The sequence below is a fragment of the Xenopus laevis genome, chromosome 3S (genome assembly GCF_017654675.1).
Source record: "Xenopus laevis strain J_2021 chromosome 3S, Xenopus_laevis_v10.1, whole genome shotgun sequence".
Taxonomy (NCBI): Eukaryota; Metazoa; Chordata; class Amphibia; order Anura; family Pipidae; genus Xenopus; species Xenopus laevis.
The window spans coordinates 35,752,390-35,882,810 of NC_054376.1; the positions used below are offsets into that span (position 1 = coordinate 35,752,390).

Here is a 130,421-nt window from a genome sequence, read left to right on the forward strand (position 1 = left end):
CTTATAACAGTCTTCTAAACATGGTCCCTTTTAAAGACAACAGGTCAGTGTACCAAAAAGTTCAGAATTCATTTACAATCATGAGGTTCAGCACAAGCCTCTACATTTGGAATAGAATTGTACACATAACAATGACATACACATAGTGCTCCAGCACATCTATAGTATGTAAAAGTATAGTAAATAAAAAAGTTTAAGTCTTGAAGGGTACGGTTGATGAGCACTCGGTATTGTGTTGCATTTCACAGTAATATGCTTACACCTTGTTCAGCATATGAGGGGCAAGGGGGCCTTTAACTGAACACTTTCCTTAACCAGACATTTCTGCCAGACTAACAAAGGACTTTCCCATGGGCCTGAACTTAATGAGCCCTAGCTCCCATTAACACACAATCTACTAACTAGTGCTAATCATTGTGCCTTCAGTATCTGACACAAAATGTTTCACCTATAGGTTAAAAAAATGGGAGCCCTAATGTGTTTATTCTGTATAGTTGTAGGGTTGCAGTCACTATGAATGGTCTTGCCCTATAGAACCTTATGTGAATCACAACATAGACCTCCTTGTGTTTGTTGGGGGCCTTTTGGACATGTTCATTGTGTTCATGTGTACTGACACCAACCATGACAAAAAAATTTTTTTAGGCCCCCATAATGTCTAGAGGTTGACCTTTTTTACCAGTATTTATTGAAATTGTATTTGAATTAGGGCCTCACGGTGCCCCTTTACATCCTGGGCCCCCCTGCAGCCACAGGGTCTGCTTCCTTTGTAGTTACGCCTTGATTAAAACCCTCATTTGTTGTGGGTGTGTGTGTTTGTAGGACAATGCTTTACTAAACATTCCTCTTGGATTTTGCAGCAGTCGGTAAAGCTTCTCTCTATCCCTGTCCTATCAATAAGCTGCTGGAACTCCGTGTAGGAACTCATCAGCACATATTCCATGTCATGACATATTTGGGTGTTCTGCTGTGCGTAGTCAGCGGCAGGTTCGCTTGTTGCTATGGAGACTGGCTGTGTCACATCTTTCTATTTTTTGTCCTTGCAGTGTTTCCATGGCAACTTATATTGACTATTCTAGAATTCTATTTTCATAATTTCCTGGTTGTTGGAGTGATATATATGTGTGTGTGTGTGTGTGTTTGTGTATAATTATGTGTGTGTTGACACCTGAAATTCTACTTCATGCTGGTGTTTATCTGTATGCATTAGGGTATGTATATCTCTGTTTATATAGAAATAAACCTATAAACATTTATGTATATAATTCTACATATTTTGCCCATAGTTAGGCATACATGTAATAATGTGTTTAAAACAAAACAAACTTTTGAATCGGTTTGTTTGCCAAGAGATAGATAGATGTATAGATAGATAGACAGACAGATATGTGAAAATGGACAGCTACATATAGACAGGGATAGACAGATGGGCCAATAAAAATAGATGGCTTCAGCACCTACCTTGCCCTCTTCTCAGCTACCACCTGCTCCTGCTAAAACTGCATCTCAGCCTGGTGGCTAGGTAAGGCCTATCTAATAAAATATTTTACATTTTTGTAGCAAAGCACTCACGTCATAAAAATGTGCCTACAGCAAAGCACTCATGCCTCAATACTTTTGTTGGTAATAAGCTTCAAGAACCCACTGTAGTTGCAGCAAATTTGCAAATCTTTTAGTCCATGGTCAGTGTAAATTGTTGAAAGCCAGTGACCTATGGTTCTCCCCTTTTCTACCCAAATGCATTTACACCCGAAATTATATCTTTGCATAAGTCTTACATCTCCTACAGGTAAAGCTGGTGGTAGGGTTCATCTGGAATGCTTTTCGGTGTGGGTAGAGTAAACCTCATACAACCTGGCTCTTCTGTGACTATAAAATCAATATCAAATGCCTCATAATTACTGTCTCCCATCATTTCAAGGCAGTTGGGCCTTATTTATCTGGGGAAATACAGACCTTAAAGGTTGTTAAGGGGGGGTGAACTGCAAGCCCCTCATACATGAGCTTTGGGGTAATGGAAGCCAAAATGTTAATGGGGCACTCAAACTTCCCCTCCACTCTGAAAATTTGGTAGGGTGTTTCCAAAGGTTACCCAAAAAATTCCACTTCCACTTGCAGTCATTATATCAATAATGAGACAATATCAGTGCGCTAAAATTGCATAGTGCCAAGTATGTTTCTACCCCTGCCCCAACAGCATTTTACTCACAGAGACTATGTCAATAGCCCCTCCTCACTGTATCATATTTAAAGCAGCAACACAGACAGCAGTGATGTCGATTCAGAAGACGTGGTGTAAACTTTATATAGTCTGCTTCACATTCATCTCTTAATTACCATCTACATCTCCAGTCTGTACCACCAGGAAATGTGTATGAACGCATCCAGGGGCGTAACTACAGAGGAAGCAGACCCTGCGGCTGCAGGGGGGCCCAGAGGTATAGGGGGCCCCATGAGGTCCTCATTATTGAGCAATCTCAACATATACTGGTAAAACAGGGCAACCTTTGGATATGTTGGGGGCCCTAAAATTAATTTGCTGTGGGGCCCAGTAATAACTAGTTATGCCACTGAACCCATCACTATATTGTTTATTTTAGATGGGCTCCCCATAGACTTGCTGATAACATCTGACCTCTCTCTGCTTTTTAGGACTTGAAATAACTTGGCGGGGGGATGTAAATTTGTTTCTAGAGCAAAGTCACAGACGCTGAGGTTAAAGCCTTATTGAAAACAAGCTTGCTTTCTGAACCATGCACAGAGAACAATGCAAGCGGAAAATCTCTTCTCATGTCAGGGCCTGGCTGCCATATTGATGTGACAGCTGCACCTGGATATGTGGAGCTTATCCTTTGCTTTATCTGTTACCATCTCCCCAGCACACCTGTGTTACCTGCATTCACCCGTCTGGGTGGAGCAGGCAGATAGTCAGGCCATGAGAAACAGGAGCCCATAAAAACTTGGCAGTTTAATATGACTGCACCATTTCATTTGACATTAGCGGAAGCAAAGAATAATGCTGTGTTGGCTTGTCTTCCAGTGGAAGAGGTGACCTACATACACAGTTTGGCCTTTTACATGAAGGACCCGTCTGATCAATCAGATTTCTCTGTTTAATGGAATACTGACAAAATTTCTCATCTGTAGTATACAGTAGTTCATTTGTGATTTTAAACAGTGTATTGCCTTGGTTATGATAATGCATCCCTCTGGATGTTGGTAAACTATAGCCTAAATATGATGGGGTTTCTGGCAACCAATCAATAATTAGCAATTACCGGTTTGAAAGCCAATATCTGGTTGCTGTGGGTTACTAGACCTGATGACATGGTGAACTTTTTGCGCCGACAGGACAACTGAAAGACAAAACTGCCACCTGAGCTTAACCTTACATGCAGCCTTGGTTAAAGTTAAACCTTGCCTAGAAAACATGTGTGGCCTTATCATTCCACCTACTTTAATTTGGATTAATTTTTAAAGGGCAAATAACACCAATGTGACATACTAATTCATTTGCAGAGTTTTATTTATTTTAATTATTTCCAAATCTGAGAATACTCTTGCCTTTGAAGGGGTGAACCATCTGAACATAGCCCACTTTCACCTAAAAACATGAATCTGAGGACACATTTTCATCTATGTTAATGTGACACCTTTTTTTAGCACTAGTAGTACTGAGCGTGCAAATTCTCGTGCAAGGGGAATGGTATGTTTGTTTGAGCACATAGCTACGTGACCATTAGGTCAGTGATGTGCATTCATCTGACATTGCTGGGCACTCATGCAAAAGTTCTATTCATCCGTCACCTCTCAGCTTAGAAAAATTTAGACGCAGCTTAAAGGGGAAATTCACCTTTGAACTTTTGGTGTGATGTTGATATCAACATTGTGAACCAAGTATTATAAAATTATCTGGCTCTAATCTGAAATTTGGAATGCTAGCTTGGTGCTGGGGAACCATTATTATTTATCATCAGGCCCACTCCTATTCATCTCCCAGTGTATCATTCAAACCACGTGTAGACCTTTTTGCTCAAAAATGATCTTTTTCTTGCAGAGCAGTGTGTGGGTTAAAATATGTCCATGCCACAATTAATTCTGACTGCTGATGTCATCATTTCTATGCACAGAAGAAGAGAACATTTCTGTGCAGTTACTAGAGCCAGAGGAACCCTAGCAACCAGCGAGCCATTCACATTCTGACTGCAGAACAAAAGTTAATTAATTTAAGTGTGTTAAATAAAGGAACATACATTTTATGCACTCACGTCTTACCATGACGGAAAAAGTACCTAGCTTAGACATCATCAGTATAACTAGATTGGCATTTTCAGCATCTGGCAATGAACTGGTTATATTTGGATGGGTGGGATTCCTGCCTCTCACCATTATCATCTGATTGATGCAGCAGTAATTTTGGAATAGCACTAAGCCCTCCCATATGCCTGGAGCTTAAGGGCCTGTAATACATGCCAATAACAGATTGTACACGCAACCCATGCAGTCCTGGGAATACATAAGGTGTTCTCCGCACCTGCATTTGTGTAGAAAGTAAAGGTTATGTAAAAGCAGAGTGTCATTAATACACATTGCACCATGGGATCTGAACTGGTGAACAAGCTGTGGCTGGGCTTGAAATACCACATTGTGACTTAATCCTTCATTTGATGAGGATGACACTGTGGCTGGGAAAGCTTATGCAGCAGAATGCCTGGCTTCATTTATACACTTGCTCGTTGAAGTGTACAACATTGTACAGCATTGTATCCTCTCTGGGAATTACATGGCTGGAAACGACACAGAGCACACCCCTGATGGGTTGTATTAATGGGTCATCTGCATTCAGAGATCCAACAGTATCTACAAAGGCATTGCAGTGCTGTAACCAAAGAGACCACACTTGCTATTCTGCCTCTACTTTACTAAATGTCCTGAACTCCCATGAGCTATTTGGCACAGTGCAGAATGCAGGAGGGGAGAGAAAAGGAGCAAGATATTACACTATCTTAGAAATTGGCAATAGCAATATACATCTGTATTATAATGGTGGATTACAGTAGTTGTTTTCTATTCTTTTTATTATATATAGTACCAAGCCCACTGAATGAAGATGCATCAATGTGTAAATAAAGACAAACTGTCAGGGACATTAATATACGGGTATATATTTTCAATGCACAGATACACATACATAAATGTGAATTTAAATAGAGGTATGATTTATACCCAGCTTCTGCATGCAAGCATTTATATACACACTCATAATCTATCCACAGACATATTTTCTTTGTGTCTCCAACAGCCTCTGTCCTCCTTCCTCCCACTTTCCCTCTCTCCTTTCTGTGCTGAGGATGCTGGGAGACATTTGCAAGAAGTGTGTAGGCAGCAAATCTCTATAAATAGCCCTGTCTCTCAGTCTGATTATTGCCAGCATGCCTGCAGCCTCATACAGTACTCCTGTATTCAGAAACATGGAATGTGCAGCACATCCAGGGCCTCAGAACACCTAAGGATAGCAGTACATTATTTAATGCTAGAACAGAACCAGCTGCTGATCTCAATCCCAGTGTGTGGCATTTCAACAAAATAATCAAGCCACGCTATAATTATGTCATATCACTGATGTTTTATGCTTAAATGGATGACTTTTTTCCACCCGTAAATCCGAGCTCATTTTAGGTGAGTGTTAAAGGCCCGTCAGATGAAGCATAAGGCAGGGAAACATGGCAATGAGTGGATAAATGTTATCTTTCAGTGTGCATGCAAAGAAGCAAAAGTCCACACAAAACCATTATATTTAATACTATTAGCCGGCAATTGCAAAATCTGTAATACACAGTGTCAGGGACTGACTGGGCCAGTGGGACACCGGGAATAAACCCAGTGGGCCTGAGTGACCAGACCCGCTCCCTGCCCAATTGCCAATCTGGCTGTCTCACTTACCTCTCTTCAGTCGAGTCTGCAAGGGAACAGGTATGAGCAGGGGAAGGGGAGGTTATGGGAAGCCCCTGAGGTGACAGCCTGAAGGGCCCTGGGTCCCCCAGTGCAACTCTGTACAGTATCAAGTGGTGCTAAGGTGAATGACATATTGTCTTAGTGAGCTGGCGACCCAGGGCCTTGTTACAACTCTTCAAGGGAGTTTTAGGCCCACAGCAAGATCAGGGCCTCAATATACTACTGTTACTTTTACCAAGTTAAAGGGATTCTGTAATAATGTCATTTTTATTTCTAAATTACACTTTTTACACTGCAAATAATTCACTCTACCATATAAAATGTCATTCCTGAATCAGCAAGTGTATTATTTTTTTGTTGTAATATTGGTGTGTAGGCAGCCATCTCAGATCATTTTGCCTGGTCACATGCTTTCAGAAAGAGCCAACACTTGAGGATGGAACTGCTTTCTGGCAGGCTGTTGTTTCTCCTACTCAATGTAAGTGAATGTGTCGCAGTGGGACCTGGATTATCACTATTGAGTGTTGTTCTTAGATCTACCAGGCAGCTGTTATCTTGTGTTACAAGCTTCTATCTCGTTACCTTCCCATTGTTCTGTTGTTAGCCTGCTGGGGGGGTTCACTCCTTGCAGTGCAGCAGTGACTGAAGTTTAATAGAGCACAAGTCACATGACTGGGATCAGCTGGAAACTGACAATATGTCTAGCCCCATGTCATATTTCAAAATGAAATATAAAAAAATCTGTTTGCTCTTTTGAGAAATGGATTTCAGTGCAGAATTCTGCTGAAGCAGCACTATTAACTGATGCATTTTGAAAAAAACTATTTTTCCCATTACAATATCCCTTTAATAACCTTTCATGTCAGTGATCCCCAACCACTAGCTAGCGAGCAACATGCTGCTCTCCAACCCGTTGGATGTTGCTCCCAGTGGCCTCAAAGCAGGAGCTTATTTTTGAATTCCAGGCTTAAAGGCAAGTTTTGGTTTTATAAAAACCAAGTGTACTGCCAAACAGAGCCTCAATGTAGGTTGACAATCCACATAAGGGCTACCAAATGGCCAATCACTGCACTTATTTGGCACCCCAAGAAAAAATTTCATGCTAGTGTTGCTCCCCAACTCCTTTTACTTCTGAATATTGCTCACGGGTTCAAAAGGTTGGGGAACCCTGCTCTAAGTCCTAATGTATATTATATTAAGCCCACAAATATTAACTCAGGGATGGTGTACACATAACAACTTTGCAAGCTGTGTGCTAATGTCCCTAAGCTACGAGCTAGGCTTAGATACCTATCATGTATATTATGCAGTAAGCACAAAGCGCATAATGTATAGCAACCCATCAGATGTTGCAAAAGTGCAGGACAGGACAGAATTGCTGCATTACTGCAAATGTCTTTTTTTCCACTAGTGTAAAAAAAACTGTTACTGCCACTTAACGAACTTTCATTTTCATATAAATTCATCTCTAAATGTAACTTCTCATTTCTGAGCAATTTATAAGTTCTAAAAGTTGGTGGGACAGTTAGCATGGCAGAGAGTCATGGGTAAATACAATACCAAAGAAATCTGTCCTCTGTAGATCTTAGAATGTAAGCAATTGTATAACTACATATGGGGAAAGGGATATCCAGTAAGGATTCACATAATTATCCCACTTTCCCTGCCTGCACCTGTGCCATCTGATGGGACATGAGTGGAGAGGGCGTGCATAGGCCGTTGAGGGGGGGTCCTTTTATTTTTTTCTTGGGGGCCCAAAAAAAAGTAAATGATGCCACTAACTGAATCTGAACCCTTAAGATTACATTACTTTAAAACACTGGACAACTGAATGCAACAATTATTTTGTTTAAAGTTTATGGAATGTATTGATTTTCCTCAATTCCAAAAATGCCAATTAGGGTTCCCATTTAGTTTTGTATTTGGCCAAATGTTTTGTGTTAGATTCGTTATTTTTCCAAATACAAAAATGGTTTTGGTGCATTTTTGCTCAGGGTTACACCAAATCCACTATTTTGAATTCGGCCGAACCCCCGAATCCTTTGCGAAAGATTCGGCCGATGCGGCTGGTGGGAAGGGGAAAACATTTTTACTTTGATTTGTGACAAGAAGTCACACGATTTCCCTCCCCGCCCCCTAATTTGCATATGCAAATTAGGATTTGGATTTGGTTCGGCCGGGCAGATGGATTTGGCTGAATCCGAATCCTGCTGAAAAAGGCCGAATCCCGATCTGAATCCTGGATTCGGTGCATCCCTAATTTTGCTCTCAGTAAATGTTTCGGCATAGCCATAGTCTTAAACATATATTACATGGAATACAGCTGGATGTGTAGGGAGTGCTATAATTGTATATCTTTATATTAGGGTTCTGTAGGGTGGTGTCCAATGAAAACTTACAGGGTTAACCTGTCTGGTTCATTAAAAATAAAAGCAGGCAGCTCTTGTCTCTTTGTTCTTGAGCTTACAAGAAAGAACAAACAACCCTACCCTTGATATTCATTTTTCTTTTTTTGCATTCTTAAGATATCTACACAAAGGATCAGAGAACTGTTAATACAGTCATTAAGGGAAAAATGTCTGTCAAAGCTATCATTTGCCATTAGTAGGACTCAGTGTTAAAATAGGTTGCCACTAGCAATGGCCTTTAGGGAAGAAAGGCATCTGCAGTGTCTTCCAACTTGCAAAGCTGTGACCTTTTCTTCATCAAGACCTGAAAGAGGGGGAATCATAATCCAGGTGTACCCATAGCAACCAATCAGAATTTTGCTTTCATTAGTCTTAACTCAGCACACTGATTCCGACTAATTGATTAGTGCTGTGGGTTTCTCCTCTAGAGGAAGAAACTTTACCAAGTGTTTTGTTTGGTTGGGGAATTTGATAGCAGAAAGGTTGACATTTATTCCCTCAGTCATCTCATACCCTCACTCCTCACCTATACAGACCAGCAAGCTCTTGGGTTTATTTACCTGAATACCTACTGCCCACACCATTAGGGGCATATTTATAAAGGTATGTGAAATATTTTTACACTGAAAGAAATGGTGAAAATGAAGGGTATGTTTATTTATATAGTTGTTGTACATTACCACCAGAGGTCGAGGTCACAGATATAATACAATACAAAGAATGAACTGGTCTATCAATCAAGGAGGGGAATTTGGGGGGGGGGGTTCTATATGCCTCATTTATCCTGTATCCCATACTTGGATTGGCCAATTCTGCCTTCCAGTGCTGAGAGTTGGCCACTGTCCGTGGTGCTGAATGAAAGCAAAAATGTATTTTCATTATTCTGAGTTTACGTTTAGAGCTCAGTCTTTCAGTGAGGTCCTCGGTTTTATACTTGGATCACCCGGTTTTATTGGCCATGGTGACAAGGGCAATAAATGGGCAGTGGTCACAAATCTTAACCTAAAGAGAGAATTCCCCTCAACCACAAATGTTAACCACAAATATTGCCGTCATTTATTTGCTTTATCATTCTAAACAACTGCCTTTTACAAGAAAAAAATAAAGGGATCTTGCACTTCTCTATGCAGCACACTCGCTTACACTTTCTGAAGGTTTTGGCTTGTCCATGGATTACATCAGGGGTTTCCAAAAGGAAGATTGGGATCTACCAGTAGACCTTTAGCTGATGATCAGTAGATGTCAAGACACAGCTTGTTTATATCAGCCTCCTGTTTCATGCTTATCATTCAGATATTTATCATGTTAAGGTTACATAAGAAAAAGTTTTTTGTTAAATATAGTAATATACATTTTCTCATATATTAATATTTAAAGGAGAACTAAACCCCTCATTGGAATAAGTCCCCATTGCCCCCCTCCCTGCCTTCCTCCTGCACAGTCTTACCCCTGAATTATCTCCTCTCTAGAAATAGCGACCGCAAATGCAGAGTGAGCGCAGCGGAGCTCACGAGCGCCATCTTCTTCTCTTCTGTAATCATCTTTCTCCCCTTCTGTAATTTCCATCTCTTTTGGCGCATGCGCATTTGTCGCAACCTGGAAGATTGCTCCAACTGCGCATGCTCAAATACGCAGCTCACTTCACGAAGATTACCGAAGAGAAGAAGATGGCGCCCTTAAGCTCTGCTGCGCTCACTCTGCATTTGGCTTAAAAGATGAGTGTCAGTAAGAATATTCAATATTTGTTGCTTCAAAAAGATTCTGTTGTGGCAAAAACCCCACCCCCCAACCTTTATTTCTATAAAGTAGTGCATCCAACAATCCCTGCCAAGCTTCAGCTATGGGTGAAAGGGTGCAGGTTGGATTCCTCGGCATGCCATGATTACAGTAGAACCCCGTTTTACATCCCCTGATTTTAAGTTTTCCCTCATTTTAAAGGAGAACTGAAGCCTAACTAAAGAAGTAGTTAGAAATGTTGTACATTATATTTTGGGCTTCTGTACCAACCCAAGGCAACCACAGCCCTTTAGCAGTAAAGATCTGTGTCTCCAAAGATGCCCCAGTAGCTCCCCGTCTTCTTTTCTGCTGATTCACTGCACATGCTCTGTGCTGCTGTCACTTACTGAGCTTAGGGACCCACTCACAATATACAGTACACATAGAATAGAAATGTCACAATATAAGGCGGATTAGTAATTAATACAGATGATAACTACATGGCAGCACAGAAACCAGTGCAACTAGCAACAGAATTTAATAATCAGCCCTGTAGCATCAGCTTATATTACAGATCAACCTCATTTTCTGCTGGATAATTTGTGATGACCCCTAAGCTTAGCTTCTCAACAGCTGCTCAGAGCCCACTGAGCATGTGAGTGTCACAGACACTTTCCAAGATGGTGACCTCCTGTGACAAGTTTGAAGTCCTGGATCATTGCTGCTATTGACAAGCTGAAACTTTAGGCTGGTGCAATGAGTTCAGTATTTAAAATATGGCGTTTTAGCCTATTAATTTGTAGGGTTCAGTTCTCCTTTAACTCCCTGAGACTGCCCCAAACTCTGAGGCTCCTGCTGCAGCGGCTTCAGTGTATCCCGAGCGCATCAGCCTCAAGAGCAGCTCTCACCTCTCTGCCATTTCCATCCCCCGCCCACCCGGCTCTCTCCCCGCATCTGTCAGTGCTCAGGACTCCCCTTTTACTTCCCCGCGCCTTCCTTTGGGCGCTGTTCGTGGTGCTGATTTGGCGTCACGTGACGTGTCCCGGAGTCCCGGGCACTGTGAGAAGGGCTGGTGGGAGGAGCGACAATACCTGGGATTCCGATCACTGGGGGGCGTGCCGGAGGGAGGAGCGGAATTATTCGCAAACTGGGGGGAGGGTCCACTGCACCTAGGGGGGAAAAACCGGCCACCGTGGGGGGGAGGAGGAGCGGGTGTCAGTGAAATAGAGAAATAGAGGGATAGAGCGCCGGTACAGGGGGCTGGGGGGCGGGGCTCCCAGGCAACAAGATGCAGCGGCTCCGGTTGAATGAGGCTCACGCCGTGTACCTGGGGCAGCTCGCCCGGAAAGACGGGACACGTAAGGGGATCCTGAGCAAGCGGAGCTCGGACAACAGCCGATGGCAGAGCCGGTGCTTCTCCCTCCTCTACAACCTCCTCTTCTGCTTCGAGAGCGAGTCCAGCGGGCGCCCGTGTGCGCTTTACCTGCTGGAGGGCTGCAACTGCGAGCGGGGGGCCAAAGGGGGTCCGGACAGACAGGTACCTGCAGCCTGGGGGGAGGGGGGGACTGAGGGGGCAGTTGCGCTCATGCAGAGGTTTCCTTGGGAGGGTCTCCAAGTCATATTGCGCTTTAATACTTGCGCTGCAACTCTCTGGCAATGTATTCTATTAGCGGATCATGCACACATGTCATTGAGGGGCTCTAAGCAGGGTTCATTTATCTGGGCTACTTGCACCCTGCAGGCACAGGGCACAATTTGCACATGGGATTACACATGGGATTACACATGGGATTGCACATAGGATTGCACATAGGATTGCACATGGGTTTGCACATAGGATTGCACATGGGTTTGCACATGGGTTTGCACATGGGATTGCACATGGGATTGCACATGGGATTGCACATGGATTTGCACATGGGTTTGCACATGGGGTTGCACATGGGATTGCACATGGGATTGCACATAGGAGCAAGAGCTTGGGTGCTGCACCTGTCTGTCCCTCTATCCATCCAGCCATGCAGTGGCCTCTATAGCACAATCCTTTTAGGTCCCCATATCCTTCAAAATATGTTTTGCATACAAGAAATCACACAAGAAATCAGATAGGAGTCTGTGGGGTCCTCCTGCCCTCCAGGGCCCCTCAGGTAGGTAGCCATAGGATTGGGCACTTCTGCATAGGCAAGTAACACTAAATTCATACAAATATGTGTGTAAGGCAGAGCTGCAGCATACATAGGGGCTGTGCTAATAAAAAGACAGCAGGGCCTATAGTGGTAGTAGGGATACAAGACTGGGAAATGACTGCAGCTGTGGGATAGAGGCTAAGATTACACAAACACTATATACAGGGGTGTAACTACAGAGGAAGCAGACCCTGCGGGGGCCCAGGAGTTATAGTGGGCCCTAATTAAAAGCAATTTCAGCATATATTAGTAAAACAGTGCAACCTCTGGATATGTTGGGGGCCCTAAATGAATTTGCTGTGGGGCCCAGTAACATCTAGTTACACCACTGACTATATAGCAATGTTGCTCAAGCTGCTGTATTGCAGATACTGTTGGAGTGCAACCCCCAGCAACAGCTGAAGTGCTGAGAGTTGTGCAACAAGAAATTCTGACTGTCCATAAGGCTGATTATCCCTACTTGATATAAATAAGGATAACAAGTAAAGACAGCCCGGGGGGGGGGGGGATGACAGGGTTGAGCTAGTTGTGGCACATAGATCAAGGAATGCAGGGCTGTTCAGCTGTAGGTCTGTGGGCTGCTTATGGACCCTAGTCTAAGACATCTTTGCATGACATCATAATTTTAAAATAATCCAGTCCTTATGTTGGAAAATTGTTACATCATCACCATGAACATCATCATGGAGGTGTCACAGCAGCATCCTTGGCCACGGGGTAAAAGGAATAGTGTTAAGTTACAGATAACCAGCCTGTGGCCCAATGAAAATTGGAGGAACAGGGGAACTGTAGCTACACAATAGCTGGAATGCTTCTCTTTGGATGCCCCTAAATTTAGAAGATGTTTCATTTTAGTAAAGGCAAAAGACTCTATTCACACTTATGACTTTTGATGGAATACAGTAGGACCGGGCCTGATCATCTGACTTGTCAGATTGCATAAGTACCCCTGTATTTTTAATTGGGCATCTTCACTTTTCCAGATAGAATATAAATGTGGGTGTATTGGCAGCATTAAAGGAACATTTGTGCTCAGACAGATGCATCCTAATTATCTTCTGTTCAATACCTTCGGATGTTGCATGTTCAGGTGAATAAGGATGCACAAACGCTTGCATTTTTGAATTCTGCAAAATACATATTACAATTTGTAAGGGAACCTAAGCCGCACCTCCAGGCACTGTTAGTTCCCTTGCACCCCATACCCAATCACATCACCTGCAAATCTGATCACCCATATATGACCCAAAAGTGCACAGTGAAAATTGGTGGCCATAATATGGTCGAATCACTTCCATTGCCAAGTTTCATGGCATTGATCGTCACTCAGGAGCAAGCACAATTGATATTGACCCATGTTTCTGGCCACCCTTTACTGCAGATGAACCTCTAAGCACCATGGAACCTGTGATGCTGCCAAAGATGGAGACTAACTATACCGACTAAGTAGCTCTGCACTTCATGGTATGGGGGAATAGATAAGTTTGGTTCTGTGAAGATGATGCAGTTGGGGATAAATTCATGGGAAAGTACTATGACCTTTAACTAACATTTGAAAATGCATGGTGGAGCTTTAGTTCTCCCATTAATGAATACCCCCAATAATATGTTATGTAAACAAAATTAAGCTCATAAGACATGTTTTGGTTCAGGATTCTAATTTGGTTCTGGAAAAGCAGAATCTTAATTCAGTTGCCTCTAAATCATGAGCAGATCTACGACATGACTCTCCTATTCAATCAGGTCTGATTTCTTAGGTGTCAATCAACATTGCTTAAACGCAGCGTGTGAAGGTCTGTCGTAAAAATGCCTTCGAAAACTTGCACAAATGCGTTGGCAGCCAGGGTCAAGGAAATCGCACTACTGATATAATGTGAGAGATATATATCCTTAAAGGTTATACAATAATCATGAATGAAAATATAAGTATACAAGGTTTACTACTGGCTTTCAGGGCAGCCTAGTCAGAATAAGTTATATTGTAATGTTTAGGCCTTCTGCACAAGTGAGTTTTACAAGCCTCTTGGATCCGAGGAACTGCAGTAAAAGTTGTACAATGCACATTAGTGTGGCAGCTACTGACCCATGTACATCATGCAATCCAACTGTGTTTGTCAGAAGATGTTGCTTCAGCTTCAGCCTGATCTGATCAGTTGGAACAACAATTACATCCACGCTGATTTTATGTGAAAGTTACATGAAAACTGGATATAACTGAATCTCCATTTGACAAATGAACTAATTTTACAGTGGGATGTGTTTCCCAGGAGTGTAACTACAGTGGAAGCAGACCCTGGTTGCAGGGGGCCAAGGAATGTAGCAGGCCCTCTATGGCCCTAAATAAGGTGCAACTTTAATATACTTACCGATGTTTTGGGGCTCTGAATTTAATTTTTGTGGAACCCAGTAACATCTAGTTACCCCACTGGTGTCTCCCATTACAGATTGGAGAAAACCAGACCTGATACAACTGTCATTCATATTACCATCAAGTTGCCTGGGTATTTCAGATGGACAGTGGTATCAGAGACAAAGGCAAATGGGCAAAAGACTTTTATGTAAGGAGGTTGAGAAACACTATGGGGCTGATTTATCAAAATTTAAGATCGCTTTTTTCAACAATTGGACAAAATAAAAAAAAATTGAATAGTCCTGATTTACTAAAGAAAAAAACAATATTTCAGATGAAAGCTACCTAGTTTCTATAGAAACCAATGGGATGTACATCTGAATATTTCAAGCAACTTGGAAAAATGTGATTTTCTTCTGTGAGTGACTTTTTTGCTATGACATAACATATTTTTATTAGATGAAAAAATGGGGTCATGGAAAAATATCAAAATAGGAAATGTATATTTTAGCCTCTAAGGGCTTTATAGCAAGGAGCTCTGATTGGGTTGAAGAGTGATGTTAAATGGGGGTTTCAGAAAAATTTAATTTTTAGAAACAAACAGACTAGTGCTGAAAGGTCAATATCTGAAATTTGGACTAAGTGATTGGTGGACAGCCAACTGAGGCATCCTGTACTTCATAATTTACTAAGCTTCCAAACATTCAACTGAAAAGTAAAAACAGAAACTTAGGCAGAAACATTATGGTGGAGAAATCCCGGGAAGATCTTTAGGGACCCCCAGAAGTCATGTCATTGAGAGGGGTTGGTGGTGATTTCAGGAAGAGGGTGGTTTGAAGATAGTTGGGTTTGTGCATATATGTGGGTTGGAGATAGAGGTTGTACATATGTTAAGCAGATGAAGGAGGTTTAACTGGGGAGTGCAAATTGGGGATTATTTGCATATGGTTACACTAATAAATTGCACCTCTCTAAGAGAGAACTTGTTGAACTTTTACTTTGTGAAGTGCCTGGCCTTCAAGGTATCAAACATAACCTAACCTTGGGGTGTCCATTCCAGCAAATGCATGTTATTTTGCCCAGGCACTCTGATTTCTGTTTACACTTGCATTATTCATGCTCATATATTGTAGCACGCACATAAAGATGCCATATGCCGTGGAACGCACATCATGACACTAGTTCCTGCATGCGTCATTGCCATAATTGACCTATTTAGGGGGGCTCAGCCATGCTAATTGTGCTTGTGTGGCTTGTTTGTATTGTTAGACCTCCAATGATGATCAGTGTAGGGCAGTGATCTCCAACCAGTGGCTTGTGAGCATTATGTTGCTCACCACCCTTGGATATTGCTCCCAGTGGCCTCAAAGTAGGTGCTTACTTTTAAATTCCTGGCTTGGAGGCAAGTTTTAGTTGCATAAAAACCAGGTGTACTGCTAAACAGAGCCTCCTGTAGGCTGCCAGTCACATATGGGCTACTAAATGGCCAATCACAGCCAATGTTTGGCACCCAGGAACTTTTTGAATGCTTATGTTGCTCTCCTACTTCTTTTACATTTGAATGTCGCTCACAAGTGGGTGATTCACCAACCAAGCAAAGTTAGCATGGCTGAGCACACCAAATGTGCTACTGATGCATTGCAGAAATGTTCACACAACAATCACACATAAATATAATGTACATTTTGGCATATGTGTAGCTCAAGATAGAATTCTGATGTGAAAAAAGCCCTGTCAAATTTTGTGTCCCACACCATCACTGTATTCCTAGCTTCTTACATCACTTTCCATGTTTGGATTTCCTTGCCACCTAAATGGAACCGAGTCCATGGTGATACAGTAATAAAAGAATTCTCTATAGAAGGCCGGGATAAAAATTACAGCTGTATAAATAGAGCAGTCAGCTCATCGTAATGCATTATTTCCACAATCCTGGTACATGGTGTTAAGTCACACTTTAAGACTATTGAGCTCTGTAAACACACCATTTATTTGACACAGCCTTTTACACCTTTTTTTGGGTGTTAAATATTTTACAACCCTTTATAAATATGCAGAATAGACAGTTACAGTGTGCTTGGTGATAGAGGCCTGCTATGTTTCAAAAGAATTGTAGATCCATAAATATTGCAGACACGAGCAGTCCTATAAATAGGGCGAGGGCTTCATATGGGTGATTGAAAGGGTCCTATATAAAGAGCCAATGGGAGAAAGGTAGTGAATAAACCTGTGATGTGCAGGGAAGGGAGAGGCCGATTTCTGTGCAAGGGAGAAAAGCACTATGTATGTTGGAAAATGAAAGGTACAGGTATGGGACCTGTTGTCCAGAATGCTTGGGACCTGGGGTTTTCCGGGTAAGGGGTCTTTCCGTAATTTGAAGGCAGATTTACTAAAATAAATTTTTTTTTCATCGTAATTTTTTTTTTTAAATTTCTCTAAAAGTCTAAAAATACTAATTTATTAAGTATAAAAACCACTAATTCTAAACTGAACCGAGTACAAAGCTGTCAAGGTCCCATAGAAGACAATAGGAGCTGCGCTGATCCCATTGGAACACTTTTAATCAATTCGAACTTTTAGAGGTTTTCTGTATTTTTTTTTTTTCCGCTAGCAATTGTTTGAAAAACTCAAAATTCATAAAGGTTTTAGAGTAGGAGTGCCTATACTTTACTAATGCGAGGTCTACTTTTAATGATGTTGTTCCATTATGATCTACATCCATAAAAGCATTGTTGGCATTCTGTTCCATGGAAAACATTACTTGAATATTGATGTATGAGGAAATACTGTAGGTATTGCTATATATAACAAACTACTATTTCTTATGTAACCGTAACGTGATAATTATCTCAATGATTTGGATCTCGGCGGCGAGTTTTTGGCGAAACGGTTCAAGTTCGCCCATCCCAATTATAGATTTATAAAATCATACTTAGGATCAAATGCAAGGTCATGTCTTCTCTCATAATCCTGAACACAGTTTCAGGAGTTTAAAACAAAAACAATGCCATGAATTCAAAATTTGTGTTTTGGACTCACACAAAGGGAAAGGAGAAAATAAATATCTTGTGATGTGGCTCTGCTTAGAAAATAAAGTTAGTGAGCAGAAAAGAGTCCTGTGACTTTTCTCTGGTCAGGTCTCAGTATAGCAATGTCACAAGACTTTCCTCTTCTTAGAAAATTCATTTTCAGCAGCCTATAGCCAGTCTAAAATGACCATCAGGTGGTGCTGTTTCAAATTCATTATATTAGCCATTTAAAAACCTCTTAAAGATGAGTTAGACTATGATATATGTAGACTGTGAAAGCTGAGCAATTTGACATTAATTTGTTTTCAGGGTTTACATTTCATTTAATAAACATTTTGATTTCCCTGCTCATAGTCTGAGGGCTGTTACCTACTTTTGTTCCTAATGTTCTGTTGTCTGCCCTCCTTTAACACATTACACTCTGACATTATAGTGTAGTTGTCCGTTATCGCATGTTTATCAAGTTTATAATCCTTGCTTAAGCATTATTATATGTTAAATATTAAATGCATTAATAAAGTGTAAATAAAAAATAATTTGTAGCCCACATGCTCAATCTTTGTAAACCTTTTTATTAAGTTCCCTGATGCACAGACTATATATTCACCACAGCTTCCGTACTATTATCAGCAAAATTACTCACAGAACAAAATACATCATTATCCTTAATGCTGTAACAATGCACGGAAAACAAACATTACTCATAAATTACGTTTTGCTTTTTTTTTTTTTTTTCATAGTAAGGCTTCCCTGTTTGAGTAACTAGAGTAACTGTTTTGTCAGCCATCACCAGGTGGCAGCTAAAGAACACCATTTATAATCTAACACATCTAAATTATCTTCAGACAGACACTGAGGGGCACATTTACAAAGCTCGAGTGAAGGATTCGAATTAAAAAACTTCGAATTTCAAGTGTTTTTTGGGCTACTTCGACTATCGAATGGGCTACTTCGACCTTCGACTACTACTTCGACTTCGAATCGAACGATTCGAACTAAAAATCGTTCGAACTATTCGACCATTCGATAGTCGAAGTACTGTCTCTTTAAGAAAAACTTCGACCCCCTACTTCGGCAGCTAAAAGCTACCGAAGTCAATGTTAGCCTATGGGGAAGGTCCCCATAGGCTTGCCTGAGATTTTTTGATCGAAGGATATTCCTTCGATCGTTGTATTAAAATCCTTCGAATCGTTCGATTCGAAGGATTTAATTGTTCGATCGAACGAATAATCCTTCGATCGTTCGATCGCAGGATTTGCGCTAAATCGTTCGACTTCGATATTCGAAGTCGAACGATTTTAGTTCCTAGTCGAATATCGAGGGTTAATTAACCCTCGATATTCGACCCTTCATACATCTGCCCCATAATGTTCTAGAGGACACACTAAAAATGACATGTCCTGTACAGGTATGGAACCTGTTATCTAGAATGCTCGGGATAATTGATCTTTCTGTAATTTGGATCTTCATACCTTGTCTACTATAAAGACATGTAAATCATGTACCCTTCTTCCATTAAGGATTAATTATATCTTAGTTTGGAACAAGTACAAGGTACTAATTTGTTACTACAGAGAAAAAGGAAATATTTTTAAAATTTGGATTATTTGGATAAAATGGAGTCTATGGGAGACAACCTTCCCCCAATCTGAAGCTTTCTTGATAACTGGTTTCCTGATAACGAATCACATACCTGTAGTCAGTGGCGTAACTATAGAGGAAGCAGACTCTGCAGTTGCAGGGGGCCCGGAGCAACAGGGGGGTCTGGACCGTGGGGCCTGTTTCCTCTACAGCTAATAAAAAAACCTCTCCTCCCCAACCGCTCTCTCTTACTGGTGAGAAAGAGGGAAGCTAGTCGGGAGTGGGCTGCATCAGGCGGAGCAGAGGCTGGACGTGGACGGGTGGAGGCAGGATGGGAAGTGGGCAGGAGGATGGGGATCGGAGTGCGCCGGGCCCTCCTGTAAAAAAATCTTCAGAGGGGCCCGGCGCACTCCGATCACCATCCTCCCACCCACTTCCCATCCTCCACTCTAGTTACACCACTGCCTGTAGTAAGTTTGTAACTTCCAGACATGGTCCTCCCATGTGGCCCTAGGCTAGGGTCTAGAAGGCGACTGGTGAATATTAATGGAAAACTATACCCATTGAATGAATACTTAACCTACAGAGAGTTTATATCATATTATGTGTTCTATTAAAGAATCTTACCAAACGGCAATATATATATATATATATATATATATATATATCAGTAAATATTGATCATTTACCTTGAGCCCCTGTTTTGTGATGGTCTGTGTGCTCCCGTTAAGACATCACTGAATGTAATAGGAAGAAGTGTGGAAGCAAAAAACAGAACTTTGTTCGTTAATTGGCTCATGTGACCTAACATACAGTATATGTGTGCCCTTGGTTTGTTTATGTGAACCGTGATATGTCATATGCTCCCAGGCCGTGGTCCTTAGTACTTAGAATGACAATTTTCTCTTTAGGATTATTCAGGACTTCAAACTTGTCACAGGGGGTCACCATCTTGGAAAGTGTCTGCGACACTCACATGCTCAGTTGGCTCTGAGCAGCTGTTGAGAAGCTAAACTAAGGGGTTGTCAATAAGTGAAAGCAGCACAGAGCATGTGCAGTGAATCAGCAGAAAAGAAGATGGGGAGCTACTGGGGCATTTTTGGGGCACAGATCTTCCCTGCTAAAGGCTGTGGTTGCCTTTGGTTGGTACAGAAGCCCAAAACATAATGTACAATATTTCTAGATACTTCTTTAGTTAGGATTTAGTTCTCCTTTAAAATGTAGAACTATAGATATTATCTATGGTTTATTTGCAACCCCAAAGATTATTCACTGTGACTGGGGTACAGGTTATCTAGAATGCCCGGGACCTGGGGCTTTCCAGATAATGGATCTTTCCGTAATTTTCTTCATACCTTAAGTCTGGGGTCCCCAACCTTTTTTACCCGTGAGCCACATTCAAAAATAAAAAGAGTTGGGGAGCAACACAAACATGCAAAAAGTTCTTGGGGTGCCAAATAAGGGCTGTAATTGTCGATTTGGTAGCCTCCTATGTGAACTGGCAGCCTACAGGAGGTTCTGTTTGGCAGTGCATCTGGTTTATATGCAACCAAAATTGCCTCCAAGCCTGGAATTCAAATATAAAGATATTTTGAGGCCACTGAGAGCAACACCCAAGGGGTTGGTGAGCAACATGTTGCTCGCGAGCTACTGGTTGGGGATCTCTGCCTTAAGTCTACTAGAAAACATTAAGTAAACCCAATATGTTGGTTTTCTTCCAATAAGGATTCATTATAACTTAGTTGAGATCAAGTCCAAGGTACTGTTTTATAATTTCAGAGAAAAGGGAAATCAATTTTAACAATCTGGATTATTTAATTATAATGGAGTCTATGGGAGATGGCCTTTCTGTAATCCGGAGCTTTCTGCATAACGGTTTTCTCAATAATGGATCCCGTACCTGTACTGTGTTTTCCATAATAATATTTTATTATCAATTATGGCATTAACTAGACAATATGGTCACCACACTTTTCTGAAAAGAAAAACAGGATTTAGAAATGAGAAGGATGAGTAACATGGCATCATATATTTTACAAACTGTAATGCTGCACAGCACAGAGCAGCAAAATGAATAGAACAGTGCAATGGTATTCAGTTCGATTTATTCAGTTACTCGATGGCAGGAGGAAGTGTCCTTGGCAGTCTCTCAGAAGGATTCATGCATTCATTTTCTCTCAGTGTTGCCGTGGCATATTGATCTAATAAGCACATCGGTTTTTTTTTACCTTTCTTTGTTGATCTCCAGTGATAGAGATGCCAGACAGGTGCTGCGTCAGTATTCATTACACTTTTTACACGTAGAGTTGCAAGGTGGCCGATATTTTACAGGCCTGGCCGGTAAAAATGATGGTTGATCCCAATGTTATTAATAGGGAAAAAAGATAAATATATAGGAAGGCCGGTATTTTTTTCCAGAAAAGGTGTCAACCCTATTTACACGTGGGTTATGCAAAGGTTATGCTAGCCTTTATGTTGTGTCAAAAATACGCAATGAACTACAGTTACAGGAAGAAAATAGAGCAGATAACTTAATTTTGGTATCTGCATTCACTGACAAAGCTCAGTGAAATGAAGCAGATTTGTACAAATCAGTTACGAGTTCCTGAAGGAGGTTGTGGCTTAGCTCCTTGTCTTCTTTATTTTGATTTACTTGGTTAGGCCATCGAACATATAAACAAGTACATCTATTTGGCAATATGTGCGGATTGTTAAAACAGACTGCAACTAACATTATGGCCTTGCTCTAGTGCAGCGCACAGCAAGCAAAGAACAAGAAAGCCTAATGGTCAGATTCACTAATTTCACAAATTGTCGCCAGCGACCGATTTGCACACATCACACCACTTCACCAGGCGTAAATTCGCTACCACTATGCTAATTCACTAATATGCGTAGTTGCGACCTGGACTTTTCACTAGCGTTACTTCGGCAGTGCGAGCATTTCATAGGGAAAATCCGCTAGTGTTCGCTAAAATTCACAAGTGATCTTGCACTTGAGTCAATTTGCATACGGCGGGTAATTTAAAGTTGTATGGAGGTCTTTATTATAAAAGTTGTTGCAAATGCTTGAAGTTGCCACTTTTTATTACAAATGTCCAGGGAACCTTAATAAAGACAAGAGAATTTATATAATGCCCTACACATTATAGAGCGATAGAGTGCGAACGAACGCTAGCGGCGGTCTCTTTCGCTAGAGAATTGGCGCCTGCACCTGTTAGTGAATTGGCAATGTCCCTGCGGGTGGCAACGCTGTTGTATTGTCGCTAGCATTAGCAGTGGCGTAACTAGTTGTTACTGGGCCCCATAGCAAATTCAATTTAGGGCCCCAAAATATTTATAAGTTGGCCTATTTTACCAAGATATATTAAAATTGCTAATTAATTAGGGTCTCACTGGGCCCCCTACACTCCTGCTTCCTCTAGCATTAGCCACTTCGCCCTTTAGTGAATCTGCACCTTAGACTTTATGAGGTTTAGTTACCAGTGACACAAGTGCAAGTGTTGGGGTCCATATGCTGTAACATTAGTGGGTACAAACTGTGACTTGCACTGGACTAAGGGGCAAATTCAAAGGATGAAGCGCCTAACGCTAGCGTTAATTCACTAGCGTAGAGCATTTTCATTAATTCGCCGATTCACTAGCGGACGCTGGCGTAAATTCGCTAGTGTTACTTCGCACCCTTATACCTGGCGAATTTGCGCAACGGACGTAACTACGCAAATTCACTGACGCGCGAATTTTTCTGAACGCTACCTTTTACGCCAGACTTCCTTCACCACCTCAGACCAGGCGAAGTGCAATAGAGTAGATAGGGATTGCTTCAAAAAAAGTTAAAAAATTTTCTAAATCCCAAAAAACGCTGGCGTTTTTTCTTTTTTATGGGTGATAGGCTGAAAAAGATCGAAACATTTTTTGGGGCTACCCTCCTTCTCCCCTACATTTCCTAACTCATGGCACTATGAGTGGGCACACGTGTAGGGCAAAATAAAAAATTTATTTGCTGTTTTGAAGGTTTCCCAGGCTTGTGTAGTGATGCTACATATACCTCCATTGTAACTTCAATTTGGCGCCGTATGCAAATTAAGCAACGCTAGCGTAACTTCGTTTTGCTTGGCGAATTAATGCTAGCGCAACTTCGCAACCTTACGCTTCCCCTGAGCGCAACTTCAGATTTTAGTGAATTTGCATAGCGCTGGCGAAAATACGCCTGGCGAAGTGCGGCAAATCGGACGCTGGCGCAACTACAAATCTTAGTGAATTTGCTCCTAAGTATCTCCCATTTCTCTGAAGGTAGCGCCAGGCTTCTTGTGGGAATTCTGGGGAAAAATATGCTGCATCGTTGGTAAAAAAATGTTGTATTGCTCAAATGTTTTGCAATTTGCCTGTGTTACTAAAAGGGGCCCATTTTATTTTAAATCGTTTTAGCTATCCGTGGCCAATCATTTTAATTCATTTATTCAGTTTAAATTTTCATGGCCCCCTGCCTGCCTTAGGGTTCAGTGAATTGCTGTTGTGGGACATCTTTATTTTAATCCAGCATGCTGACACTAGGATCTAGCTGGGAAATTGCTCTCTACATGGAAAAAGTTGGACAGCATTGGCAATAGAGCATTAAATTAAATTTTAGTATACTATAGAATGGCCAGATCGAAGCAACATTTCACTTGGACTTCATTATTTATTCTCTATAGTTATTTTAACTATTAATTAATTGGACGTCTATATTCTTTATGGTTTTTTAAATTTCTTGCCTTTTTCTTCTAACTCTTACCAGCTTTCAAATGGGGGTTGTGTGTGTGGGGGGGGGGGGTTCACTGCTATAATTTAAAAACAAATGCTCTGTAAAGCTACAAATTTATTGTTATTAACCTGTCCTATTCATATCCCAGTCTCTTATTCAAATCAATGCATGGTTTCTAGGGTAATTTGGACCCTAGAAACCAGACCAGCACCTGCAGAAAAAGCTAAATAACTCAAAAGCCACAAAAACATTAAAAAAAAATTTAAAGGGCACCTGTTGCTAACTGGGAGCTTCGGGTTCGAGAGGCCATGTTAGGGCACAAGCATGTGCAAAATGATTGCATGTCACAACTTGCTCATTATGAGCATGATGTCAGAAGCATGGCCACTTGCACCAGGAGCTCCCTTCAGGTGCGAGTGTCCTAGCGCTGGCAGGGGGCAATTTAAATTAAAATAAAACTACTTTTATTCCTAACCGGAGGTCAGCCTGCACCTTTGGTTGGGGATAATATATTTTTGCAACAGGTACCCTTTAACTTAAAGGTAATCAACTCCTTCAATTTCCTATACAAGGATGCTTCTCTGATCTGAAACTGGCCTAGTTTGGCTCTTTCTTACTGGTGTCTGCTGACCTTGTGTGTGAGTCTCAGAGGAGCAGCTTTTCTATACTAGAACATACCTGGATGGTTGCCAGCAGCCCCTTGCAATGTAAAATTGGGTCAAACCAGTGATCCAACATTGGGAAGCTCGTTGTGCACAATTACTTTACAGAGATAATGGTGTGCATTTTTTTTTCAATTGGATTTGTTCACAATACGTTTGTAATGTTTTTGGACTATATAGGCCCACGGGGTTATCAACCAGCTAGTATACTAGAGGATGGGTTACACTGGACTCTATCACTTAATTCTGTGTGATATATAACCGGTTCCAAATGCTGCCTTATGTGTGCCCTGCCTTTGTCCATGTAAGGCCGATAATTAGTATAAGCAAAAATAGAGCCAGCACTCGAAGATTAACTGCAAAAAGTTTTATTCCACGACATGTTTCGGGCAAAGCCCTTTTTCAAGTGATCAAGAGGATCACTTGAAAAAGGGCTTTGCCCGAAACATGTTGTGGAATAAAACTTTTTCAAGTTAATCTGCGAGTGCTGGCTCTATTTTTGCTTATATTCTATCACTTAAGGCAAGGCCTTTGCAAAACGGAAGTATTGAAGGTGCGGTGTAGTTCAACTACAACTCCCACAGGCTACTGTGCTTTAACCAATAAAGAAATGGGCGCCAGGAGGTTCTTGCAGTCAAACAGAACAAGAGGCATTTGCAGAATATATAGGCACACAGCTCAGACAGTATACCAGTGGTAGATGCAGGTGCATTACCTGAGGATGTAGGCAAGACAGTACAGCAAAATATACCTCACACGTGGTCTGGATCTCACCCAGTGGATTCGTACAATTTTCGGACCGTGTGTGGAGAGTCCCGACATTTTTCGTCCAGCAGAGATCTGTCGTTTGGTCGATCGGACAGGTTAGAAAATTTCTGTCGGCTGCCGATAATATCTCTGTGTGTATTGACGATCGTACGATTTCACTAGCTTTGTCGGACATAGCTATCCTACGATTGCTGTCAGGGGCAGAACATCGGCTGATCTGTTCTTTTACTACTTTATTTGATCTGAATGGTAAGACTTTGATCTGAATGGTTAGTGGAGGGTCGGGAGATGGAAAAGTCCGATCGTAAATTGATTCGTATGATCGGATCTTTGCGTCTATGGCCAGCTTTACTCTCCTAGAGAGTCTATAACAATTATACTAGAGGTTCAGGTCCCTCTAGGGCAAACTGGCTTTATTGGGCCTTGGTGTACCCAGGCTCCCTGGAAACATCCGGAACCAGAAGCCAAATAGGAAGATCCACCCCTTCTCACTCACTATACCAAAGTATGACAGGACGTGGTCACAGCGACTCCTGGCCAATAATACAACTATGTAAATTACATCTAGCTACATGGGCATCTGCCCAGCAACTAGGGAGATCAGGAAGTGTAAGGATTTAAAGCCATAGGGGCACATTAACCCATGGGTCCTTACATACATAATACACCATTCAGTTGTATAGAACATGCTAATAATAGGCCTACTGACCTGCATGGCTCACAATCTTGATTAGTACTCATATAATTGCCATACTCGTGAATTAACCGCACAACATGGTGCTTTACATGGAGTGGAAATACTACACTCTGGCAGCATCAAGGTGCCTGTTCAGCATGTGGCAGCAAAGCATCTGGGACAGAGCAGAAGTCAGAGCAGCAATGATCCAAGTTGTGTGTTGTTTGCTTGGTACAAGTGTGTCCAGTGCACCAAAATGAACACAATTGAGGTAGCACTTTGACAAGATTCAGCCACAATTGGTGTAATTGCTGTCACTCTATGGCAAAATGACACCTGCAACTGCCTCCAGGGTTAATTGGCACATTTAATTGCAATTCATCAAAAAATAAATGGCTTCAAAACATGGAGCATTGATGGAAGATGGGCTTTATTTCACGCAATAACTGTGACAATTTTAGTGTGAACACAACTGCAGTTGGTTGCAGTCTATAAACAATTATATGTCCGTAACATTGGTCCTACATTGTATTACTGGTCTGTCTTGGGGTAATATGAACTAAGCTTTTTAATTTGATCTGTTTGGTCTGTACATGCACAAAGTTACTAGTGACAGTGCTCTACAGAAGACCTTAGAAGACTCTCATGTGCACGATTAGGGAATGGGAGGCCAGGCAGTTTTGCAGAAGGTCCTGAGAGGAGGTGTTGTGATATACAACAGAGAGTAATGGGAAACTGGATTATTCTGCCAAAGAGCCCCAGCATATCTGTAATAACAACTAGTTTTGATATAAATTGGTGATGTTTTGTTCTGCTTTCCCAGTATTACTTTATTATCAACTTCAACCACGAGAACCAGAAGCCTCTGGAGCTGCGGACAGAAGATGCCACGGACTGTGAAGAATGGGTGACGGCAATCTCCAGAGCCAGGTACAATGCATGTATAAGTCAAGGCTACATCTCAGCCCACCCTTCACTTTCCAAATGACTGCATATGTACAAACTCAATGCCATAGTTTTATAATATAGCTGCACTAGAACAATGTTCTTCTACTAATGAATTGTTGGCAGTGGCACCTAAAGATTTGTTGAACATGGAGATTTCTTTCTGTAGTTGGTGCTGAGCCCTAAAAAATGAGTGGAACCCCTGCTTGTTGCTTGTCTGTCTGTCAGAGCTGTGCACCAACAACAGGAATCCACTTCCCATGACTGGGAGAACAGAAAGCTGTAATAATACATAATAAAAATAAGAATTTCTTTAAAAAAAATGTTTGCCTGAATAACCCCTCTCACAACTGAGAATCTTCATCGGTTTGCAGGGCGTTTCTTATTTTCCTAAAGGATTTAAAACATGTAATGTTGATTGGATCCTGGCCTAATATGACAGCTTCAGGCACACATACTCCATGTAATTTGTGTAATAATGTCTGCTATTCTAAATGCATGCATTACAATATGTGTCTCAAATCTTAGTAAATAGATGTGAGCTGAAATATGCATTTGGATAATGCTTCTCATTATATATGTATCAAGTTCTAAGCTTAATAAGCATTGTGGGAAGAGAAAAGTAATAAGGAAAAAAGTTGCCAGTGACCATCCCCACCCCCTGAGGATTCCAGCAAAATTACACCCACTGCAATTTGGTCACAGCCACATTTAGTATATTGGTTTAACGTAGACCAATTATTGCTTATTTACACACATAGAAATTGCACCGAAAATACGCTTTATCTCTAGGGAGCCTATGGAAAAACGATCTCTACGGAGTCTATGGGAAAATGGGGGTCAAAGTGGTGTAAAATATATGGCATATTTATATGGTTAGGAATTTCCCCTTTTCCATGATTTATATAATGTACGGTGGCCCTGCACTGGTAGAACTGGTGTTTGCTTCAGAAACATTATATAGTTTATATAAACAAGATGCTTTAAGCTGGCCATAGATGCAACGATCCGAACGTTCGAATCCTCGAACGATCGGACTTCCCCATCTCCCGACCTGCCACTAATCATTCAGATCAAATAAAGTAGTAAAAGAACAGATCAGCCGATGTTCTGCCCCTACAGCAATCGTACGAAAGTTATGTCTGACCAAAGCAAGCGACAGTCTCCCACTGAAAATCGTACGATCACAATACACGCAGAGATATTATCGGCAGCCGACATATATCTTTTAACCTGTCCGATCAACCAAATCACCGATCTCCATGGGACGAAAAAGTCGGGACTCTCCACACACACAGTCTGAAAATCGTACGAATCGAGCTTTAGCTGCTGAGTTTATCTGTAATCCTCTTTTTAATTCAAGGCTCCAGTGCTGCACAGCATCTTATTTATACAAACTATAGAAGTGTTTCTGAAGCAAACAGGTCAGTTTTATTGTGCAGGGCATGATATTTCTATTACTTTAAAACACTTTAGTTTATTGGTGTTACTGTTCCTTTACCTTCCATGTAAATTTTTAAAATTATCCTATTGGAGCTTTGAGGTTTACATTTTTGAACTGCCTTTCGGGCATTGTGGTTCACATTACAGAAACACCCTATAATCAAAAAAACAACCAGGTCCCAAACATGCTGGATAATAGATCCGATAACTATACTTGGACAGGAATCATTGGCACATCAAGGGATCCCATATAAATCTACTGTAACACAATGTAGCTTCTGTGCCTACTCTACTGCCATACCAGCCCAGTACTACAGTCTTACCAAGTCTTCTTTGTGTTTCAGCTACAAGACATTAGTGACTGAACATGAAGCTTTGATGCAGAAGTATTTGCATTTACTGCAGATTGTTGAGACTGAGAAGAAAGTGGCAAAACAGCTGCGGCAGCAAATAGAAGACGGGGAGGTAGAGGTGGAACGTCTTAAATCTGAGGTGAGATCTCATAGAAGTTGTTGTCAAATCCATTCATTGGGCAGCACTGATAGGAGCAGGGCAGCACACAGACACCATTTTTTCCCACAATACAGTGTGTTATCCCATGCTTCTAATGTAATTGTGTCTGCGAGGTGGTGGTGCACCTGATCAAAGTTGGACTAGGGTGTGCAAGGCTCACTGGGGCTTTGACCCGGGATCGAGCTCAGCAGGGTCCCCAAGGGTTGGGGCACACTAGGTTTATTTCCAGTGTCTTCCCAACCCTGATGTACTTGTGTGACATCTGCACTCAGTTCTTTAGGTGCAAGTTTGCAGCATCAATTGACACAGGCCACTGTGGGTTCCCCTGCGTCAATAGGTGCATCTCATGCGAGGTGCAACTACTATATGTGGAAGTGCAAGAGGCGGCTTTAGATGCACATTTAGATGGATTTTGTTGCTCAACAACTGCCTACAGATGCACAACTCTTCTTGCAGGTCACAAAGTACCCCTTAAATATTTTGTCCAGGTAAACACAAAAGTAAAAATGAACATATAAACTATAGCCCTTTATAAATGATAATGTTAGTGGAATATATATGTACATGTTTCGTATGTTTTCCATAAATGCTCTTTATGGCTGGTGTCATATTTGTGTATAAAAATGTGTTTGCTATATACATGCAATATACATTATGTCTAGTATGGGCCGAGTGACAGCAATTTGTATGATAATGTAACTGTGATGAAAGTGTAATAGTATTGTATAATGTATGCAGTGGGTGCTTTGTGTGTGTTCTGTTCTGTGCAGTGGGTGAAGAGGACCTAATGTCAGGGTGATGTTCTGTCTGTGTCACAGCTGCTGACACTTTGATGTGTTAATGACAATTATTGGATATAAAAGGATGAAAATCTGAATATTTATGAGCGCTACAATTGCTGCTAATAATTCTTTCTTATCAGCAGAAAATTAACCTCTGCCCTCAGGTAGTTATTTCAGAACATTCCCTTCAGCCTCACACACCTCCAGCATCACAGATTTAATTTTAAAAAAAAGTATATGAAAAGGCCCAATCGGTGTCACAAAAAAGCTGGACTGAAAAATTATCAGTTACTAGAAATAGGCCTCCATATTTTACCTCTTCAAGATTTCTAAGTAAATATTGTGGTAATTAGGTAGAAAATTATTTTCCGTTGTTAGTTAATCGCTCTATACTATATATGGTCTATTATACATGAGTATCTTTACTAAATAGTGGCAAAAAGCAGGTGATAAACACAGCCTTCTTCCCATTAGCAATAAAAAGTGCATCTTGTCCCCACACTGGAGCATTGTTCAGGCAACTATGACAAACCAATAGCTACTTGCAGTGGTCTCCATTGCAATGTGAACTTCAGTTGGTATAGCCTTAAGGTGACCATAGCGTTAAGATCTTTCTCGCCCGAATGACCAATTCTTGTGAATTCTGACAAATCCGTGAAATTATCATGCGGTTAGTGGGCACTGAACAATTGTGCATCTAATGATTTTTCATCTGACATTGGTCAGAAAATCGATCGTGCAGGTTACAAAATTTTCATCGGTCACAATGAAATGTATCCATTGTCCAATAGTATGCTGGGCCAAGCAAGCAGCTACCCACAGTCTTCAACTAGACCGTTTCGCTTGAAATGGTCTTTTTAGTTGATGGACAAATCATAAATTTAAGTGATTGTTTCAAGATAAGCTTGGTCCTGCGATAACGACATCTTTAGACACTGGGTACAACATACTGCCAAATGGTAAGTGAGCCAACATGGTACCCTCCCAGATGGCTAGTTGGCTGTTTGGTTTTGTTCAAATCAATTAAGCCGGCAGTCAAGAATGGATAGGGTCATGGATGTGGTTCTCTCGCTGACCAGTCTTTACAGGGCCGCAGACTAACAATCGCCGCAACTTGATTTGGTCTACCACTTGGGTGACCAGATTGGTCTACCACTTGGGTGACCAGATTGGGCAAATATTCATTCCTTTGAATTCTTATGAGTGCCCAGCTTTATTCAAAACAAAGGAATGCATAAATTATATTGTTGTAATCCTTTAACAATAATGTTTCTTAATATTCCATGTCTTCCTTTAGATTGCATCGCTACTGAAAGACAATGAACACATCCAGTCAACACAAACTGCAGCCCCAAATGATGATGTTGACATCAAAAAGATTAAAAAGGTGAAGAAGGTTTAGCCTTTAAACCTAAAACTTATTGCCATCTCAGCCAGACAATACCCTGCAAATTCCATATTGTGCACATGCTCATAATGGGATTGACTACACCGACACTTCAGCTAATGTTTACTCCTTTGCTTGTGCTCCTGTAGGTGCAGAGCTTCCTACGTGGCTGGCTATGCCGCAGGAAGTGGAAGAACATTATCCAAGATTACACAAGGTCTCCGCACGCAGACAGCATGCGGAAGAGAAATCAAGTTGTGTTCAGCATGCTGGAAGCAGAGGCAGAGTATGTGCAACAGTTACACATACTGGTCAATAATTTCTTGCGACCACTCCGTATGGCTGCCAGCTCAAAAAAGCCACCAATAACACATGATGATGTCAGCAGCATTTTCCTCAACAGGTAACCATGAATGTGCAGAGGAGGATTTCAATAATATACAAAAGAATTCTTTGCTAGATATACTATGGTTTAATATTTCTACCATGCTGGCATCTTGTAAAGGTATTGTTTGATATGGGGTGATCTCACTTTAGTGGGGCCTTTAATATCGCCTATGCCCACAACACCCATCCCAGCCAGCCACTAAGCCACACCTCAAGTCCATCCTATTGTGGGTTTATTAACCAACATTTTCAAAAATGATAGGAAGTCTACCAATGGTTATACCTCCTCCCTGTTGGTCCGCCTGTTCGCATGCCCTATAGAAAGAGTAAGACCCTTTAAAGATTAAAAAGGAGTAGAAATGCCCTGTTGGTAATTCAAGACACTGGCCTTTGCAGTCACAGACACTCTGTTTTGTGGTCTTTTACAGTGAAACCATCATGTTTTTGCACCAGATATTTTACCAAGGTCTGAAGGCTAGAATATCCAGCTGGCCCACACTGGTGCTGGGTGAGAATATGTTGCCTATTTCTTTTTCACCGATCCCTTTGTGTGAATATCACAATGTCCGTGTCTGTGAGACTGTCACCGGGTACCATGCCTACCTGGCCGTACTTGTCACTCTGTCCCATGTGTTCCAGTTCTCAGCTTCTTTCTCTCTGCAGCTGACCTGTTTGACATCCTTCTGCCAATGCTGAATATTTATCAGGAATTTGTGCGGAACCATCAGTATAGTCTGCAGATTCTGGCTCACTGCAAACAGAACCGGGACTTTGACAAACTGCTCAAACAATATGAAGCCAAACCAGACTGTGAGGAGCGCACACTGGAAACCTTCCTGACTTATCCCATGTTTCAGGTCTGTAGAAAGCAGGGAACCAAGTAACAAAGCAGGCAAAATATCAAAAACATTTAACATTGGTATGGGGGGTTGATATTCAGGAAATAGGGAATTCTGATAGATGGGGTCAGTAGATAAATAACTGTGTGTACTTTGTATCTAGATTCCTCGATACATACTCACTCTACATGAACTGCTGGCTCATACACCTCATGAACATGTGGAGCGAAATAGTCTGGATTATGCTAAATCCAAACTAGAGGAGCTCTCACGGTAAGGACTAAAGTAGAAACCATATGAAATCTGTGGCATGAGTAGGCCATGCTGTTTTTAAACAGTATGAAAACATTTTGTAAAACTGCCAAGGGAAAGGCAGCTTAGCATGTTAAAGTTCTATAAATACATACAGATAGATAGATAGATAGATAAATAGATAGATAGATAGATTTGCAAGTTTTTTTTAGGCAATGGTATTCTTTGATGAGTTGAATTTGGAAATATATTTTCGCTCATAAATTAGTAGGATCAAGACGAGTCCCCTTGTTTTGGTAAGAAGACAATTGCAGGTCAATAAAAAATAGAGTTGTGTTCAGAATAATAGCATCACTAACCTGATTTTTGGTAGAAATTATATTTCTACACGGCGAATAATTTATTAATAGGTGTAGTAGAGTCATAGAAAACCAACAAACCCAACAGTCATGACATGAATGCTGCTGATTCTATGTAATTGAATCATTAATAGAGCTTGTTCCAAATAATAATAGCTTGTTCCAAATAATAGCAGCGTGGAGTTCAATTAGTGAGGTCATTCATTCTGTGAAAAAACAGGTGTCAATTACGGCCCTTATTTAAGGAAGGAAGGCAGCAAATGTTGTGCATGCTGGTTATAGTGCATTTCTCTCTGAATATCTGAGTAAAATGGGTTGTTCCAGACACTGTTCAGAAGAACAGCGTATTTTGATTAAAAAGTCGATTGGAGAAGGAAAATATATAAAGAAGTGCAGAAAATGATAGGCTGCTCAGCTAAAATGATATGAAATGGTTTAAATCAAAGCTTAAAAGACGAGGAAGAAAACAAAAAACTTCCATTCGAATGGATAGAAGAATAGCCATTATGGCAAAAATTCAGCCACTGATCGGCTCCAGTAAGATCGAGTCTAAAGTAACGTAGGAGTACTGTTACAATTAGAAGATGCCTATGTGAAGCCAAGCTATTGGCATGAAGCCCCCGCAAAGTCCCTTTATTTAAAAAAAGATGTGCTGAAGAGATTACATTTTGCCACAGAACACATTTGCCTATAGAGAAATGGCACAACATTTTGTGGACTGATGAAAGCAAGAGTGTTCATTTTGAGTTTAGGGGCCACAGTCAGACAAACCCCAAACACTGAATTCAAGCCACAGTACATTGTGAAGACCGTGAGACATGGTGGCGCATACATCATGATATGGGGATGTTTCTCATACTGTGGTGTTGGGCCTATTTATCACATACCAGGGACCATGGATCAGTTTCAATACATCAGAATAATTGAAGAGGTCATGTTGCCTTATGCCAAAGAGGAAATGCTCTTGAAGTGGGGGTTTCAACAAGATCATGACCCCAAACACACCAGTAAATGAGCAGCATCTTGATTCCAGACCAACAAGATTGACGTTATGGAGTGACCAGCCCAATCCCCAGACATTAATCCAATAGAAAATTGTGGGGTGACATAAAAAATGCTGTTTCTGAGGCAAAAGCAAGAAATGCAGAAGAATTGTGGAATGTAACAGGTGCCAGAAGTTGGTGGACTCCATACAACACAGATGTGCAGCAGTTCTCTGAAACACTGATTATACAACTAAATATTAGTTCAGTGATTCAAAGGAAAGCAAAATCTTTAAACATTTTTCAGTTTAAACATTGAGTGTTTGAGTCTGTAAAGAAGAATGCAGACACTGCTGTTTTTTTTTTGGAACAGCCTAATATTCCCCTTTCTTCACTTTCTGTAAAGGAGTAACACAAATTTGATGCATTTTTCTTTGTATTTTGATTTGGAATAGAATGTGCAGTGTTCCCAGTGCATTTGCATGTATGGAAATAAAAGCTTTTATAAGGATTTTGAGCTGTATTCACTTTTTTTTAAACACTGCTATTATTCTGAACACAACTGTACCTGTCACCTAGGTAACCGACCTATAAAATTTATATTAAAAAATGTACAGTTATATGATACAGTCCAATATAGCACAGCTTGGATACAAAACTATGATCAATAAACATGTTATGTTTGCTCTGCATACTGTTCTCAAAATTCTACATGTAAAAAAAAGAAAAGAAAATACACATCTAACTAAATAATTAAATATACATTATTTGAATGTTCCCCCTAGAATTATGCACGATGAAGTCAGCGAAACAGAGAATATTCGCAAGAATCTGGCCATTGAGAGGATGATAGTTGAGGGCTGTGAAGTTTTACTGGACACCAGTCAGACATTTGTGCGGCAAGGTAGGAAGAGTATCACTTAAGGAATATTTCTTAGAATATGGGTGGTGTGCCTGTCCACGGACTGCTTATATATATATATATATATATATATATACTTTCAAACGAGTATCCGCACTCCAAAGCCAATTTTAGTAGAAGGAGGGGTGCACGGTAATTATGTATACACAAATAGTTTCCAGACCAGTAGTTTCCAGACCAGCACTCCCTTTTGTGCAAAAACATTATCTTTTTATTGTTGCATAGTATCACTGCCCACCGTTTGGGTCCCCATTGGGACCTTTTTCAAGGAATGGGGGCCGATATATATAATATATAATATATATAATATTATATATATATATATATATGCATGTGAGCATTTCACATTGTACTTGGATTTGTAAATGAGTCATGTAGACTGTATTAGTATTGTGTAACTACATGTATTTTGGGCTGCATTGCAATAAAATTATGATTTAATGCAGAGAGGAGATGATTGGAGTAAACATCAAGGCTACAGGCCTTTAGCTGAACCAGAATTTTGGTTGTAGCCTTACAGATGACTTCTTCTGGAGTCAAAACTATTTGTTTCAGGACACATGTACAGGGTATATGTAAAATAGTTACCACCTAAGCCTGTGATATAATTCTATTTTGCCCTAATGGCATGAAGAGCTTTACCTACCTATCTACCTTTACTACCTTGGAAGTATATTATGATAATGATGTACTGTACATATGTTTCGTTGCTACATTTTGGAAGAAATTCAGCATGTTGTTTCAGAATGTTACTTAATAACACTTAACCATTGCAATTAGTTTAGGGTTCAAGTGCAATGGTTGTTGGCCTATCAGTCTCTGAAGTGTAGGTAGTCATTAACTGCACGTTAGGTCACTGCTTGTGTGAATGGAAATTAAATGTTTATAGCCAAAGGTGCTGGACTTTTAAAGAACTTGGATGTGACAGCTGTGTTTGCACTGTCCTCAGGCTGTCTCATCCAGGTCCCTATGTCCGAAAAGAGCAGGCTAACAAGAGGACGTCTTGGTTCCCTGTCTCTGAAAAAGGAAGGAGAACGTCAATGCTTTTTATTCTCCAAACACCTCCTGATCTGCACTCGGAGCTCAGGGGGCAAGTTACATCTTACCAAGGTGCGTACCTAGTAAGCATATCTACAATAGGGAGCATGTAGGAGAAGTGTGGTTTCACCATGCTAGACTATGATTAGCAGTCTTTGATACATATAGTATACCACGAGAGAAAAAACTGTATATTATGACTAATTGTGTTGATACATTTCCTTTGTAGAATGGAGTGATATCGTTGATGGACTGCACTTTACTAGAAGATCAAGATGATGATGACAGTCAGTATCACCCACACACCAAACCCGTTTTCTGACCCTTACTAATATTTCTACATATAACTGATTATCTTCCATAATTACCTAAAAGGAAGAAACTTTATTTGAAAATGAATGGTGTTCCATTTCATGGGGTATTCTATGTTTTGTAGAAATTGGTCTTTGAGAGAGCAAAAATGTTATCACAGCTGTGTTCATTTTATCATTGTTCAGCTGCTTGACTGAATTCCTTCACTTTAACTCCCGTTTGATTTTCAACACTCTGGATTTAAGCATAGGGATATGCAATATGTTTAATCGTAGCCTAAGGGAAACTGGCCTTTGCCTAATGCTAAGCAATATCTTTTTATATGAATTAATTTTAATCATACTCATGTAGTAATTCACAAGGTCCTGCTAGTATACCCCAAAGTTAATTTCTCTTTAATTTCAACAAAACGTTCATTTGCTGGCCAGCACACCTATATGGTTTAGTCAACTGTCTTTAAACCAGTATATCCTAAATAATACTATAATAACCACTTCTAGTGCTTGCTGATCTGTGCTTATCCAGTCTTAACTTGACATTTTAATTATTATTCTTCAAAATGAGGAAATAAAATGAACCTTTCAGAATTCTTCTTCATACATTTTTATCTGTACAGTATATATGTTGACCTTTGCCTTCTTTTTTCTTATTTCTTTGTATGCTTTTTAAACCCTATACCCCATGTATAATAAAAAGGCGCTAAGTTTGCCCAGGTGCAGTAACCCATAGCATCCAATAAGATCATTCAATAACATGTTTGCTTTTTAAACTGGTGCAAGGCCGGGAACTAGGGGTAGGCAGCAGAGGAATGTGCCTAGGGCACAATCATGGGTGCAAGCAGGGAGATTGGGGCTTTTGGCCTGGCTTTGAACAGGTCATCAGTAAATGCTACCTGCAGCCTGGTCAAATGTGGAGACCAATGTATTTATTTTCAAAGTTTTTAAAATCTGTTAAAAAAAACAACAAAAAAAATAATAAAAATAGCTTGCAAGATTAAAAATATACCTACCACTAACTTTCATTTGAATTTCTGAGAATTTTTTTTATTGATAATCTAGAAATTTCAAGTTTGTAAAACTAAAAGCTGAAATTATCTTTTTGCAGAGATTCTCTCTTTTATTACATTACCAAAATCATTTTAAGAAGGCTATCATGCCACCATCATCTCATCACTGTCTGTTTTAAGCACCATCATATCATCTCTACTCTTCTGACAACAACATTGTATCTGTCATAATACCACCACTTATTCAGAACCATTTTCTGAATCTATTTGTTCCAACCACATACTACTCGGTATTTGTACAGATTCAGATTCTTTGTGTTGAAGTTGTATTTCTTGCTAATTAATTAATCATCGGCTCCTATTCCTTTCTCTGCCTGTTTAAGCTATTTCTGACTTGTCTCATCTCTTTCTCTCCAGACAGACAAGATGGGGATCACTTAGACTTTAAAATTTCTGTGGAACCCAAAGATTCTGCAGCATTTGTTGTCATTCTGCTTGCATCGTCCAGACAGGAGAAAGCAGCCTGGACAAGTGACATAAGCCAGGTCACAAAAGTGGCATCACTTTGTCTCCCTCCAGTCACCATTACAACCATAAGACCATTGTATTTCCATGGTACCTCTTCCATATTACATTTTGTATTCATGCTGTTATCTTTCTTTCAGATTGTTGCATACATTGGATTTCATGCTGGTGGGCCTTTGTGGATACCAAATTCCTTCGTATTGTGGCTGTACTACATCTCATACTCTGTTCTCAATTTACACTGCATTCTGTGACCAGCACATTGTATTCTAGAGTGTACACTGCATTCCATTTGCAGCATTTTGTCTTCTACTCCTTACACTGCATTGTGTGCCAGATCTTTGTGATCAGAGCCTTACATTGTATTTCATTCACCTGCAGCATTATCTATTCTCCTCTTTCGAAAACTTTCCATAGCCAGTACTTTGAATTCTACCCTGTAGATTGCATTTGCTTGCCTAAAGGTGGCCATAGACGCAAAGATCCACTTGTTTGGCGACATTGCCAAACAATCCGATCTTTCCCCAATATGCCACTAACGGGCATGGCTATATCGGGGGTAATCTGAATGTTCGGCCCTATGGCCAAACAATCGGATTACGATGAGAGCGCAATTGTCCGATCGACCAATCTCCGCCGGACGAAAAATGTCTGGACTCTCCACACACGGTCCGAAAATCGGACGAATCCTCGATCTTTGAGTCTATGGCCACCTTAACTCTTTGTCTTCTGTTTTCACAAACCACAGTTGTGTACTCCACTGTACACTGCATTTCATTCCTGATACGTTATTCTGTACTGTGAATTGAATTCCATGCCCAGCATATTTCTCCCATATGTAATAGAAACCCCAAAGTGTGCTCAGGTGCTGTAAATAGGTTCTTGTAAATCGGTGACTAGTAAATGCTATTTGCTGGCTGGTTCCTATAGGGACTAAGAAATGTAGCCAACATTGCATCTTATTTTACCCTCTACCTCCATATATAATATAAGGCACTATGTTTCTCCAGGAGCAGTAACCCATAACAACCTGTAACAATAAGATGTTTGACCAGTAAGTTCTACATGTTGATTGTTTGCAATGGGTTATTGTTCTTGGTCAAATCTAGTGGCTTTTTTTTACAGAACCCCATTTGTGTTCTACGATGTACACCAGCAAGTTTTCTCATTGCATGTAGTTTTTGTACGTGTCCGTGCTTCCCAAATCTCTTGCCATACTTAAAGGGGATATTACCCTCAAAATAAGGATGATATAAACAATATTATTCTGATTAACAAATTTGCCAATGGTGCTGATGATGTTTTTATTTGTAAAGTTTTTTTCCCATTATATAGCTTCTTGTTTTGCAGCGCTAATATAACCTAATATGAACGAATCTGCTTTTTGCCTGATAGGGTTGAAGAAAAGCAGACATGAAAGAGGAAATCACCATAAAATTCATTCTAAAGTTTAGCTCCAATTGAACATTTACTGCATTCATCATCCTGCACTCTATTGTTTTATTACAGTGGCATGGCATTCACTTCTCTGCATTTTTTGTTATCTCCAATAAATTTTAAGATCTGGCAGCTGTGTGTAAAGCTGTCCAATACCTGTCATCCTAAGGTTTTCAACATTACACACACTTACTTTTGTCTATATGTTGCTGTCCGCATCATTGTCTTTATGCATTGTCTTTCTCTCTTTCCTGCCTCTTTTTGTCAACCTTATCACATTGTTATATTTGTGTCTACCCTTGGTTTGTTATACAACCCATATCACCTAGCTCTCTTTTGTTGTCACTTTGCATTCAGAACCCCCATGTTAGATTACTCTTTCTGTTTGCTCCTTAGTGTGTGGACAACATTCGCTGCAATGGCCTTATGATGAATGCATTTGAAGAGAACTCCAAGGTTACTGTTCCTCAGATGATCAAGTGAGTGAAGCGCCACACCAATTTGGGTTTTCAGCTTGTATTGTACTGTTTATGGGTGCTATTGTGTTTAGTAGAGTCAGTGTTGTGCTGAATGTAGTGAATATTGCGCCCCCCCCAATTGTAAAATATTAGGATACTATAAGTCATGAGAAGTTAATCTAGAGCATATAAATGTCAGTGTTCAAAGGCTGAGTTCTTTTATACAGGTCATTTGAATGCCAATGCATACAGGGAGTATTTATTTTATTATACACATGTTTCAGTAAGCATTATATGATTATAATACACAAAAGCCATGAATATCCTGTAAATTATATCCTTATAAACGGTGAGTTCTGATGTCATCAGTTATAAACGGTGAGTTCTGATGTCATTTCTGTCACATGACTCATTGAAATTTGTGTATTATAATAAATAAAGTACCCCCAGTTGCAAAATATGAGGATATTAGAAGTTACCTCGGAGTTCCATGACCTGTATAAAAACACTCGGCCTTCGGCCTCGTGTTTTTATATGGTCATGAAACTCCTCGGTAACTTATAATATCCTTATATTTTACAAGAGGGGGTACTTTATTCACTATATAACTGATTACATCAGTGATCATTGTTTGTAATGAAAGAATTGACAGGGTATTTATGGTCCATGTGTATTTTAAAGTCATAAACTGCAATATATGGTTTGAACTGATGTGTTGCATTGATGTGGTTAGCTCTGTACCCCACTGGCAGTTTGGCAAATTTAGTATCTTTTCTTACAAAACCCCTTCGACCAGGGGCACACGGAGCTGATCATCCATTTTCCTCTGTTTGTGTTGTGTATGCAGGCAGAGGAAAGTGGATCCCCTGTTATGCATTCCTTCCTGTAGCTCAGGAGTGCCCATACTTTACTAATGCGAGGTCTACTTTTAGCAATGTTGTCCCATTATGATCTACATCCATAAAAGCATTGTTAGCATTCTGATTCTTGGAAAATATTACTTAAATAGTATATTGATTTATGAGAGAATTTATATTGCTATATTTAACAACTATTTCTAATGTAACCTTAACGTAATAAATATCAGAATGAAAAGCATGAAATAGGAAGGTGATTTAGACAAGCTTTTTGTAGGCATTGTCTTGAGATCTACTGATCACCAGCTAAAGGTCTACTGGTAGATCCTTTTGGGCAGCCCTGCTGTAGCTCCAAGCATGGCCTTGGCCTGTGTCGAACTACAGTGAGTAGCTATCGGTGAGATAATCATACTGGTTTTAAAGGGTCAACAAACAAGCCTTTACATTGGAGATATCAGGATGATCCAATACAGTATGTCCTCATCCCAATGGGATTTTTAAACATGTTAGATTTTTAGCCAGATATCGATCTCACAGGCTGTCTGGCAGGACCCACACATGGGCAGATAAGCTGCTGACTCAGTCTGAGGGGCCTGATTCTTTTGCTTAAATCTGCCATGTATCTAAGGGGGAAATGTAATAAAATTTGCAAAGAGAACAAATTTCATTAGACTTTTTATTGCACTACGAATCTTTATTGCGTATTGCGAACCTTTAACACCTGCTTGAAGGTGGCATGAACTTTTGGAGCAAACAACTTTTTAATTAAGAAGCTTTATTTCATACACTGCACAAACTAAAAAATTCGTAATCGCTATCCTACTGTCTTGTGAAGGGCAAAGTGTTGACAAAGGCAAAGCTGTTCACTTTATGAACATTTATTCACATTGCGAGCAGATTGCGAATGATTTTTGTGTTAGCGACCAATATTACATTCCTCCCATAAAAATGTATGTTATGTATAAATAAGTTATTCAGTTATAGCTACCAGACATTGGCAAAATGTAGCACAGATACAGCCTAATAATTCAGAGCCATATTTCCAAACTTGCAGACAGCCTTTTTCGATCTGGATCATGGCTTCTGAGTGGATAGGACTTGTAGAGAAGTAAAGCAGAGAACCTAGCCTGGTTGGGGTAAGACATGCAGCATAAGACCTTCTGAAAACAGAAGGTATTTACTTTATTTGAGAGTATTTACTCTCAAATGAGAGTTTTAACTCTCACCTAAGGCATTATGGGTGGAGACATGCAAAGCCCGTCTCACCCTAACCAGTCTAGGTTCTCTGCTTCTGTTTATTAGAAATAACTTTTTATAGGTGAAGGAAAGTCGTGTAACACTTGGGGTGCCAAATGTTAGGCACCCCAAGTGAATGTATTTAGTTACCTGAAACCCCCGGCCGGTGCTCCTATCAGCAGAAAACTGCACCGGCCCAGGGTTATTCCAGCGAGCACCACGGAGCACTTCTCTTCCTGCTTCTTCTGTCTTCAAATTTCCTGGGGCAGCAGACGCATGTGCAGTAGAATTAAAAAGCCGAATTTTTAGTTAAAGTTCGGCTTTTCGCTCTAATGCGCATGCACAGAAGACAGAAGAAGCCGGAAAGGAAGTGCTCCATGGTGCTCGCTGGAATAATGCCGGGCCAGTGCAGTTTTCTGCTGATAGGAGCACCAGCCCGGGGTTTCAGGTAAGTAAATACATTCACTTGGGGGTGCCTAACAATTGGCACCCCCAAGTGGTTAACGACTTTCCTTCTCCTTTAAGTGCCATTACATCATACAATTACATTCTTGACCTTTCCATGCATCTTAATGCTTAAAACAGTTTAGGGAAGGGCCTTTACTGATTCAGAAGTATAATCCCCCTTTGCAAAATATAAGTCTATACAGAATTGGTTTGCAGATGTGGGAGTGGAAGAACTTGACTTACCTCCATCCTACCGAATACCTAAGGGATGAAATGGAAAGCCTAAGTGCCAACATCATTGCTCAACCCTACTGCATATAAAAAGAAGCAAATCCCACAAACAATGTTCCAAAATTTAGTGGAAAGCCTTCTCAGAGGGCAGTTAGCAGCAAAGAGAGGACCAAAATCATATTAATTTGGCTTTTGTAATGAGATGCCAGGCAGGTGTCCACATACTTTTGGCCATTTTATGTATTTAAATAAATAAAGTACTATAATGGTACACTTGACAAAGCTCATTAGCTTCAGACATGTCACAGGAATATTTTATAATTAAAATGCCAACTGAAGTTATCATCACTGTGGATAACATTCTTGGATTTTTTTTTGATTTTTTTTTAAACAAAATCGACAGACCCTTTTATTAATGTAATTTGTGTTTGTATCTGAAACCAGTTTGTAATGTTTAGTGAAGCAGAATAATTTTACCAAAACCAAAATTATTTGCTTGAATTTTTTAAAACATATGGGAGTTCATATTTGATGACGTGATTCCACAGGTCCGACAGCAGTTTGTACTGTGATGATGTGGACATACGCTTTAGCAAGACAATGAACTCATGCAAGGTTCTCCAGATTCGCTATGCAAGTGTCGAACGCTTACTGGAACGTCTCACGGACTTGCGCTTCCTGAGCATCGATTTCCTCAACACATTCCTGCACTCATACCGGGTTTTCACCACCGCTGACATTGTACTAGAAAAGCTTATTGCTATTTACAGGAAACCAGTTAGTGCTATCCCAGCCAGGTATGTAGAACTGAATGGCTGTCATTTCTATTTAATAACACACCCTTGTTAGAATGGTAAAGTGCACAATATAGTTTCTATACTAGGAATAGCAAAAAAAAAAGTGTTACAGAGACCGGGTTTTAGTTGTTACCACCCCTGTAACTTAGTTCACTTAGGGGCTCAGATTATCCGTGTCTACATTTAGTGGCACCAGTAGTAGTGCAGTACCTAGAGTATAACAGTAAAGATAGCAATTCCTACTGCAATTTGGGGCCCATGAACATTAAAGGCCTGGCATATAGTAACATAGTAAGGTTGAAAAAAGACACGTCCATCAAGTTCAACCTTTTTAGTCTATATATACACCTGCCTAACTGCTAGTTGATCCAGAGGAAGGCAAAACCCCCATTTGAAGCCTCTCCAATATGTCCTCAGAGGGGGAAAAGATTCCTTCTGACTCCAAGATGGCAATCGGACTAGTCCCTTGATCAACTTGTACTATGAGCTATCTTCCAAAACCCTGTGTCCAATATGACCATATGTCCAAACCTATAATTTTTTTTTTTATAAATTCTTTATTTTTCATTTTAGTAGAGAAAACGACAGGGGGGGGATACAGAAAAAAGAAAGGGGAAGTGGGGAGTAGACAATAGTAATATCCAATACAAGCAGATGCAACCTGAAAATTAGAAAGCTGAGAATATAGTAGACCCATGTTATAAAAGACTCTTCTGCAATTTTTACAGCAAAACACAGCAGTACTGTTGAATACAACTATAGAGTGCGTTATTAGAATAGAAGTTCCTATTGTCCTACTTATCCAAACTCGCAACATTTGAGTTCGGCCAAATACCGCATAGCATACATCACAATCTGCATAGATACCTTTGCGATTTCTCATATTGTATAGTAGAACAATAACATATGAATCAGCTATTATTGTAAAGCTGGCAAACCTATAATTTTTATATGTGTAATAGATAATTTCCCAGAAGGTTTTGGGCACGAGACACCCTAAAAAGATTTTGCTTTTGCTGTGGGGTCCAGTAAAATTGGTAAAGGCATTGTCCAGGCATTGCTGTGATAAATTCCTACAGATTTGTGCAGTACAGAGGAAAAACAATCTTATGGTATTGGTAAATGCAATGACAATAACTAGGTTGTCCCTTCTGTGTAGAGTTCTAATAGGCAGATCAAGCTCACCCAGTGGCCTGAGATCAGCTCCCCACTGCACTTTGCTTGCCTTTTATTGTTAAAGGGATACTGTCATGGGAAAACATGATGTTTTTTTCAAAACCCTTCAGTTAATAGTGCTGCTCCAGCAGACGTCTGCACTGAAATTGATTTTTCAAAAGAACAAACAGATTTTTTTTATATTCAATTTTGAAATCTGACATGGGGCTAGACATATTGTCAGATTCCAAACAGCCCCCAGTCATGTGACTTGTGCTCTGATAAACTTCAGTCACTCTTTACTGCTGTACTGCAAGTTGGAGTGATATCACCCCCTCCCTTTCCTCCCCAGCAGCCAAACAAAAGAACAATGGGAAGGTAACCAGATAGCAGCTCTCTAAAGGTGGCCATACACGGGCCGATAAAAGCTGCCGACAGACTGTGTCGGCAGCTTATTGGCCCGTGTATGGGGGCCCCCGACGGGCTTCCCCGATCCTCTCGATCGGATGGGACAGAAAATCCCGTCGGATCGCGGCCGCATCTGTTCGTTGATGCGGTCCCGCGATCCGACCGCCGTTTGCCGAATGCTAGGATCCGAACGTTGGGCCCTAGGGCCCACGATCGGATCTGCCCGATATTGCCCACCTCAAGGTGGGCATATCGGAGGGAGATCCGCTCGTTTGGCGACATCGCCAAACGAGCGGATCTATCCATGTATGGCCACCTTAACGCAAGATAACAGCTCCCTGGTAGATTTAAAAACAACACTCAATAGTAAAAGCCAAGTCCCACTGAGACTGATTCGGTTACATTAAGTAGGACAAATAGCCTGCCAGAAAGTAGTTCCATCCTAAAGTGCAGGCACAAGTCACGTGACTGGGGCAGCTGGGAAATTGACAACATGTCTAGCCCCATGTCAGATTTCAAAATTCAATATAAAAAAATCTGTTTGCTCTTTTGAGAATTGGATTTCAGTTTTCAGTGGATTTTCAAGTCTGCTGGAGTATCACTATTAACTGGTGCATTTTGAAAAAACATGTTTTCCCATGACAGTATCCCTTTAAGGCATCATAACGTCACAGTCCGAGGTCTGTCAGAGGTGATAAGAAGACAATATATGGCATTTGACTACTGTTTAATGGAGAACTAAAGCTTAACTAAAGAAGTAGGCTAGAAATGTTGGTGTAGGGGTTTTTTTTTGTAAAGGGTTTGTTTCTCCTTTAAGTTAGGTAAAATCATTGTACTCTAGACAGCTTGTTATCTGCAGTTACTTTATACATATGATTGTATTTAAACTAAGGCTAGGGCCAGGCGTATCTGATCACAGCCTGCAGAAAAATGCAGGCTAAAAATCAGCTCCTCCACTGTTCCATGTGCCCGCACCCGAATACATTGCCTCCTTACAGGTGCAGCCAGATGTGGCATATTTTGGCTCTGAAATGCAAACGCTTGTGTTTTGGCACCAAAATACACCAAGTGTGCCTGCTGGCAATATACTGAAACTAGGTATGCACCGAATCCAGGATTCGGTTCAGGATTTTGGTTCGGGATTCGGCCAGGATTCAGCCAGGATTCAGCCTTTTTCAGCAGGTTTCAGATCCTTCTGCCCGGCTGAACCGAATCCGAATCGCGGGGTGGGAAATCACGTGACTTTTTGTCACAAAACAAGGAAGTAAAAAATGTTTTCCCCTTCACGGATTCGGTTCGGTATTCGGCCAAATCTTTCGCAAAGGATCCGGTTGTTTGGCCTAATCCAAAATAGTGAATTCAGTGCATCCCTAACGGAAACATCTACTATTTCGGTGAGAATGTAGTTTTGGTGTAGGGTGGCCAAGCTGGGTGTCAGCCTGTGTATTGGACCACTTGTGTGTAGAAGTCAAATAAACTCTTGGGTGTCATTTTTATGAAACTTACCATTCCTGAGCTTTTCTTTAAAAAGAACACAATTGTACTTTTTATGCATACATTTCATTAAAAGAAGCTTTCAATAAATATTTGGAAGTAAGCATATACAGTAAGTGCCATTTTTAGGTCAGAATTTAGGTTTTCTGCCACTTTATACACCAATTATGTCAATCCACAATAAAGGGATCATTCCTAAATCTTCCATTTTATATATTCTTCTACCTGATACTGTATGTTTATATTTATGGCAGAGTTATTTCCTTTTTTTTCTCTTTTGTTTCCTAACTGTGGATCTGGAATCCCAGTGGCTGGGTCTAGTAAGTGGATAGGGGGCCTTAAAGTCCCTTTAAGGGCCCAAACACTGATCTCTGACAAGATCTCAAACTACAATGTTATTTGTGGTTTTTCTGATATGCACTACTAGCTATAGGTGGCTTTCCATTGAAATCAGTATTTATTTTCTGATGTTCATTTCATTATGACACTCCAATTGTATACCTATTATTATAACCATTTTACAGTAGAACATTGGCATCATTTGCATCTACATGCTCTTCATTGTTATGTTCACTGCCACGACACATTTTGTTGTATCTTGTTGAATAAAATTTTGTGGGGCTCTTTTCATTACCCCAAGCAGAGGATGAAAAATGATGGTGTTTACCTATCATGGTCCTGTGTGACTGAGCCTGCACCCACACTGTTTTATTTCATTTACTTAGGTCCCTGGAGCTCCTGTTTGCTAGTAATCAGAATAACAAACTTCTATATGGGGAGCCTCCAAAATCTCCCAGAGCCACTCGCAAGTTTTCATCTCCACCACCCTTATCCATTACAAAGTCCTCATCACCAAGCCGCCGACGCAAACTATCCCTCAACATTCCTATTATAACTGGAGGAAAAGCACTAGATCTTGCTGCTCTTGGGTGTTCCACCAATGGATACCCAAGTACATGTCCTGCCCCTCCGCCATACAGCAAGACAACTTTAGACATCAACAAACTTTATGTGTCTGGGAGTTTTCCCAGCAAGGTGGGGGAGGGAGAAGAACCGCCTGCAGAGAGGGATGAAGAACCAGGAACCCAGAGGCAGAGTAAGTATTTTAAGGAAATATTATGGGTACAGGTATAGGATCTGTTATCCAAAAACTCCGAACTACAGAATGGTCATCTCCCATAGACGCCATTTTATCCAAATAATCCAAATTTTTAAAAAATTATTTCCGTTTTCTCTGTAATAATAAAACAGTACCTTGTACATGATTCAAACTGATATATAATTAATCCTTATTGGAAGCAAAACCAGTCTATTGGGTTTATTTACTGTTTAAAGGATTTTCTAGGCATGAAGATCCAAATTACGGAAAGATCCGTTATCTGGATGACCCCAGGTCCCGAGCATTCTGGATAATAGGTCCCATACCTGTATTGTGAAATATTATGTAATAGTATTGCATATTGTGTATTTGCAATATTATTATGAAAGATGAAACCTAGTATAGCAACAAGTGAAGCAAGTGGAGACACCGGGGTTCATATTCTGTCATTTATATTTTGCAGACTCTGAAACTTCCACTCGTGGAGATTCGGACAACGAGCAGACAGATGGTGATGAGGCTGAAACAGATACATCCCCCACGCGTTCTCCCACCACTCCTGTATCTCAGCGTGGGCGCAACTCTGCAGGTAGTTTTACACTGTATCCAAACCGATAAAGAAGACAATGAATGATGTGCCAAATATATCTACAGAGGGTTATATTTTCCAGAATGCAGTCTTTAGAAATTGAATCAAAATGTCATAAGTTAAGGCTGTGTCTGTTGTTCATTGTCTTTAAAGTTTCACCTGACACCATGAAAATCCCATGAGAAGGCCATTTTGGGCTTTTTCTTGCCTCCAGGAAGGCTTCTGACACTGGAGTGGTAGTCCTATCCCTTGATCAATAAACAGAGGCTACTAATTATATATTTTCCCTTAGATTAAATGGCTTAGTGCTTAAGTTTGGAACTGAGATTTAGATTAAAGATGAAGGGCTTCAATGTAAAAAATAAAATGAGTGCAAACCAATCCTCAGACTTTCATGCATTTCCATTTAACACCAAATAAATGATCACATTGGGGTAACTTCACTTGTGCTGTATAATAGAGCCCTCTTCTATAAATGCTGAGTGGGTCTCTACTGAATATTTCCAAGCAAAAATATGGGTCATAACTACAAAAAAACCTGTGTCATTACACTAATTAACAGTTATATGTCAGTTTTTATTGTTTGGTGCTTATTACATTATTGTTACACTTCAGATTTCACACTTTTCTCATATAATAACGGCATTGTCATGACTGCCTGTCGGGAACATGATAACAGCCGAAGCAACCTATCAGCAGCTTCTGCCTTTGCCATAGCAACAGCTGGAGCCAATGAGGGAACACCAAAGAAAGAGACATACAGGCGAATGTCTTTAGCCACTGCAGGTGAGGTATTTGGGGAAAAATGGGTGTTTAGTGTGATATTACATGAAAGAAAAAAAAAATAGCTTTGTACATTTATATCCTTGACATTTACTGGCTGCTGGAAAGTAGCATTAAAAAGGATTTCTGCTGCCACTTAAGTGCTGCCAAGTGACACTAACTTGTGGCATGGGATCCATTATAAGTAAACCCGTTTAGAAAGCTCCATTATAAGTAAACCCGTCTAGAAAGCTCCAATTACAGGAAGGCCATCTCCCATATACTGCGTTATAATCAATAAAATTAAAATGTTTAAAAATGATTCCTCTGTAATAATAAAACAGTTCATTTCTGCTTGATCCTAACTAGGGTATAATGAATTCTTAGTGGGGCAAAACAATCCTATTGGGGTTAATTCATGTTTAAAGGATTTTTAATATACTTAAGGTATGGTGATGCAAATTACGGAAAGATCCCATATCCAGGAAAAACTCAGGTCCCAAGCATTCTGGATAACAGATTCCATATCGGTATAGTCATTATATTTGCATATATTAATGGACTCACTTTGGGCAAAGTGGCTCATTTTAACCACAGGTTTAAAATGGAAAATTGTATAATATATGCAAATGAGCAGGAAGAAATTAATGAAGTGTTTAATTAATTAGTATACATGGAAGTGTAAGACAAAAAGAATCAGCAGATGATATTGCCCTGTTGTTGATGGTTTATTGCATATTTTCCAACAGGATTCCCTTCAGATCAGAGGAATGGAGACAAAGAATTTGTGATCAGGAGAGCAGCAACGAACCGTGTGCTTAATGTACTGAGACACTGGGTGTCCAAACATGCACAGGTACCATGAAATCATCCCTGTCTTTATTACTAGACATGGAGCTTCTGATCCCTTCTTTTTCCCTGTCATTACCCACCAAGACATTTTCTAACAGCCCACCTAAACGAGCATTCACTTCATGGAAAGAATTTGTCTATGGCTTCAATCAACCCACATATGGAAACCAAACAATTGCCATATATCACTTTTTAAAGATGTATATGACCCACCTGCTCCTCACCTACTAATTTAGCAAGAAACCCAACTTTCCATTATTTTTAAAACATTAAAGGGCAGATTTACTATAGGGCGAAGTGGCCGTCGCTAGCGAAAATTCACCAGAAATCCCATCCACAGGGACCTCGCCAATTTACTAACAAGCTATTGGTCATATGTCTAGATACATTTTTCTCCATATGTATATGACTGTAACACATATGGCCACACAATTCATTTCAGTTAGAAAAATCAGTAGAAGTGTGTGCCAGTTGTATCTGTGTATAACACATTGCTTTTTTAACTTTTGACTTTCCAAATAATTCTAAAAAGCCATACTGTACTTGCCCTTGTTCTTCTTTATGTGTTTCAGCATCAATATAAGTCCCATTATATATGAGATGTAAGTCTCAGCAGATAATTATGGCAACTGCTGTATATTAACTGTGTAAAGCTGTGATTATAATTCATTTTTAAATTAATAATATTAATCTGGGCATATATTTATAGTCAATGTTAACTGGGTAAATCTGTGCACTTATTTATGCAATTTATATGAAATGTGTAACCCTATTTCCTATCAAATTTCAGTCCATATAAATTGTTTGCTAAACATGCCAACTTGTCATTATGTATTTTTAAAGGATTTTGAGACAAACCTGCAGCTAAAGACTAAAGCGATTTGTTTCCTGGAGGAGGTTATCCATAACCCTGAGTTGCTGGCTCAGGAGCGGAAGGCGGCAGCCAATATCATTCGGTGAGACAGACATGTGCACATAAACAGGCTTTTTGTAGATATACAAACATGAGGTGTCTGCCCAAAGGGATAAATTGTTAGAATTTAGCCACACTAATACACAACCACAGCTGGTCAGTGGGAAGGAAGTGGGGGAAGATTATGGTATTTCATCATAACACAAAATTTCTAGATAATATCACATAGCGAGGCCGCAACATATACAGGCTAACACATGTGATACATTAACAGATATTAACAGAGAAACAAATTCATGCACGCAAAATTGCTAGCAAACACTGATATAACACAATGGTACAAGAACTGAACATTAAAATGCGTCTGTTGCCCTGTGTGTCTACAGCACATTGACCCAGGAGGATCCCGGAGACAGTCAAGTTACCCTGGAAGAAATTGAGAATATGGTGAGTACTGTCCAAATAAAACAGTTGAGGAAAAAGTTAACACGAGAATGAGAAAGTAGTGAAAGATAGAAGGATACCAGCAAAGAAATGTCGGGAGAAAAAGAGACAAGTAATATCATGCATGAGACCTATATAATGTATTGGAAGGGAGAAGATGCGTAGGGGAATACTGACTGTGAAAGAGCAGAAATCATATGCAAAATAACAATAAGCACGTACTAAATGATAGTTTGTTTTGGTTCAGAAGTGCTTAGGCATGTTTCAAGATGCTTCCATTAAATAGTCATTTGTCTGTAATCCACAGGTGTTGGATGGTCCAGTAGACCCCTTTGAATCTCTGTCTGCATTGGAGATTGCAGAGCAACTCACTTTACTGGATCACCTTATCTTCAAGAACATCCCATATGAGTGAGTCACATTCCCACCAACACTGCCCTCTTCTGTCTGTCAATGTATAATGTACTGTGTCATGCGCAAGCCTGACCCACATAAACAGCTCTCAACCTAAACTATCTCTAAATGTCCTTGTGGTACATATAATCTCCTACTCTCCTACACAGAGGGAAAACTCAAGTACTTAACATTTTCATATTTCAAAGAGAATAAAAACCCGGGAGGAAAAAAAAACACCTGAATTGTTCTACATTGTAATTCTTTTAAACATATTGAATGTATAGTTACTGTATCTGGCAACATTTTTCCCTTTGATACTTTTATTGAGCAAGTAGTGTATTGTGAAAATATAATAATGCGTGAACAAGTGGCAACATCAAACTTCCATACTGACAAGTTACTACTATTCTGATAATATGAGCTATTGCACTTGCTGTTTCAGTCTGAATGACAGAGCAATTTTCCTAATTGAATTAATGTTAATTTTCAAGTACTAGCATTTCTCTGCTTCCAGCTACTTCCCCTACCTATACCAAGGCAAAGCAATCCTCTGTATACCCCCAACTTTGCACTCCCACTATCCAACTCCCACTATCCATCTGTCCCAAGCAGAAAACTCAGCCACCATCTGACTGTACTTGTAACAGTTTTAAATGAATGGCACCAGCATATTCACACAATGCTGCCCTCTTCTATTCATTTAAAGATTGCACTTTATTTACATTTTGGCGTTTTTGTGGTTCATCGTGCTTTTTTTCCTAAATAATTGTTTCCCTCTCACTTAACTACCCTACAGGGAATTTTTTGGTCAAGGATGGATGAAAAATGACAAGAATGAACGGACACCTTACATAATGAACACTAGCAAACACTTCAACCTTGTAAGTGATTTTAATTTACAATTCTATTGTGAAATAAATGCAAGCAGGATTGTAATTGGCACTATATTAACTTTACTGTATATTCCCATGCATATAATGATGAGAGCATGTTTGCCTCCTGTCTTAGATGAGCAATCTGATTGCCACAGAGATTTTGCGAGGGGACGAGCCAGCACAGCGTGGATGTACTATAGAAAAGTGGGTTGCAGTAGCCGATATTTGTCGCTGTCTCCATAATTACAATGCTGTTTTGGAGATCACATCATCCCTTAACCGCAGTGCGATTTACCGTCTCAAAAGGACCTGGATCAAGGTTTCCAAGCAGGTGCTTGCTTGTCATAACTTTTTATCTTAACTTAATGGTATATATGGCACCTGACTTTATCAGATGGAACTGAAAAGCTCAAAATCTGTTTCATCATCATTTATTTATATGACCCAAGATGTGTTTTATAATAAATCCTTGATGTGTTTTATAATAAATGTCCTTTTTAATGAAAATATATTGTATTATCAGAGAAGGAAATTTATTGTTCTAAATTATATCATGGTTTGCTTTTGTGCCTCTTATACTATAGCCATCAATATTTTGCCTTACATTTTTTTTTTTAGACAAAGACATTAATTGATCGGTTACAAAAACTGGTGTCTTCAGAAGGAAGATTCAAGAATCTTAGGGAGGCTTTAAAGAAGTGAGTTTTTATCTTGTGCTCTATTAATGGCAGCTGTTTTTAGCATTAGAAATCTCTGGCTCAGGCCCCCAATTGGTGTAATTTCCATCTGTTTTTAATGTCTACCATAAACAGATGTATGTACTGGGTGCCTTACAAGAATAGACACTACTTCCTTGCACCTCCTTTATAAAACAAGTAGGCTTGTATTTGGATGTACATGAGCTGCTCACATGCATGTCCCATATTTATATAAGTAAAAGTTGAGCCTGCCAATGTGCCATTTGAGGTGCAAAGAACTGTGCCTAATTGTGCACAAAGAAGGAGGGGTGGGGGGAAAGGTGGATCATGGACAAAAAAGAAGACATTCCAAAAGTAAGGATTATGGTACATAATGTAGGGCAGGATGCCAACTTGCAAAAAACATAGCAGTCTAACTTTGCAACCTGCCCTGCACTTTTAAAATTAAGAATAATGTTATTCCACTTTTCACCCTGCCCGCCTTTAGTAAATTAATCTTTTTCAATATCAGACTGTTTGTGCCTTATCTAGTACAAAACCCCAAACCAACATGGAATTCCAGAGAGTCAAGTCTGCATTTTTACTCAAGATCAATTTTAGAACTTATTCCAAAACCATTTTAATGGGTTTCCAAAAGTTCTATTTCTGTACTGCTATTAATGTGATCGCCTTCTCTCTCTCCAGCTGTGACCCACCATGTGTCCCTTATCTGGGTATGTACCTGACAGATCTGGCTTTTATAGAGGAAGGAACCCCAAATTACACAGAGGATGGACTGGTCAACTTCTCTAAGATGAGGATGGTGCGCAAAATACAATAATTTGTACAAACATGTTATATGTTGTATTAGTGCCGCTGTGGCGACTATGTAAAGGCAATTTTTCATTTTCCAAACACTTTTTTCAGTTCAGTTGTTTTCAGATTGTTCCCCATAAACAAAGACTTTTTTCATTTGCTTTACATTTTTTATTTTTTACCTTTTCCCCAAAATTAAGTTTAACGTTGAATTTTCCGGTCTCTAGTGTTTTCGTCCAGCAGCTCAGTAATCCAGGAGCATCTGAACTGTTACAATTTACTACATATAGGGCAGATATATCAACGGTTGAGTGTTTTTTTTTACACCTCAAATGACCTTGAAACTCGAATGGTATCTTATTTAAGTAAAAACATGAATGTCTAAAATTTGAACGAATATTATAGACTCAAATCAAATTCAAATGGAACTCGATTTCAGTTTTTTCGAACCTTAATAAATCTGCCCCTATGATGATACATTTCTGAACAGAGTCTGTGCAACTATTGTATCAATTCAAACAGCTGTTTTTAATAAAACTCAGGGATTCAGTTCAGCAGGGACAAATAAAACAAATGTATCAATTTATATAGAACGAGAAAGTCTGCGACCCCCCCTCTCCCAGAGGTGCTTTAAGAAGGTGAAAAACAGTCACAAATAGAAAATAGAAAGTAAATTTAAAAAATCTTTATCTCAAACCAACTGAATTGAAAAAAAGTGTTTAAAGGTGAACAACCCCTTTAACTCATGCCAACCTGTTGTCTTAAAGTAGAAGGCAAGGAGTTGTCAATAATGTCAGTGCAATAAAATTTGCTTTTACAGGTATGGGACCTGTTATCCAAAATGCTCTGGACTTAGGGTTTTCCGGATAATGGATCTTTCCATAATTCGAATCTTCGTACCTTAAGTCTACTAGAAAATCATGTAAACATTAAAGGAGAAGTAAAGTTAAAAAACGATACCTATTTCTTTCTGTTTACCAGCAGCCCCCCTCCTGAAACGCCATATTAAAAAGTGTCTATTTAGTAGTGGCTTTGTGTACCCTTGTTCATTAGTTTCTCCACCGTTCAAACTTTGGCGCCGCCATTTTCCATTCGGTACCTCACTTCCGCCTCTACTGTACTGCGCATGCGCCTCATTTCAAACCAACAGCCTCTAAACAAGGAGGCATTAAAACAAAGTTAAAATAAAGGCTTCTTTTTAATTTGCGCTGTTTTCCTTTTATTAGACATGTATTTAGACAGACCTCTGTCAGACAGACCAAAACGCTGGGAATATTTAGCTGACCTCCGTTGCTCAGCTCCTGCGCTCACTGCCAAGCTGTAAATTAAAACCGGAGTGAGCGCAGGAGCATGTAAGCTTCAACAGGGAAGAAGCATCGCGATTGGCGGTTGAGTGAAAGCAGGCGGGGGCAGAGGTCAGGAATGAGGAAAGGCTAAATCACGTGCCTGCAACGTCAGCTCTTCAAAGGAAAGCCACAATATACTCAAGCGCATGTGCAGGGCACTGCTGTGAATGATTGCGCATGCGTGTGCCCTAATAGGACTCGTTTTTGCACTGCAGCCAGGGAATGCTTCCATATACAGCTTTGAGCTTTTTTTAAAAACGATGACAGCACAAACCTTAATAGAAAAACGAATGAGGGAATGCTTACTGGTAAGGATACTTTTATTTCATGGTCAGCAGTTAGAGCTTTATTTGATTTTTGACTTTACTTCTCCTTTAAGGGGCACATTTACCTAGGGTTGAATATCGAGGGTTAATTAATTCTCGATATTCGACCATCGAAGTAAAATACTTCGAATATCGAAGTCGAAGGATTTTGCGCTATTCTTACGATCGAAGGAATAATCGTTTAATCGAACGATCAAATCCTTTGAATCGAACAATTTGAAGGATTTTAATACATTGATCGAAGGATATTCCTTCGATCAGGAAATTGTTAGGAAGCCTATGGGGACCTTCCCCATAGGCTAACATTGGCCTCGGTAGGTTTTAGGTGGCGAACTAGGGGGTCGAAGAAATTTTTAAAGAGACAGTACTTCGACTATCGAATGGTCGAATAGTCAAACGATTTTTAGTTTGAAACGTTCGATTCGAAGGTCGTCGTCAAAGGTCGAAGTAGCCACATTACATGATTGAGGACTCAATAGACCTGTGACTAAACTATTGATGGTGCACAGTGATGTTCACTAAGATCTTCAGTACACCCCATTATCAATTGCTCACATATACTGCTTTGTCTGCTTTGGAGGCTCTGATAGGATGTGATGGTGGCCAAACATGGCAGCCTCCCAACCCCCTGTATAGCTGTGTATTGTGCCCTGAGGTATTAGGGCCCTTTTGAAATTTGAGCGATATTCTTGGAGATAGGTAAGTGACACATTTGCAGGGGCCCCAGTGTGTTTAAAAAGGCTTGTCTTTCCGGTAAATAAATTCTGCTTATTTTAGTTGGACAGGCACTTCCCTAAAGACTCACAGCTGTAACAGAAAATGAATACCTTGGGGTAAAATAATTATGCCATCATTAGATTGCTGCTTTAAATTTAAATATGCCATTTATTTTTAAAAATGAATTCATTGGTATGAAATATTGTTAGAAGATAAACCAGCCAACAAAAAATGTTAAAGAATGTGTATGCATGTGTGTAAATGATCGCCCTATGCATGTTTCAGATTTCACACATTATTCGGGAAATTCGGCAGTTTCAGCAGACTTCATACAAGATTGAAAACCAGCCCAAGGTACTACTACGAGACCCAACTATCACTGTACCGATGCCACTGTACATACACATTGCTTATTATTTCATATACGTACATTATTTGACAGCCACTTATTTGAAGTAATTGTTTGGTTTGTGCAATATATTCATTAGTGGGATGTTCGATCATTTATGGTTACTTGATATGCATTCGGTCCAGCACAGTTGTAAATTAAACATTATCACTGGGTAACCAAACTGGTTACTCTTAAAAATAAAGGTGCTTTGTGATTTCTGAACAAAATTGTCTTTCCTGCAGGTGACACAGTATCTCCTGGATACTTCAACAGTGCTAGATGAAGAGGGTCTTTATGAAGCTTCTCTCCGACTGGAGCCCAAACTTCCCACCTGAAGTTTTGTTTAGAACCCCTGCCTGTATCATATTGTACAGAACCCCCCAAGACTCTATCCAGACCCCACGATGCAGGGGTCACCAAGCAGGGGCAGAAATGTCTGTGTCTCATCCATCCCAAAACCCAATCACCTCCGAGACACCCCACACTGCCCCACCCCAGGTTTGCCCCAAAGACACCCCGCAGAGAAAATGAGTTCTTACTAGAAGCCCTGTCGTACAGCTTCATAAACTATGCAGTGGGAAGGCTTGGACTGCTAAAGCCTCCTTCTGACTTTTAGTGAGAGGAGTAATAATGGGAGAAACACATCACCCAAACAGTGGCCACCCTGCACTTGCATCCTCCATCACCTGTTATGCTAGAATGGAGGGGGGTGGAGCAATGATTCGCAGTCTTTCAGATCTTAACTGTGAGCTGTGCTTAATGCAAAATGAGTTTGGTGAAACTAGGAGACTTCGAAGAGAATACATGAAATGATGATGTCCCTATAAAAAATTAAGATATGAATTCTGCTTTGTTGCACAACAGAGAATTATCATGTTATATTGGAGTCTACTAAGCCTGCTTCTTATTTTTTCCATATCAAGAGCTGGCCAAGCTGGATACACAGATTCGGGAATCTGGTCATGATTTGTGGAATGGGAATCTGAGCAGCACCTCACAATATTGTTGTGATTATAAAGGCCTCACAGCTCATTTTAATATAAGGGGCTGCTTGTGGTGGTTACTTTCAGCAATCTGAGCAGAGGAGAACCCAATAATGGATATAGCAGAAAGCACAGAACTGCACCAGAGGATATAGAGATGCTGGTATAGAGAAAGCAACTGTTTCCTGTGAATTTAAGTAAAGATTAAGGCTCTGTGATTTACTGTCATGAGTTATCTCCAACCATTGAGCTTCGCAGAAAAGAATATTATCAGCTGGAATATATAGATTAAGCACAAGGCATAGAATGAAGGCCCCTCCAGCAGCTGGTCTAGAGGACTGATGGTTTAGAGAAAAATTTGCAACTATATTTCTGGTATCTTTATTTTTTTTGTACAATTCAGTATTTCCTGATTACCTCTCGCTAATAAATCTTTTATCTCAGGGTTACCACCACCTAAGTGTGATTACTGATTATTATTTTGTGCTGAACCAAATACCATCGTCTTCCCATACTTTTCAAACCTATAACATGTTCTATTTAAACAAGAATGCAGACTCAAATTCCCCCATATGTAATAAAGTTTGCCTAGGAGCAGTAACCCATAGCAACTAATAAGATATTTCCTTTTAAAACAGTTGATCGGTAAATGCTAATTGCTGATTGGTTGCTATGGGTTACTGCTCTTGGGTAAATGTAGTGCCTTTTACTTCATATGCAAGATTGTGTTTTACTTTCCTCTAACAAGAAGGATATTCTTATTTCCTTTCCTTATTTCCATATGAAAGAAGAGGATAAAAAGGAAGCCAGTCGCTCCCTTACGTACATAGCAGATAATTCATGTTTAAAATGTTAAATGTTTTCATGGAATTCCCATTAATGTGATGTTAGATTTATTGGGGCTTTAAATCACTGATCACCATAAAGAAAATATACTAAAAAACAGCAACAAAATGCTGTCTATGTGAAATAGCGGTTCTGTTGAGCTATAAATCACCAGCTGGGGTATTCTATCACATTTAATCCCCACCTCTTCATATCAGTAAGAGTTAGTATCTCTCAATTACATTTGACATAGAAAAAACATAATTTTAAATAATTGGTGCAATCCATATTATGGAGAGATTTCACACCATTGGTACTCCAAAAGACAGAGTCAGACTGGCCCCAAAATACTGGGAAAAATCCCAGTGGACCACAGCATAAACGTTGGAAAATGGAGAGGTGCGTACATAGTAAGTGATGGCATAACAGCGAAAAAAACACATTAAAAAACTATATTTATCCTTCTGTGTTTGTGCCTGTCCCACTCGTAATAGAAAAGCATTTTGTAGCTTCCAATTATTTTGTGCTTCTGTATGTACAATACATTGCAGCATAATGTTCAATTGTACATGTACACACCTGCGCAGCGCACTTATACATTTTGCAGGATAATGTCTAATTGCGCTGCAGGGATAGTGTTGTATATAGATAAGTAAAAAGTGAATCATAAGCAAAAATACCTTATAAGGTGTGGGACAGGCCCCTCTTGGGGGCAAATTCACTAAAGGACAAATTTTTACCTGCCACTTCTTCAGACATAAATTCGCAGCACATATGCTAATTCATTAAAATGCGAAGTTGCATCTCAGCAGCCGAATGCCGGCAAAGTTTCACCAGCGTTACTTCGTCAGCGCGAGCATTTCATAGCGAACTTTCGATAACATTATTTCTGCCAGGCAAAACTTCGTCAGTACTCTTACGCTTTGAATCAATTTGAATAGGGTCATATATATGTCTTTATTAGTGATGTTGGGGAAATTGCTTGAAGTGGCACTTGTTATTAAAAATAAAGACAAAATCCTCTAATGCCCTAGACATGAGCCTACCTTAAAACAAATGTGGCGTGCCCCTCAAATAGTAAAAAAAAAAAAAAAAGAAAAGGTTAAAACAAAAATGTTTAATAGTTACAACTTTTAAAGACAATGCCACTTCGTTCTGATTTATCGGCATACAGGATAAGATGTCATAAAATTGAGGCTGTAGCTTCATCTTATCAGTTTGCCAGGTCTAAAGGTGGCCATATAGACTCAAAGATCCGCTCGTTTGGTGACATCGCCAAACAAGCGGATCTTTCCCCGATATGCCACTAAACTGCGTGGCTATATCCGGGGTAATTCAAACGTTCGGCCGTAAGGCTGCGCTAGCGACGATCTCTTTCGCTATTGAATTGTCCTCTACGCCTGTTAGTAAAATGTCCCTACAGATGTTATTTCTGGAGAATTTTCACTAGCGATGGCCACTTCGCCCCTTTAGTAAATCTGCCCTTTGGTCTTTCGTCTGAAAGGAATATAATAGTTGACAGTCTCTGATATATTAGCCGGACTTACTCAACCCTATTATTTGGGTGGTGCAGGAGATAAAGAAATTTGGAATTCAATGGTATTGTAAAATATCTCAAGATCTGCACTCGTCTATGATTTATTATATTACATTTCAATTATTCTCACAGCCACCTGATTCAATTAATTAGTAACAGGTATATCAATACAAATTAATTACCTTTAATTTACACATATGCAAAAAACCACATACATATTAATAGATTTGTAAAGTGCATACATTTAAAGTTTAAAATAATATCACAGTGTTAGTAAAGTGCATTAGTTCATATTAGATTTGATTACTGGAACTGTTGATCAGTATTGTTAAAGTTCATGATTAGTTCATATTTAATTTGATGATTATGGACCAGTTGTTATGGATATATTGATCCCTTAGTTGATTAGTTTGTTAATGTCCCAAATGATTTCATACATTTTCCATATGTTTCTGTTAAAAAGAAAACACTGAGGAAACGCTAACTCAGTTTATTCCCTCCTTCTTCTGCTGTTTAATTATTCAGATTGCCAATTTCTGTTATTGCCACTTCTAGCATTCATCCTTCCAATTGTGTCAAAGTATGGCACGAATGAAACTTATCCAACCCCTTATTGCCAGCTGATTAGAGGAACAGCCAAATCGCAACAAAATATGGTAGTTGATACTGTTGCTTATTGGATATCCTGTATTAAGATTGTTCCAAGGCCCAAGATATATCTAGGAGTACTGCGCTTTCCACTGCTTCTAGTAAGATAGCGCAAGGGCAAATGCCAATATATGTTACCGCTTCGTGAGTGCTGCAGTAAGTTACTCCTGGTTGTGGACACTTTGTCCATTTTTCGGAACGTTTTCATCGCCATTTGTAGCATTCTGAACGACACTTGCAGAAGTTTTTTGTCGGCTGCGGGTATTTTCTCTTATGCGCCGGCATTAGGGGAAGCAGCAAGTGGAGGGGAATAGCGTTCTCCTTCAGTGGCTGCACGCCAACGCGCGTTTCACCGTCCTCGGCTTCATCAAGGTCTTTCGTCTAAAAGCAGCCATCATATTGGTTGCTATGAGTGATTACAACTTGGAAAAACGTTGTGTCTTTTATTCCATACAGGGATTACAACTTTATTTTGAATACATTTTTATTCAAATGAACTACATCATACAGTATGTAAATGTTATAATCACCTTCTACCCCATCACAAGATGGTGTAAAATGAGTTACATTTGCAATAATAATCCCAAATAATGCCCAAATCACCTCCTATTAAACTCCCTGCCCCACTTATACTGACCTGTCCCTTGACACCTGCTAGCCTTATTATACTAGTATCCACTCAGAAAAGACAAAAATCTAAGAAATGGAAGTATGTGAAAAATGAATTTTACCTTGCTCAATATTGCAGCCAAAAGTAATGAGGCATAATATACAGTGCAATAAAAACAGTGGGGCTCAATTATAAACACTGGGCAAATCTGCACCTGGGCAGTAACCCATAGCAACCAATCAGATAATTGCTTTCATTGTTCAACCTGCAGCTGTCTGTAAAAAGGCTGTCACTGATTGGTTACCATGGGTTACTGCCCAGGTGCAGATTTGCCCAGTGTTTATAAATGAGCACATTAGACAGACAGTTGGAAGCTTGTACAAAGGTAAACATTGATTTTGTAGAAGTAGGCTTCTTTGGGCAGCACTGTGGTAGCCTGTGGCAAAACTGTCAAATTCTCTTCCTGTTTGGGCGACTAGGCCTGGCTATAACTTTCCTCATAGCCTTCAGATGGGGTTTTTGCCTTTTTATGGATCAACTAGCACTTAGGCGGAATTCACTTAGATATGAAAGGATAAACTCAATGGGCAAGTTTCTTTTATCAAATTTATGTTACTATGAAATACATTAATAGAACTGACAAGTGAATGACCCAATAATCAAAAACAAGTATTTTCATAACTGCAATCAAATATGCTTTAAAGGAGAAGTAAAGCTTAACTAAAGAAATAGGCTAGAAATGTTGCTGGGAAGATCTGTGTCCTTGAAGACTCCCCTGTAGTGATGGGCGAATAAATTAGACTGGTGCGGATTTGCTGAGAATTTCCACGTTTCGCCGCCAGCAAATACATTTGCGAAACTCCTGCGAAAATTCGCTGGCATCAAAAAAAATTAGACGCGCATACGTAAAGTTGCTTGCGTCACAATATCACCGCTCGTCAATTCTATTTGGACACCCATTGACTTTAACGCCAGCATCAAAATTGATGCAAGCGACTTTTCAGACACGCATCCATCCGCGGGCATCAATTTTCGGCTTTCACGAATTTCGCTGGAAATTCGTGAATTTTACGGCGAAACTAAATGGGAGAAATTCGCCCATGACTACTCCCCTGTAATGCCCCATCTCTCTTTCTCGTCTTCACTGATTCACTGCACATGCTCTGTGCTGCTGTCACTTACTGAGCTTAGGGACACACTCACAATATACAGTACACAGAATAGAAATGTCACAATATAAGACTGATTAGTAATTAATACAGACAATTACTACATGGCAGCAGAAAAACCAGTGCAACTAGCATCAGAATTTAATAATCAGCCCTTTAGCATCAGCTTATATTACAGGCCAACCTCATTTTCTGCATAATTTGTGACGACCCCTAAGCTTAGCTTCTCAATAGCTGCTCAGAGCCCACTGAGCATGTGAGTGTCACAGACACTTTCCAAGATGGTGACCCCCTGTGACAAGTTTAAAGTCCTGGATCATTGCTGCTATTGAAACCTAACATAAGCTGAAACCTTAGGCTCGTACAATAAGTTCAGTATATAAAATATGGCATTTTTAGCCATATTAATTTTTAGGCTTTAGTTCTCCTTTAAGAGACAAGACGAAAGGACAGTGCAGCAATAAAGAAAGTTTTAAACCGGGAAACAACATTGTAAGAGGATGATGTGATCAAAGGGATAGCGGAGTCATCCAGTATTGTACTGAGACATAAGAGAATAGATGCAGTGAGTAGGGTTGCCATCTTTTCTGGGGAAAAATAATGATAAATTAATTTTATAGGTGTATTTGGAAAAAATAATGGCCTTCCTATATTTCATTCTTTGTACCCTATAAATAAAAGGTAAAATACTAGCACTTGGCAAAAGAATGACCTCCCTAAATAGATTGCTGTAAGAAAAATCCATCTTTATAAAAAATATTAATTATTAAAGTTGGCACTTACCCAGACTTTGGGCTATCCTCTCTGGAGAAGGGGGTCACTGTGGTTACTTTACTCGTAATCACAGAAATTCCATTCTTTTACTACATTATTGCTACCAGTTTGCCAATACCTTAGTTACTGGGACAAGAGGCTCTGTTATAGAGAATAACTTTTTATTATTGCAGCACCATCCACACTGAAGCTTTTATTCCTCTTTAATGTGTCATGATTAGGATTTTCCAACAACCTTTAATTAGCTTTATCATACATTTTTATCATACAGCTTTATCATCGCTTTAGCCAGCTACAGGCAAAGGTCTGGTCCAAGGGCCACTCTTAGGGACAAATTTATCAAGGGTAGAATTTCAAATTTGAAAAACTTCAAAATTCGAATATAAAAAGACTAAAAAAAACCTTTGCTTTTTCAAAGTTCACCAATTGACTCTAGGAGGTCCCCCATAAGCTAAAACAGCAATTAGAAGGCGAATGGTCGAATACAAATTTTTAAAGAGACAGTACATGATAAATTTCAAAATTTTTAAAATTTGAATCAAATTTGTACTATTCCTTAGTCGAAGTACACAAAAATTAGCTCGAAATGCAAATTTTTTTAATGTGAATTTTAACTTCGACCTTTGATAAACCAGCCCCTTACTGTTGTGACAATGACTATTCCAAGGGCTACTCTTATTGTTGTGACAATGACTATTAAATACAATTCAAGGGCCACACTTATTGGTGTAACAATGACTATTAAGTCTAGTTTAAGGGCCACTTTCATGGTGGTGACAATGACTATAAAGTCTAGTTTAAGGGCCACTGTCAAGCTTGTGACAATGACAATTTTTAAGTGTAGTTTAAGGATCACTCTCACACTGTTGTAACCAGTGGCGTAACTAGATATAACTAGGCCCCACAGCAAATAATTTTCCAGGCTCTCAAAATGTCTTGAGGTTGAAATGTTTTACCAATATTTATTGAAATTGTATATGAATTAGGGCATCACGGGGCAACCTTTAAATCCTGCCCCCCCCCCCCGCAGCCACAGGGTCTGCTTCCTCTGTAGTTACGGTTCTGACAATGACTATTAAATCCAGTCCAAGGGCCACTCTTACAGTCCTGTCAATGGCTAAAAAGTCTAGTCTAAGGGCCACACTTGCTGTAGTGACAATGGCTATAAAGTCAAATCTATGGGCCACTTTCACAGTTGTAACAATGACTATTAAAGGGGTTGTTCATCTTTGAGTTAACTTCTAGTATGTTGTAAAGCAGGGGTCCCCAGCCTTTTTCACCCATGAGCAACATTCAGATGTAAAAAGAGTTGGGGAGCAACACAAACATAGAAAAAATTCCTAGGTGGTGCCAAATAAGGGCTGTGGTTGTCTATTGGTAGCCCCTATGTGGACTAGCAGTCTATAGGATGCTCATTTTGGTAGTACACCTGGTTTTTATGCAGCTAAACTTGCCTCCAAGCAAGTAATTCAAAAATAAGCACCAGCTTTGAGTCCACTGGGAGTAACATCCAAGGGGTTGGAGAGCAACATGTTGCTCACGAGCTACTGGTTGGAGATCACTGATGTAGAGAGTGATATTCAGAGGCAATCTGCAATTGGTTTTCATTCTTTATTATTTGTGGTTTTTTAGTTATTTAGCTTTTTATTCAGATGCTCTCGTTTGTGATTTGAGCAATCTGGTTGCTAGAGTCCACATTACCCTAGCAACCATGCACTGATATGAATAAGAGACTGGAATATGCATAGGAGAGGCCTGAATAGAAAGACGAATAATAAAAAGTAGCAATAACAATACATTTGTAGCCTTAAATTTGTTTTTAGATGGGGTCAGTGACCCCCATTTGAAAGCTGGAAAGAATCAGAAGGCAAATAATTAAAAAACTATAAAAAATAAATAATGAAGACCAATTGAAAAGTTGTGTATAGTTAGCTATTCTATAACATACTTAAAGTTAAATTTAGGGCAGAAACACACAGTCAGATTCGGGGGATATTAGTCGCCGGGCGACAAATATCCTCTTCTTCGGGGCGACTAATCTCCCCAAACTGCCTTCCCGCCGGCTAGAATGTAAATCGCCTGCGGGATGGCACTTGGATCGCTTCGTTTTCCGAAGTTGCCCAAAGTTTCCTCGTGAGGCAACGTTCGGTGACTTTGGAAAACACAGGGCTCCGAGTGCCATCTCACCAGCGGGAAGGCAGTTCTGGGAGATTAGTCGCAGAAGAAGAGCTTTCTCACCAGGCAACTAATCTCCCGAAATCTGACCGTGCACACGGGCAGATTCGTGGAGATTTAGTCGCCTGGCGAGTAATCGCCTCTTTTTCCGGGCATCAATCTCCCCGAACTGCCTTCCCACTGCTAATATGAAAAATTGCCTGAGGCAATGCACTCGCGGCTCTTCAATTTCCTCGTAAGGTAACTTCGGAAATTGAAGCGCCGCGAGTGCCATTGCGTTAGGGTTGCCACCTTTTCCCAAATGTTTTACCAGCCGTGGGGGTGGGAACAAAAAGGGGTGGTTAGTGACATCAAAAGGGGCGGGCCAATGATGCAAAAGGGGCGTAGCTACGGCGCCAAGATTTGACAAAATCAGCAAAGCTAAGTTTACTGGGCATTGGGGGCAGGCCGAGGGGTCTTTTTGAAGGGTATTACAAATTTACCGGCAGCTACATTGCCAGTAAATTTGTAATACCGGTCCTGGCCTTGGCAGGAGTTTTACCGGCTAAGCCGGTAAAATACCGTCTGGGTGGCAACCCTACATTGCGCTGGCGTTTTCTCATTATAGCAGGCGAATTGCAGGGGGAAGGCAGTTCGGGGAGATTGTCGCCCCGCAGAAGAGGTGATTAGTCGCCAGGCAAATCTGCCCGTGTGCCCCTGCCCTTAAGTCTACTGTAAGGACCACGCTCATGGTTGTGACTATTAAGTATTAACTATTAAGTCTAGTCTAAGGGCCACTCGCACATATTTTGTTACAAAGCTTTTAAACCAGTAGCATAGTGGGAAAGAAACAGTACACGAATTATGTAACCTTTTTGGTATCAACTCAGTTTAGCACAATGATTAAATTCCACATGATGTCACTAATGTTTATCTTTGCAAGTTCCTGCACGTGTATGTTCCAGGGACTGTATGTTTTCCTGTTTTATGGCAGCAAAATCACTGCCTATGACTTCTCCCGCTGGGAGACGCTTCCCACAGAACACCCTGTTTAGCTCAGGGCCTCAGTCTCGCTAGCGAGCTGCTGTGAAACAACAACTTATGCACTGAAATCTAGAAGCGCTATGGAGAAAAGAATGCAGGAGAAGTGACGTCATATAATGTCGCCGTCTCTACGGCGCGTCACTAAGGTAAAAAGAGTCGCACTTTGTTGATGTTTCTTCCTAAACCAGCCAATCCCTGCAGACTTCATTCGGCGCCTAAAGAATAGGGACCTTTTGAGAGAATGGTGCGGAGTTTGTGACAGGGAACAAGGACGGAGGTAAGGGGAGATAAAACGCATAAGAGACGTAAATGCCTTGATTTCTGTTCAGTCTTTGTTTTAAGTCAGACAGAAAACCACGGGGGTGGCAACTCTATCTCTAGTCTGCCCGAACCTCTGAGTAAAGGTGTGGGATCTATTATACAGATATTGTTTATCAAGAAAGCTCTGAAATACTAATTTAGAAAAACAATTGGTTATTTTTGATTGATTGGACAATGGTCTTTTTTCAACCTATAAAAACTATGACTTTTTTTTTGTTTTTTTTTGTTTCTGTAATAATAAGAAATGAACTGTGATTGATAATAACACGTTGAGGTCAGTATCTTAGTATTTAAATGTTTTTATTTATTGGCCAGAATATTGTTCTGGTTTCACAAGGCTGAATGCCGAACAGAAAATTGAGACCCAAACAGGCCTTAGAAAACCCGAACTGTTCGGCTCAAAACTGAACAACCCTAGCAGGGACGCCATCAGGGGGGGACTAGTGGCCCGGGCATGAAGGGGGGCCCAGCAGTTAGAAAGAGCCGGGCCCCCCTTGCCAGCGCCGAAGATCTTGTGGCCAGTCGAAAAGACCCGAAGTCCCGAAAAGACCCGAAGTCCCGAAAACAGCTGGAATTGAAGTCCTAAAGTGGCGAAAAGAACCAAAGTCACGAAAGGAGGCGAAGTTGAAGTCCTGAAGCCACAAGTTCAATTCTACAGAACACAAATTTGTGGGGTTTTTTAATCCCCTGGACACCAAAGTATTATTTTAATATTCTATAGGCCCCTGCCACCAATGTTTTTAAAAAATATTTTTTGTAACTTGTAAGGGGGGTCCTGGCACCAAGGTTTTTTTAAAAAATATTTGGGGCCCCAATTTTTTGTACTTGTAAGGGGGCCCTGGCGCCAATGTTTTTTTTTTTTTTAAACTTATAAGGGGGCCCTGACCACCAATAGCTTTTTATAACTTGCTTTTTAGCGCTGATGTCTGTGTGGTCTTTTAACTGTGATGTGTAGTGGGCGGGGCTTGGGTGCCAAGGTGGGTGGGGGGAGCCCTGAAAATGTTGTTGTACGGGGCCCCGTGATTTCTAATGGTGGCCCTGAACCCTAGTAAAATAAACCAGTAATGTTGGCAAGCACTAGAGGCTTGAAATGCTGTATTTTGTATACTAAATATAAACATGAATTTACTGCACCACAAGCCTAATCAAACAAATAATTTATGCTTTCAAAGTTGGCTACAGGGGGTCACCATCTTGTAACTTTGTTAAACATCTTTGCAAGACCAAGACTGTGCACATGCTCAGTGTGGTCTGGGCTGCTTAGGGATCATCATACACAAAGCTGCTTGAGTTCTGCGTGGCTGGGAAGTAAGGAGGGGGCTCCCCCTGCTGTTCATAAGTATGATTGTTTCCCTGCTCAGCAGTTAGGGACCATCTGATAATTCCTATCCACAGCAGTAAATGAAGGGAGAATTTCACTGCATACAGTCAGGTTTCTTATAAAAACGGTACACATTTTTAATTAAAGTATATTGGAGATAGGTTTCTTTTTCATTAAAGAAGTAAAAATTGGATTTTATTTATTTTTTTTCCTTTACATGCCCTTTAAAGGGTGAGCACGTTTGTGACTTTAAAGAGGCTATCTGTTGTTTATAAATATACTGACTTCAAGAGTGTGATTGAAACATTGCCTAAACAACATTTCTTTATATACACATATGCCTCCTAAAAACTGGAGGTTGGAATTTAGCTTCATTCTTTTGTTTAGTGCAACCCTAGTAAAAGCCCATATCCTGACTGTAAACCTGTGGGAAATAATAGGTCCTGTCACTTGTACGTAGTAAAAACACACGGAGCTTCTCTGTTGTCATTGTCCTAATTTATTTTATGTTTTTAAAAATCCTACCTTTATTTTAGCATGGCTGCTCTGCCGCAAAATAATCTCCAGAAGCAACTGGAACTTTTCTCTGCTAAGGGGACTTCCAACAAGCTTTCTCTTCAGAAAACTAAATCCAGGTGAGTGCCAACTGCCAACACACACTGCCTTGATCACACATTCATCTGTGTTTGCATAGGAAAGCAATGGGTAAAACAAGTACTATTTGTTGATTGGGCCACACATTCTGGAGTACCAAAGAGCCAGTGGTGGGAAGGGGGAATGGTATGAGATCTTAGACAGGTGACAGCAGCCATAATTGTCAGATATTCACCTTTGTGGTAAGAAAGGTCTGAATGCTAAGCAGCCTAGTAGTAAAAGAAAGATTAAGGATATGGAGCTTGAGCTGGCAAGCTTTGTTGTTAAAGGGATACTGTCATGGGGAAAATAATTTTTTCAAAACACATCAGTTAATAGTGCTGTTCCAACAGCATTCTGCACAGAAATCCATTTCTCAAAAGAGCAAACGGATTTTTTTATACTTAATTTTGAAATCTGACATGAGGCTAGACATATTGTCATTTTCCCATCTACCCCAATGTGACTTTTGCTCTAATAAACTTCAGTTACTCTTTACTGCTGTACTGCAAGTTGGAGTGAAATCATCCCCCTCAATTCCCCCCCCCCAGCAGCCGAACAACAACAATGGGAAGGAAACGAGATAGCTGCTCCCTAACACAAGATAACAGCTGCCTGGTAGATCTAAGAACAGCACTCAATAGTAGAAATCCATGTCCCACTGCGACACATTTAGTTACATTGAGTAGAAGAAACAACAGCCTGCCAGAAAGCAGTTCCATCCTAAAGTGTTGGCTCTTTCTGAAAGCACATGGCCAGGCAAAATGACCTGAGATGGCTGCCTACACACCAATATTACAACTAAAAAAATATATATACTTGCTGGTTCAGGAATTAAATGTTATATTGTAGAGTGAATTATTTGCAGTGTAAACAGTGTCATTTAGAATTAAAAGTTACAATGTTACAAAGAAATTAAGTTACAATTGCAGCACATGTTTGAACCAGGCGTGTGAATGCTCTTCAATAGATTTGTATGTTTTCTTAGTTTAAAAAAGCTATGTTGATTGGCCTGCACTCCTTTCAGTTAATTAGCCAAGTGCAAGTCATAACATATATATACTTTGATACATGTTTTAATGTGTTTTTAAACATGGGAAGGGAAATGTTGTGCAATGAGTTGGGACCAACCCAAGTGGGACGTTCCTTTGAAGTTATTGAGCTATACAATGTTTGGTAGCACATTTGTGAAGTGCTTTTGTCTTGAGAAAGACACCCCTCTGTGGTGTCAACCAATAAAGTAAGACTTTTGTCATTTTTTGATATAATAAGTCCAGAATGCATCAGTATATTGTTTTGTACAATTTTCTTTATTTGGTAAACATCCACACTGAACTGATATTGTACATTCCCATAGTTAATGTTATTGATCTGTTTCTGTTTTTTTCTCCCAGCAGTGTTTTTACCTTTAAAAAGAAATGTTCTCCAAATGTTTCAGCGTCGACTGGCTTTATTCCATTTCAGCAACATGTTTTAAAGGACAAAAATGTAAATGTCAAACAAGATGGCACCCACACAGCTTTGCCTAAAGCTACAGAACGCAATAAAATAAATTGTTTTTTCACTCCAGTCTACACAAAGTCTGGACAGCCTCCACAGGTAGTGGCACTAAGGGACCATGTCCATGGTAATGACTCTGCAAACAAGCCCCCAAGTACAGAGGATGCTGCTTCCAAGAAAACAGGGATTAATACTTCTTTCGGTTCTGTCACCAGCTTGGAGGAATGGGATGATCTTGATGATTTTGACACATCTGTGTCTCCTCCCAAGAGCCATGCTGGGAAAAGTGGAAAAACTCCTCAGAAATGCAAGAACACTAGTCCTGTTACTTCTTTTAAAATTCAAACTATAAGCCCTGAAGGGCCAACCACTGAAAAGCATGACTGTGCCAAGTTACTATATGACAACAATGAGGTTGCTTCTGAGCCACGAAAAAACCTTCACGCTAAAACAGCAGAATCTCCAGACCAGTCATTAGTATGTCTTGCATCTGTGGAGCCTACAAATTTAGGTGATAAATGGATTACCATGTTTCATTGGCTGTCTGTTTTTTTTTTTTTTTTTTTTACAGGACTGTAACCTTAAAGGGGTTGTTCACATTTGATATAACTTTTAGTATGATGTAGAGAGTGATAGTCTGAGACAGTTTGCAATTGGTTTTCATTTTTTATTATTTAAGGTTTTTAAAGTTTTTTGGCTTTTTATTCAGCGGCTCTTCAATTTGCATTTTAAGCAACCCTGTAGCTAGGGTCCAAATTATCCTAGCAACCATGCACTGATTTGAATAAGAGACTGGCATATGAATAGGAGAAGCCTGAATAGAAAGATGAGTCATAAAAATCAGCAAGAACAATACATTTGTAGCCTTACAGATCATTGTTTTTTAGAAGGGGTCAGCCCATTTGAAAGCTGCAAAAAGTCCAATTGAAAAGTTGCTTAGAATTTGCCATTCTATAACATAACGAAAAGTTACCTTAAAGGTGAACCACCCCTTTAAGGAGTTCATATATGTTTGAATGTAAAATACTAATAGCCAACTGGATTATGGGCTAATGCACTTTTGTAATTGGCACAGTTCGTATTTGAACTGTGGATTGTTTTGTAGTATTGCACAATTTCATCTGGCATATTCTACGCTGAGGCTTTTCAGCCAGTGGAAAAAGAGCCCATCATAGAGTGATATTAAATCAGCCTGTACTGATGGCTAAAGGCAGATTCAGACAATAAACCCCACGTGGAGTAGGTCTTAACACTTTATGCATATTATCAATGGAACATCAAGGTGTTAAATCATACCATTCTAAAATAACATAGTTGCAGCTAATCAATGAATTTGCTGAGCATTTTCCAAAATATTCTTTGGGAGGTATCTGGTCTGTGGTACACAAGAGCCACTGATGTTGGAAAACATATAATTTCAGAACAACATATTGTTTCAGAACTGCAGATATTTTTAAAGGGTTTTTTTTCTGGTTATAAGCTCCTTTCTAATTATGGAAGATATACTGGATATTATAAGACTTCTATGTCATGTAATTTTGTGTAAGCTCACTCAAATGATTACCATTTGGGAAATAAATAATTCCACCCCAGTGGAATATAAATGTTATTACCTGAAAAGGAACACTGTTGCAAATGAGTCAAGTGATATCCAAAATGAGGTTGGACTGCGTATAAGGGGTGTGATGGAATTAGTTCACAATTTCTAACAAAAAATGAGTACTGCAGCTTTAAGGGACCCTAAAACACCAAAAATGAAAGTTATTTCATGGAATGACAATATTATGTAGTGTTGCCCTGCACTGGTAAAAGTGGTGTGTTTGCTTCAGAAACTCTACTATAGTTTTTATAAACAAGCTTCTGTGCAGCAATGGAGGGGGCAGCCATTCAATCAGTAGATAATAGATATGTTCTATAGAATCCCATTGTATACTACAGGGCTTAGCTGCTGTGTATCCTGTTCCTTTTCTCCTTTTTTTTTTTTATGTATGAATGGCTGCCCCATGGCTACACAGCAGCTTGTATATATAAACTATAGTAGTGAGTGCAGGGCAACCGTACATTATATTGTCATTCCATGAAAAGGCTTTAGTTTTTTGGTGTTACTATTCCTTTAAGATTGTACTTTATTTTCTTAGTAGAGTAACACTTTCCATAGCCAAACTATGAAATGGTATTTTATCTTTTCTCAGTTTAAGGAACTCAACTTACAAATAATGAAGAAAGCGTACCAGAGCAACTCTTTTTGCTGTAGATCTCCACTTGTTTATTTAACTTTCTTTATGTATTAACTTATTTCTAAGTTAAGTTTGATCATTAAAAATATGGGACCTTTTATCCAGAATGCTCAGGACCTTGTGTTTTCTATAATTATATTTTAATTGGACTCAAATACAAGATACTGTGTTATTATTGCAGAGATGAAAGGAAATTAATTTAAAGAATTTACGGTAAATTGATTAAAGTGAAGTCTGTGGGAGATGGCCTTCCTATAATTCTGAGTTTACAGTATGGATAAACTGTTTCCGTATAACAGATCCCATAACTGTGTTTGAAAAATAGAAAATGTTTCTGTCCAAAGTATGTGGTAACACAATTAAAGAAAGCACTCTAGCATATATTGCCTCAAAATGTATAACATTATAAAGATGTGCTTTGTCTAGAAAATGCATTGTTCTTTACAATACATTGTTTTTTTTTTTGTCACTTTTTTGTTTTGGCCAACTTTGCATAGAGACATAATTTTCATTGCAGTAGAGCAATACCAGAGGCTATGATTTAGGACCTCATTATGTCAATGTATGTTTCAGGAATGCCATTTTGTTGCCAAACTGGCGTATTGCAAATAATGTGGGCATCACAATGCCTTGATTTGCTCTGTCTATTAACAGTTGTGTATCTTTACATTTCTGAGCATGACACATTACATTATTTTTTAGGTAGTGCAGAGAGAGACATGTGTAGAAACACAGATTATTTAGGGACTGATGATCTAGAACACGATCAAGAGACACTTTCACAGGTGCTTATTGAAGAAGAAGATGACTGTGAACCTGATTTTATTCCCCCATCCCCATCAGATGAAAGTCTGTCCTCTCCTCCAGTTTTAAAAGTTATCAGGTAAGTATTCCATCCTCTGTGGCAAATATTGTGCTATACTGTCCTTCCAATGGCACTATTATGTTACAGTGAAAACCTCCGTATAAACATGATTATTTCATAAGGAGTGGCTGTGCTTAAATTAACATTATATGTATCCACATATTAGGAATTTCTTTTTATTCGATGCATTCAGCTGTGTTGCACTGCTACAGGGCAGTTATTTAAATTGAACAACCCTCTGTAAATTTTTTGTGCAAAAATATGTGGGTTGTGCTGCGAATTTTTGTTTCCTATGAGGTTTCCATTGTACTTTAGTATTCCTTCTCTTTATTTTCACCAGTGCGCAAAGAAAACACAAAGTCTCCTCTTTGACAGATGTAAATGACTGTGAGAATACAACTGATCACCTGCAGGGTCAAAGTGTCTCTACATCACTTGGTATGAAAGGATAAGTTTGCATTAGCCCTTTGAAAATTTTGGAATTTTTTTTAACCTTTTATTTTTTTTAATGCGCTAGACTCCAAAGTGCCTTCTCAACTTTACACTTTAATGCTGGAAATCTGTGACTTGGTTGACAAGATTCCAATATCAGAGCTACATGTGCTGTCTTGTGGGTTGGACCTTAAGAAGAAAAGGGACATGCGGTATGTATTAGGTGCTGAATAATATACAGTATAATGACTGGACATGCTGAGCAAATGTTTCTTTTGCCTCATTATACAGTGTTTTTTGACATGTACAAATTGGTTGGTTTCCACTTTTTCTACAAACAGAACTCAACCCACATCAGCAGATTCCACAAGACAATCAACAATTATTTAAATATTTTCTATATTTTTAAAAAATACAAGCTTTTAATAAAAGCGAATAGAATTAAGAACATGTTGCCGCTTTGGTCGTTCCTTATCCCTGTAGTCAAAGTTAAAGTATTTGGAATGGAAGGCCATCCCCTCTGTAAACTATTTCATCACAAACCTTGCCACATAAAAATTTTGGTAAAAGATAGATTATATAATTTCTCTGTCGTCTCTGGGGGACACAGGGACCTTAGGGGTTAAGCTCCATCCACCAGGAGGCAGGACACTTGTTAATTATTTAAAAGGGGCATGTCTGGAGTCCAGCTTAATCCCGCACGCCGTGTTTATTCCAGTCAGTTTTTATAGTGTCCTGCTCCATGGAGGATGGACATCGCTCTCACATAGAAGCTTACTGTTAGGTATAATAAGCCTAAAGAATTCATGGATTATAGAGAAAAGTGGCTACCCAGGAGCAGGAGAAACCCTTGCATCCTGGAGGGTGAGGGTGCCCCCCGCGAGGGAATTCCACCAGGGCCATGTTAATACAGCCCACTAAAGGGCCACGCAGACAAGCCTGCTTTAAAAAAAAAGCACAAGGTCTGAGCCCTGTGGAATCTGTTGATGTAAAGAGCATCTAGGATGAGTTCCCTTTAAATAGAAACTGTAAATCAACCAATATATGCCAAAAAATCTACTGTATACAAAGTGACAGTGTACCCTTACATACTGCAAAATAATTCGTATTTCATGCAGGGGGAAAATCGGTGCTGAAATAACTTTTATCATCCATTTGTACAGACACTGCTAGAACCTAGGCAACCCGCGGCTCTTCATCCTGCTTGCTGTGGCTCGGTCTTGCGGCATTGCCTGATACTCCTGGGACGTCTATACAGCCCTCGCACCTGCTGGCGGCTTCTTGAGTGTGCGACCGTGATAAGCTAATGGTTATCTTACCGCGGTCGCACACTCAGGAAGCCTCCAGCAGGTGTGAGGGCTGTATAGACGTCCCAGGAGTGACAGGCAAAGCCGCAAGACCGAACCGCAGCAAGATGATTCATCATGGTCCTAACCGCGATCACACACTCAAGACAAGAGAGGGAAGATCAGCACAGAGCTTCAGAAAGAGAAGTCACATTAAACAGATGAGAACACTAGCATTTAATAGGGCTATTCATTGTTTCATTTATTTCAAAGTAGGCCTACACATGCACACTGCACTTCTGTTTGTTGTATTCTGTTGTTGTAACAGTTGAAATGAAAAAAAAGTTAAAACTTTTTAAAAGTTTATAAGCTGTGTTATGTTTTGCAGCTCCAGTGGAAGATGGGGCAAAATGGCTCTTTTGATAGTAAAGGTTGCTGACCCCTGACCTAGGGTGTTTTACTTACTGTGTGTTTATTTAAAACCCCATTCAGGTGGTTGTGTCTCATTCTGTATTCTCAAGGAGTTGAAAAAAAAACAAAAGAAATATGATGGGTGTATATCATAAATACTTTTAAAACCATTTTAAACGTTTGTTTTCTTGCAGGAAGCGCCTCTTATCAAATGACTCTGTGTTTAGATCATCTCCTGCTGATAGCTCAACTGTATCTTTGACTTCCTGTACATCCTCCACCCAAAATAGGGACTTTAATGTTAATGCCCCCAAGGGTGCAGAGAGTCTCTCAGGATCTTCTGTGAGCAAAGTCTTTAAATTTAATAAATTGGCTGTACATGACATTGGCACAAAGGAAAGTGAAAATTCTGCTAATTCTGCCCCCAATTTCATGGAGAAAATTGGGAACAAAACTTCATTCTCTTTCCGGGCAGGAGGAGATTCAATAATGGAAAACTCCTTCAATTTTCATAGCAGTGTTCTCAGCAACAGCCAATTTAATACTCCACAAAACGAGAAGCCAATTTCATCTAGTACCTGTACCAGACCCTACAGCCAGCCCATAGATGACATGGATAACCCTGATCTTGATTTTGATATTGATAACTTTGATATTGAGGACTTGGATGATATTCATTGCTTGGACAGCCCTGCAGCTCCATCTGTTTCCAGCAAAAATGTTCCACAGTACCCAACAATACGGGAGGCACAAATTGATTCCAGAAATAAAGAGAAAAATACACGTAATAACACTGGTGATACAACTAACCCGTCATTGTTATCAGGTCAGTTGTTGAAAATCGAAAAAATATTTTTCTCCATATTTATAGACACATACTTTACCTAGGGCTGCACAATTTTAAGTTTTAAAGGAACTGATTCTTATTGCCTGTGTTACTTGGCATTATGAATCCTGGGGTCTAAACCACTAATAAACTCTCATTTCTCGGTCTTGCTCAATGCTTTACTTATTTTCTATAGAGATGAACCTTACAGCTGGAAGGCTTTAATACTCTTGGCGTCTTCTTCAAGTAAATTTTGTTCTATGTTAATACAGGAATAATTGAAAATCACAGGTTCACACGAGGATATCCATTAATTGGGACTTTTATTTCTTCCACAGACTCTCTACTGAAACCGCAGATAGAGAACCCAGCCCATGAACGATTCAGAGGCTTCAACTTTCCTCACTCCAAGGAAATGATGAAAATTTTCCACAAGAAATTTGGTTTGCATCGGTTCAGGACCAACCAGCTAGAAGCCATAAATGCATGCTTGTGTGGGGAAGACTGCTTCATTCTTATGCCAACAGGCAAGTATTGATTGGTTTTTGTGTGTCACACTTTTAGTCAGACTAATTACAACATTTTTCTGCCTTCTTGCAGAATAGACTTTTAGGTGGTTATTTATTAATCTCGATTTTATCCTTATCAAGTATTTTTAGTGAAAAAACTAACATTTTTAGAGAAACAAACATGAATTATTAGAGAATTATTATGTCCCGAAGCTGCTAGAAGTCTGAAGCCTAAGATACTCCATCTAAAACCTGTTGAATTCATTCAAGTCAATGGCAGCTGTCCCTTTAACCATTTGAAGATGTTTTTAATCTTCACAAATTTGGTAGTTTTGGGGTGTTTTATGCTGGTTTTTGCTCAGATTCGGTTCGGTATTAGGCTGAATCCTTCACAAAGGATTCGGTGGTTCAGCCGAATCCAAAATACTGGATTCGGTGCATCCCTACTCTCATTCTATTCATTGTTATGGGATTTTTTGAATTATAATTATCAATGGAGTTCATCATTTGATAAATATACTTTTAAAAATCCCATAGGAATGAATAGAAAGTGAGTGAGTTTTTCTGTGGTGAGTTCTAATCTCACATTTTAATAAATCTACCCCTATTTGTTTACTATTTAGCTAAATTGGAATCTCACAATATACACACAACATTATAACAGAAATGCCAAGACTTTTTTAGCGTTGCACTGTGAGTGTTGTATTTACATAAACACCCATTTTCCAAGCCATTATTTTAAAAATCTAAAAGGGAAGCACTCTGAAGAGTGATCTAATGGAGCTATATGTAGTTAATAATGGTCTGCTGTGTCACCAGCTCAGGATCTATTTTGTCTTCCTTTTTGGCCGCTGTGCTATTACAAAAATATGTAGGATTTTTTTTAAAAAAAAATAAGCAGCTGGTACAGAAAAACAGTTTAGAGGTATAAAGTATGCATTGCCAAGACTTATCTTTTTAAAAGAAACACAAAGTACTGTATGTGAAATATTTCAAAAGGGAAGAATGCCTGCTCATAAATCATATCATATTTTTTTTTTTTTTGCATAAAGACATAATTGCAAGCAACTTCCAATTATACTTCAATGTAAGAATAGTTTTTAAGTTACTTGTTAAAGGGGTTGTTCACCTTCAAACACTTTTTTCAGTTGTTTCAGATAGATCACCAGAAATAACTTTTTACAACTACTTTCTATTTTGTGAACTATTGAAGTGTAAAGTTGAATTTTTCACCTACTAAAGCAGCTCGGGGGGGGGGTCGCCGACTCTTTACCTGATTTTAAATTGATACATTTAGTTGATACATTTGTTTGTCCCTGCTGAGCAGAATCCCTGAGCTTTATTAAAGGCAGCTGTTAGAATTGATACAACAGTTGCTAATATTCAGCAGCTACTGTGGAATAATGTATCCACTAATTGTATCAACTAAATGTAGCAAATTGTAACAATTCAGATGCTCCTGGAGCTGCCAGACTGAAACACCAGAAACACAAACTTTAAACTTCAATTTTGGTAAAACGGTAAAAAATGGAAAGCAATTGAAAAAAATATGGTGAATAATCTGAAAATAAATGAACTGGAAAAAGTGTTTGGAAGGTGAACAACCCCTTTAATGTATTTGCACCAGTATTTTTGCTTATCATTTTTTGTTCTCTGGTTCTGACAATGTAACAGAAGACTTTTAAATCTGTTACCTTCTGCTACATTGTTTGAGGAGTCAGAATTAGTAGTGCAGTGACTATAAACAGACAGATAATGTTTTCGATATAAACTATACATGCAAACCATTGAATTGTTGATTGGAATTAAATGGCTGGAAACTGTCCCATGTGACATTACTTTTATTTAATACATTTTGTATTCTGGTCTGTCCTGATTAGAGTTTCACAGGATGGCCCTGATTGTCCTGACTAGGCAGGGTTCAGGGCTTTTCGATTAGAGGCTGTGGCTTTCCAATAAAAAAAATTCAAAAAGTGCTCAGAAGAGTACTCTGAGCAATTTTACATTGTTTTGTGTAAGGTATATGTCTCCATTAAACACAAATAGAATATAGCATTATGAAAGAAAGTAAAGGTTCTGAGAATGCACATTTGCATATTTAAGAAGTAAAAGCACCTATGTGTCTTCCTTTGTCTAAGGGTCCTGGCAAACAAGCCATTTTTGTTGCATGAGCTGAATCTCCTATAGCACGGGTGACTAAAATTTAAATTCTCTGTGGGGAAACCTGCATCCCCTGTGCATCATGTAGTAGCCCAATGTTGCCTTCCAAGGCAACTTCGGCCTATTAAGTGATACTTATGTTTTACCACCAGTTCTCTTACGCCCATAGGAAGGGCAACAAAATATGCTATCTGCAATCACAATAGATTATTATTAGAGAGGTCTCCAAACTTGTCCTGAGGCATGTGGGGTACTATCTACAGGGAATAAATTGCATCTTAATGAAATTGGTGTTACTTATATCTCTGATTATGCTTTCAAGGTGGTGGAAAAAGTCTATGCTACCAACTGCCAGGCTGCATATCCCCAGGAGTTACAATTGTCATCTCTCCACTCCGCTCTCTGATTGTAGACCAGGTTCAAAAGCTCACCTCTTTGGATGTAAGTTACCTTGAATTTATTGTACTTACCTTTATATTTAGGTGTTGGTGCCAATCATCTTTAGTTTTTTGTAACAGTGCTGAAAAATTTGCATGCCACCTTTTATGTATGCTTAAAGGAGAAGGAAAGCTCCAGGACAGTTTATTGCCAACAGATTAGCTACAATAGTGCAAGCTAGAAAGCTATATTTTTCTGCAGAATGCTTTACCATACCTTAGTAAACGGCTCTAGACACTGTCTCTGTTTGTTTAGGAAGCTGCCATATAAGCTTGGTGTGACATCACTTCCTGCCTGAGTCTCTCCCTGCTCACTCTGAGCTCAGATTACAGCAGGAATGGGAGGAGGGAGGGGGAGAGGAGCAAACTGAGCATGCTCAAGCCCAGCCCTGGAAGTTTATGCTGAAAACAGGATGTCTGATACAGAAGCCCACGTGTACACAATAAAAGGAAAGAAATGATGTGTTTCTTTTGACAGAGGACTCAGAGCAGCATTACTTTGAGGTTTAACTGGTGTATTTATATAGACCTTTCTGATAAAGCTTACTTCATTTTAGCCTTTCCTTCTCCTTTAAAAAAAACAGTATTCCCTGTTGCTGCCTATGGGAATCTCATGAAAACTCCAGCACAGGTGATTTGTATGATTTTCACAGGTAATTCTGGCCTGAAATATAAATAAGATAATTAAAGTCAGTTTAAAACAGCTCCCATTGGCAGCATTTGGAGATCACAGGAGGCAATTACATGTGGCATTATTTATTGGCATTGTTAGGGAGATAACATATCCATTTGTTAACAGAATTTAGAGTATTAGAATACATTTGCTGTCCTGGATAGAGGCATAAATATCACAACAGGGTTTGTATCGGTCAGTATGGGATTATTTTACAAATTGACTTTAACTTTATAAGACTGGGATAAAGTTAACCTTCCTCTGTCATAAATATACTTGTCCATATTAATATTTTAATTTCAAAGCCCTTATCATTTTCAATAAGTGGTGAAAATGGGCGGGATGGTTATTGGCCTAATTCCTCTCATTCTCCTCATTGCTAATGATCACTATAATGCAGTATGTATCTTGCTTTGTGTTTCTCTACAGATTCCAGCTACATATCTCACTGGAGATAAGACAGATGCTGAAGCTGCTAGTATTTATTTGCAACTCTCTAAGAAAGACCCCATTATAAAACTTCTCTACGTCACCCCAGAAAAGGTGTGTATTTTCACACGTAAGGCAAATAACAGTACACTAAAAGCCTACGCTGTTTTGACGCAGTCCCCTGGGAAAACCTAACATTGGGGTTTTTGCTGTAGTGTGAAATTTAACGGTTTTCATCCAAAGTGAAGCAGTAGTGTGGCTCAACCGGATCCAAATAAAGTGCGGGTAAAACATATATGGCTTTATTGAAAATGCTTTAAGATAGCAAAGTAGCGGGCAACTCGTTTGTGACGTAAGTGTCACTTCATCAGTAGCGTCGAGCTGTTCCTCTGCCCGCTACTTTGCTATTTTTTGAAGCATTTTCAATAAAGCCGTATATGTTTTAATTCAGTGGTTCGTACCCGCAATTTATTTGGATCCGGTTGAGCCACACTACTGCTTCAATTTGGATGATTACTTACCTACGAGGACTCAGTCCCCGCCTTGATAATGTCTCCTTTCTTCTCAAGAAATTTCACAGTTTAACAATCCATATCACAGAACCCTTCCTTCCACCCTAGTGGAGATTATAGGGATCATTTACTTAAACCCCAAGCAGATGTGCAAGAGGACAAACACATGGCCTCATTGTGGCCTGCGTCTAAATTTGGCACGAGTCGGGTGGGGGGTCTGGGAGCTTACAAGGGTTACACCAACGAGTTTCCCCCTTTTAATACATTTGTGCCTGATTACTAGCAGTGATGTATAAATCAGGAAAAAAGGCAGGTATTTGTGCTCCGATATGGAGTAGAGAGAACTATGGTAATTCTTTGATGCATAGGCATGAGGCTTTGTTATGGATAGGTTCTTTGATTTGCTATTATTGGTAGATCTGTAGGCAGTATTTTTATGGAATCTTTTCTCCTGATACATAGGTCTGTGCAAGTACCAGGCTAATTTCAACCATGGAAAATCTATATGAGCGTCAGTTGCTGGCACGATTTGTCATTGATGAGGCTCACTGTGTCAGTCAGGTATGCTCTTATGGCTCCTGTTTTTTTTTTTTTTTTTTTTTAAATTTTGCTGCTTGTATGATCTTTCATGCATTATGTTGCATTGTAATCTGTTTCAGTGGGGCCATGATTTCCGCCCAGACTACAAGCGCTTAAATGTGCTGCGCCAGAAGTTCCAGTCTGTACCAATGATGGCTCTCACAGCAACTGCAAACCCCCGAGTGAAGAAGGACATTCTTAACCAACTAAAGATGACCAAACCCCAAATGTAAGTTTGCCCTGCAACATTGTTAGCTGTCTCTTTACTGAGCTGTAGGCAATTACACACTGCACTTATTACAGAGGGTTCTCAACTGTATTTGTGTTCTTTATTTAGATTTACAATGAGCTTTAACCGAGACAACTTAAAATATGAAGTGCTTCCAAAAAAACCCAAGAGGGTGGCATTGGACTGTGTTGAGTGGATCAAGAAACATCACCCAAGTAAGTACTAAGTTGGTGTGCTTGTCTAACGTTGTTATCTGCAACAGGGCAGATATATATATAGATATATGCTTAGTACAAACAGAAGCCTTTATATGCACCTCCTTTACAATGATGTGTTTGTTCCCATACATATGCATTTGTTATGCAACAGTACTTGCAACATTTTTTTGGTCCTCAAGGTAAGCTGAATATGTAAACTCATAAACTTAAATATTTATAAATTCCATCAAACTACAATGCAAGCTTAGAGAAATCTGAAATATGGGTTTATATTTATGTGTTTAATTTAATAGATGATTCCGGAATCATTTATTGTCTGTCTCGGCATGAATGTGATACAATGGCAGATACTCTGCAGAAGGAGGGCCTTGCTGCTCTTGCGTATCATGCAGGACTTGCCGACTCCAACAGAGATTATGTACAGCACAAATGGATAAACCAAGATGATTGCCAGGTATTGCACTGACTTTAGAAGGAATTCTATTGGCATTCTTTTTACATCTACCTACATAAATTAAGGGGTGATTTCAGTTTGTCCTTTGAATTTTGTATTCCATAAAATTCTGAAACATAGCTAGATCTTGTGATTCCTTAAAATACTCATTAAACTTTCATACTTTCCCATCTTCATTAAACAAAATACTCTAGCAATGATCTCCTCATGAACCTGCAAAATTATCCATTCAATCAACTCAGTCTGCAATTTATAGTAGTCTTAAAGGCTCATGTATGATTCCTAAGAACTAAAATAGGTTTGATTTAAATACCAAAAGATGAATACAGAAAATGAGGTCTCAAGGTATTAACTCCCCAACTATTGGAAGAGATCCAGGTGCACCTCCCTGAACCTTCAGCTAAGGTATTGCAGTCTTGCAGATGTGTAAAAATTGTAGTTTATTCTGTGTCCTTGTGTACCAAATAAAGTACAATTTTTACGTCTGTCTGGAAGACTGCTCCCTAAGTGCCTGCTCTACTACAATACGGTGCAGCTCAGTGGAGCCTTATACCTGCATTGATCAGGAGATAAGTACAGAGTTCTCTTTTTATGTTGCACCTCTTGAAAAGGTAGAAAGAGTTAACCAAGTTTATTAATTATATAATAAACATACATGAGCTACGTGGATCCTGTTCTCAAGAGAGACAGAAGACAGAACAAAGTATTGACCAGACCTTATATACCCCCTGGTAAGAGCCTTCATGGGGAAGCTATGTAAAGGGAGTATAGGGGAGTGATAAGGAATACGTCTCAGTGTCCAATTAACTGGTATGGGAAAAAGAAAGGAGTCGCTTCAAGGACGATTCACTTAGGTACAGAAAAACAACCTACGATACTGATAAGAACCCACTGAATGCAACTGACGCAGATGTTTGTGCTCCGTATATGGCTCAACATTTTGCATGTAGGGAAGGAATATTGCATTGTGGACAAAAAAATTGCTAATTGCATGGATGTTTGTGCTTTTTAATAAACCAGTCGCACAATATCCAGTTTTAAGCATATATATTTTCTGTGTTTTGCTGCTACCTGCTTTCCATTTAGTCAATAGCTTTGTTGTCCTCAAAGTATTTACCCTCTTATCTGTAAACTGGTACAGATGTAATATTGCTTGCTTACAGCTTGATGTTTCAGCAGAATAATGCAAACTCCTGGCTGTTTAAGCTATTTATATACCTAAAGTTTAGTACATTTTTAGCTATACTTATTTGGCTACCTTCATCCTATTATGGGGCAAATTCACTAAAGCGCGAAGCGGCTAACGCTAGCACAAATTCGCCAGCATGACGTCATTTCGTTACTTGCAAATTAGGCATCACTAGCGTAACTTCGATTTGCTTGACAAAGTAACGCTAGCGCAACTTCGCTACCTTTCGCCTCCCTGAGCGCAACTTCGGATTTTAGTAAATTAGCGGCGCCCTGGCGAAACTTCGCCTGACGAAGTGCGGCGAAGCCAACGCTGGCGCAACTTCGAAGGGTAGTAAATTTGCCCCTATGTTGGCAGCTGGGAAGATACAATAATGTTCTTACCAATGGAAAATATTCACAGCACAAGCTCAGGTCAGCAGAGAGATTTTATATGTTGATATTTTCAGGCATAGTTTCTGCTGACCTGAGCTATGAAATATATCTTCTAATGTGGACATCGCACTTAGAGACCCATTTATCAAAGTTCGAATTTTGAATTCATTCAATTTTCTTTTCAAAATTCGAATATACTCCCAATTCAACAGGGAGGTTATTTAAGAAAAAATTTGAATGGCTAATATTCGATCAAATGGTTCCAACCCGAAAATTCTAATTGTATTCGATTTGTACAAATTGAATTTTTCTCCCGAAATAAACAAAAACTTGAATGTCAGGAAGGCTATTAACATCTCTAAATGGCTCGACGGACCTCTGCCATTGACTTGTACATGAACTCGGCAGGTTTTAGGTGGTGAATATTCGAATTGGGACTGTTTCCATGGTTGAGATGTGATAAATCTCACATTAGAATTTACATTCAAATAGGGGGCTTAAAATTCAAATGTGTGAATTATGAAACTCGAAAAAATTAAATTTTACTATTCGACCCTTGATAAATCTGCCCCTTACATTGAACCAAACAAGAGTATAATTAAGGAATACGTTAGAATTTGAAATTTTGAAAATGTTCTTACCAACAGGCTTTTGATGAAGGACTTCAATAGGCACCAGCTCTCTCACTCTTACACATTTATTTATACATTGTTTATTGTTGATGATTTATTTTTACTTATTTCCGGCATGGCTTTGCTGGCAGCTCATAGAATTTTGTAACTTGCTTTCCACTACAGTGTCACTTAAAAAAAATGTGTTTTTCCATTGATGTAGGTAATTTGTGCTACCATTGCCTTTGGAATGGGAATTGATAAGCCAGATGTGAGGTATGTCATTCATGCCTCTCTACCAAAGTCTGTGGAGGGATATTACCAGGAGTCAGGGAGAGCTGGCCGAGATGGTGAGACATCCCACTGCCTCCTATTCTACAGCTACCATGATGTAACAAGAATCCGTAGGCTAATACAAAGTGAGTAGTTGCTCTAAGGTCTCAAATGTGTCAACATTTTCTTGTCTCGTTGCATTTAGAACATTGAGTCTGAAAGTATTGTTTTATCCTAATGGCTTGTGTAAAACTGGTTAACAAATGTACTCCTACACAAAAATAAATTTATTTCTTACTTCTATTGTTTAAAATATCCACGTTAGATGCCTTTAATTTTTGCAACCCAACATTTGTGCTTGTTGATTTGTGCTTGTTAATTTTGGGTCTCCTCTTTTTCAGTGGAGAAAGATGGAAACAGCCATACAAAACAGACGCATTTTAACAACCTATACAGTATGGTACACTACTGTGAAAATGTGGTGGAATGTCGCAGGATGCAACTTCTGTCTTACTTCGGTGAAAATAATTTCAATCCAAACTTTTGCAAAGAGCACACACAAGTTGCTTGTGATAACTGTCTCGGGAAGAAGGTGAGTTTTCACAGCTTTATTCTAGTGACAAAGACTGGTCCTTTTAAAATGATTACATTAAACTATTAAACACCAGGGCTCTTGACAATATGTATTTTCAATTCAATTTGTAACATTTTGAATGTGTTGTCCATATAGAGTAGTTATATAGAGCATATGTAAATATGTTGCTGATACTATTATACAGAAACTGACGTTTATTTAGCCAAATGTTTAGTTTCAGCGCTGATATCTTGTATTTGCTGCCAGTAAAGTAGCATATTTCTGCTTTTCAAAAAAAAAGTTTCATTCAATAAACTGTAAGCCTGGCCTTGGAACCACAGCACAACATACAAGAGATTAGCATTGTTAAAGAATATAATAAAATACTAATTCTCTGTGCACAAGGTCAATTAATTTAATTACAACGCTGAAGTAATCTAAACAGCTTTGTAAATGCTTTTTATTTTTGTGTTTTTTTTTTTTTTTTAAATACGGTATTCTTTTCTGTGTCTCTGCAAATTTAATGCCACCTGGTTAAGAAACAATATGTTCTGTTCAAGTCTTCCATACCATTAACTTCCCATGTACTAAGAGGGGAGGCTATTTAAATGCCATACTGTGGAGCTGCAAAACAATAAAAAAAAAAAAACCATTGCAAATAATATGCAAGGCACAGTAACACCAAAAATGAAAGTGTTTTAAAAGAATGACGATATAATGTAGCGCTGCCCTGTACTGATAAAACTGGTGTGTTTTCTTCAGAAACTCTACTATAGTTTATACAAACAAGCTGCTGTGTCGCAATGGGGGCAGCCATTCAAAGCTGAAAAAGGAGAAAAGGCACAGGATACACAGCAGATAACAGATAAGCTCTGTAGTATACAATGGGATTCTTCGGAAAGTATTCGGTATCTACTGAGTATCCTGTGCTTGAATGGTTGCCCCCAATGGCTACAGCAGCTTGTTTATATAAACTATATCTTAAGCAAAAACACCATTTTTACCAACGCAGGGCAACAGTACATTATATTGTAACTCCTTTAGAACGTTACTGTTCCTTTAATTCATGCTAAAAATGAAATTCAAACACTCCTAATAGCCAAATAAAATGCATTTGGGGGCCTGGTGTTTGCATCAAAGATGAGCCAGCTCCCTGCACTACAACAGTATTTCTCTGTCGTCTTTAGGGGGACACAGGGACCGATGGGGTTAAGCTCCATCCTCCAGGAGGCAGGACACTTGAAGTAATTAAAGTGGGCGTGCCAGGTTAGGCTTAACCCCACACACTGTACTCAGACTTCAGTTTTTTAAGTGTCCTGCTACCTGGAGGATGGACATCTCTATCTCTGAGAGAAATCTACGGTCAGTCTGTGACTGACACCAGGGGTGACACCTAAGGCAGGATTACCTGTACCTATATGGTTAGCCCCCTACGCGAGGACATCCACCGGGGTCATAACTCTAGCCTGTGGGCTATACAGACCACCCAGACGTATGCCTGTTCTAATTCTAGCGCAGAGGGTGTGGCCGGTGTGAGGGGGGGGTAAGTGACTACATATATGTTATATAATGTATGTTCACTATGTCTGCTGATTCTGCATGACTTTGTCTCCGGTGACCCTCTTCACCCCCCCCCCCCGCTCACCCGCCCGCCCGTCCGTCGCCTCACCGACTAGCCATACCTTACTCTCCCTTAGTAGTGTGGGTGGAGGAAGATAGGAGGAACCCAGCGAGGGAACGTCTAGCGTTCCAGCGCTGCTCAAATGGCGGCTGTCTGCTTCTTCGGCGGGCTGTATTACAGCACGCGCCGAGTGGAACGCATGATGCGTTCCAGCGGCCATTTTGGGTTTTCCTCGGCGGGCTGTTACACGCGCGGCTCAGCAGCGCTACACAGCACAGCTCTTGTCTGGTGACGGCACAGGTTGGCTACCCCACACCCTCTACATAGGATGGCAGAAGGTAGGCCAGGGGGGCTATTCAGCAGGGCGGGGGGACGAGTCCCCACAGCACAGGTGAATTTTTTTGTGTGTGCTAAGTGTCAACAAAAATTTCAGGGGGCACAGGATGAGTCGCTTTGCAGAACTTGCACCATGGGGCAGGGGGCAGCTATGGTCTCTGGGGCTCTGCCAGAAACACAAGCTGAAGATACAGTGCAAGGCACTTCTCAGGAATTATCTCATGGGCCAGCAACAGACCCACTCCCTCCATTATGGGCAGTACAGTTGTCACAGTCACTGGCTTCTCTTCAGGGATTGCCAGCCATTGCTGATAATCTAGGAAAGGCGCTGGCTAAATTTCACCACAAATCCGGTGGTAAACGCAAACGTCCTGATGACGAAAAAGCGGATTCTGTTACTCACAATTTTTCTGAGGATTCCTCTATTGAACAGGGTTCTTCCCAGTCAGAGGGAGAAATACCGGCATCTATTGCTTCTTCTGATGATGAGCAAGAAGAACAAGATGAGGCAAGGGAAAAGGATAGCCTTCATGATGTTGAGGGCATTATTAAAGGGGTACTTGATGTACTTAACATTTCACCGAAGTCTAAAACAGGGGAGACAAAATCTCTTTTCAAAAGACAGCATAAATCTACAGTCTGTTTTCCTGAACATGATCAGTTACTAGGGATAATTCAAGAGGAGTGGGACGCTCCTGAAAGGAAGTTTCAAGCTACTAAGAAATTCACAAAGTCCTATCCCTTCTCTAAAGAGCTTATTGATAAGTGGTCTAACCCCCGGTGGTCGACGCACCAGTGTCAAGACTTTCTAAATCTACCACGCTGCCAGTCACTGACGCAGCGGCATTCAAGGATCCATCTGACAAAAGACTAGAAGGTTTTTTAAGGGCAATATATTCCTCAGCAGGATCTACACTGCGGCCCTGTTTGGCTTTAGCATGGGTCTCAAGAGCCATTCAGGCTTGGTCCGAGTCACTCGTCAAGGACATTCAGGGTGGTGTTCCCCGAACTGATCTTCTGTCCTCTGCACAAGCAATTGCGGAAGCATCAAGCTATCTTTGTGATACTTCCTTGGATGCCTCACAGCTTACTTCACGTACTTCGGCTCTGTCAATAGCAGCACGCAGAACGCTTTGGCTGAAGAATTGGTCAGCGGACATTAGTTCCAAGAAGTCCTTAACTTCTCTTCCGTACAAGGGCCAACGATTATTTGGCGAGGAACTCGAGAAGATTATCTCACAAGCGACAGGTGGTAAGAGCACCTTCCTTCCACAAGCCAGAAGTAGAGCATCATCAGCCAACAGACGGGGAAAATCTTTTCGTGGCCAGAGTGGCCGGTTCGCGCGGCGGGGTAGTCCGCCACAAAGATCCCACTTTCGCTCCAAAACCAACGACAAGAACCGCCCCCCGTGGAAGAGTAATCGACCTCACAACAAACCATCAGCTGATAAGCCCACGTCGGCATGACGGGGCAATCCCTCCGGAATCGTTGGAACAGATCGGCGGAAAATTACTACGATTCCGGGAGGAATGGATCCGTCACTCTTCAGATGCCTGGGTCAAGGAGATCGTCTCTGGGGGCTACCATCTCGACCTGGCGGCACAGCCTCCCAGGAGATTCATTATGTCCAGGGTACCCTCCAATCCCTTAAAACAAAGACCTTTTCTGGAGTGCATAGTCAAGATGGAGAGATCGGGGGTTATCACACCAGTACCTCAGCCGGAGAGATTCTCCGGGTTCTACTCCAACCTTTTTACAGTCCCAAAGAAGGACGGCACGGTCAGACCTGTTCTCGACCTCAAGCGACTGAACAAGTACATCCGTTCTGTGCGCTTCAAAATGGAGACTTTGAGATCAGTAATTCGGGGCATGGAACAGGGTCAACTAATGATGTCCCTGGACATAAGGGATGCTTACCTCCATGTTCCCATTTGGCCTCCTCATCATCGCTACCTCCGCTTTGCATTTCAAAACAGACATTACCAATTTGTGGCACTACCGTTTGGCCTGTCCTCGGCCCCGCGGGTCTTCACCAAACTAATGGCAGTGTCGGCAGCCACCCTGAGACTGCAAGGGATTTCGGTGACACCTTATCTCGACGACCTACTTATCAAAGCCCGGTCAGTAGAGAAGGCCAGGGTGGATCTCCAAAGGGCGATTTCACTTCTCCAGAGCTTCGGCTGGACCATCAATTGGTCCAAATCCAATATGACTCAGAGCCATCACATGACCTTTCTCGGGCTGGAATTCAACACCCTCACGCAGACCGTGAGTCTACCTCTGGTCAAACAGAACAGAATCAGGGGTCAGGTACAGTCTCTGATAGACAGCCCGGTATCCACAGTACACAGAGCAATGCAAGTCCTCGGATCGATGGTATCAGCCATCGAGGCTGTCCCCTTCGCACAGATACATCTTCGTCCTCTTCAGTCCAGCATTCTTGCCATCTGGAAGGGGGATCATTGAACCAACCTGTCCGGTTATCTCCGGCGACGAAAGAAGCTCTACGGTGGTGGCTGTCCCCCGAGAACCTAGCAGTAGGACAATCTTGGGCGACGCCAGATTGGAGGGTGATGGCCACGGATGCCAGCCTTCAGGGCTGGGGAGCAACTTGGGAGAACCACTCTGCGCAGGGCCGCTGGTCTCCCGCGGAGTCCAGACTTCCTATCAACATTCTGGAACTCAGGGCAGTGAAGTTGGCACTCAGTCAGTGGAGCCACCTCCTACGGCTACAGTCAGTCCGCATCCAAAGCGACAACGTCACCACGGTGGCCTACATCAACAGACAGGGAGGGACTCGGAGCCAAAAAGTGGGCAGAGCAGAACTCTGTCAGACTATCAGCCATTCACATACCAGGCGTGGCCAATACAAAGGCGGACTTCCTCAGTCGAAATCAACTCGATCCCGGGGAGTGGGAGCTTCACCCGGAGGCTTTCGATCAACTAGTGTCAATCTGGGGAAGACCAAGCATAGATCTCATGGCGTCGAGGCGAAATCGAAAAGTCTCAACCTTCTTTGCACGATACCGAGACCCTCTAGCGGCAGGGGTAGATGCCATGACACAACACTGGCAGTTCAAGCTGGCTTATGTCTTCCCTCCACTTCCAATGCTCCCTCGGGTGCTCAAGAAGCTCAAGCAGTCCAGAGCCACAGTAATCGTAGTAGCTCCCTTCTGGCCGCGAAGAACCTGGTTCTCCGATCTTCAAGAACTGTCCGTGGCTCCACCGGTCCGGCTGGACGGCAGGCCAGACCTTCTGCAGCAAGGGCCCATAGCTCATCACAATCCCGGTCTGTTTGCTTTGACGGGCTGGCTGTTGAAGCATCCATCTGGCGAAATCAGGGATTGACGGAAGAGGTTATTGCTACTATGCTCAAAGCTCGAAAACCATCGTCTTCCAAGTCGTACCATAGAGTTTGGCACTCCTACCTCGAGTGGTGCAATGAGTCAGAATTTTCGTTCATGGAGCCCTGTATCCCTCGAATCTTGTCCTTTCTTCAGCGGGGCCTCCAATTAGGGCTTAAACTCAGCTCCCTCAAGGTGCAAGTTTCTGCCCTTTCTATCCTATTTCAAAAGCGCCTAGCTACTGAGGAGACGATTCGCACCTTTCTACAGGGAGTCACTCACGTGGCACCCCCATTCCGACCGCCTACAGCTGAATGGGATCTCAATCTGGTGCTGGAAGCCTTACTTGATCCTCCCTTTGAACCCCTGGGTTCAATTTCCGATGCATGGATGACGTGGAAAGTGGTCTTTCTGATGGCAATATCCTCTACTAGACGAGTATCTGAACTTAGCGCTCTGTCTTGCGACTCTCCATATCTCATCTTTCACAAAGACAAGGCTGTTCTACGCACACTTCCACATTTCATGCCGAAGGTTGTTTCGGAGTTCCATCTGAATCAGGAGATTATCGTTCCTTCCCTCTGTCCGGAACCTAAGAACGATAAGGAACGCAGGATCCACAGCCTTGACGTAGTCAGAGCTCTTCGCTGGTACGTTGAACGGTCAAAAGCCTTCAGAACTTCAAGGTCATTGTTTGTGATTCCCTCTGGACCTCGAAGAGGACAGGCAGCTTCTAAGACTTCTCTTGCTCGTTGGATTAGAGAAACTATCAAGCAAGCATATACTACAAAGGGAAGAGCACCGCCTGCAGGTATCCGGGCTCATTCCACTAGATCGGTAGGTGCCTCTTGGGCTTGGCGTAACTCTGCTTCCTTGGAGCAGATCTGCAAGGCGGCTACCTGGTCATCCGTTAACACATTTACCAAGTTTTACAAAGTTGACACCTTTTCCTCGGCCGAGGCTTCTCTCGGGCGTAAGGTGTTGCAAGCAGTTATTAAGTAATTCTGCAGTTTCGGTCTATGCTCGCACCCACCCTGCTGTTTGGGACTGCTTTGATAAGTCCCCATCGGTCCCTGTGTCCCCCTAAAGACGACAGAGAAAACAGGATTTTTGTACTCACCGTTAAATCTGTTTCTCTGTAGTCGAAAGGGGGACACAGGGCTTCCCGCCCAGTGACGAGCTACAGACCATATTTGGTTTTCTGAATAGGTTCCTTGGTTTACTAGTTCTGCCTGTTATAAGTTTAGTAATTCTAGTAGCAGCTTTGGAACAAACTGAAGTCTGAGTACAGTGTGTGGGGTTAAGCCTAACCTGGCACGCCCACTTTAATTACTTCAAGTGTCCTGCCTCCTGGAGGATGGAGCTTAACCCCATCGGTCCCTGTGTCCCCCTTTCGACTACAGAGAAACAGATTTAACGGTGAGTACAAAAATCCTGTTATGTGACACACATGGAATATCATTGGTTTTAAAATTCTCACTTCTTTTCAATTTCTACGGTTCATTATAATTTCACAAATAAATTGGCTGTACAAATACTGAACTTCTCCTGTTTTTCATAAGAACTACAAATCCAGAGATGTGACAGATGATGTGGGAAACATTGTGAGATTTGTGCAAGATAATTGCTCCTTAGTACAAGGACGTGGCAAGGGTAGAAGTAACAACACTCGATTGACCCTTAACATGATGGTAGATATATTCCTAGGTAAGTACCACACTGCAATAATGAAACAACCCAAGTACTTGTATACTCTGTTAATGTTGCTACTGTACAACTAAAACAGTAGTTATAGTGCAGTGTGTATGATGCTTATCATATTTTTATTCTAAATGGGATACAGTTTGGTTCTAGTCTGCAGTTTGTAACACACTATTTATGTAGGACCATAATATAAAAACGGTATTCCTTGTAGGGAACCACAATGAGAACAATACTTAGAAAACAAATATTTATATAACTATAAAGAAATAATATATTTGTGTTCCTTTCATTACACCAGGCTCTAAGTCTGCAAAAATCCAGACTGGTTTATTTGGGAAAGGAGCTGCTTATTCACGACACAATGCAGAACGTCTCTTCCGGAAGCTAGTCCTGGATAGGATAATAGATGAAGAGCTTTACATTACTTTCAATGATCAGGCTGTGGCGTATGTAAAAATGGGAGAGCGGGCACAAGCTGTGCTAAATGGATTCTTGAAGGTGTGTCTCCAGTATACAGACCAGTATACAATATTTATGTGTACAAAGCTAGTAAAAGCTTGTATTCATATATATCAAAATTGTTTTTTATTAAAAAAAAAAATAGGTTGATTTCCAAGACACAGAAAGTGCAAGCAGCATCAGAAAACAAAAGGCATCAGTTGTCACCAACACTTCCCAAAGGGAAGAAATGGTCAAGAAGTGCCAAGCAGAGCTCACAGAACTCTGCAAACGCTTGGGCAAAATATTTGGAGTCCATTACTTCAATATCTTTAACACGGCCACCATACGGAGAATTGCAGGTGAGTGGTTGCTCTAGCATAGTGGGTAATGTTTCTAAAGTGATCTCTGGTGATCTTTGTCACAGACTTTAAAGCTGGCATCTAGTCCATTTTTATCTGTACTAATATATGTGAAATTATCAAATAAAGATTCGTGCCAAATGGATGTTGCAACTAGCTGTGGGACAGCAAAGAACCAGAGATGAAAATCTGTTTGCTATGCAGTTATGGCAAGCAATTTGTAAGGAACAGGGGAATGCTTAGCTTGTTACGCATATAACCCTCTTCTGCTACTGCATGAGATCTAGCACGCATGTACTTGTGTGTAGCGCTACAGGAGTCCTGTGCCTCCGCTATATGGGAGAGCAGGTACACTATAAAATGGCATGACTCCACCCAGGGTCAGTACAGACTGAACTGTTTTACCCCTCCCTGGGAAACTTTTTTCTGATCATACACAGTGATATGGTTGAAAGGTTTTTTTGTAAAACACAGTAACTTTAAATACAAGCAGACATATGGATTCCTTTACAGCCTCTCATTGATTGTGCTGTTTGTAGCCACATGAACAGTAAGTGCCTCCCACAATTACAGTATATACTCTCAACTTTACAGGATGAGTGTTCACAACACCCCAGATGTAGTATTGCCTGCCTTTGGTGCACAATCCCCAATGAAGGTGAATCTCACAAGGGTCCTACCCTCCAAGGATCTATCTATCCCTGAGCCTGACCACTTGAGTCCCTAAGCTGGAGGCCTTGTCACCACAGGGTACTAACCCTCCAGGTCTCCTTGTTGGAACCTCATGCTCACTATATAAATCCTGATCCTGTCTTTCACTCCTAGAGTGACTATAACAGATCTGCTCTTGCACTTACTTCACCTATTCTGGAACCTTCCTTTATTCCAAGTCTCCATGCAGCACCAGTGTCCTTTCTCTAGCAAGTGTGCAGTCCAAAGAGATTGAGCACCAGGATTGCCTGGTTTACGTTTCAAAACCAGCCAAAGGCTATCAAAAAACTAGCCAAAAAGTTGCCAAAAGCCATTTTAAAAGTAGCCCAAAAATAGCCCAATTTGTACGCTGAAAAAGCTTAATAAAATAAATTACAACAATATGGGTATGAAATCAATGAAGTTTTCCAATTACTTTTCTACATTACAGAGGACACTTTTTCCATTTTCCCTGCAAGTTGGGAAAGATTTCTATAGACAAGAAAAAGTGATTTATCTTTACTGAAATTGAAATGCTGCATCAAATACAGCTCTGTGTTCAAGTTGAACAGGTTGAATTCATTATTAATGTAGGGGAAACATAACTTTGTATAGAAACATATTTTGCTGCTGGCACAGAAAGTATAGTTACTTGTATTCTCTATTTACCAGGGCACTGCCAGTGCAAGGACTGTTTCATTAGTCTTTCCCAACACCTAGTCATGTAGTCTCTGTTGTTGCCAGTAAGCTACAAGCTACTCATGCTTTATACAGAGCCTCTGCTCCCCATGATCACACACACAGTCACACACACGCTGCCTGCACAAGGTCACACACACGCCAGTCCCTCTCTTTATTCAGCCAGGCAGACTCACCACACCACACAGGGGCGCCAGTCTCATGTCCAGGGTTTCTTCCTCTACCTAGACAGCTGCAAACCACTCAATTTGCATTGAAAAAATTGGACTGGTATTAAAAGTCCAAACCCGCAGCAAATTCCAAAACTAGCCCAAATCTGTACGTTGGCAGGTTTGGACTTTTAAAACCTGTCCCTACATTTTAAAGGTAGCCCAATTTGGCTACAAATCCACCAACCCTGCTGAGCACATGTGGGCATATATTTTTTGTAACCTCTGGGGAACTACTCCCCCTCTCCTGTGGGGAAAAAGGACCCAGTCCAGCTGTCCAAATAAAACCCTGGGGTATAGAAAAACCTTAACCTTTTATATATTATACATCTACTGGCAAGTCACTGAACTGCCAGCAGAATTCATTCACATAGGAAAAGGGAAACGGCTTCCCTTGTAGAACTGAGGACCCATTCTAGCTGACTAAGTTATGCCCAGAGGACCAAAGGACCTAAAGGTTAGTAAAACCTTTACCCTCCTACACGCATATGATATGATAATGGAAAATTCATGCAAGTTCCATCAAAAAAGTATGGTCTTTTTTGAACCTAGTGTTTATATTCCATATGTCTCAGTTTTAGATAAGAATAGTGAATGTCTGTTAAGGTCAATATGGAAAGGCATTATAGTCTAGCATTCCTTTGTTACAGAGTCACTATCTCCTGAGCCTGAAGTATTACTTCAGATTGATGGTGTTACAGAGGATAAGTTGGATAAATATGGTGCTGAACTCATCGATGTTTTACAGAAATATTCCGAATGGACACTTCCAGGTATAACGCACACCTCTGCATATGTGCCATATATTTGTTAAAAGGAAAATGAAAGCACCAAATACCAGTTTTTTTTATCCAATTTTTTTATCCATTCAGTTGAAGATATTTGCCAAAAATCTGGTGGGCCTGCTAATGTCTCTGCAAGGAGATATAATAGCGATCATGATGATGATGAGAGTTGTGATAAGTCCTCTTACTTCAGCTCCAACAACAAGAAAGGTCCAAAGCGGAAAAATTCTGCGTACTTTGGGAAGTCCAAAAAACGAAAGACTGGAGGAGATGGTCAGCAGTCCCGTTCCAAGAAGTAGGTTCCAACATACTATAACATCATTGTATGACAACTATCTTTGCTGTCAGACTAATGCATGTCTAGTTCATATCAAACCAAGTTGCGGCAAGTTTCATAAAACCTTTATTTTCAAAGTAAAACTTTTTTTTTTTTTCTAAGCTTGTTTTCCCTGTGAAACGAAATGACTTATGTCACACAGTAAAGGTGGCCAAACACGGAGAGATCCGCTCGCTTGGCGATGTCGCCAAATGAGCGGATCTCTCTCCGATATGCCCACCTTGAAGTGGGCAATATTGGGCAAGATCCGATTGTGGGCCCTAGGGCCCAATGATTGGATCCTAACGAATGGGAATGGGCGGTCGGATCACGGGACCGCATCAACGAACAGATGCGGCCACGATCCGACGGGATTTTTTGTCCCATCCGATCGAGAAGCCTGTCGGCAGCTTTTATCGGCCCGTGTATGGCCACCTTAAAAGTAAGTAATTGTGTAATCTATTTGTTTGAGACATTTTCTTGCACCAGGACTATAGTCTCCAGCTGGATGATCCATGACTAAATTCCTACCTACAAAGGAAGTTTGTTCGCCTATTACATATACAACACTTGAAGAGTTAAAAAAAAATTTTAGCACTGTACTCAAACATGTTGAGGTGCACATTATTATGATCTTAAAGGGATACTGTCATGAGAAAAAAACATTTTTTTCAAAATGAATCAGTTAATAGTGCTGCTCCGGCAGAATTCTGCACTGAAATCCATTTCTCAAAAGAGCAAACAGATTTTTTTATATTCAATTTTAAAATCTGACATGGGGCTAGACATTTTGTCAATTTCCCAGCTGCCCCCAGTCATGTGACTTGTGCCTGCACAAGAGAAATGCTTTCTGGCAGGTTGCTGTTTTTCCTTCTCAATCTAATTGAATGTGTCTCAGTGGGACATGGGTTTTTACTATTGAGTGCTGCTCTTAAGATGGCCATAGATGCAAAGATCCGATCGTACGAATCATCGTACGATCGGACTTTCCCATCTCCCGACCCGCCACTAACCATTCAGATCAAAGTCTTACCAGTCAGATTAGTTAAAGAACAGATCAGCAATGTTCTACCCCTGACCGCAATCGTAAGATATCTATGTTCAACCAAAGCTAGTGACAGTCTCCCACTGAAAATCGTACGATCGACAATACACGCAGAGATATTATCGGCAGCCGACAGAAATTTTCTAACCTGTCCGATCGACCAAACGACCGATCTCCGCCGGACGAAAAATGTCGGGACTCTCCACACACGGTCCGAATATCGTACGAATCCTTGATTCATACGATCAGATCTTTCGTCTATGGCCAGCTTTATATCTACCAGGCAGCTGTTATCTTATGTTAGGGAGCTGCTATCTGGTTACCTTCCCATTGTTATTTTGTTTGGCTGCTGGGGGGAAAAAGGGAGGGGGGTGATATCACTGTAACTTGCAGTACAGCAGTAAAGAGTGATTGAAGTTTATCAGAGCACAAGTCACATGACTTGGGGCAGCTGGGAAATTGACAATATGTCTAGCCCCATGTCAGATTTCAAAATTGAATATAAAAAAATATGTTTGCTCTTTTGAGAAATAGATTTCAGTGCAGAATTCTGCTGGAGCAGCACCATTAACAGATTCATTTTGGAATTTTTTTTTTCCCATGACAGTATCCCTTTAAACAAGGACTTTGTAACCAGAAAGGAATTGCCAGTAGTTTAACCCACACTGAAGTGTCAAACAGCTTCTAGAAACACACATGCCGCTCAGTCTTATCTATATTCAGGAGTTGACCAAGTACTGGAAACAGTATATAAAGTTATACATACAATCTGTATGCAATACACACACAGAAAAAAAGAAATAGTGTGGTACACTGAAAAATGTGGTTGTTGGTCACAAGGAAGCACAGAACTTCGTTAATTCCATGGATCCAAAATAACTACTTAGCAATTGACAACTGCAGAATCAAAGGGGTGGCTGAACATACAGCCATAACTGGAATATAATTTGTATTGTATAAGATTGTGGTCTAAATATAATCTGTTTTTTTATTTCTTTACTAGTGGGAATAGTTCATACGCTAGGAAAAATTCTACTGCCAAAACATCTAGTAGCTACATCAGTGGTTCAAAGACAGGAGCTGACAAAAGACCTGGGTTTATGGCTCCACCAATGCCTCAGCCCAACAGACGCTTCCTTAAACCATCCTACTCTATGTTTTAATCTGCAATATTATCTCGGACTGACAAAACCATCTGTATATTATGTATAATATATAAATATATATATTTGTTGGATTTCTATGTTTCGTTGAAAGTAATGTAGATGCTAATAAATTAGTATTAACTTGTTAAAGAAATCATCATCTTTGTCTTGTTGTTTCGCTGCTGGGGGGGGTGGCAGTCTTTCCTGCAGGAATGTATTTTCTTTAAGAAAACTGGGTGCAGTATTACCCCCTTTTCACTTAATGCTCTTTATTTACACAACATGCCTCCAGCATGAAAGGTATTAAACCCATAGAATATCAATATGATCCTTCTCATCAGAGTAGCTGACAGTACCCCAATAGTTCAACTTGCTTATTCATAAATATCCATTAGAGGGGTTTGCCTTGAGCACAGGAAAAATGCAGATTGTGAGCAGTCATTTCAGCATTAAACATTTATCTGTCACCCTTGAGGGAAGGTACATGGCCTTATAGCTCAACAACATTAGACTTGTGGTGCAGTGGGGTGTGGGACAGAACTATGCTACACCTTCCACTTCATACAGTAACGAGCCCTCAATAGTGAAACATTGGTCCTAGCCTTATTGACTCCCCAACTCCCATGTGAGACCTTGAAGAGAAACATGTGAAACCCTATGCAATATGCAATCCACTAGTTAAGCCGAAGTTGCAATATGCATCTGTCACACTGTATATTGTGAAAACACCATTTCATTCTCATAGGCTACATGCTTTGGATGTATCCAGTCAGGTTGAATATCAATGCATTCAAAATGTTTCCTTAAATAAAACTTTTCAGGAAAAAACACTTATGGTCATGGGCACAAAAGCATTTGTATGTGTTCAGCAGAACTGGCGCCTTCAGTACAGCTAAGGACTCTGCTACTAAGCAAGGTGCAACAATTGCATGCAGTCTGCCATGGTTTTTTTGCAGTACTATTTCCTAGACTTCCACTGTAATTGCAGGTGACAATAAAGTAGCATACCCCACAACTATATTCCACATTTGCTGTTGCAATCTCCCCCCTCGTGGCTCATTCCGCAGCCCTCCCTCCTAGGTCTTCAGCCCTCACTCTTCAACCCTCATTACAAAAGCCACCCGTGCTCAGACCTCAGCTCGTAAGCCAGGCTAATAGCTGAGGAAGGAGGTTGCTAATTCCGCAGCCCACCCTCCTAGATCCTCAGCCCTCCCTCCTCGGACCTCAGCCCTCACTCTTCAGCCCTCATTACAAAAGCCATCCGTGCTCAGACCTCAGCTCGTAAGCCAGGCTAATAGCTGAGCAAGGAGGTTGCTCATTCTGCAGCCCTCCTCCTCGGACCTCAGCCCTCATTACAAAAGCAATCCGTGCTCAGACCTCGGCTCGTAAGCCAGGCTAATAGCTGAGGAAGGAGGTTGCTCATTCCGCAGCCCTCCCTCCTCGGACCTCAGCCCGCACTCTTCAGCCCTCATTACAAAAGCCATCCGTGCTCAGACCTCGGCTCGTAAGCTAGACTAACAGCTGAGGAAGGAGGTCTGACTCTGAGTACTGAGGGCTGAGGAGGGAAGGCTGAGGAATGAGCCACGAGGGGTGAGATTGCAACAGCAAATGTGGGCAACACGGAGGTGTGACTGCAGTTTCTTCTGATAAGTGAGTAGAATAAGAGACGAGTCTGCATACTTCTTCTTTACGAGAGTGCTTGCAGGAGCGTGTGTTCTCCTGATGATGTCCTAAAATGCATTCCATACAGCTGGCTGTTCATACAAAGTAACAGTAGTCAGCCAGCTCAGCAAAGTAGTCAGACAGATCAGCAGATCAAGGGGCTAGGCTTAGGGAACTGTCAAAAACCATTAAAAATCATGAAAAGTCTACATGTTTTTTAATTGATGTATATTGCAAAGTTGCTTGAAATTGTGTTTACTTTTCTAAAAGCTTAAGTTATGTGTGGTTTTCCCCTTTAAGCAAGTAGCCAAGGAGTTCCATGCTCATATTTTACCACAGGGGTCCATTCATTTTCAGACACCAAGCACCATTCATTGATTTATTTCCCAAAATAGTCATGGCTTTTGTGAAGACAGAAGGGAGGGCTTGAAAAACTGGTGGGCACTTTGGGGGACAAATCTGTTTTATGTTCCGTGGACTTTTTCAGCAGATGTCCATGTGCCTCGAGCCACATCCTTCGTGTTTATTAATTGAAAACAATTGGGGAGAGGGGCGCGCTTTTTTTTTCAGTCACTCGTTATTACTATGGCACCAGCTGACTGAAAAAGCCTTGTTTCCGGCTGTCACTTATGGCAACCTGTCCTCCAATAAGGCTTACGTTAGCGTCACTTCCGCCCTGTTATTCCTAGTTATGCAACTTGAACCGGCGGGAAAAGTATTGAGGCATATCTCTTAGAGCCCAGTTGCATAAGCGGGAGAGTGTTGCATAAAGAGAGGGCACTGCAATGATTACCGACATGGAGGAAAAGAAAGAGACAGCGCAGATGACGCAGGTGAGCACGGGATAGCAATAACATGCGTCACGTACGTAACAGGAATACTTTTATGAAGTAAAATCTTTTTAGATCAGTCGCACACACTGGGGATAAAGAATACGCAATAGACAGTGAAACCCCCTGTAAACCGTGTGTAGTGATTGGTTCATCTGGGGGTAAATCCCTATTTTCCACTTTCTGTCACATTCCCAGCACACAGTGATTCTGAAGTATTCAGTCAGTAAGCGTCCCTTCATTCACACTAAACATACAGCAATGTAGCCATAACCAGGGACCCTAGTGCCTACAGTGGAACTCACAGTTTATGTTTGTAGGGGACAAGAAAAAAAAAAAGTCTTTCTTAGACATTTTAATTTACTGTCTCACTGGCAAGATTTAAAGGGTTAACTTGCCTTTCTGGTAACTTTTGTCTGTTTTCAAATGGCCTGCAACTCTAGGGTTTATATAGGCATAGTGATCCTGTTAAAACCTGGGACATGTATTATAATTAACATGTATTTATATAGCGCCAACATATTGCGTAGCGCTGTAAAGTAAATGTGATTATACAACTAAATCACATGAATTCTATACATAGAACATATGGAGTTACATACATCACAATCAATACAGGTACAAAAAGTGAGGAAGGCCCTATGCAAAAGAGCTTACACTCTAAAGGGAAGGGAGTAATACACAAGGTGTGGGAGTGGGCAAGATCGAATTAAGTGGGTGAGAAATGTGGTACTGTATGTGGTGTTGCGTTTGCTCAAAAGAAGTGCGTTTTAAGAGATATCTTGAAAGCAGAAAGGTTGGGAGAAAGTTGGACAGATCGTGGTAGAGCGTTCCAGAGGAGGGGTGCAGCCCTTGCAAAGTCTTGAATGCGAGCATGTGAGGAGGTAATGAGAGAAGAGTTGAGTAGCTGGTCAGCAGAGGAGCGTAGTAAGCGGTTGGGTGAGTATATAGAGATGATGTATAGATGATACAGCTGGCTCTCGCACACCCAAAATATATTATGCGATGTCTGGTGCTCTATGGTAGAGGTTCGGCCACCTCACAAATTGTTCAAGTAAAAAGTTATCCAAGGCACACAGGCTGCTGCAAGCAAGGAACCCCTTGCACGTTTATTGCGGAAGTGAGCAACGTTTCGGGGTCAAGCCTACGGTAATTAGTGAGCTCAAGCATATAAAGCCATACAATCACAATGATTGGTGCAGTGATAAAGTCATACATTTACAATACTTGGTGCATTTTACAATAATAAACATACAAATTACACATAAAAAGTGATGAAAGTGTTATTTAGATGGTACTTGGTTCCAGCACGAATAGCCAAATTTGCCCCTTTAGCTGATCCTAGCTGCTTTAGAGGCTGTGGAGAATTAGGCACAATGTTCCACACCTGGTGGGAATGCCCTTATGCCCGGAGATTCTGGATTAGAATCTTCAATATGGTATATTCGGTATTTGAGACCCCCATTCCTAAAGATCCTGTCCTAGCTTTACTTGGGAAAAAACCAGATACTTTATCGAAGTCTCAGTTTAGTCTATTTTCTTTTATAATGTTAGCAGCTAAGAGAACTATTGCTGGAGCTTGGAAACAGAAACAAATCTCAATAGAGCCAGTCAAATCCAGAATAGATTGGATTATGTGTCAAGAGAAAATGTCAAGTACTCTCCTCGACACTCACCAGAAATTTCTTGTGGTTTGGAGGCCCTGGATCGAATATAGACAGGGGCCTGGAGAGGTATTTATTCCTCTCTCACTGTAAGAATTATTTCTATTCGGGATACGACTCATGGTAGAGGTACTTATTATTTTGGTCCCTTTTTTTTCCCTTTTTTTTTTTTTTTTTTTTTTTCCCCCTTGGTGTTTTTGATTGTGTGTATTAAGCTTTGGGTTGGCCTGGGGGCCTGAGGCGGGGAGGGTATACTTAGCACAGAAGGACACAATAAGAGCTGAAAGTAGGGGGTCCCCCCCCTTTTTTTTTTTTTTTTTTTTTTTTCTTCTCCTCGTCCCAAATTTTGGAGGTGGGGGATAAAAGGTCACAGGGGTTGCGAAGTTATCAGATACCCATCTAAATAAACTTGTCACGTTAATTTACAAGGAGCATCACTGAGAGGGGTGTTTTTTTTTTTTTTTTTTTTTTTGGGATTATGGGGGTCCACTCAAAGGATCGATGTCTTGGCTATTTTAGTACCGGGGGCATCGTTCTTCACAATAAATTGGCTCTAGGTTTACATAATATAGGTATTGTAGATACAACATCACTGGATTTAGTTATTGACAGTATCATGGCACGGGTTTGTACTATATAAGGATCACAATTTATTAAGAAGATATTAGCACTTATTTCATGGAACTATATCAGGGGTTTTGGGCACGTGGGGAGTTTTTTTTTTTTTTTTTAGGGGGGGGTGAGATATGGAACCCAAATTTTTGTCCCGTGCTGTTGGGGTTTCACTCCACGCCTCAGGTCACCAGGTTAGAATTTTCTTATGGATTTGTTTATGTTTATTATGTATGACGGATATGGGAAATATAAATGATTCTGTGTAAAAAGCATTCTGTATATAAATGTGGTTTAAAAGAATAAAAATTTATTGAAACAAAAAAAGTGATGAAAAAAATTGGGATATAGTTCCAAAAAAATCAGTCCTTTAGTGAAATGATACCAAACTAACCAAAGTCCATAAATTTACTTACTATATAGGATAGGCAAAAAATACAAAAAATGTAAAAAAAAAAAAAAGTATAAAAATAGAATTATTCTGCGGTCAGGGACAGGTATTGTACGCCATTTCCCATCATCTTGTAGGGTAAGATTTACTAACCGCAGAATAATTCTATTTTTATACTTTTTTTCTGTACCAATCATAGTGAGCTCAAGCATATAAAGCCATACAATCACAATGATTGGTGCAGTAATAAAGTCATACATTTACAATACTTGGTGCATTTCAACAATGTTATTAATAATAAACATACAAATTACAAATAAAAAGTGATAAAAAAATGGTAAAATAGTTCCAAAAAAAATCAAAGTCCTTTAGTGAAATGATACCAAAAGTCCATAAATTTACTTACTATATAGGATAGGCAAAAATTAGCGCACAAAATACAAAAAGAAAGTATAAAAAATGACAGAAAGTACAGAAAAAAAGTATAAAAATAGAATTATTCTGCGGTTAGTAAATCTTACCCTACAAGATGATGGGAAATGGCGTACAATACCTGTCCCTGACCGCAGAATAATTCTATTTTTATACTTTTTTTTTTTTTACATTTTTTTACATTTTTTGTATTTTGTGCACTAATTTTTGCCTATCCTATATAGTAAGTAAATTTATGGACTTTGGTTAGTTTGGTATCATTTCACTAAAGGACTGATTTTTTTGGAACTATATCCCAATTTTTTTCATCACTTTTTATGTGTAATTTGTTTGTTTATTATTGTTAAAATGCACCAAGTATTGTAAATGTATGACTTTATCACTGCACCAATCATTGTGATTGTATGGCTTTATATGCTTGAGCTCACTAATTACCGTAGGCTTGACCCCGAAACGTTGCTCACTTCCGCAATAAACGTGCAAGGGGTTCCTTGCTTGCAGCAACCTGTGTGCCTTGGATAACTTTTTACTAAAACCTGGGACATGTCACACTACACTATTGTTTTAATACGTTGCATCAAATGGGACTGAAAGTTGAGTCCTGCGTGGGGCCATTTTTTGGGACCCGTACCCGACCCGTACCTGCAATCCGCAACCTGGACCCGCATTCTTACCTGCTTGGACCCCCGACATGCAAGTACCTTATCCGCAACCCGGACCCACTGACCATCAAGAATCAGGAAGTGCTGTCATTGTAAACCGGAAGTGACGTCATCGGAAGTAGACATGACCAGAAAAAGGGAGTAAATATCGCTATTAAGAAGAACCGCCGACCCGCATCTATACTCGGAACTTCTATCAGCAACTGGCAGGGTACCGTAGGTTATTGCGGGTAACCTGCGGGTACCCGACCCGCTGCAGGACTCTAACTGAAGGTATTATTTTGCCCTCAAATACATATTTTCTGTTTTTTGGGGGGGGGGGTTTCTTCCTCTTCCCCCCCCTCCCCTTTTTTTAGCTTTCAGCTGGGACATCTATGATGTTAGGGTTCCTCTGTGGCATCCAACCATTCTCTCCACACCAGGTCATATTTCTGGGAAGAGCCTCTTGCGGTATAGGTAAGTTGTATCAAGGAGAGTGTTGCTTATAGCAGGTTCTGCCAGCCGTGAAATGTGGGGGGACGTCCAATTCAGGAGGATACATTTCCTGGCATAGAACAGTAGTGTATGGAATAATATTTTCATGGCCGCCCTTGGGGTAACCTCGTCCACAACTACACCAAGGGGGTTTTACAGTCTCTCATTTGAAGAGATACTGACACTAAAAGTGAAACCTTGTTAATCTGTCTTTGCATGCTATTTATAATTTTTCCATAAAAGTACATAGTTAAATTGGGTTGAAAAAAGACAAAGTCCATCAAGTTCAACCCCTCCAAATGAAAACCAAGCATCCATACACACACCCCTCCATACTTTCACATAAATTTTAGCATTCCACAACCTCACTGTCTTCACTGTGAAGAACCACCTAAGTAGCTTCAAATTAAAGTTCTTTTCTTCTAGTCTGAAGGGGTGTCCTCTGGTGATTTTACATCTGATCCCCCCCAGTTCCTCTATGAGGGGGCTGCCATAATTGTGCAGCAGTAGTCTATATCAAATGTATCCAACTTAGGACATGTCATTTTAAACAGTTTTCAGAAGTAATGTCGCGCACAAAAAAATATTATGCGTTATGGGGTTTTTTTTTGTGTGTGATCAGAGTAACAACAAACCAAACATCAACATGTGCAATGCCAAGTGTTGGATGGATTGGAATCATGTCCTGGGGTGATCAAATTAAATTTTATCATTTGTCAGTATTCTCTTGGCATTTGCAAAACCCAATCTGTGCAAATGCCAAAGCTGTTGGCAACATTTGGTGAGGAAGGGATACTGTCCTGGGCTGTTTTTCATGGTTTAGGTGCATACAACAGCTCATATGTAAAAACAGATTTTGTCTCCCATCTTCCGACTCAAAGGCCCAGGAGGGGGAGGCCTTCCTATCCATCATTCAAGACCTCTCTTCACCTGAGGTTGTCGTCCCCATACTCCCTTCAGACAGAGGAAGGGGATTTTACACCAACCTATTCATAGTCCCGAAGATCAGGGGCTCTGTGGCAATGAGGCAAATTGAGTAACTTGCCTCAGACGGCAGCGCCCCACTAATTAGCAGGGGCAGCAAATATGTAGCACCTGGTAACTTTGAAACAGATTTCTGTTTTTCAAACCGGAAATTCATCTCTTTTAGTGCAGAGAGTGAAATTGCACTTATCTTCACTTCTCTGCTCTAGCAAACTCGATGCCCGGACCTCCCAGGACCCCCTCCTTTGCCAAAAAGGGTAATCATGGAGGGGGAGGAGGCAGCCACAACAAATTACCCAACGAATACATGACGGTTGTGGAAATCAAGGAAGCTTATTTACACTTACCTATCCACCCCAACCATCATAGATTCCTCCACTTCATCATCATTGCAGGGCACCTTTGGCAGTTCATTGCCTTACCATTTGGCCTGACCTCCGCCCCACACTTCCTCACCAAGGTCATGGCAGCAGCAGCACTGGCACACCTCAGGATGCAGGGCCTCAGGGTAATACCTTACTTAGACAACCTTCACAACCTGGACGTGGTTTGAGTACTGCAGGTTTACGCCAATGCGATTTGCTCCCTGCACAGATCAGATGCCTTGTTTTTTATTCTGGAGGGTCCCAGAAATGGCATCAGGCGTCGGCAGAGCAGGTCTGCCATTTTAAGTACTATCCCTTTGGATCATTCGATTCGCAGCGCACAAAAACAGACCAAAGGCAAACTCATGTTAGGTCACATGAGACAATAAATGGACAAAGTTGCGTCTTTCACACCAACACTTCCTCCTGTTACAATTAAAACTACAGTATTTCTGGTCAGATTGGCTCCAAGGCAGCACACAGACCATCACAAATTGGTGGCTTATGTTAAAAAGGGCAATATTTACAGATATATAAATTCCAGTTTTGTAAGATTGGTTTAACAGGCCACTTACTGTATTCATTCTTGGGGTATGTATTCATTCTTGGGGTATAGTTTTCCTTTAAGACTACAGCATCTAATCAAAACATTGATACATTAGTTTCAGATCCTACTGAACATGCTTCCTGAGCATAACCAACTGCTACAATACATGTTGATACATGTTCCTGATATTAAAGTTTAAGGGTAATCATTTAAAAATTAATGTACCCACCTGTATATATGATTGTTTATTTTTTTTATCCTATAGGAAACAACCCCTAAAGACAGTCGGGTTATTGAGGGTGTACGTCGTAGTTCTCGCCGCTCCCATGCAGAACCACATTCTCCTAAAAAAGCATATGAAGTAAGGGATCGTCGTCAAAAACGCAGTTTGGAGAGGGACCAGCATGAAGATGGTACACCTATTAAGAGAGCACGTCTCCCAAGGGAACAGTCTTCAACAAGAAAACACCCCATTGTTCTGCTGTCTCGAGAGATACCGGAGTATCACACAGAAACTATGCCTACTCCAAAGAAAAATTATAAACTAATCCCTGAACAGGTACAACAGGCTGTTGCCTATGTTTTCAATTCCATTTTTTTGTCCCTTTCTTTGATTTTTTTTTTTTTTTTTTTAATTAGGGTGGTTTTAACTAAATTTCATCCTCTGTTAACGAATGCTACAGATGACTGACACACCTGCTTTGAAGTCTTCTCTCCTGCTCATTGTTTAAAGTAGACTGTTTTGCAGTTTTATGATGCTGATTTTTATAGTTTGATTTTTACAAGACCTTTACACTTTTTTTTGCAGGTTACAGAACTGTCAGAATATGAAATTGAAAGGTTAAACAACATTAAGGAAAATGCAAAGTTTCTGCAATCATTGAAATTGCTTGAGGTATGTTGTTTGGGGTTTATTATACAAACTTGATGCGTGTTCTGAAAAGCTGCAATTGTGATTCATAAAACTCTTCTCAGAACATTTTCATCAGAGTACCTAGTGTTCATGAGGCTCAATCCTGCAAAAAACTGCTAATTTTCACCCCTCAGTTTGTAGTTTTGAATACAAAAGGAAGTGTAGTAGAGTTTTTCCTCTTTTTACTTCTTTAAAAAATTACACTTTATGTTTTTTTTTTTTTTAAATCAGAATGCTGTAACAAATATATTTGTTTTACAGACTGCCTCAAGTCTTCGTTCACCCCCAAAGAAGCAAAATCAGACCCGTGGTATCAAAAGGTAATCTATTCAATGATTTTAACATTTGCTGCAGTCTTACATTATTAGCCAGCTGAGGGACCAGATGCTTGAGTGTCAACTTAGGTCTGTGACATATGGGACATACAGTATTTTCTGCTCTCAAGTTTGTAGGCGCTGGAGAAACACCCAAATGTGTCTGTGCAGCCTCCTGTTTAATTATCTTAGACCATGACACCTACTAAAAGATGCATGTAGAAGCCAATACCTTTAGAGTTACTTGCCTCAGGAGGTGTTTACTTTCTTTGACTAATGCACCTTACTTATATTACTTTCTGATAACTAGGTTATCTGGTAATAAGGCAATTTTCATGGGTCACTAGAAATTTGCTAACCTGAAAGATTGTTATATTGACCAAATATTTCAATGGTATATAATGTATTTCTAGGCTTGCTTGAGCAGTAAAGAAAAAATACTATGCTTTTTCTTAAATGGGAGCTAAAGTCTAAAATAGAATAAAGCTAGAAATGCTGTATTTTGTATACTAAATATAAACATGAACTTACTGCACCAGAAGCCTAAATAAACAAAATGAATTATGCTTTCAAAGTTGGCACAGGGGGCTGTCCTTGTAACTTTGTTTACAATCTCTGCAAGACCATGCATATGCTCAGTGTGGTCTGGGCTTCATTAGGGAGGTTAAGCTTAGGGATCATCCTAAATTATCAAAGCAGCACAAGTCAAATATCTGCAATAGAAGCCAATACCGCAAGACTGATTAATAATCAGAATATGCAGAATGCACTGGGTCTGTGGATACGAATATCTACATAGTCGCTGGCTGCTCTACAGGGAAACAAAAAAAAAAAGTTGCTCAAGTTCTGGGAAGTAAGGTTGGCTGCCGTATGATCTTTTAGGGACCGTCTTAAGTTCCCTATCTGCAGCAGTCAGAGCAAGTAAAACGAAGGGGGAATTTCACTGCATACAGTCAGGTTTCTTATAAAAACTGTTTGTATTTTTTAATCAAAGTATATTGGAGATAGATTTCTTTTTTATTAAAGGAAAGTAAAAATGGGATTTTATTTTTTAGCCTTTAAATCCCCTTTAAGTTTTGACTGGTAAATCCAAGCACATAGTCTTCCAATGTTTGGCCACTGAAACGCACTAAAATTCATTCTTTAACAATGTTATGTACTATAAGGGCAAGAAGTCATGGCTGCTCCATTTCTATAAATATGCAACGTTTATTAGTTTTACTGAAGATAATAAAACTAAGTTAAAACTTATCTATTTTACTATATTCATAAGCACGCTACATACTGTCTATATGTACATATTACAATATTTTTTCTTTGGTAATTGTACAATACATTACAGGTATTATGATCTATTATCCAGAATGCTTGGGACTTGGGCCTTTCCAGGTTTGGGTCACTGTATCTTAAATCTGTCATCTTCTACAAAAGAAAAGAAGTCAAATATTAGTAGGGATGAACCGAATCCAGGATTCGGTACGGAATATAAATCAGGTGATCTCTGAGGCAGCACACAGACCATAACAAAATGGTGGTTTAAGGCAAGAGATGTAAAAGGGTTTGATAAGATTCTTTAATATGCCACTTAATTTAATATAAACTATCTGTTGCTCAAGTATTCATTTTGGGGGTATAGTTTTCCTTTAAGTGATGAACAGCGGGAAGAGGTGACTGACACAATATAAAAAGATCAAATATCTATAAGGGACCGGATGATTCAATTCAAACTTACTCACCAGTTGTATATCACACCACTGAAACTGCAAAGGAAGGGGAGTCGGCCAGAGGCAGACTGTTCTAGATGTCAAGACTTGAACTCTATCACTTAATATGGGAATGCCCATCACTACAAATATACTGGAAGATGGTGATTAAATACATGGTAAATCATCTAGCCTTCCCCAATGAATGCACCCCAGTAATATGCCTGCTGGGCCTAGTGGATGATCTTTTCCCTTTGAATAGGAACAGATCCTTATCAAGGGCTCTCCTATTCTTTGCAAAGAAAATAATTGTAATGAACTGGATGGGGAACACGGCGCCAAAGTGTAACATTGGATCAACCTGATAAATAAAGTTCTTCCCTCCATCAAATTAACATATGACTCTCGGGCTGCCCTGGGAAATTTTATAAGGTGTGGTCCCCCTGGTTAGTTGCTCACCCAATAAGTGATATAGACTCCTAGGATGAAGTTACATATAATATAAAATGTGATGTATAAAGAGGTATTGGTTGATCTTTGGGTAGCAAAATTCTCACTACTTACTACGGTTATACTGGTCTGTTAACCACCAATATCTAAATGTGCACCTTATCCTCTTTCTTTCTTCTTTTTATTTCATATATATTGTAAAATGCAAAATAAAAACTTTAAAAAAATAATATAATCACAACTTATCTATAGTTCCTCTTTTTGAATTCTATATTATGCAGTATATACAGTTACATTCATGTTAGTGATAAGAGACACAAGAGGAAGTTTTGCATACGTAGAGCTTAGTCTAAAGCTGAACATGGGCAGATTTAATCTTCTGATTTGGCCGCCTCAGCTTCTCTGCAGATATATGGGCCCTTCTGGATGGAATTATGGTATAATCGGATTGTTGGTCCAGGGGTTAAATGATCATATCAGTTGATTTTACACTATAAGTATGTTAGCACATTGTGCAGAGATCTGCTGCGTTGGTGATCTTGCTAAAAGAGCAGATGTTTGTATCTTGCCAGCTTTATGTGGTATGAACACTAATAAAATAGTAATGAGTGCTACAGTTTACAAAAGTTGAGGCATCGGCCCTAGGTCTTTGGAAGGATTTAAGTTTAGAAGAGGATTCTTTATGTAGGAATTCAAGGAAGCAGTGCCAGAAGTAAGGAGCTGGAAACATCCTCATCTTTTTATCTTTCCATGAAATTTTTTCCCCCTTGGGCAATGATATGTCCAAACTTTATACATTTTTCATTACAGTGAGGGGAATGCCTTTCATAAGATCTTGTTTGTGTTACTGATTCAAATTCAATGTACAATGCATTTTTTAGGGAGAAGCAGACTAAGGTGGAACGGCAACCAATAATACGTAGGTCAATGAGACTGCAGCGAATTGACCCTTCAGGAGCACCACTTCCCAATGTCATACAGCCACCAGAGCCATTACTGGAAGAGCATGTAAGGAATGCCTATGTTGCTATAGTTTTGTAGATCATAAGCAATCCAGGTCATGTTGCACCCTGGGATAGCAGAACCTGCTGCCACTGTATATGTGTGTCTGGTTTCCAGGTGCACCCGCCCACTTACCTCTGTCCTGGGAAGGGGGCTGAGTTATCTTCTATCTATCTTAAACAAGTTGTCCTGTTAAAAAGGGAAGTTTTGCTTGTAGAGTTCTACTAGAGCACAGTGTTTAACTTTTGCAACTATCTGCTGACCCTGTTAGGGTGATGCTTGATTTCAGTTTGTTCCCTAATAAAAACCCTCCTCCGCTTTGACATAAAATAAAGCAAGGCAATTGTACTTGAGAGAGACGTCCATATATTGTATGGCGCAGTTAGGTGGTCACTCACTGCATTGCATTTAGCCACACACATTTTGATTTCTTGCAATGTTATACTAAAACAAATGGTAAAGTGATGGAAGCTTGTGGCCAGATATCCTTTATACCTTTATAGAAATAATATAATGTATGAATATTTCCATAAAAACAAAGTGACCTTTTAAATTTCTGCAAGTATGCTGAAGATCATTAACATACAGATTTGTTTTTTAATCCATTTAATTTTGTCCATAGATGGTGATCCAGTTTGGAGAAACTACATGTCTTTTTTTATGGTGATGTTTTTTTTCATTCATTTTCTGTGCTATACAGCTAAATAGCTCTTATTTCCCATGCACTATAGCCAGTCAAGCCTCCAGGACCCTTGGAGATGGTTCCAACCAACCTTAAAGGAGACTGTATATCTGTTGAGGAGTTTCTAAAAACCTGGGCATCTACCAGTAAGGTACTTACTAATTCGCTTTATCAGCTAGTTTGTCATACACTCGGCTGTGAATGACAAAAATCTTTTTTTTTTTTTTTTTTTTTTATTAAACAGGAAAGCCTTAGAAGTTTGAAGAAACAACCAAGCAAGGATTTTAAAAGGTATGGAAGACTTTGTGTGTGTGGTTTTTTTTTTTTATATTTATTTTTTTTTTTTAGTGTTTCTTATCTTGTTCCTTCCTGTAGAAAGTGTATTTGGCAAAAGAGAGTATAGTGTGTGTCATTACTCTGCTGCATTGTTATATTTGTTATTCTGTAGGTATACGGCCTGTTTACAGACCATGACCCTAAGAGAAGAAACCGTAGCAAAGGTTGTCCAGAACCGTATATTCTCAGTGGCCATACATCCATCAGAAAGCAGAACCATCGTGGCAGCTGGAGACAAGTGGGGACAAATCGGACTTTGGGATTTGGTGTGTATTCCTTCAGACTGTACACCATTCAAATATACAACATTTAGGGGCAGATTTATCAAACTGTGAGCATAGAACATACCACAAAAATACTCACCCGTGTTCTATTCATTCATTTGGGATTTTAAGAGTTTTATTTCTCATTGGAGTTCACCATTTAATAAATCTGCTTTTAAAAATCCAATAGGAATTAATATAAAGTGAGTTTTTCTGTGGTAAGTTCTAAATCCACATTTTGATAAATCTGCCCCTTAAATATAAACTTATTCAGATTGATCCCAGTAAAATGGGAATTATGTTTGAAATGTACACTCTATTGACTTTGGTTTACTAAATCAAATGTCTAAACTGAATAGTGTCTTTATATTACCTGTACTAGCTTTATATATTCTTTCCAACTGGAGCAAAAGTGTAACCGTTTACACATGACGTAGTTAATCATGTGCCAAAGAAAAGGTGTAGTCCAATTTAAATACAATTAGCCCAGTTTGTATGCGGCAGTTAACATTTAACAGTTTAAGTTTATTTAAGTTACCCATGATTTAATTTTATTGCATTTCCATTTTAGGCAGACCTGTCTGGTAATGATGGAGTCTATGTGTTTGAACCTCATTCTCGACCAATAAGCTGTATGTCCTTCTCACCGGTTAACAGTGCGCAGCTCTTTTCGCTTAGCTATGATGGCACAGTTCGATGTGGTGATGTGTGTCGCTCAGTCTTTGATGAGGTACTGCATATCTATCTCATTTTGTATGTACTTTAATGTCATATAGCACAGAAATAATAGACACAGTAATGTTTAACTGGCCAGGTGTTAGGTCATTAAAGGGAACCTCAGGTTTTTTTATTTTTCAGTCACTACGGTCTCCCTTTTCTTGCATATATACTTCAAAGGCATGTATTAGGCCTCTGACTTCTTTTTATTTTGAAATGTTATGCTTCATTTGACATTTGTATCAACATTAGGGCAGGCAGGCAGTACATTTCAGACATTAAAGGAAAATTCCTCAAAAACATAACTAATGCCTTTTAAAAAGGAATCATAATTTCAGGCAACTTTGCAATATACATCATTTAAAAAATATGCAGACCTTTCATGATTTGTAATGGTTTCTGACAGTTCCCTAAGCCTAGCCCCCTGCTCTTCTGCTGATCTCTGACTACTTGCTGAGCTGGCTGACTACTGTTACTTTGTATCAACAGCCAGCTGTCCTCAGCCTGCATCCTCCAAACCCCACAATTCCCTACACATGTGATTTTAATAAGGAAAGGAACATCAGAGTGCAATGCATTGTGGGTTATGTAGTTCCTGCATGTTGTCTGGAAGCTGTGGAGAAGTTGTTACAATTTGTAACACCAGTGTTTAGTCCCTCCTTCTCTGCCAGAATTTCAAATGATGCAGAAAGAGAAGAACTGTTAAACAGCTGGATTTCAGCATAGAAAATAACATTTATTCATACTTTTTGAAGAAACTGGTAACTGTGATGTGTATATTAGGGGTTTCTGTGTTATGTGGTCCTCTTTATCAGAAGCCGGAGTTCCCTTTAAACGATATGGTTATCTGTAAAGTGTGTTTCATGCTATCTGTGTTGTCCTGTCTACTGTGTTTAGCACTGTGGCCTTCCTTACATGTGCCTCTAATTATCTATTAAATAAATAAAGCACATATAATTCTTTGCAAGTCCTTTAAGTAAGAACTAAGTTTTTTTACATTATAGGAGCTGGGGTGTTTGTCAGTTTTTGCCTTTTTTTTTTGTTTTCTTTTTTACTCAAAACGTTTAATTTTTGTCTTCACAGGTTTATCGTGATGAACAGGACAGTTTCTCCTCATTTGACTATCTGTCAGCTGACTGCTCAGTCTTGATTGTTAGTCACTGGGATTCTTACCTCTCTGTAGTGGACTGCAGAACACCAGGGACATCCTGTGAGCAAAGAGCATCTCTAAACATGAGGAGTGCCCGCACTACAAGTGTTCATCCTGTCAACAGAGACCTGTGTGTTGTAGCAGGAGCTGGGTAAGTTCATTATGCCAGATAAAATCCAGATGAGCTTTGACTAATCATTTGGAACTTTATTGATCTAACTTTAAGGCTAAATGCATACAGTATATGAGGCTTCTGCTTCTTTAATCTTAGACTTGTCCCTCTTCTTATCTTGCCCACAATTCCTTTTTTCCCTTTGTTTTGTTTTTCAGTGAATTTGACTAATGAAACTAGGGCACCAATTGTACTTCATGCGTTCAAACTCTTTTATAGTCTTAGTCATTTTAAACATTTTCCTCTGAGGGACAGGATTGTGTGGGCAAATAGAATTTTTTTTAATTAATTAATCTGATAGTTATTTTTGGAACTAGAAGCCTAATTTGCCATATTTTTATCTTGTTAGGTGGATGTAGCTAGGGGTAAAACACCCTGTCAGCAATCCCTATGTAAACCTACATTTATCACACAGTGACTTTTGTAATGCCAGAATTTTGCTGGCGAAGTTAAAATGTCATTATTATTGTTCTTTTAGCAAAAATATCCCGTGAACTGCTAGTTTTAAAAAGTAAAATTGTTATTAAGTTAACATATTAAAAATAGTACATACTGACCCCATATGGGGTCAGTATGTACAGGTTTGGGATCCGTTATTCGGAAACCCGTTATCCAGAAAGCTCCAAATTACAGAAAGGCCATCTCCCATAGACTCCATTTTATCCAAAATATAAAAATGATTTCCTTTTTCTCTAATAATAAAACAGTATCTTGTACTTGATCCAAACGAAGATATAATTAATCCTTATTGGAAGCAAAACCAGCCTATTAGGTTTATTTAATATTAACATAATTTTCTAGTAGACTTAAAGGTATTAAAGGAGAAGGAAAGGTTAAAACTAAGTAAGCCTTATCAGAAAGGTCCATCTAAATATACCAGTAAACCCCCAAAGTAGTGTTGCTCTAAGTCCCCTGTCAAAAGAAACACTGCATGTCTTTCCATCTATTGTGTACACATGGGCTTCTGTATCAGACTTCCTGCCTTCAGCTTAAACCTCATTGCCCTGGGCAAGAGCATGCTCAGTTTGATCCTTTCCCCCCTCTCCCTTCTCTACTGTAATCTGAGCCCAGAGCAGGGAGAGACTCAGGCAGGAAGTGAAGTCACAACACATTAATACTGCAGCTCCTATCCTAAACAAACAGAGAGCTTCTAGAGCTTTTTACTCAGGTATGGTAAAACATTCTACAGAATAAATATAGCAGTGTAGCTTGCACTATTGCAGCTAATCTATTGGCAATAAAATGCCTCCGTAGCTTTCCTTCTCCTTTAAGATACAAATTACAAAAATATCTGTTATCCGGAAAAACCCCAGGTCCCGAGCATTCTGGAAAACCGGTTTCATACCTGTGCTATTTTTAATATGCTAACTTAATAAAAATGTGACTTTTTATAACTAACGGTTCCCAGGATATTTTTGCTAAATGGATACTTGAGGGTGCCCTGGGGACTAGGTCAAAATCCTGAAACTTCATTACCCTGTGTGGACTGGCAAATTAGACCCCACCCCCCTCATTATAATTCTTTTCTTCATTGTTATTTTCTGCTAATGATTCAGCTTAGTGATTTTTGGTTTTAAAAACAGGAACGTTCCTGTTAATCAAAATGGTTATAAACCCTGTAGAAGTAGCAACAGATAATGTTCATATATGGGAAGCAAGGAGACTACATGGACACTTAACAATTTGCTAAACAGTGTTTAGAATGAATGTAAAGATTTTTTTTTTAATGCCCATGCTGTTTTTGTTGTCTTCCTGTTTAATGTGGTATAATTTTTATTGAGCCCGCAAAGTTCAGTTTCCCCTTAAAACAACAGTATGGTAATTTGTCATATGAGGAAAGACTGGTTGTATAGCATAGCATTATAAAGGCCACATTGGAGCATATTTTCATTTTGAATGGTTTATTGCACTTTTTTCATGGAAAGGGTTGTTAAGTTGCTCTTTCTGATAGGCATGTTATATACATGGTTATATCAGGAAATATTAAACCTGGTTCAGAGCAGATATGTCTTACTGCTGGATAACTACCGAGGGCCAACGTGGGCACACGTTGTGTGTTGGATACTGTGCCAACTAGTTTCCAAAAGGAAATAACTACATACTTCTAGAGGCTGCAGTACACTACAAATTTCACTACGGTGGATGAATCTTGTAATCGCTAAGTAAATTTAATTACGCAATTCGGCTTAAAGGAGAAGGAAAGCTACCGAAGCAGTTTATTGCCAATAAATAAGCCACAATAGTGCAAGCTATAACACTATATTTATTCTGCAGAATGCTTTACCGTACCTGAGTAAACATCTTTAGAAGATCACTGTTTGTTTAGGATAGCAGCTGTAGTATTAGCTTGGTGTGACATCACTTCCTGCCTGTGTCTCTCCTACCGGAGTCTCTCCCTGTGAAATAAAGCGCCTATAATATTTTCACAGTAGTTGTGTTTTCATTTGATGTCTGTTTTTGTAATCAGTATTCACCTTTCTTTTCAGAGATGTTTGTATTTTTGATGTGAGGCAGTTAAAGAAGAAAGCCCAGCCTGTCTTGTCATTAACAGGACATAGTAAAAGTGTGGCATCTGCATACTTTTCTCCTGTAACTGGAAACCGCATACTGACCACTTGTGCTGATGACTACATCCGGTAAATACTTTCTTCATAATATATGGTGTTGCTTTTACATGGTGCTTACAATTAGTATTATGTAATATAAAAATAGCCCCTTTATTGGAGCTCTCTATAGATGTTCTCTGGTCCCTGTCTGTGTTTCTAATGAGGGGTGGGTGTGTCCTAACGGTCCCTGCCAGAAGCACAGTAGGAGGGGGTAAGCCAATCACAGCCCTGCAGTTACACATGCAAAGAAAGGCTTCATTTCCCTATCAGGTCCTGCTAGCTGCTGATTGGTTCCTGTCCTACAGTACAGTGAGCTGAGAGCCGCCGGCTCCCCTGCACAGCCTGGGAATTCAGGGAGCAGGACAGGAAGGGAGGGATTATTTTTGCAGAAATATTCAATAAATCATTCCGAAACGCTACTTTTTTATAAGCACAATTCTTCTATATCTAAAATAAGTATAACGCACTGGTACTTTCTTATTTTTTACACAATATGTCTCCTTTAAATTGTCTGGGCACAACAGCAATGCAATGAATGTTTTGTTTTCCTTACAGGGTATATGATAGCAGCAGCTTGTGCTCTGAAGCTCCTCTTCTCACTGCATTCAGGTAATGTTATTTTCTTATATCCTTAACTGTGTTATAAGCTAAAGCTTAGATATAAAACCACACAAAGTTTACACCTGTTAAACAGCAGCGGTGTACCGTTTCCACTAGCCAAGCAGTGGTTTGAATGACTGGCTAGAAGATGAATATGGACGGCCTATATAAAATGATTAATAAACATATCACTATAATCTATGCTTGCAGTCCATCTACTTTTATGGTTGCTAGGGACACTGATTCAAAACAGCATTTTCTGATTTTGGTTATGAAGAGGTAGAATATAAGTCAAACAGAAAAACCTGTACAATGTTACATGAAAGTATCTTTCTTTAAGATAATTTATTAGGGGAACTCTTTAATGCCTCTCTCCTCTAACACTCCTTACAGTGTAACTAGCACATTTATGGTTAGCTCGGTAGTTAATGGAAAATGTTGCTATGTTCCCAAATTGAGCCTGTACTGAGAATATATTCCTTTCAGGCACAATAATAACACTGGCCGCTGGCTGACACGTTTCCGAGCTGTGTGGGACCCCAAGCAAGAGAGTTGCTTTGTAGTAGGGAGCATGGCAAGACCCCGACAAATTGAGGTTTACAACGAGAGTGGGAAGTTGGAACATTCCTTCTGGGACTCGGAACACCTTGGCTCTGTGTGCTCCATTAATGCCATGCATCCTACTAGAAATCTGCTGGTGGGAGGAAACTCCAGTGGGAGGCTGCATGTGTTTCATGACTGATAACCATCACCACCGTGACCTAAAGCTTTACTGTATCTTCATTGTGTGGACTTCCAACCTCAGTGCCTGTGAATATAGTTAAATGGACTGCAATTTAAAAAAAGCTGTAATGGTCCAGCTATAAGGACAAATGCTTCAGGGAAAAAACTGTTACAAAAGTCTCTTTCTAATAACGAATGTATAATAATTTTATCTGCCGAACAAATGTAATGGTATTAAATACAAAAACATGCTTTTGGCTTTGTTGTGTAAGTGTATATGGCAGCTCCCTTAGTTGCCTTGGATAGAGATTCAAAAAATACTGATGACAAGGAGGCAGTTTCTATTTGTAAATGTGGCTAAATCCATATGTATTTGTGTTTCTGAAGCTATTATTACAAAATATACAGTTATCACAGGAAAACATTTACTATACTATTCTGTGAACTGAAATTGCATCTCCCATAGTTTGAATTTTGCCAAAAGCATAAACTGCCTATAACCGTGTTTTTTTGCTTCTGTCTGTATTGTCTGTCTCTCTCTCTGCATTGTCTATATGTCTGCCCCTACCCCTGAAAACCCAGTATCTTGATGGAGAGATCATTCTCTCTCTTCGCACAGTGTGTCTAGCAATGTAATTCTATGTCTTTTTGTTGTTGCTTAGGCTCAAACTTAGCATCAAACAAGTTGACAATGAGATGGCTTTTGTTTGTTATTATTGGTAGAAGGAAAATAAATATGGTGTTATACACAGGACAGACAAATGGTACCTGACATTCTGTACCCATTATACAGCCTCTTGCTGAAGGAGACCACCCAAGACAAACAGCTGAAAGTTAAAGATGAATATCAGGTCTGTATAGTAGTTTAAATCAGGGCATATATTCTTAAGCTCACTTGGGTATCTGCTATTATTGGTAAAAATGTATTCTCATTGGAAAAATGTGACAATAGAGTCAAGTAAGAATTTCCTGTAGATGCTCACAGCCGTATCCACCCTGCCTGAAAAGATGTCGACTTCTTTTCAATCTGTCTACCCATAGGTATTTGCAGCTTGCTTTTACTAAATCTGAATGCTGGATCTTTGCTCTGTATTCACTCAAAATGTCTGTCATTCAATATTCTCCTTTCTCCCAGCACTAGGGTCTGAATAGCTGGGCTATTCTTTTTCTTCCCAGTGTGTGTGTGTTGTCAGTTATTTTCTTTACCCCTCCCCAGCTGTTGGGTCTGTGCTATATTTTCTCATCCTAGTCTGGTATTTCTGTCTAAAAATATCCTTTTGGCATGGCTAGTTTTCTTAAACAGTAGTATCAGTGTGTATGTTCATGTACCATTTTTGCCTAGTGTCTAGGTGGCAGTGCTATTTTCCGTCATTTGCTGTGTTTAGGGTATTGCCAGGCCCGGATTTGTGGGAAGGCTACCTAGGCCCGGGCCTAGGGCGGCAGGATTTTAGGGGGGCGGCATGCTGCCCAACCACACCCACATTGGTTCAAAAACACTGGGGATGCACAGGAGATACAATCTCCATGAAAATTTGCACTAATAAAGGGGAGGGGACAGGGGCGGCAAATGGCAGTGGGCCTAGGGGCGTCCGCTTTGTAAATCCGGCCCTGGGTATTGCTGGCCTTTCCTATTCTCCAGTATCTGTGCAGTAGTGCTATTTTATATAGCTTGTATGTAAATGGCAGTGTTGGAACTCTGACCTGCGTTTCTCCTAAGATGCCTACAGGGAAGTGTTAATCATTACTTTTGCCATGACCAGTTCTCTTCAGTAATGCCAAAGCTTATAAAAGTAAGGGTAATGGAGTATTTTATACTTTCATGTTTAAATAAATTTATTTCCTTCGATTATTGGCAGAGCTCAGTCATTGTTTCCACTTCTTCCAATGTGAACAGATCTTATATTGCCCAATATTTGTGGATCCAGGTGTACCTTTACCATACTTATGAAGTAACTACATGAAGTAAGAATCGGGAGAAGCAATTCACGTATTGTAGATAAATGGGGAAATGTAATATTGGTCGCTACTGCAAAAATCTTCTGCACTTCCAAATGCAAATAAATGTTCACAAAGTGAATAATTTTGCCTTAGCCAACATTTTGCCGCTCAGAAGACATTAGTATAGTGTTTAGGAATTCTATAGTTTGCGATACGGCGCAGTGTATGTAATAAAACTTCTTAATGAAGTTGTTCCGTTTAAGTTTACACCATCTTCAATCAGGTGTTAAAGGTTCACAATGTGCAAATAAGATTAAAAAGTCTAATGAAGAATATTGCGTTGTGACATGCAAACTTTTAATCTTTTGTGCTCAAGTTGTTCTCTTTGCCAATTCTATTACACCCCCGCCCCAAAGGGTTTAAATGGTATTACCAAACATTTGGTGAAAATGGGGTAAATTGGGGGGCAGATGAAAAAGTCAATTTCCAGTATCCAGATTCCTGTACCACATACAGTTTTTTTTTTTGTTTTTGGACAGAACTGACTGGTATCTAAATTTTGTTCTACAGTTGTGTTCAGAGTAATCGCAGTCTGAAATAACTGACCTGATCAATCAATGTGGTAGAACTTTCTACATAACAAATAATTTACTACTAGGTGTAGCAGAGTAATAGAAATCCAAGTCATGATATGCATACCGCTGATTCTGTGTAATTGAATCATTTATACAGCTTGTTCAAAATAGCAGTGTGGAGTTCAATTAGTGCGGTCATTCATTCTGTGAAAAAACAGGTGTCAATCATGGAAGGCAGCAAATGTGGTGCATGCTGTTTATAGGTCATTTCTCTATTTCTCTCTGAATCTGAGTAAAATGGGTTGTTCCAGACATTGTTCAGAATGAACTTTGATTAAAAAGTACTTTGATTAAAAGTTGATCGGAGAGGGGAAAACACATAAAGAAGTGCAGATAATAATAGGCTGCTCAGCTAAAATGATCTCCACTGCTTTAAAATGGCAACCAAAGACATGAAAGAAAATGGAAAACTACTGTTGGAATGGATAGAAGAATAGCCAAAATGGCAAAGACTTAGCCAATGGTCAGCTCCAGGAAGATCAAAGAAGGTGTAAAGTTACCTGTGATGCTGTTACAATTAGAAGACGCCTATGTGAAGCCAAACTATCAGCAAGAAGCCCCTCCAAAGTCCTATTGTTGAAAAAAAGACGTGCAGAAGAGCTTACAATTTGCCAAACAACACAGGCCTAAAGAGAAATGGCACAACATTTTGTGGACTGATGAAAATAAGATTGTTCTTTTTGGTCAAGGGGCCACAGACAGTTTGTCAGGTGACCCCCAGTACACTGTGAAGTGCGTGAAGAAACATGGTGGCACAAGCATCATGATATTGCGATGTTTTTCATACATTTATCACATATCAGGGATCATGGATCAGTTTCAACACATCAAAATACTTGAAGAGGTCAAGTTGCCTTATACCGAAGAGGAAATGTTATTGAAATGGGGGTTTCAACAAGACCATGACCCCAAACACTCCAGTAAATAAGCAACATCTTGATTCCAGACCAACAAGATTGATGTAGTGGAGTGACCAGCCCAATCCCCGGACCTTAATCCAATAGAAAACTTGTGGGGTGACATCAAAAATGCTGTTTCTGAGGCAAGTGGTGGAATGTAACAGGTGCCAGAAGTTAGAGGACTCCTTGCAACACATAATGTGCAGCAGTTCTCAGAAACACTGATTATACAACTAAATATTAGTTCAGTGATTCAAAAGAAAGTAAAATCATGAAACACTTTTCAGTTTATACAGTGAATGTTTGAGTTTGTAAAGAACAATGCAGACACTGCTATTTTTAGGAACAGCCTAATATTCCTTTACAGAAAGCGAAGAAAATGGAATAACACAAATTTGATACATTTTTCTTTGTTTTGATTTGGAATAGAATGTGCAGTGTTCCCAATGCATTTGCATGTATTGAAATAAAAGGTATTATAAGATGGTGATACCAGCCCTTTAACTCCTGGAAATTGAATCCATGATAAGCATATTGTGCATTTATGTCTATCAATACTTTTTGGGTTGTGCAGAAAAGTTGGCCATACACGGAGAGATCCGCTTGTTTGGCGATGTTGCCAAACGAGCAGATCTCTCTCCGATATGCCCACCTTGAGGTTGGCAGTATCGGCTGATCCGATTGTGGGCCCTAGGGCCCAATGATTGGATCCTAACAAATGGGGGTCGGATCGCGGGACTGCATCAACGAACAGATGCGGCCGCGATCCGACGGGATTTTTTGTCCCATCCGATCGAGATCTGGCCGACTTTCAGCCAGATCTCGATTGGGGAAGCCCGTCGGGGGGCCCCATGCACGGGCCAATAAGCTGCCGACTTGGTCTGTCGGCAGCTTTTATCGGTAAAAGCTTTTCCTTCTCAGATACCCCATAGCGACCATGTTTGCATCTTATACACCATATACAAAATAACTGCTGATCCGTTCTGTCTGAAGTGCCCTTATTTGATTTACATATTGAGCAAGCTGTTGTATATATGAAGTGTGTGCTGAGTGGCCCATTCTCTCCGCACAGGTTCCATGACTGTTTCTCCCACAATTACTTGTTCGGTGCAGATGAGAGGATTAATGAGTTTGCTTTTCTGCTGAATGCTTTTCACGCAGTTGATAAATCTAGACAGCTGCAGCTTCTTATAGAACTCTCCAGTGCTGCATAGCCACAGTCTGCTGGGTTCTAATTCAAACTTCCTACGTGCACAGAAAGAGTTTATTTTGCTTTTACTTTAATTAGGAGACATGGCATTCTTGTTACCAAAAGACATTGAGAGATAATGTTCTGTAAAATGGGATTTCTGTGCAGATAAGGAATAGGTTTCATAGATTGACTACAGCTGTTGCAAAGCTATAAAGCTATAAATCTCAGTCATCCCCTTAACCATTCAGCAGAGAGATGGCTTGTGGGAGTTGTAGTTTTGTAAAAGTGATGCTCTAAGCAAGATTTATTCTGCAGAAGCCAAGCTCTCTCTTTTTCAGAAAAGAGCTACAAATCCTTATCTCTGTATATTGGCCAAGTAAATGAATGTTCTGGCAACCAGTTATATCATCAACATTTGCACAGGGCAGAAAATGTGGTCAATTAACTGCAGCGTCGACTTGTTAGCAGTTGCTGAATGATAGGTCGCAGGACCTTCCCTATGTCTATGATCCCAAGGGGCTGCTATTTTAATGGGGCGAAGTGGTCGTGGCTAGCGAAAATTTGCCAGAAATCCCATCTGCTGGGATATCACCAATTTACTAAAAGACATAGAGAACAATTCGCTAGTGAAAGCAACCGTCGCTAGCGCAGTTTCGCACCCTAGTGACAGTCAAATTTTCACTCAGGCCAATGAACGTTACTCCGCGAATTTACTAACGTGCAAATTTTACAGAACATTACCTCTTCCATCAGAGTTTCCTTCGCCACCTTAGACCTGGTGAAATGATAAGATGAAGCTACATCCTCCTCAATCTTATGTCAGTGACATCATATCCTATATGCCAAAAAGTCATAAAAATGAAAAAAAAAATGTTTGTGTTAACATTCTTTTTTTAACAAATTTGAGGGGCATTCCACATTTGTTTTAGGGTGGGCTCATGCCTAGGATTAGATTGACCTAAGAGTACTACTGAAGTTTCGCTAGGCAGAATTGAACGCTAGTGAAAGTTCGCTCCGAAAAGCTTGTGCTGATGAATTGACGCTAGCGAAACTTCGCATTTTAGTGAATTAGCATCATGCTAATGAATTTACGCCTGACAAAGTGGCGCGGAGTGTGGCGTATTCCCTTTTAGTGAATTTGCCCCCAAGTTGTGAACTCGGGTCAGTTTAGCCCCTCTGTGTGCAGCAAAACTTTCTCTTATTGGCTTCAGGAAATGGATACAAATATAGTGTTCTTTTAATGGCAGAAGCAAAGTGCTATTGCCACCTGCAAAACAAAAAATTGTTCAAAATTCTTAAGGTGGCCATACATGGGTAGATTTAGGCTGCCTGTTCGTGTCCTTTAAATCGATTATGGAGCCTTCTGACAGGCCTCCCTGACCAAATATCGTCCAGATAACGATCAGGGAGGTTTGATTTTCCAGTGCAGACCACATTGGCTAGTTGATGCCGTCCTAGTCCCATCGGCACCTTTCCCATCTGATTGTTTGGTCCTAGGGCCCAACGATCAGATTAGTCCGATATTGCCCTGCCTTCTGTGGGCATATCGGGGGAAAGGTCCCCTCCTTTGGCAACCTCACCAAACATGCAGATCTTATAGTGTATGGTGAAAGAATTTAAAGTCACTTCTGTAGTGAGTTGCCAGTGGCATGTGTACTAAAGACATAGGTATTACACTTTCACTGCCATAAACATAGAAATAAACAACAGCATGAGAATAAAGCCATCTTGGAATGATTTGTATGACGGTAAAAAATTTGGTTTTGTTAGTCAAACTTTTTAAGGCAATTTAAACAATAATGGAAATAATCTCAATAAAGATTAGGCACTTTTTTCATGTATTTTATATATTCTGGAAAGGGGCTGCTCTGATGACCCAGGAACATTATTCCTGATTATTTCATATGGTGTGGGTAGGGTTGCCACCCTGCCAAGGCCAGGATTACAAATTTACCGGCAATGCAGCTGCCGGTAAATTTGTAATACACCTAACAAAAGCCCGTGGCCTGCCCCCAGCCTGGTCAAAACTCACCTTTTTGTTGCCGGCTTCTCGCCAATTGTGCATCGTGGCTCTGCCCCCTTTGATGTCATGACCCGCCCCCTCCAATCGACCGCTGTGGCTCTGCCCCTTTGCCATCACAGCCCGGCCCCTTCGACGTCACGCCCAACCCTTTTGTTCCCGCACCCTCCACGAGCCGGTGTAAATTTTATTAAAAGGTGGCAACCCTAGGTGTGGGTAGGGTTGCCACTTGTCCGGATTTTGCCCAGGTGAGAAGTTCTTGTCCGGATCATTGAAGTGAATGACATGGCGGTCAAGAAAAGTTCAATACAGACGCACACCCTGATCCTCCAATCACGAAGCCCCGGTGCACAATGAGATAGGTATCGGCCACCTATCAAATATATACGGCAAAGTATTCACTGGCACACCCTTGCTTTAAATTTATTTAATACAGCATGTAACATTTTGGGGATGTCCCCCTTTATCAAGCATGGCTTGATAAAGGGGGACATCCCCGAAACGTTGCATGCTGCATTAAATAAATTTAAAGCAAGGGTATCACCGTGTAGGTGTAGGTATCTTCATTTTAATATTTTAGGCCTTTTGCTGTTTTTTCCCCCACTGTAAGAATTAAATGCAAGCAAAAAGAATATACTTAGCCCAAGATGGATCATGAGATGTCTTTATTTTTTTTTTATTGAAAAATACTGTCCAATGCATGGACTACTTTATATGATTTCATTCCACAAAACCCAGGTTGGTACTGTGGCAAATCATGACTTTGAATTGGCACAAGGACATGTTATTTGTCGTCTGTATGAGACCCAAGAGATTCACAGTTGCATTAAGTTTCCTCAGCAAATACACCATGCGATCCACTGGCTCATGCGTGACCGCACTGGGTGCATGGAGTAGAAAAAATGGGGCAACGCGTGACCCGTCCATGCCAAAACAGCAATGAGATGTTTCTAAGACAGCTTGATACAGTCACAAAGCAACTCCGCACAGCACCAGAATGAGTCCAATATTTCTAGGACAAGGTCTAGAAATACATCTGCATAGAAGGATTTATACAAAGGATGAAAACAAAAGAAAAGTGTCCTTGTTGGGTACTACTAACTGTGGTTATCCAAGTCCTTCCCTAGGGAACATCATGAAACATGGCGAAAGGCAGTTGGCTTGCAACCAGGCTAGGGCTGTACCAGCCTGCCCAGTAGAAATACCTAATGCCAATAGGAAAGAGAAAGAGCAAACTGAAAGACTGGGATATTATTACAGAAAAGGTGACAAACCAAGATTAAACCTAAATATGGCCATAACGAAGGACCACCACGCTGCCCTTTCTAAAGGACAGCAAAATTCAAGCTATGAATAACCCAACCATTTGCAGACACTTTCATGGCATAGTACGTGATGCTCTTTCCCATGCGAGTGGCTGTTCCGCCATTCTTTTTCTGGCCTTATGTCAATTTTGGGTGATGTCTTCATTTTTACATATGAACTGCAATGGGAGAATTTCTCAGACATCTGAACAACACCGTATCAATGGCTATACACATACTTTGATGGAAGAGGACAACATGCTTCTGGTGATAAAACAGGACTCCTATTGCGCATGCACACACACACACACCTCTTTTGATGCATGTGGCTTTTATTTCCTGATCATTTACAAGGCCTCTAAACTATCTACAGGTAAATGGGTTGTCAGTGTTGCATGATTTTCAACCCAACGTAAACAAGCTTTGCTCGGCTGAGACACAGATGCAGCACCTTAACAGTTTTCTACCACATCCTTTGTCACAGAGCCTCTCTATAATCACTGTATCGGTTACATGACAGTTAGAGGCCCATTTATGAAAGGTCAAATTTAAAATTAATGTGAGGTTTTATTTATTAGAATACACTTCCAACTCAACTGGGAGGTTATTTAAGAAAAATTTTAATGTCTAATATTCGATCGAATACAGTAGGTCCAACTCGAAAATTTGAATCGTATTTGATTCGAACAAAATCAAAATTTTCTCCCGAAAAAACTAGGGATGCACCGAATCCACTATTTTGGATTTGGCCAAATCCTTTGTGAAAGATTCGGCAGAATACCGAACCAAATCCTAATTTGCATATGCAAATTAAGGGTGGGAAGGGGGAAATGTTTTTTACTTTCTTTTTTTGTTACAAAAGGTCACGCGATTTCCCTCCCTGCCCGTAATTTGCATATGCAAATTCGGATTTGGTTCGGCCGGGTAGAAGGATCTGGCTGAATCCAAATCCTGCTGAAAAATGCTGAATCCCGAACCGAATCCTGGATTCAGTGCATCCCTGGAAAAAGCCTTGAATGTCAGAGAGGCTGTTAACATCTCCAAATGGCTCAACGGACCTCTACCATTGAACTCGGCAGGTTTTAGGTGGCGAATATTCAAATAAAAACTGTTTCAATGGACAAGGTGTGATAAATCTCACATTCGAATTTGCATTTGAATAGGGGGATTCAAATTTGAATGTGTGAATTTTTAAACTCGAAAATTCAAATTGACTCTTAGACCCTTGATAAATCTGCCCCTTAGTGTTATCTAAAAAGCAAAGGACCTACAGAATGTTACAGCTGAATTTTAAACCTTGTGGTTGTAGTTTTGCATAGTCTAGCTTTGGCCACGGTATGCAGAAAACTGGGATCTGCTCTACTTTACATAAAAATAAACGTGGCCCTTCAAGAAATTCCCACGCTGTTGTGATCAAGGGCACAGCTGAAATGTAATGCAGAAAGTGCTGTTCTTGTAAGACTAGAGAAATGGCTTGTGATGAGGCTGGTACATTTCTTGGCACTGATGTCTGACAGAAATACTTTGCCCAAAGGCACAAAAGGGAAACCGTTGTCACCTATATATTTTTGGCCACTACTCTGAACTGCTTAGAGCTTGTGAGATTCAAGTAGGTGCAAACATCTGCTTCACTATTGTGTTCCTACTAACAATCAGTAATGTGCCAGTGATTATACGTCACAACAGCGACCGGGTTTGCTCTGTGATATTTAGATGTGGTCCTTGCCATATTATTGCCGCACAACTTTTCTGTGTCTCGGGGGGTAATGCATCAATATTAACATTCTGTCCATTTATTTACATAACACAACCAACAGAAAAAATCTAAAAAGCAATTTAAAAAAACTAAATGTTATTGTTAATAACAAAATAATCTTCTTAAAATATAACCTTGAAAACAAGTCTCTGAAATAGAAAAGTAAGGTAATATGTTTGGAGGCAAAAATATTCCCACGTCAGTAGGAAATGGGCACAGGGTCCATTATAGATGAAAGAGGCCTAAGGACTAAGCACGAAAGGGAACGGCTATGGGGGCAGCGTCAGAGCCATACAGATCACTCGTCTCTTAATAATGAGTAGGGAGATATGTAGCACTTACACACATGTTAGGCTCACATTTCTCTCCGGCTACTGCTGTGCATTTTTGATTTAGGTCACAAACTTCTTGATTCCTCTACACACAAATATATCAGAAACCCAGCTTTCATGCCCTAATATATAATGTAGCCAAAGACAAAACTCTTGTCTATTCTTCGATCACCTCCTAATACCCTGCACTCGTATTCAATTCATGGTATACCAGAAAGGAGACTTCCCACATACTCCTGATACACAGGCATAAATACTTGCTTCTTTCTCACTTGCTTAAATACAATCTTGCACCTCCTTACACAGTGCCATTCTACAGCCCAACTAAGGCCAAGGCTACATCAGACTTAGGGTAAGGTCAGAGGGAAAAGCAGAGACTGACTAGAGCAATGGACATGAAGTAATGTGACCATTCCACTCTTGCAGCCTGCAAGCTCACAAGGCTCGTGACAGTGCTTGGAACTGACACCTAACGACAAGGGAAGTTACAGTAAGTTGCAATCCCCCTGCCATGATATATGCTTGCACCACACACTGCAGTGTGTTCTATTTAGGGTGACTCCTCCAAGCTTAACCCTAATGACTGAGCACAGCAGGAACACTTCTCTGCTTCAAGCTTCTGTTTGGCACATATGCGCTGGGACAATCCAACTATGGATCTGTAAAACATATTCTCAACTATCCCCCCTTTCTCCCTTCCATATTCACCTGTTTCTGCCACGTCAGCTCCATGAAATTCTCCTCCTCGCTCTTGTTAGAAAGAGGGATTATAAGCAATTTCAGGTCTATTTGTTAAGATTTTAAACAAAAGTTGGGCGACTTTAGAAAGCTGAAGCAACTCATTTCCCCCTCCCCCACAGGAGAGTCGTATTACTGCGGTGGGAAAGCAGTGATTTAGTCGCCCAAGCTAGAGGAGATTAATGGACCAGTAACATCAACATGTTTTTTTTTTAAAAATTAATTAGTATACATTGAAAAAAAACACCAAGACAAATTAAACTTTAAAATTGCAAAGCCTTTTTTAAGAAATAACTTTCAGAAATTCTGCTTCTGCTCCTCTTCAGAAAAGGCGACAGGTCGATGATCCATCGTGCGGTGCTCGATTTCTCCTCCCTGGCTATCTCCTATCAGGCAGAGAGGAGAAATCGAGCTCCGCACGATGGATCGATATCGCCTTTTCTGAAGAGGAGCGCAAGCAGAGTTTCGGTAAGTTATTTCTTAATAAAGACTTTGCGATTTTAAAGTTTAATTTGTCTTGGTGTTTTTTTTTCAATGTATACTAATGAATTTTTTTTTAAAAAAAATGTTGGTTACTGGTCCTTTAATTGTGGGGTGACTAATTTGTGCCTTACAGATCCAGTTGCAGCAATAAAGAACCTGAAGCACACACTCTCACTGGAGAATCTGGTGTGTTTGTTTCAGAAACACAACTATAATGTATATATAAACAAGCTGTTGTGTAGCCATGGGGGCAGCCATTCAATACTGAAAAGGAGGAAAGGCACAGGATACACAGCAGATAATTTCTGTAGTACACAGTATTCTTTTTGAAACATTGCAGGGCAACAGTGCATTACATTTTTTAAAACATTTTCATTTTTGGTGTTACTGTTCCTTTAAGGGCAAGTCAACCCCAAAATAAAAATGTGCCTTATAAAAGATAACCTAATTCTAAGCAACTTTCAATATACATGTATTGAATATTTGGAGTGCTTTAAAAGTTATTTGCAAAAACAATTGCTATTGAAAATTTTACTTTTTAAACAATGTTGCAAAAGTCTTAGTTCCCCAGCAGCAAAGACAGGTTTGTTAAAGGACCAGTCACTTTTTTTTTTAAAAGAATTCGTTTGTACATAACGAAAAAACAACACCAAGGCACATTTAACTTTAATTCGCAAAGTCTTCATTCAGAAATAACTTACTCCGCTTGCGCTCCTCTTCAGAAAAGGTGACAGGGCGATGATCCATCGTGGGGCACTCTAGTTCTCCTCCCTGGCTATCTCCTATAGAAGGCAGGGAGGAGAAATCATCACATGATGGATCGTCGCCCTGTTGCCTTTTCTGAAGAGGAGCGCAAACAAAGTATCTGTAAGTTATTTCTTAATAAA

The 130,421-nt window shown here is 40.1% G+C and overlaps 3 protein-coding genes across 7 annotated transcripts; all 3 read left to right on the plus strand.

Moving 5' to 3' along the window:
• Nucleotides 1-11,299: 11,299 nt before the first annotated feature.
• Nucleotides 11,300-57,929, plus strand: rasgrf1.S (Ras protein specific guanine nucleotide releasing factor 1 S homeolog). 2 transcript variants are annotated; one of them, XM_018255213.2, is made up of 27 exons: nucleotides 11,300-11,616; nucleotides 26,899-27,005; nucleotides 28,808-28,955; nucleotides 31,056-31,145; nucleotides 31,295-31,548; nucleotides 31,961-32,040; nucleotides 32,196-32,389; nucleotides 32,535-32,644; nucleotides 34,751-34,869; nucleotides 35,837-35,997; nucleotides 36,155-36,212; nucleotides 37,661-37,788; nucleotides 39,602-39,684; nucleotides 42,983-43,231; nucleotides 47,014-47,384; nucleotides 47,851-47,976; nucleotides 48,592-48,762; nucleotides 49,488-49,594; nucleotides 50,434-50,546; nucleotides 50,890-50,950; nucleotides 51,255-51,358; nucleotides 52,140-52,224; nucleotides 52,352-52,549; nucleotides 52,837-52,916; nucleotides 53,601-53,718; nucleotides 56,386-56,454; nucleotides 56,734-57,929. In XM_018255213.2, exons 1-27 carry the CDS (start codon nucleotides 11,368-11,370, stop codon nucleotides 56,824-56,826), a joined length of 3,726 nt encoding a protein of 1,241 aa, XP_018110702.1. In that variant the 5' UTR covers nucleotides 11,300-11,367; the 3' UTR covers nucleotides 56,827-57,929. The 2 variants fall into 2 exon arrangements, with proteins under 2 accessions (XP_018110702.1, XP_018110701.1); XM_018255212.2 differs by lacking the exons at nucleotides 11,300-11,616; nucleotides 26,899-27,005; nucleotides 28,808-28,955; ... (7 more) ...; nucleotides 36,155-36,212; nucleotides 37,661-37,788 and adding an exon at nucleotides 37,841-37,858.
• An 8,428-nt stretch (nucleotides 57,930-66,357) lies between these two features.
• blm.S (Bloom syndrome RecQ like helicase S homeolog) lies at nucleotides 66,358-98,128 on the plus strand. 4 transcript variants are annotated; one of them, XM_018254030.2, is made up of 22 exons: nucleotides 66,358-66,512; nucleotides 68,414-68,512; nucleotides 69,905-70,521; nucleotides 72,950-73,130; nucleotides 73,453-73,550; nucleotides 73,630-73,756; nucleotides 75,436-76,067; nucleotides 76,406-76,594; nucleotides 79,059-79,177; nucleotides 80,276-80,389; nucleotides 81,250-81,348; nucleotides 81,447-81,595; nucleotides 81,704-81,810; nucleotides 82,107-82,267; nucleotides 84,665-84,860; nucleotides 85,116-85,306; nucleotides 92,153-92,297; nucleotides 92,593-92,792; nucleotides 92,899-93,094; nucleotides 95,343-95,465; nucleotides 95,565-95,772; nucleotides 97,842-98,128. In XM_018254030.2, the coding sequence occupies exons 2-22, from the start codon at nucleotides 68,415-68,417 to the stop codon at nucleotides 97,999-98,001; spliced, it is 4,110 nt and encodes a 1,369-aa protein (XP_018109519.1). In that variant the 5' UTR covers nucleotides 66,358-66,512; nucleotide 68,414; the 3' UTR covers nucleotides 98,002-98,128.
• A 2,285-nt stretch (nucleotides 98,129-100,413) lies between these two features.
• On the plus strand, nucleotides 100,414-118,991 carry wdr76.S (WD repeat domain 76 S homeolog). The gene is given in 13 exon segments (NM_001096601.1): nucleotides 100,414-100,478; nucleotides 106,872-107,165; nucleotides 107,415-107,501; nucleotides 107,781-107,839; nucleotides 110,868-110,994; nucleotides 111,720-111,821; nucleotides 111,915-111,961; nucleotides 112,119-112,272; nucleotides 112,841-112,999; nucleotides 114,070-114,287; nucleotides 116,795-116,944; nucleotides 117,470-117,523; nucleotides 118,001-118,991. Coding segments are annotated over 13 exon segments (1,743 nt in total). The 5' UTR covers nucleotides 100,414-100,442; the 3' UTR covers nucleotides 118,257-118,991.
• Nucleotides 118,992-130,421: the final 11,430 nt, after the last annotated feature.

Bases quoted from the DNA above. Each gene is read 5' to 3' on its own strand.
- blm.S (XM_018254030.2), top strand. From the start codon at position 68,415: ATGGCTGCTCTGCCGCAAAATAATCTCCAGAAGCAACTGGAACTTTTC. The intron at 81,811-82,106 runs GTAAGTACTAAG...TTAATTTAATAG, and splicing joins GATCAAGAAACATCACCCAA to ATGATTCCGGAATCATTTAT. The intron at 95,773-97,841 runs GTAGGTTCCAAC...TTTCTTTACTAG, and splicing joins CAGCAGTCCCGTTCCAAGAA to TGGGAATAGTTCATACGCTA.
- rasgrf1.S (XM_018255213.2), top strand. From the start codon at position 11,368: ATGCAGCGGCTCCGGTTGAATGAGGCTCACGCCGTGTACCTGGGGCAG. The intron at 39,685-42,982 runs GTGAGTGAAGCG...GTGATTCCACAG, and splicing joins ACTGTTCCTCAGATGATCAA to GTCCGACAGCAGTTTGTACT. The intron at 49,595-50,433 runs GTACCATGAAAT...GTATTTTTAAAG, and splicing joins GGGTGTCCAAACATGCACAG to GATTTTGAGACAAACCTGCA.